The 141,591-nt window shown below is 52.2% G+C and overlaps 2 protein-coding genes and 1 long non-coding RNA gene across 4 annotated transcripts in view; all 3 read right to left on the bottom strand.

Moving 5' to 3' along the window:
• Positions 1-35,725: 35,725 nt before the first annotated feature.
• On the bottom strand, positions 35,726-79,350 carry LOC112628803 (cholesterol 24-hydroxylase). 2 transcript variants are annotated; one of them, XM_025392050.1, is made up of 15 exons: positions 79,067-79,350; positions 72,483-72,563; positions 71,466-71,547; positions 63,672-63,745; positions 63,105-63,191; positions 56,427-56,565; positions 55,534-55,644; positions 46,715-46,865; positions 46,477-46,539; positions 44,528-44,600; positions 41,701-41,785; positions 40,958-41,068; positions 37,517-37,605; positions 36,739-36,805; positions 35,726-36,470 (listed from the first exon to the last, which is right to left on the bottom strand). In XM_025392050.1, the coding sequence occupies exons 1-15, from the start codon at positions 79,183-79,185 to the stop codon at positions 36,300-36,302; spliced, it is 1,503 nt and encodes a 500-aa protein (XP_025247835.1). In that variant the 5' UTR covers positions 79,186-79,350; the 3' UTR covers positions 35,726-36,299. The 2 variants fall into 2 exon arrangements, with proteins under 2 accessions (XP_025247835.1, XP_025247836.1); XM_025392051.1 differs by lacking the exon at positions 79,067-79,350 and adding an exon at positions 78,822-79,037 and having other exon boundaries at positions 36,167-36,470.
• Positions 79,351-86,861: 7,511 nt separating this feature from the next.
• Positions 86,862-117,954, bottom strand: HHIPL1 (HHIP like 1). The gene is made up of 9 exons (XM_025393004.1): positions 117,093-117,954; positions 109,730-110,376; positions 105,495-105,638; positions 103,021-103,349; positions 102,395-102,521; positions 99,715-99,860; positions 94,492-94,573; positions 90,888-90,970; positions 86,862-88,437 (listed from the first exon to the last, which is right to left on the bottom strand). The coding sequence occupies exons 1-9, from the start codon at positions 117,339-117,341 to the stop codon at positions 87,902-87,904; spliced, it is 2,343 nt and encodes a 780-aa protein (XP_025248789.1). The 5' UTR covers positions 117,342-117,954; the 3' UTR covers positions 86,862-87,901.
• A 19,061-nt stretch (positions 117,955-137,015) lies between these two features.
• The window catches only part of LOC112629268, a 21,731-nt gene continuing 17,155 nt past the window's right edge, over positions 137,016-141,591 (bottom strand). Inside the window, exon 2 of the long non-coding RNA XR_003120561.1 lies at positions 137,016-137,968. This is a non-coding gene — a long non-coding RNA (uncharacterized LOC112629268). The remainder of the gene's footprint in view (positions 137,969-141,591) is intronic.

The raw sequence follows: 141,591 nt of genomic DNA, 5'->3' as shown, positions 1-141,591 counted from the left end.
CCAAACAGTGTTTACTTCAAGGGTTAATGGCTGGAGGAGGGTACAAGGGGCTTCTGGTGGTGTAAGTTCTGTTTCTTGATCAGGGGCTGGTTATACAGGTAGATTTACCATGGATATTCCTCAAGCTGTATACTTACAATGGATGCCCTTTTCTGTAAGCATGTTGCATTTCTTTTTTTTTTTTTTTTTTTTTGAACTTTATGAAAAAATACTAGATTAAAAGCAATCCAGTGGCACAGGCACTATTACTGTCCCTGTGATACACAGGAAGACACTGAAGGTCAAGGTCACTCCCTGGCATGGGGCTCATTGTGCAAATTAATTTATGTAAAGCCCCTTTCCTGTCTGTGCCCACGTCTGTTCAGCCACTGAGCCCATCAGCTCCACCTCCACATATTTCCCTACTTGTCATTGGTTTCCAATCAGGTTACCCTTCCGGCGGAGCCAAGTGCTAAATTTTGTCACCTTCAAATTTCATGTCATTTTGCCCCCAGTTCTCGATTTTTTTTTTTTTTTCCTGAGATGGAGTCTCGGTCTGTCACCCAGCCTGGAGTGCAGTGTCCCAGCTACTGGGGCAGTGATCTCAGCTCACTGCAACCTTCGCCTCCCAGGTTCAAGAGATTCTCATGCCTCAGCCTCCTGATTAGCTGGGATTACAGGCGCCTACCACCACATCTGGCTAACTTTTATATTTTTATTAGAGACAGGGTTTAGCCATATTGGCCAGGCTGGTCTTGAACTCCTGACCTCAAATGATCTGCCCACCTCAGCCTCCCAAAGTGCTGGGATTACGGGCATGAGCCACTGCACCCGGACTCATTTTGCCCTCGGCCCTAAGAGCCCAGGGGAGATCATTTTGTTGTTTTTTTTTTTTTTTTTTTTTTTTTTGAGACGGAGTCTTTGCTGTGTCGCCCAGGCTGGAGTGCAGTGGCACGAACTCGGCTCACTACAAGCTCCGCCTCCTGGGTTTAGGCCATTCTCCTGCCTCAGCCTCCCGAGTAGCTGGGACTACAGACGCCCGCCACCTCGCCCGGCTACTTTTTTGTACTTTTAGTAGAGACGGGGTTTCACCGTGTTAGCCAGGATGGTCTCGATCTCCTGACCTTGTGATCCGCCCGTCTCGGCCTCCCAAAGTGCTGGGATTACAGGCGTGAGCCACCGCGCCCGGCTGGGAGATCATTTTGAATGCCCATTCTGCAGTCTCCCACACCATCTGCTCACCCCAGGCTTGGTGTCACCCACAAATTCGGTAAGCATGCCTCCCACACGTCTGCCCCAGTCCTGGGCGACTTTGCTCTCCCTGGGAGGGGCAGCCAGGCCTCTCCCAGGGAGATACCCAGTAAGACACCCAGTGAGCAACCCTGGACTGTATCTGACACCCAGCACACTGCTCTGCCAGCCTTCCTTCTTCCGCAGTCTCCACAAACGTCTTATCTGTCAAACAGCCACTCCACAAATATTAATAGGATCCCTACAATGGGAAGACCCTGTGCTAGCAACCAGAGGAGGATAAAGCTGAACTAAAAACTTGGAGCTGACAAGGGCGGGGAGGTGATGATTACTCTGTCTCCAGAGTCAGCCTGAGTTCCAATCCTGACTGTGCCACTCTCAAGCCGTGTGACTCTGCCCAAGTCACTCAGTTTCTCTGAGCCTCAGTTTTCTCCTCGGTCAGGTGGGGACAAAAATCGTGCCTTCCAGGGTACAGTAAGGACTGAGTGAAGTAACATTTGCAAAGCTGTTCGAACAGAGTCTGGCACAGAGAAAACGCTTTACGAGCCTTGGTTGGTATGGTTGGTCTGAGAGGGCTTCTGGCATTTGTCTGTGGTTCTGTGTTTTTCCCTCTCCCTGCTTGCCTGTGGCTCAGGCCTTGGCTGTTTCTGTGGTCCATGGGTAGCAGACAGCAAAATGCACACCAGAGTCACTTGAATGAGACAGAGCTGTGTTCAAATCCCAGCTTTGCATGCACTGGTTGAACGCAGGTATTGGGCAAGATACTGTTTGCTCCATTATAAGATGGGACCAGAGGCGCCACACACTGAGGGACCGTCTGGTTCAAGTTGGGGCTTACTTAATGAGACTGAGATTAATATCGGTGTTTGGGCATTGAGTAGGCTCCCAGTCTGTCTGCAAGGCCCTTCCAGGGAGAAAGGGAAAATCAGCACTTTGCATGCTGTAAGGAGGCTTGCTGTATGGAGGAGGGATAGGCTGATCCCCCATTAGGAATGTGACATAAGAATTAAATTCATGAAAGTCTAAAAGTCATTTCCTTTGAACAGTGAGTTCTTTTTTTTTTGAGATAGAGTCTCGCTGTCGCCCAGGCTGGAGTGCAGTGGTGCGATCTCGGCTCACTGCAAGCTCTGCCTCCCAGGTTCACACCATTCTCCTGCCTCAGCCTCCCCAGTAGCTGGCGCCTGCCACCACACCCGGCTAATTTTTTGTATTTTCAGTAGAGATGGGGTTTGACCATGTTAGCCAGGATGGTCTCGATCTCCTGACTTTGTGATCTGCCCGCCTCAGCTTCCCAAAGTGCTGGGATTACAGGCATGAGCCACCCTGCCCGGCCTAAACAGTGGGTTCTGAACACCCTGCACGATGATCCCAACATCAGAGAATGGTTCCATGCCGAAAGCCAGTACATTTCACTCCATGTTCTGCAGTTGTTAAAATGGTAATTACGGAGATCATGCAGCAATGTGGGAAATGCTTGTGACATAAGGGTGGGGGGAGGAAACCGGAGACGCCATTTTACCAATGGCTTGATAGGGCGACTTTGCACAGAAAGAAAGAGAAGGGAGAGAAAGGAAACCCACGTGGCTGACAGGGCTGAGTTTTCGGGCGAAGGGACGACAGCTGATTTCATTTTCTTTTTCTCCATTTAACCAATTTTCTGTAGAGGTTTTGTTTCTGTTGCACATTTGTAAGGTTGCGGGGTGTTTCCAAATGGAATGATTTAAGCCTAGTCTCACAGCTCTTCCTTTTTTTTTTTTTTTTTTTTTGAGAGGGAGTCTTGCTCTTATTGCCCAAGCTGGGGTGCAACCTCCACCTCCCTGGTTCAAGCGATTCTCCTGCCTCAGCCTCCTGAGTATCTGGAATTACAGGCACCTGCCACCATACCTGGCTAATTTCTGTATTTATAATAGAGATGGGGTTTCACCACGTTGGTCAGGCTTGTCTCGAACTCCTGACCTCAGGTGATCCACCCACCTCGGCCTCCCAAAGGGTTGGGATTACAGGCATGAGCCACTGCGCCCGGCCTAGTCTCATAGCTCTTGATGCATGAATGCTAAGAGCGTTTTCCAGATGCTTCCCCAGACCCTGCTGCTGAGGGTGGTTAAGGCTCAGCTCAGCCTGCGCAGCACAGGCTGGAGACAGGAACTGAGCTTGGCTGGACACAGTGCAAACCCAGCAATGCCACCTCAGAGCTGCCAGGACAAGCCCTTTCCTCTCTGGCCAAGGCCTGGACCGTCAGACGGTGCACCCGATTCCTCCCCAGGCTGTCAGGGGGATGAAAGGACAGGAAGCGTCTGAAGTGCCCACACATGTGACTGTTGATAGCAGGAAAGGTGCTGACAGTCACCAAAGGAGAAACTAAGAGAAGGGTACCTCCTGGCTCGGGGCTGCCCTCCAGGCTGGCCGAGGGGCGGCTGAGTGGCCAGAGAACCATCAGCGAAGGTGAGTGCAGCTGGACAAGAAGAAAGGCCCCACCAGGGAGAAGCAGCCTTAAGCCAAGCAGGCCATGCAAAATCCACCTTGAGCCCCTGCCTGACTGCAGCATGCCCACTGTGTGCCCAGCCTGGCCTTGGGGAAGGGAGTGGAGGGGCTGAGGGCTGACTGCTGTGCTGGCCCCAGACATCTGTGGTAGGGAATGCAGACACCTGCAGAGCCCCCTCCTTCTCCTTCTTGCTCCCACCGTGACTCCCAGCCCAGTGTTTGCCCCATGACTCTCAGGCCACTCCACCTCAGCACCCTCTGATTTGGAGAAACCTGTAAATCACTCATCTGGGTAGGAGCTTTTCAACTGCTGGGGCCTCTGTAAGGTCAGGCGGCTTTGCACATCTATGGGCTTGAAGCAAGTCACGTGCAGACCCACTCTGACCCTGACAGCCCATTTAGACCTGCCAGCATGGCCTCAGCAAAGACACAGCTAAGTAAACTCCAATTGCTCTGCAAATCCAGAGTCCGATGTTTTATCAGAACCAGGGTGGTGCCCACAAGTCCATTGTGATGGAGAGGGCAGGAGGGCAGGAATACGTGCTTTACAGAAAGTCCCTGTGAGCAAACCTTCTGTTGCAGGGCTGAGCGACTCAGCGCTCCTGCTCGGCGCTCCTCAGCCTCTCCCCAGAAGCCTCCGTGTGGAATGCATAATTTATGAGGACCCGCTGTGCATATTCATGAGCTCATTGCCTTCCAAGGCCAGTTTCTACGCCTAATGAATCACTGCATGAGGGCGTGACTGGGGCGAGGACTGGCTCGGGGCAGGCCTGGGGCTCTCAAAATGACTACTAATCTCTAAAACTTGCTTTGAAGAGAATGATTCCCAACTGTGCCTGCCTTTGGTCAAATGTGGGGAGATCCAAAGACTGAAACCTCTGCCCTGAGCCCCCAGGCTGCACAAATCAGGGTGCATCCGCACTGTTTCCCGGCATACTGAGGCAGGTCTCCTCCCCAACAAAGCAATGGCCATACATGGTGGGTGGAACTCTGTGTGCTCCGTGTTGGCAGAACTCCGGGAAAATCCCTCCGCACGCAGCCTCTGATGACATCATCTCAAGAGTCAAAGAGCCCCCTGGCAGGTTGTCCTCCTGGGCCTCAGTCTTTCCTGTCTGTGAACTGGGGGGGGAATTCCTTTTATGATCTGGCTTCCATTGACTCTCTAACACACTGTTCATGTGTAAGCACCTCTGAGACAGCGTGTTCTCCCAGCGTATCTTGGCTGCCATCAGGATTTCAATGTCAGTGTTCTTTTCTTTCTTTATGGTCCAGAAAATAATGTATGTCTTATAGTCAGTGGGCCCCTGGGTTCGGATGAAATACGGCAATAAGCTACCATTTACCAAACACTTGCCATATGCCAGGCACCATGCTCAGCGTTTAGGAATCGTGGTGCATAGATTATGTGTGCTCGTCCCCGAACACAGGGGCTGGCTGATAGTAGGTGCTCAATAAATGCGAGTTTCCTCCCCTCCTTGTTTCTGGGAAGGAAGAGCTGCCCCATGCACTGTAATTCGTTTGGCAGAGAAGTGTCTTCTCGAAACCTGTTTTTAAAGTTCACATTGTATTCAGGGAGCTTCATGGCATTGGGAGCATTAAATAATTGCTGGTTTAATTTGGATTTGAGGTGGAGGGGAGCTTAAAAGTTTTCCCAAACTAGTCACAACCCAATTAAAATGTTACTCATGAAACCCAAGACAGTGATTCATTTAATGCTCCATCTGGCATTTCTTGCTTTCAAGCAACACACATATGACTCAACTTTGCTTTTGCTTATTAAATGCTAACCAGCACGCTTCCTCATCCCAATAAAAAGTTAAATTGAAGGCTCGCTGTGTGTGCACATGAGTGTACATGTGTGGGTGTCTGTGCCATGGGGTATGTTTATTCACCAGGCTCCTAGATGTGCGCAAGCAGTATGAGCGACTGTATGCAAGGCCAGTTTTGTTGCCATACAAACTGTGCTGTCACTTGGGGCTCTGCTGCCACAGTCTTCAAATTTTTAACAATTATTTTGTTTGTTTGTTTGTTTTTGAGACGGAGTTTCTCTCTTTCACCCAGGCTGGAGTGCAGTGGCACAATCTCGGCTCACTGCAACCTCCGCCTCCCGGGTTCAAGCGATTCTCCTGTCTCAGCCTCCCGAGTAGCTGGGGCTGCAGGCATGCACCACCACGCCTGGCTAATTTTGTATTTTTAGTAGAGATGGGGTTTCTCCATGTTGGTCAGGCTGGTCTCTAACTCCCGACCTTAGGTGATCCGCCTGCCTCGGCCTCCCACCAAGTGCTGGGATTACAGGCGTGAGCCACCGTGCCCAGCCTTAATGATTCTTAAACAGCAGCTCCATATGTTCATCTTGCACTTGGCCCTGCAAATTGTGCCGCCGGTTCTGGGGTGTGTGTGTAGAACTGCGTGTCACTGTGGGCACAGGAGCACACACGTCCCTGTGAATGTGAGTCCATGCAGATGAGTGTGTACGCGCCCAGTGAGAGTGCAGGCTGTGTGAGGATGTGTGAGGCTGGGAACACAGGAAAGTGGACGTGAGAGGGGGGTTGAGAGTCTTTGTGACTGTGTCTGAGGGTACCTGACACACTGAACTTCAAACACTGGGGGCACGGGAATCACACTAGAGCCCCAAGATTCGGATTCCACAGGTCTGGGGGCTCAGGAAGGTCTAATTTTTTTAACAAACACCTCCCCAACTTCAGGGCACTGCAGTGCCCACCAAGGTTTGCGAACCACTGGCCAAAGGTTTTAGGTGCTGGAAACCACCCACCATTCTTTACGTATAGGCTTAGAATGTCATATGGCTCCAAACCATCTATCCACTCCCTCTGTTATCTGAAGTAAAGGTTTCCCCACAGCCCACCAGGAACACCAAGGAACTGATGAGCCGTCCACTGTGGGAACCCCAGACAGAGGCCTCCCTCGGCCTTTGCCTGGGCCTTGAACCAGGCAGTGACTCACAGGAGCAGGCCAGAGTGACCTTGCTGGTCAGCAGGGCAGGGCCAGGTCTGCCACCCAGTGACCAGTATGAGTCCTGCTGCCTGACCCTGCCCCCACCACCAAACCCCCTTAAATCGGAAGGGACTTGTATTGGTCAGTGCCCCCCACACTGATGCCATCAGATGTGCCACCTGCAGTCACCTCCTGGGGTCCTTCCCTGGGGCCCAGCACTTGCTGACCTTGGATAGCTGGCTCCTCGGCACCCTGGTGACCCTGCACAGCACAACTCCCGTTCCGGGCTGCATTTCCCTGAAAGCCATCCTGGGGTGAGATGTTGTCCTCCTGTGGAGCCATCCTGGCCCAGTGAGGGGCTGTGGGCTGCACATGTGGCCGTGGGAGCTACACTCTACCACTTGTCGGCGGGGGACCCTGGGCAGGTTCCTTGAGCTTGTCTGAGCCTCGGGTTCCACGCCTGTGAAGCAGCCCTGCGTTACCCTGGGCCTCGGGCCTGCTCCAGGGTGGGTCCGGGGCCAGGCTCCTCCCACTGCCTCCACAGGCCACACTTCCTCTTGCAGCTCCTGCTTGGTCCTCGCACACCTACCATGCACACAACACAGTTTCCCCACCCTGCCCCTTTGGGGGGTTGGCAATGGAGCCAGCAGTCAGCATCCATGTGAATTAGCATCAGGGTCCTGCAAGCTTGGGGATCCAAAGAGGTGCCTCGTTTCCCAGGAGGGCAAGGGGACACGGAACGGGAAAGAGGCTGGTCCAGTGCCACACAGCCAGTCCACGGCCAGGACAGGAACCAACATCTTCAGCTGCTCCTTTGCCCCCAGCGCTCCCCTCCACATCTGGCACCACTAAGTGCCCACAGTGCACTTGGTAGCCTCTCTTCTGGAGCCCCTGCAACCACCAGATGAGGATGTCAGAGCAAGAAGAGGAGGGCTGAGACAGGTCAAGTGACTTGCCCAAGGACACACAGCGTGTGGGACCTGAGATATAAGCTTCGAAGTGATGCTGACACAGAGATCCCTGACTCTCGGGCAGCGTCAGCACAGCCCCTCTTGGGCCTCCAGGCCCTGAAGGCTGCTGGAGGCTGCCTGTCCTCCCAGTCCATCCCCCTCAGCTCCTGTCACCGGCTGGGTGGCTGGGAGCTGCATGCCAGCCTTTCCATTATTCATGTCACCCTTTGGCTGCCAGCAGGGATTGGGCCCAGAGGCCCCAGCTTTGCCAGGAAAGATAAGGCACCAACGCCTGACTTTTCTTCTGAGCTCCATCCCATTTCCCAAAAGAACACAAAGGCCTGTTATTCCCCGCTCCGTGCAGGATGCTGGGCCTCCTTCTCATGAAAAGAAGATAAACCATTAGTGGGATTACAGCTGGTTAGGTTTACAGCTTTTCCTCATGGCCACCTGTCCCCTCCTATAATGCTGCATGGACGCGAGAGGCAGGTGCCTGCTGTCTCCGGGTCATGGGGTGGGGGAGGCAGCAGCTCCTCTGAGCCCCTCTCTCGGGCTCGGGCCAAGCTTCACAGGCATGACCTGGAAAAGTTTCTACGGCACTGCGTGGGCTCCATAGTCCTCATCCCATGTTACAGGTGAGAAAACTGACGCTCGGAGAGGCTGAGAGACGTGCTCAGATAATGCAGCTGGTGAAGGGCTTTGCCAGTGCTCTCTGCCCCGTGCCGGGGTGCCAAGCTGACTCATTTGTCCTCAAAACTCGGAAGAAGTGAGTTCATGCATGCAAACCCTGCCCGCCCACGCCTCTATCTCCAGCTGTACAGTTGAGTCAAACAGAAGTTGAAAGCAGAGAACCAAAATTCAAGACCACCAAAGTGGGTCCTGGGAGGTCCGTCTATAACCTACTCCTCCCACTCGGGGAGCCAGGCAGGCCAGTCTGGGAGTCACGGCCCCACCCAGAGGTCTGATGGAGCCCCCTGCATCCCAGAGGACTCCCACAGCTTCAAATGCCATGCATGCCACTGTGGGGGGGAGGCAGGGGGCAGGGGAGGTGACATGCCAGGCTGGGAGATGGGCCCCCTCCTTGCCCTGGCAGACCCTGCCAAGCTGGTGATGTCACCGCCTGAGACAGGATTAAGGTGATGTCACAAGAAGCAGCTTAGTGCTGGGACAGATAAACGTCTTCAGAAGGCTGGCACTCCAGGGATGCCAGGGGTCCAACAAAGGCCAGCAACGTCTGTGTCCTCGCACCCCAGTGTTGAGCCACTTTAGAGATCAGCAACTGCAGCTCCCCCCATTTCACAGATCAGGAAACTGAGTCCCAGAGAGGGAAGGATTTATCCAGGAGCTGCCAGTGATGCAGCAGCAGAGCCAGCGAGGGTCTTAGACACAGACCTGGGGTAGGGGGCCCTTGCTGGAAAGCCCTCTGGCTTTGCCACCTGGCAGCCCAGCAGTGGAGCCTGTGCCTCCATGGAGTAGCTGTGTGATAATCCACTCTGAGCCTCCGTCTCCTGGCCCATACACTAGGGATGATAATAATACCTTGCTGATGCGGTTGTGGGGAAGACAAAACAGGATGGTGTTTGTAAGGAGCCTTGCAGACAGCAATTTTCCCTAAGCACTTTCTAAATGAAGAATGACAACAAGCAGCAACAGAGCAATAGCAAGACCCCCACTGAGCACCTACTATGTGCCAGGGCTGGAGCAGCGATGACTCACACCAGCCCTGCCCTCAGACGCTCACCGTCTATCGGGCAGACACAGATACGGACCTCACGAGCGATGGAGGCTACTTAGGGGCTGTGGCCACACAGAGGAGGCCCCTCCCTGCCAGGGAGGGAGTAGAGGGAGTGACGGAGGGCTTTGCTGGGGACCACAAGGTGTTCCAGGAAGGGGGTCTGGTTCTGACAGGCACCAGGTGAGAAACACCGAGGAGTGTGTAGAGAATATGTCTGCTTGGGCTGTGGAGGTGAGGGCGGGTCCTGGGCAGGGAGGCTGGAAAGGACCCCAGGATCCATTTGACCCCCCAGGGAGGGCCAGCATTACCAGGCCAGGGGGCTCAGACTTCATTGCCATGAGGAATTCCCCCTGAAGTGTCCTGTTAACTGAAGTGCCAACCCCAGCCACTGGGTGGAGATGAAATGCCCCTTGGAAAGCAGGTGCGGTGGCAGTGGCAGTGGTGGTGGCAGTGCAGGGGGGTGCAGGCCGGGGGGGCGGTGGAGGGGGGTGGTGGCGGTGGGGTGGGCAGTGGGCGGGGGGCTGCGGCCGCTTCTCTGGGCGATGAGGCATCAACCCCAGGTGTCTTTGCAAGACCCCTCCACATGTGTCTGCCCGCTGTGCCAGCTTCGTTGCTTCCCTCTTACGGCCATCCTGAGGGAAACTGAGGCTGGGCCAGGTGAAGTCACTTGTCCATAGATGCCAAAGCAGGGAGTCAAAGCCAGGGCTGCCTCAAGTCAAAAGTCCCGTTCTTTCATTGCATGCCCTGCCTTCCAGCTTCCTGGGATCGTTCTTCCCTGATTCATACAGTGCAGGGTTTGTTTCCTTATTCAGATTTTATCATTTAAAAAAAGAAAAACCTGCTGTTTAAAACTGTGTATTTTTTAATGCGCATTTTCTAAAGGAAACCAGGCCCCCGTGCTTCCTCCCGACTGACTGACGCTGTTTTCTCAGAGCCATAAATCACTTCCTTAAAGGGGGCTGGGAAGCCACACAGGAAGACCATTGGCCCCCGAAAGCTGTGGTTCACCAGCTACCACGGGTCAGGGTCTGGAGGTCCCGCGGCGGCAGCTGAGTCCCAAGCCCCAAGGCAGGCACTGCTTCCCTGGGACAGCACCATCTCCCCAGCGGGCACCTCAGCAGGTAGCTGGTTCCTTGGGCCCAGCCTTCCCACACCCAGGGGACCAGGACACTTTCTGCTGGCCTGGAGGTGCTGAGGTGCAGGGGCAGTTCAGGGGAGATTCCTTAGCTGCCAGGAAGGAGCAATATTTGGGACATGCTTCCACTTCCGCTAAACAGTTGTTGTTTATCTGAAATTCAAATGTAGCTGGACGTCCTGCATTCCGCCCGGCAACCCTGGCGTTGGTGATGAGTGTGTCTGAGAGTGTGTTTATGTGTGTGGGACTGTGGGTGTGTGTCATCATTTCCAGACCTTGCCGGGGGGAAGTCTAGGGACAAGGACTTGGAATTTCGAGTGTCTTCCTGGGTACATAAGAAGGGAAATGCCTCTCTGGGGGCTGTGCTGCTGGTGCTGTCTGGAGGCAAAGAACTGGGAGATCTCAGCACGCTTGAATCAAGAAAGCCAGCTGAGAGCATTGTAAACGTCAGCGCCCTCGGTGGGTGATTAACGGTGTCCCTGGAGTGATGGCATCCGGGGTGCTGTGATGGATGCCTCCAGCACGGGCTGGTCAAAGGGCTTGGGTTTGCTTCCTCTTATCTTCTGATGCTCAGACTCGCTGGGAATGAACGTTCCCACCTGCTGCCACGTGTCCGTAAAACAGATGTGAGGTCCTGTCACTCCTCTGCCCAAAACCCTTCTCACTCAGGATCAATACCAAGATCCTTTTCAGACTGCAGAAAGACCCCTGTGGGTCTTCCCAACCCCTCCTGTCTAAGCTCATCTTCCACCCCAGTTCTGGGGCTCACTCTGCCCAAACTGACCTTACTGCTCTTCCTTGAAAAGACCAGGCACTCCCACCTCAGGGCCTTTGCACCAGCTGCCTCTTCTGCCAGGAACACCCTTTTCTCAGAAGCTCTGTGGCCCAGTCTTTCACATCCCTGAGGTCCTTCTCAAGTGTCCAGGCCTCTCTCCATAGCCCTGTTCTGATTCCCCTTTCCTGATTCATGATACCCCGTCCTCAGCACCCTCTTCCTCGTTGCACACCGTATGGGCTTTGTATTTATCTTGTCCATTTTCTGTAAGACACCTCCCCTGCTCCAAGATTCTGCTGCCATCTTTGTCTGCAGCTGATCAGTAAATGTTTGTTGAATGGCTGATTGACCATTCAACAGTTGCTGCTGCCTCTGCTTCTGTGCTGGGTCACCCAGGACCCTCTATGCAGTAGCCCCTTTTTACCTCCCACTTGTGCCTCAAGACCTGACTCAGGGCTACTCCTCCAGGAAGCCTGCCCTGCCCACCCCTGTGGTTCTCAGGTCACAGCACATGTCACACTGGGCTCTCATTGTCTGTCTGCTTGTCTGTCTCCCCATCTGCTGTGAGCTCCTGGAGGCAGGTGTCCTCACAGACTTTCCTCTGTACCCCAGGACCCAGCAGTGGCCTGGCTAGCAGTAGGTGCTCGGGATGTGATTGGTGGCTAAGGGAATGATTGCTTGGATAGTTTATTTTAATTTTCTTTTTTTAAGAAAAGAGCCTAGTGCTACGCTGGAGGATCCTTAAAAACATTTGCTCCAGCCGGTTCATTTCACAGATGGGGAAACTGAGGCCTGGAGGTGGAAGGCAAGGCAGCTAACACCTGGGAAGCATCATCTCTGAGCCAGGCTCTGTCTTCTGAGCTGGGTGACTTCTCCCCCAGGCCACCCCAGCCCTCCATGGATGCTTCCTTCAAGGGCAGAGGTCAAAGCCCTGAACTGAGGGGCAATCGAGTTAGACTCAGGGATGGTGGAGGTGAGTATGAACAAAATCAAGCTGGATTCCATCTGGAACCCATCCTGCCTTCCTCCCTCCTTCATAGCTTTCTCCTGAGTGCCTCTCTCAGTAAGCCACATCCATGGAATAGAAGCTCTACTTTTTAGGGGGCTCGACCTAAAATGAAAGCCCACCCTGATCCCCCCCAGTGTGCCCTTGAATACGAGTGATATTTCATCGTGTGTAGCAAGCACCCTATAAGGTGTCATCAGTTTCGTTTTGCACACAAGGATACAAAGGCCCAGAGAGGTTATCTGACTTGCAAAGATCACACAGCACTTGGTGGCAAGCTTGAATGCCAAAGCAATCTGTCTGATTCCTCAGTCATGCTCCCCTCCCTGACTTTCTACTGTGGCCCCAACTGGGTGAGGACCTAGCAGCAGGGCCCAAAAAGAGCTGGAGACCCCCACCTGCCCCCACATGCTGCCAGCACTTGTCCCTGGAGCCTGGAGTCCTCATCGCATCTGACCTGCTTTTCCCAGATTGCAGACTCAACTGAACATCCGGGGGCCACCATGGAAGCCTCTCTGCTCTTCTCCCACCAAATTCCAGCATAGAACATGAATTGTTCCCTCTGGGGCAACCTAGTGAGCCTGCTGTTAGAGGCGGATTTGTTTTCCACCCGTGACAGGCTGGTGGTATTGCCTCACCTCCCGCCTGGCTCCAGGCTCAGGTGACAGCTACACAATCGGCCTGACCATCGGCACCTCCACCAGAGGCTCCCTGATAAGGGGCAGAAACAGCCAACCTCACAGGAGGACAGTCCTGGCTGACTTCCAGAGCTTCGCATTGACAGACACAAGCTTGGCAAAGCCGGCCACAGCAAGTCCAAGGAGCACGATGTCACCCCATCAGGGAGCAGCCAAGGGGCAGAGGCCCAATAACTCCCCACGAGAAAAACTAGAAGCCCAAGTGATGGACTGAGCCTGTCTGCATTGAACGTGTGCCAACTGCATTTCGCTGGGGTTGTGTAGACATGTCGGGGTCACTCGGCCTGCTGCAGTACAGCAGAGCATCAGAGCTCGAGCAGAAAATGCCCAGGGCTGGGCTGGTATTCGGCACCCTCGCTAATGACATTTGTCCCTTTCTTCATGGGTTTGGGGCTCACAGAAACCTCCAGGCTTCCGGCTTTCTCTATGTCCCTCCCTCATACCAGCTTTCAGAGGAGGGACCCTAACCCCAGCCTGCAGCTTCAAGCAGCAAATATCCCAGGACCCTGAGCCCTCATCAGGGCTTATCTCACTGAGCCCTCATCACAGTCTGAGAGGCAGGCGCTGTCATTGCCCCCATTTTACAGAAATGAAAGCCAAGACTTAAGGTGGCAAAGCCAAGAGGTGATGCCCAATAGGCACATGAAAAAATGCTCAGCACCATTCGCCACTAGGGAAATGCAAATCCAAACCTCAGTGAGATACCACTTCGCACCACTAGGGTGGCTGGGAGCGAGAAGACAGTAACAGGTGCCGGTGAAGATGTGAGGAGTCAGAGCCAGCAGGCCCCGCAGGTGGGAAGGGAAAATGGTGCAGCCACTGCTGGAAACAGCCTGGCGGTTCCTCAAAATGTTCAACATAGAGTTACCGTATGATCCGGCAACGCCGCTTCCCGCTGTGCACTCAGGGGAAATGAAAACAGATGTTCACACAGAAACCGGTACACGAGTGTTCATAGCAGTGTTACTCATCATAGCCAGAAAGTGGAAAGAACCCAAATGCCCATCCACTGGTGAATAGATGGGTGAAACACGGCATATCCATATGATGGGGTATTAATCCGCAATAAGAAGGAGTGAAGATGGATACAGACTCCAACATGAATGAACCCGAAAATGTTTCCTAAGTGAGAGAATCCAGGCACAAAAGGCCACGTGTTACAGGAGTCCACTCATATGAAAAATGCAGAAGAAGCGAATCTATAGAAACAAAGTAGATGAGGGCTTGCCAGGGGCTGTGGGGAGGAAGCTGGACGGGTCGCTGCTAATGGATATTGGGTTTTTCCGTGGGTGATGAAAGTGTTCTAAATTTGATTGTGGTGATGGTTGTACAATTCTGAATATACTAACAACCACTAGGTGTACACTTTTAAATGTGTGATTTATTTTTTTCTTTTCTTTCTTTCTTTTTTTTTTTTTTTTTTTTTTGAGACAGGATCTCACTGTTGCCCAGGCTGGAGTGCAGTGCTGCGATCATGGCTAACTACAGACTTGAACTTGTTGCCCAGGCTGGTCTTGAACTCCTGGACTCAAGGGATCCTCCTGCCTTGGCCTCCCAAAGTGCTGGGATTGTAGGTGTGAGTCATTGCACTGGGCCTAAATGTGTGAATTATAAAATATATCTCAACAAAGGTGTTACTGAGACAAAAAAAAAAAAAAAGATAACAAAGTCAGGACTGGAACCCACAGCTGCAGCCTTTCTACAGAGCTGCAGCCTTGAGTATCACTGGCCCTTCCCTTTTCTTCCCAGAAACCTGGGAGGACCATGAGCACCACTCACCCCACAGATTCTGGCAGCCTCGGGCAAGCTCCGGCTCCCAGGACCCCACATGCTCTGAGTGGGCAGGCCTGGGTCTGCGGGCAGGGGCTGTCCCGGAGCAGCGATGCCATCCCTGTGACAGGCTCTTAGCTAGGGTCACCCGACAGACCCCGCAGGGCCCCGGGAATCCCAGCTGCAGCCACACCTCCTGCCCAGGCATCCTGGGTAAATTCTGCCTTGGCAGTGAGTGGGACTCCTCCTAGGCACCCAGGCACGCATGATCTCATGGACATCACAGCTGTCGGCCCTAAGGGAACCTCCTTAGGGCGCCTCATCCCTGGTTTTGGGGTCATTGCCAAGTCTTTACCGTCTCTCAGCAAGCTCAGTGTTTTAAGATGGAAAGAAAAGGAAGGAAGTCCAGGAGGCGGTGGCTTTCCAAGTGTCTAAGGTGAGATGAGGCCCCTTCCCGTGCATTGCTGACCCTGCAGCGGGACCCCTGGGGCAGCATCAAGTCCCCATGTGGCCAGGGGTGGGCTTGGTGGCTTCCGCTCAGGCCTCCCAGTGACTGGCAGGTGTCCTTACCCCGAGCCCCTGCAGAGAGTAGATGAGAAGCGGGCCCGAGCCTGACCTTGAAGCTCACCCTGCTAGCCCTGTGAGTTCCTAAGGCGCAGCCCAGCCCTGGTGCGGTGCAGACCTGCGTTTGGTGAATGAGACATGAACAGACACAGACAAGGTGTCCCTTGAGTCTCTGACAGCCCCTCATCCATGGGACATCCACCCTTCTCCACTGTCTATCAAACAGGCCACACCCCAACCGGGCAGCCGAGGTGGCCCCAAACCCACTTTAGGATAGAGTTTCTCCTTCCTCCTCAGACCCCTGCCCTCCATCAGGCCAGACAGTTGGCATTCCCCAAATGTGCCCCATACATCTGGAGCCCATCTGTGCCACCCCGGGTCTGCCTTTCTCCTGGCCCGGAGGTTGGTCCCTTGGTCCAGGCCTGGAAGAAAGCTCAGTGCCCTCCTCGCCATTTCTATACATTTCCAGGGGGTTCGGAGCTGACGATTTCTTTTCCGGTGGTGGCGGTTGTTTTTCTACCTCCTTAATCACGCTTATGCTGGGTGTCTGGCCTTGTGAGATGGGGCACAGTGCCCGGCAGAGCTGAGGCAAGCACAGGTTAGCACACAGGAGTGCAGGGGAGCCGCCCAGGGCAGGGCGCGGCAAACGCTCAACAAACCAGAGCACCCGGCCACTTGGGCTTCTCTCTCCAGGAAGAACTGGGAGCCCTGGGTGGGAGGAGCCCTGCTCGAGGGGTGGGGACACAGGACAAGGCTCTATGCCAGCCTCAGCCAGCCTTCTTGGGCATGAAGTTGACGGAAGCATCCACCAGCAGCAGAATGGGGATGGTGTGAGACCCTGAGCTTCGTGGAGGGGGCCCCGGGTGTGGGATGCGACTGAGCCAGCTCTGGTCATGGGGTAGAGCCGGGGCACCAGGCTTTGGCTGTTGTCCCCGGGCAAGCAGGAAACCACTCCAGAGAGACGCTGGGGCTTAGGAGGCACCTCCTGAGTCCTCGGCTTCTGCTACAAGGAAGACGCCTGTTTCCCTTCATGCTGCACACCTGCCCCCACCACATCCCATGGAAACCTCTCCAGAGGCAAAGGGCTTGCCTGAAGCTGGTGCTTCCACCACATAGCTGGGCTCAGGGCCAAGCCTCCATCCAGGCTCCACACGTAGGCTCTCCCTGAGACCGCTCCCTCCCCCAGAAAAGTTCAGAGGGAATTGCTGGACTCGGGTCCCGATAAAGGCCCTTCCCCCAAGCCACCCCCACACCCAGCTCCCTTCTTTGGGAAGGAGTGCCACTTTTCTGATCCTCCTGAGGTGGGTGACCCCAGGTTAGGGACAGCCTAGCTGTGTCTTAGCCCCATCTGTCTCAGTTACTCACTGTGTGACCTTGGGCAAGCCACTCAATTTCTCTAAATCTCCATTTGCTCATCTGTAAAATGGAATAATGTTGACTATATAGGGTAAAAGGGGCATCATGTGGAACTGAGTGTGTGAAAGGACCTAGGGGAAAGAGAACCGCCATTTTTTAGTGCCTACTGTATACATTCTTGTTTAGTCCACCGGTAACCTCAGTCTATTAACCCTAAGGACAAGGACATCAGACCCAGGGCTGAATTCCCTGCTCTAGCCTCTCACCACAGTGCCTGGCGGTACACCGTGCACACAGCACAGGCTCAGTCAGCGTCCACAGAGTCAGAAGTTAACTCAGACCACCATGCACGTGGCACGGGCTCAGTAAGCATCCACAGAGGCAGAGGTTAACTCAGACCACCATGCACGTGGCACGGGCTCAGTAAGCGTCCACAGAGTCAGAGGTTAACTCAGACCACCATGCACGTGGCACGGGCTCAGTAAGCATCCACAGAGGCAGAGGTTAACTCAGACTATGAGCGAGAAGCAGCAGGAAGGATGTTTTCTGCTCCAGCACCAGCGCTTGACATGTTTTTCCACCCAAAATAAATGAGGCAGGATTCCTAAAAGATGTGTTTAAACTTGGTAGAGAGTTCTCTAAACAGTTTGGCCTCGAGGTTGGACCGCAGCGCTGAATACTGCAGGAATGTCTGACCCCCCAAACGGAGCTCAGCAGTTTCAGGCCCAATTCTGGTTTTATTTCTAGCAATCCAAGTTGATGTCACTGACTCTTATGACAGGGTTCATAGGCAACCTCTAGTCTTTGCAAACATTATTTTTAAACCAGATCTTATCTTATACAAAGCAATGTGTGATGTGTGTGGCCACAGCCCTCTCTTACACTGTAAAGTTTTATTTAAATGTGTTTCATAGTGTGTGTGTGTGTGTGTGCGCTATATATGTATGTACACGTCCACCACTAAAAGTCAATTGGGGCCGGATGGTGGCTCATGCCTGTAATCTCAGCACTCTGGGAGGCCAAGGCAGGTGGATAATTTGAGGTCAGAAGTTTGAGACCAGCCTGGGCAACATGGTGAAACTTGGTCTCTACTAAAAATACAAAAATTAGCCAGCTGTGGTGGTGCATGCCTGTAGTCCCAGCTACTTGGGAGGCTGAGGCAGGAGAATCACTTGAACCCGGGAGGCAGAGGTTGCAGTGAGCCAAGATGTGCCACTGTACTCCAGCCTGGGCGACAGAGCGAGAGTCTGTCTCAAAAAAAAGTCAACTGGGAAAGCCAGTTACTAAACTGATGACACAGCTTCTCTTTGATGGTGTCATGGAATCAAAGAGAGAGTGCATATCTGTATTAGAGTGAAGAAACACGCTCTTCTCATAATTTCCCCCAGTATTATTCAAAAATCATTGCCTTCTAAACTCCTATCTCAGTTTTTGGATCTGTGGATTACACTGAATAAACGGATTCCACAGCCTGCTCATTCCAACGCCCTCTTTTCTACCTCAACAAATAAAAAGTCAAAAGAGATTTCTGGCTAATGTTGTTCTCGGTTATGCTTTTCCTCACTGGAGGTGATGACCGAATCATTCAGAAATTTATTTTTGTGCTTTAAAATGCAAATGCAAGTCTGTGGGAGGGAGCAATGTTTTGAAAACTCTTGCCCCTTGCACTGTGATTTGCATATTAGAAATCACATGATTTACATTTTGGATGCCTGTTGACCACAGCTCACACAATATGCTCTGTTTCATAATGAAAATGGATTACTTAAAAAACAAACAAAGAAACAGTCAATTGGTGGGGAAAAACTCAATGGAAAGGGTGCAGACATTGCTACTGTTCCTAATGGAGGGACACACCCTGTCCTCTGGCCATTTGGTGTGGCCATGTGACTTGCTGGAGCCAGTGAAACTTTGGTTGTGGCAAGGTGGGTTACTTCCTGGTGGGTGCATTTAACCGGTGCTGTGTCACCATCTTTCTCTTGGCTGGCTGCAGTGACTGGGAAAACATGGGTCTTTAAAGAAGCATCACGCTGGGCCACCGTGCAGGGACCTGCCCTGGGAGCGGGGAGGACGTCACCAGACCTGCAGTGGCCTTTGTATAAGGTAGAAGTGTACCTTTGTGGCATCAAACCATTGAGATTTGTTTGTTCTGGAGCATCCCGATCCCATTCTGACTTAAAGAGTAGGAAACAAAATAAAAACCAAAGAAGCTGTTTTGATGAAGGCAAAATTTTGAAATCAGAGTGCAAAAATTGGAAATTTGAAATGGGTGTCTACAGACGGCCTCTTACCTACCTCAGCAACCGGTTTCTATATTTTATTTTGACTGTGTGAATTTCAAGAAAAAAATAGTGAAATGGTTGCAAATGCTAAACGCAAAAGCTGTTAGCATTTGCAACCATTAGCTGTTTTTCATTTTAAAAATTTTGTTTTAAAAGCATGATAAATAAAAAATAAAAGCTATCTTGCTATCTCAAGAATGCTCCCTTAGAATTGACCCAATACTTTAAAAGAACAGAAGTGGATAGCTTTCCTTTCCAAGCTGCATTTCTAACCTGCATCTCTTGTCATAGACGAAAAAGCCTGCGAGGGGACTTTCGACACTGGCATGGGGCCCCTAGTCACATGAATGTATTCATTTGCTGCTTGGAGGTTCATGTGCCAAGTGAGTGCAGGGCTGGAAAGGTACCTGGGCCCTGCCTGACTTGGGACTTGGGACGCGTGTGCAGAGCCATGTACTGGCCTGAATGGGTAACAGATAAGTGGGTGGATGCTAACAAATCAGCATCTCTCAGGCCACACACAGAAGGGGGCCTGTCCTGGGTCACACAGTACCGAAGGCTCCAGCCGCACCTGGACACGCCTGTAACATCCCACAGCTCGTAACTTCTGTGAGAAGGGTAGAGGTCTGGGGTGGTGCCACTCAAAGCTACTACCCAAGAAGGGTATCAGGGCATGGGTGCTCCAGGGGTTCAGGGTCCCCAGGGGCTGCAGAACTCAGGGAAGGGTCCCTGGAGGAGGCAGGCCTCCACTGAGCCTGGACGATGGGACAAGTGGGAGACACCTCGTTGAAAGTGCTGGAGGGGCTCGACCTGTGCCTGGGAATCCGGCCTGAGCCTAAGCTCACCACGCCCTCGCTGGGTGACTGAGCTGGTCTCTCATTCTCTCGGGCCTCAGTTTCCCCTGCTCCATAACATGGAGATCCCATGGGTTAGGAGTGTGGTGTGAACCTCAATGTAGGGGCGCCGTGAGGGGCACTGAAGGGGACTCCCCAGCTGCGGATTCCTCCTGTGTGTCCCCGCCCCGCGCTCAGCCTCTGGTGAGAGGTTGCTGGATGCTGCTGAGGCTGAGTCCTTCAGTATCACAGGTGCCTGGCACACCTGCAGTGCTGTTCAAAGGTTCATGCCTGGAGATCACCCATACGACACCCCTGAGGTTACAGTGTCACCTCTACTTTACAGATGAGACCGCCGAGGCTTGGAGAGGAGAGGGGCCTGCCTGTGTCCAGGGCCAGGGCACGTGGGGCTGGGATCTTACCCAGCCCTCCGTGCCAGGGGGATCTCACCCAGCCCTCCGTGCCAGGGGGCTCTCACCCAGTCCTCCACGCGCGCCACAGGTTTTACAGTTGAGCCCTGAAACACTGCCAGGTCACCCCACAGAGCCCTGAAGGTGACAGTCTGTCCTTTGGACCCTCCTAACGGGGGCGGCAGTATCAGGCTCAGTCTCCCCTGTACCCTCCCAGCACCCCAGCCCCAGCAGTTGCCAAATCTACCTGTGCCCTTCTCCGGGTCCCTCCCGTCCTCACCCTCTCTCCCCAGGACCATCTCCCCAGCCTCCTCCATGGCCTCTGGGCCTCCAGATCCTCCTTCCAGTTCCTCCACCCACCGCACTGAAGCAAGCCATGTATCCTCCATCCCCGGCTCCAGAGCCTTCACTGGCTCCCTATCCCCAAAGGATGAACCGGCCAGTAACCATAAAGGAAGTGAAAACCCAGGCCACTTGCTGTCTCCAGCCTTAGCAACTACTGACATCACATAAAACTGCCTCTTGCTCCTCAGGGACTCATGCCCTGCCACCACCCTATGTGCAGGCACCCAGAAGGCACAGGGCATGGAGTCCGGCTTGGACCCTCAGAGCAACTCAGGCAGGCCCAGCCCTTCACAGGGGCTGAGGCGGGGGGTACTTGATGTCAGAACTCGGGGCATGTGTCCAGAGCCGTGTGCTGGCCTGTGGATGGCTGATACATAACCTTTCTGAGGTCACACATGAAGGAGGCCTGCCCTGGGTCACTCAGCACCAAAGGCTCCCACTATACCTGGACAGGCCTGTACAGCTCGGGACTCCTACGAGCAGGGCAGGGAACCACTTTGGCACCGTTCACCAGGTCATCTCAGAGGTATTCCCATATCCCAGGGCCACTCCAGGCATCTCATACCCTTTCCAGCACTTGCCTGCCCTGAAATCCAGGGAAGGGACACTGTGCCAGGACCCCCTCCTCAGAGAGCAGTGCAACCTCCTTAGGGACAGGGATGGCATAAACTGGAGGACAGGGCCTTCTAGGAGAAACTGAGGTGAGAGCTGGGGATGGCCAGGACAGGAAGAGAAGGTGGACACTGCCCTGGTTCCTGGTGAGGGGCCCACCATGAGGTCTGAGGGAGCAAAAAGCTGGGGTGCTGTCTGGGTTCTAGGATGCCAGGGGGAATTGCGTGAGCAGTTGGGTGGCACCACCTATGTTTGCAGGCCCTATCCTTGGAAAACCATCCTTGACTTCTAGCAGAGAGAGGTACTTGGAGAGCCAAGTTCTTGGGGGCCTTTCGGGGAGGCCAGGGAGATGTCAGCTCACCCAGCTGAATGTCTTGGTGAGAATCAGAAGCTGCAGGGCATTGAGGGAGGTGATAAAGACAGGGGAACAACTTCCCAGCACACGTACATACAAAAGGCACCAGCAAGGGCAGCCATGTCTCACCACACGAACAGGGTGACTGTGGCTCAGAGCTGGGCAGTGGGACTGGCGGAGGGTTACTTAGGAGGACAGACAGGGTCACTCTGCTGGCTGAGCACTCCTGCAGGTTACAGGTCTGTCCTTACCATACTCTCTGCAGCACGGCAAATGCCCATCTGTCACAGAGGCTCAAAGAAGTTAAGTGACTCACCTAAGGCCACAGAGCTAGGAAGTGGTAGAGCTGGGATTTGAACCCTGGTCTCTGTGGACCTGCATTCATTGCTCTGCTGAAAACAGAACAGCCTGTTCTTCGGTGCTTAGGATTGTAAAGCTGCTTTGCTGGAAACTTTCCCAAGCATGGGGGCAGCTAACAGCACAGAGACCTGGATTCTCTTCCTGCAGATTCTGGCCAGGACGGGAGACGGTAAATCACAAGGTCAAAGGCAGGAAAAGACAATCAACAGACCCAGGATGTGTAGAGCCGGCATCTTCTGAGGCCCCATCTATGCCAGGCAGGTGCCGTGCACTTACAGGTCCTATTTTCAGACCCAGCGAGGGAGATGACGAACCCCCCATTTTAAAGATGAAGAAACTGAGGCTTAGTCAGGTGATGTGACCCCGCCCCTAAGAGACAGAGCCAAGCCTAGAATGCAGGCAACTGTAAAGGAAGCGCCTTTGCTGGCCAGGGTGTGTGGGCCGGTAGTTGATGCAGGCAAGTTCCTGCTATAAATATGGTGCTGACTCCCGGGTAACCTTAGCTCCAGCTCACCCACCCAGGCACAGGGCCATAAATCCAGGGGCCAGCCACCTCCTGCTGCGCTCCTACTCTGCAGAAATTTCTGGACACCCTAACAAGGCACTACATTTTTCTCTACAGGTTGCAAGTTATTGGAGGCACTGTTGAGCTAGCTAACCCTGAAATGAGAGCTGCTTCTCCAGCAGCCAGAAAGTCCCACAAAATAGCCAGCCTCGCCCTCCTTGGGTGTGCAGGTGGGACTCCCAGGAAGAGGGGCCTAACCCGGGTTCTGTGCTAACAGACTCCGGGGAACTGGGTTTGAATCCCTGCTCTGCCATTGACCAGCTGGGTGACTTCACGTGTGCCTCTCTGAGCTTCAGTATTCTTAGTTACATGATGGAGCTGATAGTCCCCACCTCCGGGTAATAAACAGAACAGCGTGTCCAGGACACAGCGGGTCCTCTGCTTCCCTCATCTCCCTCTCTAGGTTGTTTATTTATTGGTGAAATAATAACGGCTATAACCACTAACAATAAGCCTGGCGTTATTTTAGGTGTGTTACATGCTGTTAGCCATTTAATCCTTATTGCACGTTGAGGAGTTAATGTCCCATTACTGTCCCCACTTAATGGATGAGGAAACTGAGGCACAGTGCCCTTGAGTAGTCTGCCTTGGGTCACACCGGTCACGAGTGGAGAGCTGAGAATGTTCCCACTGCCGACACAGGCTTGGGGAATCGGTTACTGAAAACAGGTGAAAATATTTCACTGCAGTGTCCTTGGAGCAACCATTGGTTGCTGCTGGGCAGGAATCCTAGAAAGGCCTGAACTTCACACTGTGTGCTCCAAAAGGCCCCCTTCCTTGGCCCCCTTCTACCCATAAGTAAATATACCCTCCTGCCCCAAGATGCCGCCTTTACTCCTGCCAGCCAGGTTGAATCCCAAACCCACATATTAGAGACAAAAGACCTCGCATGGCATTCTATAGATGGGAGAACCAAGCCCGGAGCCTGCCCAGGGCCACCTGCCCACCAGGGCGACAGAGCCAGCCTGGAATCCAGGCGCCACCTCCCAGCCCAACCGGGCTGACCCTCTCCTAAACGGGGAAGGGACAGCGAGACCCACATCACCTCCCAGCCTCCAGGCTGCGCACACACATGCACACTCAGCGCCCATTCCTTTGCCCCGATGGGCTAAATATTGTCCTAGCCTTCCTGAAATACCCATCTCCATGCGGGTGGCTTTACAAGCTGCTAAAACCAGGGCCATGTCCCTGGTGGAGGGGGAGAGCTATTCCGGGTTAGCGTCAGGTGTAGGGCAGGGCCGGCCAGAAAGAGCTGTCTGCTGGCTCCCGGAGCTCCCGCGGCCCCGGCGGGCAATTCCTGGCAGCCAGGACAACTGGCACCCAGTGGAAGAAGGTGAGGTCAGGCCCCTTCTGTCAATGTACCCCTCCTCAACACACAGACACACATACACACACACACACTCTCTCTCTCACACACACACTCTCACACACACACTCTCACACTCTCTGTTCCAAATCCTACCCAGCCAGGCCAAGGCGCTGGGACTGTTCATCAGTAACAGGGTATCTGCGGAGTGCTGTCACCCACAATCCGCCCACATCCCCCAGGAGAACTTGATGTGTCTCGAGAGCCTCTGAGGTGGGGTTTTATGGAGAATGAATCCACGTGCCAGCGACAATTGGTGGCTTACGAAGGAGGCCCTGCTGGAGGAGGCCAGACCTGGCTGCCTGGGCTGCCCGGGATGCCCATCTGCTGCCCGGGGTGCCCACCTGCTGCCAGCACGCAGCGCTCTGAGCGCTCAGTGCACCCCAGGCACCAGCAGGCGCTTTCACACAATATCATAAATTTAATTTTCACAGCCAACGGGAGGTTAGGACCACAATCTCCATTTTTACCTGGGGACATGGAGGCTCAGATAAGTTAAGCCATCTGCCCAAGATCACCCAGCCTGGAGGTGAAATAACTGGAACTTGAACCTGGACAGCCTGACTCCAGAGTCCCCCATGTAACCCCTGGATTCGGCTGTCCCCAGCCCCCATTCCGCCAAGGCTGGCTCTGAAACTGGCAGGAGCCAGGGGCAGCCAGCCAGGCACACGGGTGGCAGTCCCCACCACAGCCTCTTGCCTCAGGCAGAGCAGAGGGCAGCGGGCAGACCGCAGAATCTGATCGCCTTTCCACCTGCCTGTGTCCCTGGCCATTTTCAACCTAGAGGATATGAGGGCACACAGATAGCCTGCCTGGTGCTGCTGGACCAGGGACTCAGAATGCCCAGAGGTCTCAGACTTAGGGAATCAGACGGAAGCTGTGTGCGCTCCCTGCCGATAAATGTTCACATACACTCGTCTGCATGTGCTTCCAGTGGCCCACGGCACCCTGAGCCTACCCATGGGTCCCGCCACAGCTCCTGCCCCTCTGTCCTGGGTCAGCTCTGGCCCCGGCTGCCAGCCCCGGGAGAGCTTGAATCAGGCACAGCTTCCTGCACTGGCTACGCTGTGCAGTCAGGGGTGCGGCGGAACTTAGCTTTAAAGTCAAGCTCCCCTCTTCCGGCGGCACAGGCCCCCCAGGCGTTGGGCAAGGAGGAAGGGGGTCCAGCTCACAGCTGCCGGCAGCCTGTGGGGGCCCCAGTGCCCTCGGCGACTGGCGGCCTTGGCTCTGCAACCGGAGCCATAGCGGGTAAATATAGCACTGCCACTCACCGGCTGAGGGGCCCTCGCCGTCCGACATGGTGTGGGAGATGGGCAGCCGGCTGGCCACCAGCCTGCAGGGTCACTCAGAGCCTCAGCGGCTGTCACCCACCCAGCAGGGCTTGGGGATCCTCCGTGTCCAGCCCCAGGCAGCGTCCCGCCCCGGCTGGCCTGGCCACCCCCCCCCCCATGCTGGGCTGGGCAGATAAGAATGTGCTCGGTGCCAGCAGCCTGTGCGATTGGTGGATAAATCTGGGCACTGCTCTCCCCCGCCCAGGGCCTCTTGGGGCAGCCCCAGGATGTTACTTGAGAAGCCACTGCACCCCTAGGTGCTTGGTCAGTCCCCAAGACCCCAGCTCCTGGGTACTTGGGAATGCCTGTACACTCTTTCCTTGGAAATGGTTCCACCCAGCCAGCAAGGGACATTTATGGACATTTAGGGAAGGAGAATAACAAGTGATACCACCACTGAGGACATGGCCGGGACCAGGAGCTACGTGAAGTGTGGCCACCCGTCATCTCACTCTGCTCTCCAGAGCTGCTGCGACCATCGTGTCCATGTCACAGAGGGGTTAAGCGACCCACCCAAGGCCACCGGGTCAGTACGGGGCGTGAGCAGGATCTGGAGCCAGGCTGTCTGTCTCCACGCTGCAGGAAGGCCATCCCTTGCCTTTGATTGTTTGGCCAACAGCAGCCAGTACTTCAGGCATCTACTGTGTGCTGAGTGAGCCACATGTTGAGGGTCGACAGGGGATAGAGGCGGGATCCCCAGGGGTAGCCATCTGGTCCTGGCACAGTGTGGGTGCTCAGAAAATACTGGTTGAAAGAATGCACTCCAGCAAGCTCTTAGTATGCTCTCGTTGTGTACCTGGCTCACAGCCAATCCATCCCCGCCCCTGGTCCCCACAAAGTACAGGGCAGAACCTGCCAAGGGCTGGAGACCCCAGAGGCATCACCCCAGGGCTGGGTCTGCTGTGCCCCCTCAGGCTCTAGGTCTACCCAGTTCTGTATGCAGAGACCAGAGGGAGTGAAATGGCTTAAAGAGAAGGGAGAGAAACTCAATCCGAGAGCTCCAGGAGGGCTTCCTGGAAGGGCTGGCATTTGAGTTATCTTTAAGTGAAAATAAAGTCTGTTCTTTTTCTTTCTTTTATTTATTTTTTGCCACGGGGTCACTCTGGGGTGCAGTGGTACAATCACAGCTCATGGCAGCCTTAACCTCCTGGGCTCAGGTGATTCTCCCGCTTCAGTCTCCCTAGCTGAGCCCACAGGTCTGTGCCACCACACTTAGCTAACTATTTTTTGTAGAGAGGGGGTCTCACCATGTCGCTCTGAGTGGTCTTGAATTCCCTAGCTCAAGCAGTTCTCGTGCTTCGGCCTCCCAAAGTGCTGCATTATAGGTGTGAGCCACTGTGCTCAGTCCAGAAAGTTCTTTTGTTTTTTTGTTTTTGTTTTTGTTTTAAGATGGAGTCTTGCTGTTGCCCAGGCTGGAGTACAGTGGCGCCATCTCGGCTCACTGCAACCTCCGCCTCCTGGGTTCAAGCAGTTCTCCTGCCTCAGCCTCCTGAGTAGCTGGGATTACAGGCACCTGCCACCATGCCCGGCTAATTTTTGTATTTTTAGTAGAGACGAGGTTTCACCATGTTGGCCGAGCTGATATCGAACTCCTGATCTCAAGTGATCCCAAAATGCCTCGGCCTCCCAAAGTGCTGGGATTACAGGCATGAGCCACCGCGCCCAGCCCAGAAAGCTTTTCGAAGGGAATAGAGGGTGTTCTAGGAAGACAAGCCAGCAGGTGCGGAGGTGAGAAAGCCCAGCTGAAGAGTGGCAGGGGTCTCTGGCAGGGCTGGAGGTTGCAGCAAGCCTGAGAAGAAGGATGTTGCTTATGGCAGGGGAGTCCTCAGGACTAGGGAAATCAAAGGAGGCTTCCTGGAGGAGGGGGCAGATGCTGGCGCTGAGGATACATAAGCCTCAGGAAAATGAGAAGCGGGTGGAGCAGCGTGCTGAGGCATCCTGGCAGCTCTTCCATCTGCACTGAGGCCTTTCCTGGCTCAGGGACCTGGGGAGTGAAGGCAGGAGGACGAGGCCTCCATGTTTCCAAAGGAAGCCCTATCTGTGGGTGGGCTAGAGGATATGAGGGCACACAGATAGCCTGCCTGGTGCTGCTGGACCAGGGACTCAGAATGCCCAGAGGTCTCAGACTTAGGGAATCAGACGGAAGCTGTGTGCTAGTAGAAGTCACAGCCTCTACTCTTCACCCCTGCACTGGCCATCAGAGAGAACGAACTGAATCCCTATGGTATAGGCATCTGCCTGTGCTGTTCCCTTGGCCTAGGAATTCTCTGTCCTCTTCTTTCCGTGGGAAGCCGTGGCTGCCCCTAAAGGCAGCTCAGGGTCCCTGCTCCTTTTCCACTTGCCCCACACTCCACTCTGCCAACTCCAACCTCGCTGTGGTCGGTGCCTAGTCCTGGCTGTGTCCGCCTCTTGGTTGGCTTTTGCTGCCCTGTCAGATAATGAGCTCACTGTCACTGAGGGTATTCAAGCAGGGCTGGGCAGCTTCTGGATGGGGACACAGCGGAGGGAGCTCAAGCATCATGTAGGGTTAGATGAAATGGCTGTGGGCTCCCTCCCAGGTGACCAACTTGTCCCATTTCCCTGGGACTTCCCCTGTTTTAGCACTGAATGCCCTCCATGGATCCTGGAAACTACCCCCCCGGCCAGCTTCAGACAAACCAGGACTGGTGGCCATCCTGAGTCCCTCCTAACTGAAGTTTTTGTTCCTCCTAACTGAAACTTTTTTAAGAGAAAAAAGAGAAAGACAAAGCCAGACCTCCCCTGGAACTGTCTCCTCCACCCCGAAAATTCCCCTCCTCCCTCTGCAACCCCTAGGTGTTAGATTCCAGGACAACTCTGGGGGCAGGGCGGGGGTGGAACCCCGGCACTCTGTGCCTTGGGCTGGGTTGTGGGCTGGGGTGAGGGGGCAGCAGGGAGAAAATCGGATGCAGGTCAGCAAAGAGAGAAGCCCAGTGACTCCCCTGCAAAGTGGGAGGAGCCCCACCTGCCCGGCTGTGGGCTGGACTGAGATAGCTCTGCAGCACTTGGCAGACTTCAGGTATGCACAGGTGGTTTCTGTATCCCCGGGGAGGCAGTGTGACCAGGGAAGGAATGGCATGAGTCCCTCGCTGGGCACCTCTGCTTTGCCTTGGCACGGCAGCTGGTGTCAGGCACTGGAGGGAGTGGGAGGCATGGAATGGGGGCTGATCTGTCTCCTAGGTAGGTCCCACCCCACCGTATGGGCTTCACACATTGTGGCCCCTCTTGGTGCCTGCTGTCCGGCACACCCAGGCCCATGGGTCAATGCCAGGCAGGGCCTGTGGCCCCATCTTGGGTCTCAACTCCTGTCACCCTTGCTCTGGGCTCCCTGGGATGGGCTAGGCTGATGGAGGGGCACGCCGTGGGACAGAGGGAACCAGTGCTGACCCCCCAGGAGTCCCCATGAGACTGCCAGAGTCCAGCCCGGGGTTCTACAGGTGTGGGATGCACCCTGGTGCTGGACAAACAGTGGGGCTGCAGAACAGGGCCCTGCCACAGCACCCACCTCCCCAGCAGAGGCCTCACCTGGGCCCAAGTGGGCTGTGGGACCAGGGCTGGGAGGAGCCTGGTGTCAGATGAACCCAGGTCAAATCCCAGCTCCAGCAGCCTTCCTGGGTGATGGGGACAGCCTGGCCCCAGCCTCGGTTTCTTGCCCAGAAGGGGTGATGCCCATTGGGGCTGTGGTGAAGATTAAACCAGGGCAAGATGCCACGGAGGGGCATTCCACCTCCCCACCCTGCAGCCATCTGTCTGCCTGCCCCTGCGTCTCCCCCAAGCAGATCGCCCAGTGTCCACTGGCTGGAGCTGGTTCCCTGCGGCAGGCCACTTCCCCTTCCTGTGTCTGGCCCCAAGTCCCTTCCTGTTTTCTTTATCATGGGAACATGTGTTGGGAATAAACAGCTTGAGTTCCCTGCTCCCGAGGCCACTGCACACGTGCAAGAATGTGTGTAAGTGGATGTGTGTGGTGATGCCTGTGTGTTCACTGGTACACGTGCACAGGTGCAGTGGGCACGTGTGGAAGTGTGTGCATGCAAAAATGTGTGTGTAAGTGAACACGTGTGATGCATGTGTGTGTGCCTAGGTTGGATGGCAGTGGGCACGTGTGTGGGAGAGTGTGTGTGTGTGTGTGAGAATGTGTGGGTTTGTGTGTGTGAGAATGTGTGGGGGTGTGTGTGTGTGGGAGAGTGTGTGTGTGTGTGTGTGAGAATGTGTGGGTGTGTGTGTGTGTGGGAGTGTGTGTGTGTGAGAATGTGTGGGTGTGTGTGTGTGTGGGAGTGTGTGTGTGAGAGAATGTGTGGGGGTGTGTGTGGGGGGGGGAGAGTGTGTGTGTGTGTGTGTGTGAGAATGTGTGGGTGTGTGTGCTCATACAAGCTTGTGACGTCCACATGCGGGAGTGTGTCTGCGTGTCGGGTGTGTGTGTACATGATGCGTCTCCTGCAGCTCACCCTGAAGCTGCAACCGTTTGTGTGCCCGCTGGCCCCCAAGGGCTCACCTATGTCTGATTTAGCTGGTCTCAATAGCTACTCCATGGTCACCACGACGGGGCAGCCGCTGCCGGGGCCTGAACAAACCTTGGGGGCAGCCTCTCAGGGCCCACAGGCTTGTGGGTGGAGGAGCGCTGGTGAAGGAACTGAGGTCAGGAAGGGCAGGTGGTCAGGGAGGACCTCTGAGAGTCATTCGTGCAGAGACCTGGGAGGTGAGGGACGGGGGTGGGGACGGATAGGACAAGATGGGCCTGGTGGGAAAGAGGTGGGGCACCCAGGAATGGTTCGAGATGGCTGGACAGTGGTGTGAAATCTGGTCGGGCAGGAGTTGGGGCCATTGGAAAGGCATGGGGCAAAGGGAGGGGAACACATATACTGATGCCTGTGGGGCCCAGCCCAGAGCCAGTGCCCTTCCTGGGTTCCCTGCAACATCACAGCATCATGCCGCTTAACCAGGGGAGGCCCTGCAGTGACTGCTCACCCACCGTGTGCACAGGCCCCTCCCCTGCTGCCACCGCCTGGAGGAAGGCCGACCCCTGGGTTCCCACACTGTTTGGCCAGCCAGCACCAGCACTGGCGGGAAAGTGTCCCTGGAAGGACAGAGGAGGGTCAGTAATCAAAGGTGGAGAGGCAGCCAAGCATGGTGCAGGTCAGGGAAGAGGCCCTGCTTCCCACCCATGCCTCCCCCCCACCGCTGGCACCTGCTGCCCCGCACTCACCTGGCCCTGGCTGGGCCTCAGGAGTGCAGCCTCTCCCTGCTGGAGACCCCTCAGCCTTGGGTTCCCCCTGTACAGAGTCAGGACAGTTGGGGAGCAGGGAGCCTCATGTGGGGCCTTGGTGGCCACAACTTGAAGGACAATGGATGTCCACATTGGATGGCCCCAAGCTCCTGGCTGTGTGGCCTTTGGCAGGTTAGCCCATCTCACTGGATGTGGGGTGAGGACAGAACGCAGGCCACATGGCAGGGTCCTAGCCCATGGCGACCTGTCCGATGTTTATCCACTGCCTTGGGTTCAAAGAGACACCTCCATATAGTCCAGGTCAGGCCTGACACACCAGCTCCACACAGAATCTGAGACAGACACGGATATGGAGACTCATCTGCACAGCCTCACACATGGGGGGCCGGACAGACACCCGGAGACTAAGGAACAGGAACACGGAGAGGTACGGAGAGACACAGAGACACACATGTGCACGTGGGGTCACATGCACACACACACACATGCACCTGCTCCAGCACAGCTCTGCGAGCTGGTTCCAAACACCCAGGGCCCCTTGTCCAGCCCAGGCACCCCTGACAGACCGCTGCCTGGGTGGCCTTGGGCAACACTCCCGGCGTCCAGGCTCCCAGCCAGGAAAGAAACCCGCAAGGCCTGTGCAGCTGCACCTGCTGTCCCTGGGCTGAGGGTGTGGGCAGCTCCTGGCTTCCTCGGGTTACCCCCTTACCTCTGGGGTGGCAGCCAAAAAGCCACTGTCATTTGGGAGGGGGCAGGGGGGCAGGGAGGCGATGGGGAGGCCTCCCAGGCTCAGGCTCCTGGGCTCAACAGCAGGGGCAAGGGCCCCAGGGACAGCCCATTCCACCCTCTACCCTCTGGCCCTGAGATGGGGCAGGCCGCACCTCTTGGAGCCTTGTCTATAGCACAGGGTACCTGGAGGTACAGTAAAGCTGGCTCAGGGCTGGCCGCACAGTGTGCCCAACAGGTGAGGTGCAATGCCAGTAAAGCATGACTTGAATCATAGGGGCTCCTCACCCAGTGTCTGCCACTGGCCGACGGGCTCTTGCCCAGGGCGCTCCTGTGCCAGCTGCTGCTCATGCCGGTCCCTGCCTGGCCTTGCCCTGGGCCCACGGAGCCCCATCCAGGGCAGGCTCCAAACGCGATGCAGCTGGCAGGTGTCCTGCACAGAGACCTGCAGTCTTGCCCTTGGCACCCAGAATTAGCAGGCTGCCTCCCGCGGGGTGGGGGGGACCCCTCTGCCTGGCCTCCCGGGGTCTCGTCCAGGCAGTGGCTGCCCAAGAAGTGAGCACCAGGAGGGTGACTATGGTTTCCTCTGGTGAGAAGGATTTACGGGGGAGAGGCTGTGTTCCAGAAGAAATGAGTGTTTTTAAAGCTCCAGGCCAAGGCAGGGACTTGACTCTGTCCCTCCCCACCCCTGGCCCTGGATTCAGAGAAATGACCCTTCCTCCCACTGAGTCCCCTTCTGTCTGCCAGAAATACCCCGGTGGCTGCGGGGAGGGTGCGCCTGCAGGGTGGGGGATATTTTTGGACATCCAGAGATGCCTGAGGCTGTCTGGAGCCCGGGGTGAGGTCTGGGCAGATGTGAATTGAGTCCCGCCAACTGACTCTGGACCAGCATAAAGCGCGCGGTGCCCTCTCGGCCAGGACTGCCAGGAGGGGCCGGCTCAGGATTCCGCCAAGTCCCATCCAGAACCTTCCCAGGTGGGTAGCTAATTGCGGGGACACAGGGCATGGTCCTCTGTCTATCCACATTGGCTGTCACTGAAGCCCAGCAGAGCCACGGCCTCCAGCCCCAGCACCCAGAGCATAGAGGAAGAAAACCTCCCACCTGGCCATGGCTGGGCCAAGGCGCTCACCCCACGCCCGGCAGCCCAAGGGTCCTGAAGCCACCCCCAACCCAGCCTAGGCTCTTGGGTACCCCAGAGGGCTGGGCCAGCTCAGGGTCTCCAGCCGCAGGTCGCTAGGGCAGAGGGCAGGGAAGTGTCCAAAGGTTTTAGAGTTCAGCAGCTCAGCCCGGGGGAAGCTGGTGCCTGGGGAAGGCAGGCCCTCAGGAATGCGCAGGCTGGAAGCCTCCTGCGGGGATGCGAGTGTAGATTAAGCACGTCCAGGTTTACAGTGCAGGAGGACAGACTTAGAAAAGGCCATTGGCCGAGGTCACACGGGAGGGAGTGGCAGAGCAGGGCGGGGCCCGGAGCCTCCGGAGCCGCCTAGCGAGGGCATCCACCGGCCTCCCCGGCGGCCGCAGTAGCCTGCGCGCACTTCCCGCCAGAGCTGCGCGCTCCCGCCCGGCGCGTCCCCGGCCGGCCTGCCAGCTCCCCAGGCCCAGGCCCGGCTCCCCCAGCAGCTGCCACACCTCACTGCGCCTCGGGAGCCCCATCTGTGAAATGGGGGTGGCTATCCCACCTCCACGTCGTGGCCAGAGCCTGCCACTGCCGACCCCCGGCCTCCCGCCTGACCCCGCCTCCGGGAGCGGGGCTGGCGTCCCCTCGGCCCACCCACTCCGCGCCTCAGGACCCTCCGCGGCTGGGGCCGGCGCCGCCCGCTCGGCCTGGGCGGGAGGGCGAGCCCGCGCTCTGCACCAGCGCGCCACCGTGCGGCTCTTCCGGGGACTGCGCCGCCTTGCCTGCAGGAAAGCCTCTCTTCCCTGCAGGTGACAGTGACCAGAGTCACAGTGCCAGAGCGCGACCCACGTATGGACACTAATTCCCCACCAACCCTAGGAAGTGGTCCTATTATTTGTCCTCCCTTACAGATGGGGAAACTGAGGCCCAGGCAGGTGGGAGTAGGATTTGACCCCAGGTCGCCTAGCTGCATAGCCTTGGGTTTAATCCTATCCATCTTGCCTGGGTCCGGGAGGTCAGCTTCACCTGGACTGGCGGCACCCGCCCATGCACATTGGGATCTCCTGGGAGACTTGAAAACAGTTGGACCGGGCATGGTGGCTCACGCCTGTAATCCCAACACTTTGGAGAGGCGTGTGGATCATCTGAGGTCAGGAGTTCGAGACCAGCCTGGCCAACATGGTGAAACCCCGTCTCTACTAAAAAAAAAATACAAAAATTAGCCGGGTGTCGTGGCACATGCTTGTAATCCCAGCTACTCAGGAGGCTGAGGCAGGGGAATCTCTTAAACCCGGGAGGTGGAGGTTGTAGTGAGCGGAGATTGTGCCACTGCACTCCAGCCTGGGCAATAAGAGTAAAAAAAAAAAAAAAAGAAAAAAGAAAAAAGAAAAGAAAAAAAGAAAAAGAAAAGTTTCTGAGCACCACCCCAGAGGCTGATTCACCTGGCCCAGGTGGCTCCCCCATGCAGCCTGGACTGAGAGCCACCTGCCCCTCACAGAAAGCCCAGTCTATGGAAGACGAAGTGACTCAGAAAGAAGGGCAGGATGGCCCCACCGGCAGTGACAGTGGGGCTGGGGGGTTCTGGCTCTGCACTTCCCAGCCATCTGGGATTCCTGGGGGGTGCAGAAGACAAGCCCAGGCCTGCAGGGGTAGGGCATGCTGAACCTGTGGAAGGCCACTGGATGCGAAGGGCCACAGGTTTAAGTGCTGACTCCACTATGGCCCAGCTGTGGCTGTGGCCTTGACTTCCCCTTCTGTGAAATGGGGCATAGTTGGCTCCTGTTTCCTGGCAGGATTTGAATAAATCATGGTGTGAAGGCTCAGGCTCAGCAATGGACGGATATTTGCCAGGTCAGGGGCTGGTCAAGCCGGGAACTTGAAGTCTCCAGAGGGAGCCGATCCCTTCGGGCCCCTCCAGACAATGCTGGGTTGCGTCGCTGCAGTACTGTGGCCGGTGGCCTGTGGTCCTTTTAGATGGACTGTGAAGGAGGTGCTGTCCTATGGGGACCGGGTCCAGCCACAGCAGGAGGCAGAGGGCATGAACTGTGGGAAGCAGGGGCAGGCATGTGGGTACTGGTGAACCTCAGAGAAGGGCTGCAGGGGGCAGGGGAGGGGGGCACAGCAGAGCAGGTCGGGGAACAGTGCCTGGCTGGGGGCTTGGGAACAGGATGCTGGGAGATAGCAGCATTTGGGGTGGCTGTGGGAAGGGGCTGCTTCTGGCCAGGGGTGAGTTTGATCTGGAGGCTGAGCCCGGGCATACCATTCTCAGAGTGGGTGGTGAGTTTGGGGTCCCCCCAGACAGGGAGCTGGAAATGGAGGGGGTGGAGGGTGCAGCTTGATGAGGGGCTGGCCAGGTACCTACATGGTCAGGCGAGGTGCTAGGGGAGCAGGAGGACCCTCTCTTTGCAAGAACGCTGCAGTTCTGGAGGCGTCCCGGGGGCCCAACCCTCTGCCCAGAGGCTGGGGTGTGCATCCCCCACCTGGGCTGGGGAGAGGGGTAGGCTGGGAACCCAAACACTTGTTTCCTCCATTCTCAGAGCCACCCCAGGCCCCACCTGTAATGAACATGTCACTTACGCCCCTGAGTCTCAGTGTCCTCATCTGCTTGATGGGACCATCCCTTGGAGCCATCATTCAAGACTGCGGCAAGGACCGAAGGAGACCGACAATGCACATCAGGGGCCAGCACACATCTGTGCCTTCCCTGTGTGGGGAGGGGTCTTTCCAGGGGGCACATGGCCCAGGCAGGGGAGAGGGCAGCTTTTTCTTTTCTTTTTTTTAAGACGGAGTCTGACTGTCGCCAGGCTGGAGTAGAGTGGCACGATCTCGGCTCACTGCAACCTCTGCCTCCCGGGTTCAAGCAATTCTCCTGCCTCAGACTCCAAGTAACTGGGACTACAGGCACCCACCATCATGCCCGGTTAATTTTTGTATTTTTAAGTAGGGACAGGGTTTCGCCATGTTGGTGATCCACCTGCCTCGGCCTCCCAAAGTGATGGGATTACAGGCGTGAGCCACCACGCCTGGCCACAAGGGCAGCTTTTTCTCTCTGCACAAAGACAAGCTCCCAATGACTGAAGGAGAAACTCGGGGCAGGACGTCTTCCTTGGATGGGCTCAGAGGACACGGTCCTGGGGAGGAAGGGATGGCTTTTCCCCATCACCACCACGAGGGCTGCAGTCTTACCTGCCCTGCCCCGCTGCCAGGTCAGGAGGGCAGCACGGGGCGCAGCTCCACCAAGCTGCTCCCAAGAGAGGCTCAGGGGCCTCCCTGACCTCTCAAATCCAGCTGTCAGAGCCAGTCACCCACCCAGTCCCAACCTCACACAGCACCCAGGGACATGGCCACGAATACAGCACAGGAACAGGCGGGTAACCTGGGGCAGTCTCTCCCAAGCAGCATTGTCGGGGCATCTCTGGGGCACCTGCGGGCTTGCAGCTTCCAGAGCTCTGCCAGCCTCCACATCTCCCCCTTTTCACAGATGAGCAAGCCGAGGCGAGAGCACATGGCCTGGTTCCAGGTCATTCATGCAGTCAACACACATTTATTGAGCATCGACTCTGTGCCGGGCCCCGGGTGGGCACAGGGGGCTCAGAGACGAATCACACACAGACCCTACCCTTGAGGCGCTGACAGCCTGGGAGGGCAATTGGTCACATCAACGGACACTCACAATACAGTGTGGTCAGTGTGGTGTTAGAGGTAGCACAGGTGACTGAGGGAGCACAGAGGAGGGGCCCCTGACCCGGCTGGGGGTGGCAAGGAGGGCTTCTTGGAGGAGGTGACACCTGAAGAGGGCTTTAGGGAGTGAGCAAGAGTTAGGGTGTCTCATCTGAGGAAGTGGCCTGTGCAAGGGCTCAGTGGTAGGGACAATGGTGGTGGCTGAGAGTTGGGCAAGGGCCAGTCCAGGAAGGGCCGTGGAGTCCGCAGGTGACAGGGAGCGCTGAGGGGTGTGAAGCAGGCAGTTGGCAGAGAGCCTGCTGGAAGCCAGCGTGAAGGGTGGCCCAGGGGATGGGACAGGGTAGAAGGGTGGGTGGCCGTGGGCAACAGGTGGGCGGGCACGGCCCTTGCCCGAGGAGTCTCATCCTGCCTGGGGGCCCCCTCAGCAGGGGGGCGGTGGGGGTGTGGGCTGCCAGCCGCGGGGCCGCAGGGTGCACAGCACTGGGTCCAGTGGCTTGAGCGTGGCCTGCTCCTGCAGCCCGAAGCGCTGCCCGGGCACCAGCCGGAACTCCAGCCTCTGCAGCAGCTTTGCCATGACCACCTTTACCTCCATCTGGGCCCAGCAGACAAAATGAGGAAGGAATGAAGAAGCAAAGACAGAATGAGTGAGTGAAAGAGCAGCAAATGTCACAGCCAGCTCTCCTCCTGGAGGGCCTCCTGTGTTTCGCACTCTCCTCTGTGCAAAACACAGCCAGTCGTCTGGGTCTGGCTCCGCTGGGTCCCGAGCCCACAGCCCAGCAGCCCCAGAGCAGGGGTTCTGAGATGCTTCCTGGCTCAGGATGAGCCACCACCCCTGCAGCCACTGCCTCTGCCTCTCCTACCTGAGCAAACTGCTGCCCGATGCAGGAGCGGTGGCCCAGGGAGAAGGGGAAGTAGGTGAACCGTGGCCTGCAGGGAAAGAGAGGAATCACAAGGCCAGCAGCCCCAGACATCCCCACAGGAACAACACAAGGAAGACAGCAGTTAACCCATGTCTGGATGAACACAGACTTAGAGCCAGGGGCTGGGCACTTTGCATGCAAAGCATGAACCGCTGACTCTGCCGAGGGCTGGATCTGCATTCTCTCTTTTTCTCTTCCTTTTACCCTCCTGGAAGGAGCTTATGTTGTCCCATTTCACACGTGGAGAAACTGAGGCTCAGAGGGGCAAAGCAACTCACTCCAGGTCATAAATTTACATCCAGCTCTGGGCAGAGCCTGGATCTGAACTCGGGCAAGCTGTGGAGTCCAGCTCTTCCCACCATGGCTTTGGTACGTTAACGTGTTGACCCCCACAGCAACTTCCAGATGCAGCCACGGATGGTCCCATTTCTCAGACAGGAACCTCAAGGTTTGGGGAGGTGAAATCACCCAGCTTCCCAGTATTTGGTGCTGCTTGTGAGCATGGACTTTAGAACAAGACTGAGCTGGGGCCAGACCCCTGCTCTGCCACTTGGGCAAGTTACTTAACCTCTCTGAGTTGTGATTTCCTCTACAGCCACCTCACAGGGATCTGGAAGGCTATGTGGGCTAAGCGGGCGCCTCTGGCTCAGACCAGAGGCCGCTGTGTCTGTCCTTCTCCCACCAGCCCCACTCATGGGCAGCTCGAGGAGGGACTTACTTGGGTGCTCCGGGGCCGAAGCGATCGGGGTTGAAAGTCAGCGGGTCCTCAAAGTATGTGTCCATCCGCCCCATGACATAGGTGCTGAACTGCGGGCAAAGGGTCCGCTCGTCTCTGGTTCCCAGGTTGTTCCCCTGGCACCTCTTGAGCCACTGAGGCCACCCAACAGGGCTACTCGGAGCAGAGTGGGTCCCACTCTCCTCCCCCCATGGCTTCACCCCCATCTAGGTAGGTGTCGATTGTACTGGCCCCCTAGAAAATCCCTTAAGAGCAAGGACAGCTGACTGTGCCAGCTGGGCATACTGTGTCATCCTGTGCTGGGCACAGCCCTGTGGGGGAGCCATCATTATCCCCATTTTACAGATGAGGAAACTGAGACCCAGAGAGAGGCTCAGTGACTCACCTGAAGTCACCAGGCAAATAAATGGCCAAATCGAGATTCAAACTCAGATCTGACTCTGTGAGGCCAACTTCCTCTAGATCCTGAGAACTGTTATATTCAGTTTTTCTTCAACTCAAGGCCTGCTTCGGCAGGGGTGGGAGTGGAGGAGCTGCAGACCCCACCAGCCGTCCACTTGCATGTGTGGTTCCTCCTGAGTGGGGCTGATGCTCACTCTGTGTCCTTGGCCTCCAAACACTGGGACAAAATCTCCTCCTGAGCCTGCTCCACCCCTGGCTCTCTGTGCTGGGGTCAGCGCAGCAGAGGGTACAGGGAGCGCTGGAGCTGAGCTCCAGCAAGTGAGTGGGAGCATCAGGCACGGGGGCTGGGTTTAGGGCACCTGCGATGTGCCAGGGATTGTTGCCAGGCACATGATGTACGTCATCCTACTGACGCTTCTTGACAGGCTGTGGCTTGGGTGCCATCACCACTCCCCCCAGCCTAACAAAGAGGAAGCCGAAGGCCTGATGGAGATGACCCAGCCAGCCAGCAGCAGAGCTGGGGATGGAGCCCAGTCTGCCCACTCAAAGCCCACAGGGTGGCACCCCCAAGCTGAGAGTGAGCCACAGGGCCTCCCCTCCCAGCTTAAGGGGATCTAAGGAGATGGCCATTATGGCATAGTGGTATTGATACAGGGGTATTCAAAAGAAAGCTCGGCAAAACAGATGACAGAGTGGCCACAGATGAGGCTTGGATGGATGCTGGGGGAAGTGGGGCAGAGCCCTGGGAGGAGAGGGGCTGCAAGCAGGGGCTGGGGCTCCTCCTTCCTCATAGGTAAAAATAAAAAGGATCCTGTCATGGGCTGAATTTTGTCCCCAACAAATTCACATGTTGGAGTCCTAACCCCCAGTACCTCAGTATGCGGCTGTGTTTGGAGACAAGGTCTTTAACGTGGTGATTAACTTAAAATGAGGTACTTAGGATGGGCCCTAATCCAACCTGACTGGTGTCCTTATAAGAAGAGATTAGGACACAGACACACAGAAGGAAGAACACGTGGAGACGCAGGGAGAAGGTGGCTGTCTGCACACCAAGGAGTGTGCCCTCAGAAGAAACCAGCTTCCCAACACCTTGATCTCCAACACCTTGATCTCAGACTTCTAGCCTCCAGGACTGGGAGAAAATAAATTTCTGTTGTTTAAGCCAAAGTCTGTGGCACTTTGTTACAATAGCCCTGGCAAATCAATACAGATGGGTCCCTGCCTTGAAACCACACACAAAATCAATTCTAGGTAGTTACAAGCTCAGCTTTGAAAAGAAAAATGTAAAATTGTTTGAGGACAATGTAAGTGAATGCCCTGAACTCAGAATAGAGAAGGATTTCTTAAACAAGGCAAAGCAAAAGAAGTAATTGTTAAAAATATTAAGAGATGTAGATCATCAAAAACACATTAATGAAGACAAGCCACAAAGATGACAAACATACCAGACAAAAGATGAACACATGAGTTTTTAAAGTAAAGCTCCAGGGCCAGGCACGCTGGCTCACACCTGTAATCCCAGTACTTTGGGAGGCCGAGGCAGGTGGATCACTTGAGGTCAGGAGTTTGATAACAGCCTGGCCAACCTGGTGAAACCCCATCTCTACTAAAAATACAAAAATTAGCCAGGCGTGGTGGTGTGCACCTGTAATCCCAGCTACTTGGGAGGCTGAGGCATGAGAATTGCTTGAACCCAGGAGGCAGAGGTTGCAATAAGTGGAGATGGCGCCACTGCACTCCAGCCTGGGGGACAGAGCGAGACTCCATCTAAAAATTAATAATAAAAATAATAATTAATAAATGTATGCTGTAAAAAATAATAAAATAAAATAAAGCTCTACATAGCAATATGAAAAAACACACTACCCCAAAAGGGAAACTGAGCCCACATCTCAGAGACAGAGAAAACAGGGTCAGATGCTCACTGTTAACTAGTTAGTAATCAGGAAAGCACAAATCAAGACCACAGTGAAATACTTTTTTTTAAACACATATTTGGATGGCAGCAGATACAAAATTGAACCATGCTAAGTGTTGGAGACAATAAAGAACAGCAGGTGCTTTCCCTCACCACTAGTGGGCGTCTAAGTTGGTGCAGCCACTTTGGAAGACAATGTGGCATTAGTCTGTAAAGCTGAACAGTTGCAGGTCCTACAACCCAGCACTGCCACTTCTGGGTACATGCCTGAGGAGCTTGCTCACACACTGCTCCTGGCACACAGACAGAAATGGCATCATTGCTGTGGTGCTCATAATAGGGACAAACTGGGCACCTCTCAAATGCCTGTCACCTGAGAATTGATCAGCAATGGTGGTTGTCCCACGGCCCCATAGAGAAGCCTACACAAATCTTACCAATCTTTATACTGAGTCAAAAAGCAAGTCCTACAACATATTACTGCATGAGTGCACACAGGCGCATACACACACACACACGAGGGAATGGCAAACATACAATTCAGATTAGTGATTCCTTCTCAGAAGAGCAGGGAGTGACTACATCCTAGTTTCCTGGTTTGGTGGGGGGGGCGGTTTAGGGGCTATTATACATGAATAAATGCCTGGATGAATAGATAAATGAACAAGTAAGCAAACAAAGAGACACAAGGTAAAGGAGGTCCGGGGAGAAAGCCGAGAGAGAGAGAGTTATAAAGTGCGAGGAGGGAAAGAACCAGGACAAGTTTGGGTCAACTGTGAAACTGGGCACTTTCCATATCTGCTCTTCGCCAGCTGTATGACCCCAGGAAAGTGACCAAACCTCTCTGAACCTCAGTGTCCTCAGCTGTAAAAGGGGCACCTCCCTTCCAGAATGACCTGCTGTAATCTTCTGCTGAACAGTGTGAGGAGGGGAAAAAGCCCTCACAGGGCTATGGTGAGACTCCGTGAGAAAGAACAGGGCAGCCAGCAAGGCCCAGCGCAGTGATGGGAACGGGGCCACGGGCTCCCCTGGTGAGTCCCAAATTCACCACCACTGGGGCAAGCAGGCCAGCCCACCCCAGGGCCCCCAGGGCCTCCACCAACCAAGAGCGGGGTGTTGCCGGGGACTCTGACCCCATCGATCAAGGTCTCCTCTTCCAGCAGGCGAAAGGTGCCCCATGCTGGTGGGTACAGCCTCAGCGACTCTTTGAGGACCTAGAGAAGCCACAAGGGGAGATAACAAGAGAAGTCGGGAGAGGCCACAGATCATGCTGGCCAGTGGCATGCCTGGGACCCCTCTCTTTCCCACCCATAGGCTGAATGTATACCCTCACCCTGGCCTGGGTCCCAGGCCCCGGGACATCAGTCTCACCATCACGTGGCAGATGGAGAAACTGAGGTCCAGAAGGAGAAGGGAGCTGTGCAAGGCCACAATGGCAGAGCTGGGACCAGGAATCAGGGCTCCCACCATTCCAGAGAGCCACAGCAGAACCCGAAAGGCCTCCTGCTGTGCTGCAGCAGCTCGGGGAGGTGCTGCTGAGCCTGACTCCACCAGGAAAAGCTTAAGGATCTGGAACTCCAGCCTAGCCGGGAAGCACAAATACGGCATGATTTACTAAAGGGCCAGTTTCCAAGCTAAGCTGAATACTGGGATGGCCTGGGGAGCTCCTTGACTCTGACATCATTAGTCTTGGGCAGCCTGGGCCTCGGGATACTTTAAATCTTCTAGGGGAGTCTCCTATGCAGCAAAGTTTGAAAACCACTGTCCTAAAAGGTCCTGGGAGGCAGCAGGCCTGATGACATGAATCACCCACACTGCCCAGAAGCTTCCCTCCTACTCCCCACACCTGGGACAGGTACTGCAGTCTCCCCAGGTCCTCGAAATCCAGGTACCTCTTAGAACCGATGACCTCATCCACCTCGGCCTGCAGCCTGTGGGATAAGACAAAGACAAGTTCATCTCCAAAGGGAGCCTTTCCCCAACTTAGCTTTAAGAAGGGGACATTGGAAGGAATGGTGAAGACAGACGCATGGGGCTCCCCATCCGCAAACACTGTTACTTTTATTTTTATTTTTTGAGACAAAGTCTTGCTCTGTCGCCCAGGCTAGAGTGCAATGGTGCAATCTTGGCTCACTGCAACCTTCGCCCCCTGCCCCCAGGATTCAAGCAATTCTCCTGCCTCAGCCTCCTGAGTAGCTGGGATTACAGGCGCTCACCACCATGCTCAGCTAATTTTTGTATTTTTAGTAGAGTCAGGGTTTCACCATGTTGGCCAGGCTGGTCTTGAACTCCTGACTCCAGGTGATCTGCCTGCCTCAGCCTCCCAAAGTGTTAGGATTACAGGCATGAGTCACCACACCCAGCCCAAAGACTGTTAAAGAGATCCAATGACAGCCAGATCCAAAACAGTGCCCAAACCATTAGGAACCATGTTCCAGGGGCCCTAAAACATCCACCCTTTGTGTCTGATGTTTGGGATTGGCTGTAGGAAACCAGACTGGCCAACATGGTGAAACGCTGTCTCTACTAAAAATACAAAAACTAGCCAGGAGTGGTGGCGGGTGCCTGTAATCCCAGCTACTTGGGAGGCTGAGGCATGAGAATCACTTGAATCTGGGAGGTGGAGGTTGCAATGAGCAGAGATAGAGCTGCTGCACTCCAGCCTGGCAACAGAGCAAGACTCCATTTCAAACACAAAAGTATTGTCGAGGATGTGGACAAACCAGAAAAAACCCTTGCGCACTGCTGGTGGGAATGTAAAATGTTTCAGCGGCTATGGAAAACGATATGGTGATTCCTCAAAAAATTAAAAATAGAATCACCATATGATCCAGCAACCCCATTTCTGGGTGTAAACTCAAAACAACTGAAAAACGGGACTTAAAAAGATATTTGTATACCCATCCTCATAGCAGCATTATTCAAAATAGACAAAAGGAAGAAACAACCCAGGTATCCATGGACAGATGAATGAATATGCAAAATGGGAGAGATCTTACAATGGAACATTAGTAAGTCCTAAAAAGGAAGGGAGTTCTGACACATACTGCAACATGGATGAACTTGGAGGACACTATCTGAGTAAAATAAGCCAGTCACATAAAAGACAAATACTGTATGAGTCCACTTATATAAGTCACCTAGAATAGACAAACGCATAGAGACAGAAGTGGAATTGTGGTTACCGGTGGTGGAGGAGGGGAGAACGGACAGATTTTCAGTTTGGGAAGATGAAAAAGTTCTGGAGACGGAGACCAGGAGCAGTGGCTCACGCCTGTAATCCTAGCATTTTGGGAGGTCAAGACGGGTGGATCACTTCAGGCCAGGAGTTTGAGACCAGCCTGGCCAACATTGCAAAACACTGTCTCTACTAAAAATACAAAAAAAAAAAAAAAAAAAAAATTAGCCAGGTGTGGTGGTGCACACCTGTAATCCCAGCTACTCTGGAGGCTGAGGCAGGAGAATTGTTTGAACCGGGGAGGTGGAAGTTGCAAGGAGCTGTGATCACACTCCAGCCTGGGCGACAGAGCAAGACTCTGTCTCAAAAAAAAAAAAAGAAAAAGAATAAATAAATAAAAATAAAAAATAAACAAAAATAAACAAAAAACAGTGGAGGGGGATGGCATTCACAATGTGAATGCCCTTAATGCCACTAAACTGTGTGCTTAAAAACAATGAAAATGTAGAATTTTATGTTATATATATTTTACCACAATTTTAAAAAGAGTGGATTTGGGAGGAGGTTACAATCAGGTGGGCAATGCTGTGACAAGGCGCATGGGGAATAAAAGCCAGCTGTACAGCAGGTGACAAAACACAGCAAAGCTGCCCATGAGTAGGTGAGAAGGTGCTGAACAGGCACTCAGCAGTTAACAGTGAATTGGCTCTGGGGGGTGGTGCCATGGGTGGGTTTACTATTATTATAACTTTTCTGCTTTTCCCAAAATTTTTATATGAAATGCTTATTACTATTATACTTATTTTTAAACCCAAGAACGATTGTATGTTCACTTCCGCCCTTCTATGCTGCTGATGACTAATAATGGTAATTGAAGGCCTGACCCCACCTCCCCAGAGCTCCCACCGAGCCCGTTGGTGCATTCTGAGAGCTCTGACACTTGCTTCAGCCACTCCATGTAACTGTCCTGGAGGGAGCCTGTTTGTATTTCAGGAAACCAATGGCCTGACTCAAATGCCACCTCCCCAGGGACGCCCTCCTTTGTCTTGCCGTCAGAAGACAAGCATGCCCTTGGCACATTAGCAGGGATTCTGCTCCATCATCACTGCCAGGCTCTGGCCCACTGGGTACACTGTGGGGAGGGAAAAGGCCACGGTCCCGCCCTCCTGGAGCTTCCGGTCTCATAGCTGAATAGACATGATGAAATAGTCCCGGGGAAACACATTCATGAGTTGGGAGGAGGCTCCGAGGGAAAACATGGGTGGCTCCTTTAGGGATCCGAGAAGCCCTTTCTAGAAGAGGAGTGGGAGGAGGAGGCGTGTTCTCCAGGGGAAAAGCAGGGAGAGCGTTTCCAAGAGAGGGAACAGCACGTGCCAAGGCCCGGGGGAAGCAGGGCATGTTGAGGGGACTCAACCACGGGAGGTAGGGACAGGTGGCCCTCAGGAACAAGACATCAGACAGACCCCTTTGCCAGTCCCAAGATCACCCCCCGTACCTTGCCACGATCTCCGGCTGGCGAGACAGCTCCATCACTGTGAACGCCAAGTGGTTGGCAGAGGTCTCGTGACCTGTGGGAAGGGTGGACAGTGGCTGCTCCACGTGGGGCCACAGGATGAAGGAGACAGTTTGTCTGCCTCTATGCCAGCCAGTGCTGGCAAGTAAATGGCATTTGCCCCCATGCATCTGGGTCTAAAAGCCCCTTCCTTGAACCATCATCTGGGTCTCACTTGGCCCGGGGAGGTGCTCACCTCCATTTTGGAGAAGAAAAAGTGGAGGTGGAGACGAATGGGTCTCTGGTCACACAGCAGGGAGAGTGGGGAGGGACACAATTCAAAGTCGGTGAGCCCAAGGCCTCTCCTTCCCATGCTGCAGCGCGCACACAAAAGCCCCTCATGACCCTGAGGTTCTATGAGGGGTGGCGGACGTTTCGGGAGGCAGATTTTGACTTTTAGCAGGCTCTGGCCAAGGTGATAAAGTCAACCCCTCCAAGTTAGCCTGAGAGGCAACAGACATGAGTTTACTCTGAAGGAGTAGGTGGCTTACCAGGTGGCAACCACTGGCCAGCCAAGGTGCTTGAGGGGCTCCGCTTGAATGCAGAAGGGCCTGTATCTTACAGCAAGTCAGAGCTGGGAAGAAGGGCCCAGCTCCTAGGGTGTGGAGATGGGCCAGTCACACAGCCAGCGGAGCCCTCAGCTGGGAAGCGGGGTGGGAGAACAGAGCAGCCCTGGCCCCAGCTCTGCATCGCTGGCTGTGACTATAGGAGGCCACTTCCCTCCTCAGCCTCAGTTTCCTCACAGGCAAAGGGAAAGACAGACACAACCCACCCTGCCCTCGGCCAGTCCCCCATAGCATCTGGACGCAGGGCTCAGGGATAGACTGGAGGGATGAGACGGGATTAATACACCCTCTTTGGAAGGTTGGATAGAAGCCTGGAGAGTTCCTCAAGGCCCCCATTTTACAGATGAGGAGACTGAGGCTAGGTCTGTCCAGAAGCCTCATCCAGGACCTGGGTTTCCAGTTGCAGGAAGAGGACCAGCCATTGGTTCCACAAGTCCCTTCTATCCACTGCAGGGAATGGCGCCCTGCAGCCTTGCTTTAACACTGGCCATTTCTAATCTCCTGGGGCATCTGCAAGTGCTTCTCCCACCTAAAGGGCCTTCCTCCATGCCGTTCACCTGTAGACCTCTTCGTCCATCAGTACTTGTCTCTGTCTGTCCACCTCTGCCATTAGACTAGGAACTGTCCCTCATCTTGTTCACCTCCATCTTCCCAGTGCCTAGTGTCAACCATTTGTTTGTGTATTTCAGTCAATGTTCGTGGGAAGCTACCGCACTGGGCCCTGGCAGAACAGAGGTGAGCTAAACAACCTGACCCTTTGCTCATCAAGTCTGGTGGGGAACAGACCTCACTCAATTACCACAAATAAATGAACAGCTTAACACTATGAGGTGGGTGGTGGGGAGGAGCTCCAGGCCTGCAGCCAGCTTCTAGCTGAGGGCCTGAGGCAGCCTGCGCTTCCCTGAGGAGGAGGCATGTGAGGGCTCGCTGACAGGTGAAGAGGAGTTTTCTAGGTGAAGAACCATGTTCAGGAAATATCTGATGAGCAAACGAATGAAGCTGCTTAGCATCTCTTTTTGTGCCAGTCTAATGCAGGCCTCCCCACAAATTCTGAGTGAGGGGAAGCCTGCATTCACACAGCCAAGCTCTCTGCAGCTGAAAGGCCAGCTTCACACATCCCCACAATTGCCAGCTGCACTACCAGGTCAGATGCCCCCAAGACAGCAAGAAGAAGGGGTTTCTGCTCCCTTTAGCCCAGCCCCCTAGTCCTATGGTGAGCTCTGCTCAGATAGCCCCCAAAATCCCAGAGAGTTGGATTTGAGGGATCCATGGTCTGCAGTATTTCTGCAGAGCTCCGGGCCCTTGGTCACTACTAAAGCTACAAACCAGCAATGAAGAAGGTGACGAAGTTGTCCAGCAGACCCTCATCGTCCTGGGCCCCCTCTTCAGCTGAAAGACAAGGAGAGTCTCAGTTCCCAGCAAATATTTGCTCCCTTTCCCCACAGCTCATAAAGAACTAACTGTGTTTCTCCTCTTAAGCCAAACAGAGCCAGAGGCGATGAATCACCTGGGGGATGTCCCGGCCCACCCCACCCTCCCCAGTCTGCAGAGGGGGCCCTCGCACCTTTGAGAATCTGCGTGAGGATGTCAGCAGGAACCTCCTCACCCCTCTTCAGGGCCTCCCGGCGGCGCTGGACCCAGTCCCTGCCCACCTGGCGCAGGAAGCGAATGCTCTCCCGGACCTCCCGGAGCTGCTTCCTCTTCCCTGGCAGGAACTAAACAAGAGTTTCAGCTCCAGATGGCCAAGTGAACATGCATGTTCCCTCTCCCCTCTCCCCCACCACCCTGAAATGACTTCAGCAGCACTGGCAAGCCGGGACGTCAGTAGAATGTGAGAAATTCTAGAAAAGATGAAGCAGCCAGGGAGACTGGATCAAGATGGCAAACTGGGCCCAGGCCTCAGGCTCCCTTTCCTGCACCAAATCCTTAGCAGTGGTGGGTGGGATGGCTTAAAACATCCACGTAGCCCTGCAAGGTAAAAATGGACCCCTGATGGGTGGAGGCAGTTAGGCTTGCATCGAAGGAAGAAGTCCCAAGCAGAAGGAAGTAGAGTGCGATCAACCGCCAAAAAGACGGGGCGGTACTGGGGTCTGCAAGCTCAGAGGCCGAAGTCCCAGGGAACAGGAGGGGGCCCTGAGATGAACTCAGCTATCACTTTTCCCCTTTTTTACTTCTTCATTCCTAGGATAAGGAGGTGATATGTGGAGCTGCAGCAGCAATCTTTTAAAAAAATCTATATATTTTAATTGATATATAATAATTATACACATGTATGGGGTGCATGTGATATTTTGATACACGAATACAATGTGCAATGGTCAAATTGGCATATTTAGGATATTCATCACTTCAAACATTTATCATTTGTGTTGGAAACATTTCAAATCTTCTCCCTATTTTTCAAATACACAATACCTTGCTGTTAGTTATAGTCACCCACTCTGCTACTGACATTAAAACTTATTCCTTCTATATAACCGTATGTTTGTACCATTAACCAACTTCTCTTCATCCCCTCACTCACCCTTCCCAGCCTCTAATAACTATCATTCTACTCTTTACCTCCATGAAATCAACTTTTTTAGCTCCCACAAATGTGGGAGGACAGGCACTATTTGTCTTTCTGGTCTTGCCTTGTTTCACTTAACATAATGATCTCCAGTTCCATCCAGGCTGCTCCAAATGTCAGGATTTCATTCTTTCTTATGGGCAAAGAAAATTCCATGTGTATATACACCAAATTTTCTTTTCTTTTCCTTTTTTTTTTTTTTTTTTTTTTGAGACGGGGTTTTACTCTTGTTGCCCAGGCTGTAGTGCAATGGTGCGATCTCAGCTCACTGCAACCTCCGCTTCCCCGGTTCAAGGGATTCTCCTGCTTCAGCCTCCTGAGTAGCATGGTGCCCACCACCATGCCTGGCTAATTTTTTGTATTTTTAGTAGAGATGGGGTTTCACCATGTTGGCCAGGCTAGTCTTGAACTCCTGACCTCAGGTGATCCACCTGCCTTGGCCTTCCAAAATGCTGGGAATACAGGCATGAACCGCCGCGCCCAGCTACACCAAATTTTCTTTATCCATTTGTCTGTTCATGAACACTTAGGTTGATTCTATATCTCGGCTATTGTGCAGGTGTCCCTTTGATATACTGATTTCTTTTCCTTTGGATAAATACCCAGTAGTGGGATTGCTGGATCATATGGTAGTTCCCTTTTTAGTTTGAGAAACCTCCATACTGTTTTCCATAATGGCTATACAAATTTACATTCCTGCCAACAATGCATAAGAGTTCCATTTCTCTCTGTCCTCACCAGCATCTGTTATGTTTTGTCTTTTTGATAATAGCCATTCTAACTGGGGTAAGATGATATCTCACAGATTTGCATTTATCTGATGATTAGTGACATTGAACATTTTTTCATATACCTCTTGGCCATTTGTCTTTTGAGAAATGTCTATTCAGATTCTTTGCCAACTTTTTAATGGAATTATTTGCTTGTTGTTGTTGTTGTTGTTGTTGTTGTTCGTATTCCTTGTCAGATGGGTGGTTTGCAAATACTTTGTCCCATTTAACAAGTTGTCTCTTCCTTCTGTTGTTTCATTTGCTGTGCAGAACGTTTTTAGTTTAATATAGTCACATCTTTTTTTTTTTTTTTTTTTTGAGATGGAGTCTCACTCTGTCAGCCCTGTTGGAGTGCAGTGGTGTGATCTCGGCTCACTGCAACCTCCGCCTCCCGGGTTCAAATGGGTTCAAGTGATTCTCCTGCCTGTGCCTCCTGAGTAGCTGAGTAGCTGGGACTACAGGTGCCAACGACCATGCCTGGCTAATTTTTGTATTTTTGTATTTTTAGTAGAGACAGGGTTTCACCATGTTGGCCAGGCTGGTCTCAAACTCCTGTCCTCAAGTGATCCCGCCTGTCTTGGCCTCCCAAAGTACTGGGATTCCAGGCACGAGCCACCATGCCTGGCCACATTTGTCTATTGTTGTTGTTGTTGCCTGTATTTTTGAAGTCTTAGCTATAAAATGTTTGCCTACACCAATGTCCCGGAGCACTTCCCCTATGTTTTCTCCTAGTGTTTTGAATTTCAGGTCTTATGTTTAAGTCTATTATTATTATTATTATTATTTGAGACGTAGTCTCATAGTCTCGTAATCTCGCTCTGTTGCCCAGGCTGGAGTGCAGTGGCACAATCTCGGATCACTGCAACCTCCACCTCCCAGGTTCAAGCAATTCTCCCTGCCTCAGCCTCCCGAGCAGCTGGGACTACGGTGTGTGCCACCACACCCAGCTATTTTTTGTATTTTTAGTAGAGACAGAGTTTCACCATATTAGCCAGGATGGTCTCCATCTCCTGACCTCGTGATCCGCCCATCTCGGCCTCCCAAAGTGCTGGTATTACAGGCATGAGCCATTGCGCCCGGCCAAGTCTATTCATTTTAAGGTGATTTTTGTATATGGTGAGAGATAGGGGTCTGGTTTATTATTCTTCTGCATTCAGATATCCAGTTTTCCCAGCACTGCCCTTTCCCCAGTGTATGTTCTTGGCACCTTTGTTGAAAGTCTGTTTCATGTACATACATGAATATATTTCTGGGTTCTCTATTCTGTTATGTTGGTATGTGTCTGTTGTTATTTTTTAAAGCAATACCTTGCTGTTTTGGTTATTGTAGCTTTACAGGATATTTTGAAATCAGGTAGTGTGGTGCCTCCAGCTTTGTTCTTTTCGTTCACAGTTGCTTTAGCTATTTGGGCTTTTTTGTGGTTTCATGAAAATTTTAGGATTGTTTTTTCTATTTCTCTGAAGAATGTCATTGGTATTTTGATAGAGATTGCATTGAATCCATAGATTGCTTTGGGTAGTATGGTCATTTTAAAAACAATATTAATTCTTTCAATCCATGAGCATGGGATGTTTTTTGTTTGTGTCTTCTTCAATTTCTTTCATCAGTGTTTTGTAGTTTTCCTTGTATAGGTCTTTTACCTCCTTGGTTAAATTTATTCCTAGATATTTTATTTTCTACATAGCAACTGTAAATGGGATTGCTTTATTGGTTTCTTCTTAGTTCATTATTGGTGTATAGAATTACTACTGATTTTTGTATGCTGATTTTTTACCCTACAACTTTACTGAATTCATTCATCAGTTCTAAGAGTTTTTTGGTGGAGTCTTTAGGAATTTCTAAATATAAGATCATGTCTTCTGCAAAGAGGGACACTTTGACTTCTTCTTTTCCAATTTGGATGTCTTTTATTTCTTTCTCTTGCCTGACTGCTCTGGCTAGCACTTCTATTAATAGTACTATGTTGAATAAGAGTGATGAAGTAGGCATCCTTATCTTGTTCCAGTTCTTAAAGGAAAGACTTTTAGTTTTTCCCCACTAAGTATGATGTTAGCTGTGGGTGTATCATATACAGCCTTCATTATGTTGAGCCATGTTCCTTCTATTCATAATTTGTTGAGAGTTTTTAACAATGAAGGGGTGTTAAATTTTATCAAGTGCTTTTTCTGCAACTACTGAGATGATCATATGTTTTTTTCCTTCATCCTGCTAATATGATGTATAACATTTATTGACTTGCATATGTTGAACCATCCTTGCATCCCTGGGATAAATCCCACTTAATCATGGTGAATTACTTTTTTGATGTGTTGTTGTGTTAGGTTTGTTTGCTAGTATTTTGTTGAAGATTTTTGCATCTGTGTTCATCAGGGACGTTGGCATGTAGTTTTCTTTTTTTTTTTTATTGTTTCCTTGTCTGTTTGTGGTATCAGGGTAGTGCTGGCCTCATAGAATAAGTTAAGAAGAATTTCCTCTTCTTCAATTTTTTTGAATAGTTTGAGAAAAATTGGTGTTCTTCTTTATAGGTTTGGTAGAATTCGGCAGTAAAGACATCTGGTCATGGGCTTTTCTTTGTTGGAAGACTTTTTAAAATTATTATTATACTTTAAGTTCTAGGGTACATGTGCACAATGTGCAGGTTTGTTACATATGTATACATGTGCCATGTTGGTGTGCTGCACCCATTAACTCGTCATTTACATTAGGTATATCTCCTAATGCTATCCTTCCCCCCTCCCCACACCCGACAACAGGCACCGGTGTGTGATGTTCCCCTTCCTGTGTCCAAGTGTTCTCATTGTTCAGTTCTCACCTATGAGTGAGAACATGTGGTGTTTGGTTTTTTTTCCTTGCAATAGTTTACTGAGAATGATGGTTTCCAGCTTCATCCATGTCCCTACAAAGGACATGAACTCATCCTTTTTTATGGCTGCATAGTATTCCATGGTGTATATGTGCCACATTTTCTTAATCCTGTCTATCATTGATGGACATTTGGGTTGGTTCCAAGTCTTTGCTATTGTGAATAGTGCCGCAAAAAAAAACATACGTGTGCATGTGTCTTTATAGCAGCATGATTTATAATCCTTTGGGTATATACCTAGTAATGGGATGGCTGGGTCAAATGGTATTTCTAGTTCTAGATCCTTGAGGAATCACCACACTGTCTTCCACAATGGTTGAACTAGTTTACAGTCCCGCCAAAAGTGTTCCTATTTCTCCGCATCCTCTCCAGCACCTGTTGCTTCCTGACTTTTTAATGATCACCATTCTAACTGGTGTGAGACAGTATCTCATCATGGTTTTGATTTGCATTTCTCTGATGGCCACTGATGATGAGCATTTTTTCATGTGTCTGTTGGCTGCATAAATGTGGAAGACTTTTTATCGGTATTTCAAACTCATTACTCACCATTGGTCTGTTCAGGTTTTCTATTTCTTCCTTGTTCAATCATCTTGGCAGGGTGTATGTGTCCAGGAATTCCATTTCTTCTAAGTTTTCCAATTGTTTAGTGTAGAGTTGTTCATAAAAATCTGTAATGGTCATTTGTATTTCTGTGGTATCAGTTGTAATGTCTCCTTTTTAGTTTCTGCTTTTATTTATATGGGTCTTTTTTTTCTTGGATAGTCTATTTATTGGTTTATTGATTTTGTTTATCTTTTCCAAAAATCAACCTTGCACTTCATTGATCCTTTGTATTTTTTTTAGTCTTTACTTCCTTTAATTCTGCTATGATATTTATTATTTATTTCCTTCTACTAATTTTGGGTTTGATTTGTTCTTACTTTTCTAATTCCTTGAGATACATCATTTGGCTGTTTATTTGAAATCTTCCTTTTTTTTTTTTTTTTGATATGTTTACTGTTATAAATATCCCTATTAGCACTGCTTTTGCTGTATATCACATAGGTTTTGGTATGTTGTGTTCCCCTTTTCATTTGTTTCAAGAATTTTTTTTGTTTCCTGCTTAATTTCTTCATTGACCCAATGGTCATCCAGGGGTATACTGTTTAATTCCCATGTATGTGTACCATTTTCAAAGTTTCTCTTGTTATTGATTTCTAGTTTTATTCCATTGTGCTGAGAAGATACTTGATATGATTTGAATTTCTTAAAATTTGTTGAAATTTCTTTTGTGGCCTAACATATGATCTATCCTGGATAATCTTTCATGTGCTGATGAGAAGAATGTATATTCTGCAGCTATTAGATGAAAAGTTATGCAAATGTCTATTAGGTCTATATGGTCTAAAGTGTAGTTAAATCCAATGTTTCTGTGATGATTTTCTGTCTAGATGATCTGTACAATGCTGAGAGTGGAGTGTTGAAGTCCCCAGCTATTATTGTATTAGAGTCTATCTTTCCCTTTAGATCTTTGCTTTCTATCTCTGGGTGCTCTGGTATTGGGTGCCAATATATTTAGAAGTATTTTATCTTCTTGCAGAATTGATCCCTTTATCATTATATAATGACCTGGTCTCTTTTTACAGTCTTTGACTTAAAGTCTGTTTTATTTGATATAATTATAGCTACTCCTGACAGCTTTGGCTTGTGTTTGTGTGGATATCTTTTTCCATTCCTTTACTTTCAGACTGCATGTGTCTTTACAGGTGAAGTGAGTTTCTTGTAGGCAGCATACAGTTGGGTAATTTTTTTTATCCATTCAGCCAATCTATGTCTTTTAAGTGGGGGAATTTAATCTGGTTACATTCAAGATTATTATTGATATGTAAGGACTTATTCTAGTCATTTGGTTAATTGTTTTCTGGTTGTTCTGTATATATTTTATGCCTGTTCCTCTCTTACTGTTTATCATTGCAATTTGGTAAACATTCTGTAATAGTAATATTTAACTCCTTTCTCTTTCTCATTTGCTGATCTGCTCGATCAGTGGGTTTTATACTTTCATGTGCTTTCACGATGATAGAGATTATCCTTTCACTTCCAGATGCAGAACTCCCTTAAACATTTCTTGTAGGGCCAGTCTAGTAGTGATGACTTACCTCGGTTTTTGCTTGTCTGGGAAAGACTTTATTTCTCTTTCAGTTTTGAAGTATAGCATTACTGGGTACTATAATCTTGACTGACAGTTTTAAATTTCCAGCACTTTGAATATATTATCCCATTCTCTCCTGGCCTGTGAGATTTTCACTGAGCAATCCACTGTTAGTCTGATTCCTTTATATGTGAATTCATGCTTATCTCTTGCTGTTTTTAAAATTCTCTCTGTGTCTTTGACTCTTGACAGTTTGACTATAATGTGCCTTGGAGAAGGCAGACCTTTTTGGGTTGAATCTACTTGGAGATTTTTGAGCTTCCATCATTATACAAAGCACGACTATACCTGGATCTCTATATCTCCTGTACCTGGATGTCTATATCTTTTGCAAGACTTGAGAAGTTTTCAGCTATTATTTCATTAAATAGGTTTCATATGCCTATGCCCATCTCGTCTCCTGAAATTCCCGGAACTGGAATATTTGGTCACTTACTGCTGTCCCATATGTCACAAAGACTTTCTTCAATCTTTTCTTTTCTTTTCTTTTTTTGGTCTGATTGGGTTATTTCAAAAAATACCTCTCTTCAAGTTCAGAAATTCTTTCTTCTGCTTAATCTAGTCTATTGTTGAAGCTTTCAATTATATTTTTATTCCATTCACTGAATTCCTCAGTTTTAAGATTTCTGTTTGTTTCTCTTTTATGATATCTATCTCTCTGTTGAATTTCTCATTCAGGTCATGAATTGTTTTCCTGATTTCTTTGCATTTTTATCTGTGTTCTCTTGTGTCTCACTGAGTTTAATGTCATTATTTTGAATTCTTTTTCAGACATATAATAAATGTTATTTTCTTTGGAATCTGTTGCTGGAGAATTATTGTGTTTCTTTGAAAGTGTAGCGTTTCCCTGTTTTTTCCATGTTTCTTTTGCCCCTATGTGCATCTGGTGTAACAGTTTCTTCTTCCAATTTTATGGATTGGCTTTCATAGGGAAATACTTTTCTATAGATGCGTCCATAGTGTTGGGTGGGTAGGGTGCTTTGGATTTGATTATGGATTGGCACAGTAGCATAGTTTCTGTTTAATTTCTTCAGCTGTAATCAGTGTCAGTGGTATCTCTGAGTTTCTCAGTGACTTAGACTGTCATTGTTAGTGGAGGCCATGCTGAGGCTTTGCTGAGGATGGAGATGCCAGGCAGGCCAGTCCTTGAGCACCACTGGTGGCAACAGTGGTTACGATGGGCCTGTGCTCAGGCCCTTGGATGGCATATGTGGGCACCAGCAGTAGCAGGAGGGATGGGCCTATCCTCAGGTGTCCTCCAATATTGCACACAGGCACTACCTACATTAGGCAGAGCAGGCCAATCCCCAGGCCTCCAGATGGCATGCTTGAGTGCAGGCAACAGTGGGTGGTGGGCTGGGCAGGCTTGTCCTCAGGCCCCTGGATGATGCTTGTGGGGGCCAGTGTCAGCAAGTGGGGCAGGCCTCTCCTCAGGCCCTCTCAATGGCAGGCGCTGGTGGCAGCAGTCATGGTAGACCATTCCTCAGGCCCCTAGACAATGCACAGGGGTGCTAGCAGTGGGTGGGGCTTGTCTGGTCCCTGGACAGTGCGTGCAGGTGATGGTGGCTGCAGTGGATGGGGCAGATTGGTTCCCAGGCCCCATGTGGGCATAGGCAGTGGCAGGCAGGGTGCTGCACCTTTCGCAGCAGCCATCTTATGACAATGAGGTGATGTGCTGAGACAGTGAAACAGAAAGACAGAAGGATCCGGAAAATCTGACACCATGGAGCCATCATAGTCATCCTAGATTGCCTGCTTTGGGGATCATTTCACATGAGAGAAAGATTAACTCCTAATTCACTTTAAGCCAATTTGATTTTAAGCCTTTACTTTAGGCAACGCATGCAAATCCTGATTCAGAAGTCACTTCAGACATACCAGAACTCAAAACACATTCTGAAAAAAAAAAATCACTGAAGGAGGTTCTTCAGCAAGTGAAGACAACAGCTCTGGCGGCTGGTCACCAGAGGGAGTGCTGAGGCAGTACCTTTGCCAGAGTGTTGCGGGATGCGGTGATTCCCTCCAACATCAGTTTCACTGCCTGGGACAGAGGCTTCTGGGCACCCAGCAGCATACTGGTCTCCATCCCAAAAGCTGCCTGGGGGAGAGAGAAGGGCAAGGTCATCCCTGGGGCACAGAAGGGCAGCAGATCCAGGGCAAAGCCTGGCATCATTCTGCTAGACACCTGGACTCTGAGTTAAGGGTTTATATGCATCATATCATCAGCTGCTTACGAGAACCCATGATAATTTGATCCCCATGGAATGCTGTGAGGATGAAGTAGCTCATAGTAGCTATTCAATAAACTTAGCTTTCTTCCTTGACAAGATGCATTTCCCCTGAAATGCAACCTTCCTTAAGTGTTCATTCTATACTAGCTTCACAGTGAAGTGAATGAATAGCAAAAATGATAAAGGAATAGCAATGTGATAAGAGGAATCCAGTCACTGTCCCCACACTGCAGTTCCCTGACCTGCCCCACCCCCACATAAAGTGGGGTTTGGGGTTACTGGGGCCACTGCTGAGTCTACTGGGGTGAAGAGCCAAGTCATACCCTATAGGGAGTGCCGAGTGAAGGCAGCCTTTGGGCTGAGAGTCAGGCAGACCTGAGATCAAATCTTGCTTCTGCCATTGACCAGCTCCAGGCCAGGCCCTGCACCTGTCCCTTGCTCAAGAATGAGTTAGTAGCCCCAAACTCACACTAGGTTGCTTTGAATATTCAAGGAGACAGAATGTATGCAGAATATATGAAGCACACAGGAGTTGGTATGTTAGAGGACAGGAGGGAGGGGAAGAGAAAAGGAAAGGGAAGAGGGAGAGAAGAGACCCCTCTACCCCATGTGGCCCTCCTGGCCCCCATGCCCGACTGTCACCCATCACCTTGGCCAGGATGTCCATGGCGGTGTAGGTCAGCATGTCCTGCATGGACACTGGGGTCTGCCCATCTGCCTTGGCTTCTAGAATCTCCACCAGCTGCTCAGCCTTCTCGTTGAATGTTTCCATTAAGCTAACCAAGGAGCTGGAGAAACAGCACAGGCATCAACGGCCACTGGCCAGCCCAATATAGTGGACTGCCACGTGCCCTCCCTCTCCTCAGAGAGGATACTGTGCAGAGTGAAGGTGGGTGGTCCCTCCCGTCTTTCTGGCCTCCCCTTGAGACCCAGATTGCAGGTTGGAGTTGTAGTAACTGAACTAAACCCTGGGGTTTCACCATTCTCCTCCACTCAGGATGAATGCTGTTCTGTTGCTCTTGTCCTAACAGTTCCACAGGTCCTCTGTTGGTCACTGTGGCCCCTCAGCCCTGATCTCAAAGGGGCATGACAGTGTAGAAACTCTGGGCCTCCTAGAGTCCATGAGAGGGCAGCCCCGGTTCCCCTCCTGCCCCTCTACTCCCATTGCCTGCTCTCCTTACCTGCCCTGCCCTGGGCACCAGCTGCAGCATTTTGTTTTCCCACTTCACTGCCTGTCCTTGAGCAATCATGGTGTCCATCTCTATGTGGAAATGAGTCCTCAGATACCATTTGCACCCCAGAGCTCCCAACCCACATGGCTCCCTCCCAGGCACAGAGCTTAGAAAGACATACAGAAGAATGCACTCCAAACTCACAAAAATGGCAACCCCAAGGGAGTTGGAAGGAGGGGCTGCCACTTTGTACATTACATGTCTCTGAAATTTTGCTAAGAGAAAATGCTGCTTTTATCATTCAAAGAAATGTTCTATTTATTTGTTTGTTTGTTTGTTTGTTTGTTTTTCCTAGACGGAGTCTTGCCCTATTATGCAGGTTGGAGTGCAGTAGTGCAATCTTGGCTCACTGCAACCTCTGCCTCCTGGGTTCAAGCAATTCTCCTGTTTCAGGCTCCTGAGTAGCTGGGATTACAGGTACGCGCCAGCATGGCTGGCTAATTTTTGTATCTTTAGTAGAGACGGGGTTTCACCATGTTGGCCAGGCTAGTCTCAAACTCCTGACCTCATGATCTGCCCACCTTGGCCTCCCAAAGTGCTGGGATTACAGGCATGAGCCACCATGCCCGGCTCTAGAAATGTTAATCTTTTAATATTAATCTGAGTACAGAGTACATGTGTATTCTTTGTCCTATTCTTATTCTTGAAACATATCTGAAAATTTGAAATTATTTCCAAATAGAAAGTTTTTAAAAAGAGAAAATGGGGCCAGGGCCAGGGGCTCATGCCTAAAATCCCAACACTTTGGAAGGCGAAAGCAGGAGGATTGCTTGTGGCCAGGAGTTCCAGACCAGCCTGGACAACACAGCAAGACTCTGTCTCTACCAAAAAAAAAAAAAAAATAGCTGGGCGTGGTGGCACACTCCTGTAGCCCCAGCTGCTTGAAAGGCCGAGGGAGGAGGATCACTTGAGCCCAGGAGGCCTAGGTTAGAGTAAGCTATGGTCACACCACTGCACTCCAGTCTGGGTGAAAGAGCGAGACCCTGTCTCTAAAAAAGAGAGAGAGAGAGAGAGAGAGAATGGAAGAAGAAAAACTAAAGTAGTAACCAGCTCTTCATTGCCCATCTAGCCCATGCACACGCCTGGCAGCAGGCGAGCCTGGGGTTCTCCACTCTCATCTGGTCCCTTTGCAACATAAAACACTTTGAAGCATGCTGTTGCTCTTAGGAGGGGGATGAAAATCTTCATCTGAGCTTAAGAGCTGGAGTCCACTTCTTGCTGACCTCTAACGTTGCCTTCCTGTTCCAAGGGCCTTTTAGCTCCTCCAAATACAATGCTCCTGCCCACCCTGGGGCTGGTGCACACACATCCCCTCTCCTGGAGCACTCACCCTCCATCCCCTACAACCATCACTACCTGAATGCCTCCCTTTTCCAGATGGACACTCAAAGGCCACTTCCTCAGGCAATAACTCTTGAGCCCCAGGTAAGTGCCATATATGCTCCCACAACACCCTTGACTTACATGGTTGGTAAGTAAAATTTGCAAGATTATTTGTTTTTTTTAAAAAATCACATTTAAGTTGATTATCCAGATAGTATGTGGCCAGTTATTGCAGAAACACTGAATCTCTTACAGCTATTGTAGAAACAAAACTGGGCTACAGTGTTAGGTGAACAATAAAATCCTGACTCCCTTGGTGGACTCAGACCAAGGTCTTCCCGTAAAACCAAAATCTAGAAAAGTAGAAACTAGCAATTTACTCTCACAATTTTATTAAAAGTACGAAAGGATATTCTGTGTGGGTAATGGTTGGAGATGAAACTCATCAGTGGTTCCTATTTTTTCTTCATTAGTGAATTAGGATTCATCAAGGCTCAAGAATACTTTCATAAACACTTATAGGCATTTTCTAAAGTTTCTTTCATAAAGCCTTGTAAATTTGGCATTTACAATAAAACAGTCATCTCTAAGACGACACCTTATTGTGAGATTAAAAAATAAAAATATCTGGTGATGCTGTGTAATAATGTGAATGAATTTAATACCACTGAACTGCACACCTAAAAATGGTTAAGATGGTAAACTTTATGCTATGTGTATAAAAAGTTAAAAAAATGAAAATGTCTGTGAAAGCACTTCATAAACTATAAAGCACTGTTCACGAGGTTCTATCTGCTGAGATGCTTCATCAAGACAATGATATGGTTATGTCATGATCATGTGGGCCATCATCTGGTTAGAATTGATGTCTCCCATAACCTCAAAGCTTCCTGAAGTTTGCTTGGCTGGCGTTTGTAACCCTGGCTCTCAGCACAATAAGTATTTTTTAAATAAATGTCTCTTTCTAGTCTATTCCTTCCCATTTTCACTTCTGACAACTTTCCAGTAAGACTGAGACTATTCCAATTCATTGATTCACTTACGCATTCATTCACTCTATGGGCATTCCTGGAGGGCTTGTGGGGTGCCTGGTGCTGGGTGCAGGAGTCAGGGACAGGGTGCGTCTTCTGCCTTCAGGGATCCGTGGTCTAGTGAGGGAGGTGGACATGAATGGAAGCACTGCATTGGGTGTGACAGGTGCCTTGATGGAGGCATGAACTCAGCCTCAGTAGGTGACATCTTAGCTGGGTATCAAAGGAGGAACAGGAATTCCCCAGAGGTTCACATTGAGGCAATGGGAACAGCAGAGATGCCAGAAAGAGCATAGTGGTATCCAGAAAGGCTGGGGAGAGGGGATGCAAAGGTTGGAGGGGTTTAGGGGCAGACTGAGGGTGAATGGGGTCTGATCTTCATCTCTTAGCTGGTAGGAAGCCATCGATGGCTTCAGAACAGGGGAGTGGCATGGTCATATCTGTTTTAACAAGATCTCTCCAGGGTGGTGAGTGGATATATTGGAGGTGGGAAACAGGAGTAGCCAACAAGGAGGCTGTAGCAAGAGTTCCAGCAAGAATGTTTATGCAGTCCTCCACAGATTACATAGTCAAGAGTAGCTTCACAGTGGAGAAACCTGGAAGGCACCACCTCAACCACTGAGCAAACTTAACATGGCCAGCAATGGGACAGATCAGTAGTATGTGCCTCCTGATACAATGCCCCAAGGAGGACACAGCATCACTCTGTAGCATTACCACTAAAGAGGGATAGCCTGAGTCTAACAGTGCAGAGAGACAGCTGACAAATTCAAACTGAAGGACCATCTACAAAACTGTCCTGTCATCTTAAAAAATGTTAAGGTAAAGAAAGCCAAAGAAAGGCTGAGAACTGTTCTAGAATAAAGGGGGCTAAAGTGACAGGGGAATTAAATGAAACACATGAACATGGATTAGGTTTTAGACAAATAAAACAGCTACAACTGCACAAATGACAAATTTTGAATATGAACTGTGAATTAGATAACAGTATTAGATTAATATCATTAATTTTCTCATTTTGATAAACTATAGTTTGTAGTCATTGTTCTTAGGAAATACACATGGAAGTATTTAAAGGTGGAGAGTGCAATGTCTCTAACTTACTCTTAAATGGTTTTATAAAATATGTAGTATATAAAAAATATATGTATACACACACAACGATAAATACATTTACATATACACTCATAAAGAGAAGAAATTATAAAGCAAATGGTGATTTAAATAATAAACAATAAGTGAATCTGGGTAAAAGATATACAAGAGTCCCTTACACTATTCTGGCGATTTTTCTATAAATTCAAAATTATATCAAAGTAAAAGATTACCTTCTTTACAATGTTAAAATAGAGTTACCAATGTGACTCAGAAATTCCACTAGGTAACTATCCAAGAGAAATGAAAACATACGTCCATACAAACACTTGTACAAAAATGCTCATAGCAGCATTTTTCATAACAGCCAAAAAGTAGAAACAACCCAAAAGTCCATTAACTGATGAATGGATAAACAATATGTGGTATATTCATACAATGAAATATTATTTGGCAATAAAAAGGAATGAGGCATTAATATAGATGACACCACGGATGAGCCTTAGAAACATGATGCTAATGAAAGAAGCCAGGCATAAAGGACCTTGTATTGCATGATTCTATTTATATGAAATGTCTACAACGCAAAAATCCATAGACACAGAAAGTAATTAGTGGTTGCCAGCAGCAGATAGGGGAATTGGAAAGAAATGGGGAGTGACTGCTTTTTTTTTTTTTTTTTTTGAGATGGAGTTTCGCTCTGTCACCTAGGCTAGAGTGCAGTGGCACGATCTCAGCTCACTGCAACCTCCACCTCCCGGGTTCAAGTGATTCTCCTACCTTAGCCTCCCAAGTAGCTGGGATTACAGGCATGTGCCACCACACCCAGCTAATTTTTGTATCTTTAGTAAAGATGTGGTTTCTCCATGTTGGCCAGGCTGGTCATGAACTCCTGACCTCAGGTGATCCGCCCACCTTGGCCTCCCAAAGTGCTGGGATTACAGAGCCACCACGCCCAGCTGAATGACTGCTTTTGAGGGTGATGAAAATGTTCTAAAATATACTGTGTTGATGGTTATACAATTCTATGAATAAACTAACACCATTGAATTTTACACTTTAAATGGGTGAGCTGTATGGTATGTGAACTATACCTCCATAAAAGTTATTTAAAAAGTAAAATACAGTCGTGTGTTACTTAACGACAAGGATACATTCTGAGAAATGTGTCGTTAGGGAATGTCTTCATTGTGTGAACAGCACAGAGTATACTTACACAATGCTAGACAGTATAGCCTACCCCACACCTAGGCCAAATGGTCTAGACTATTGCTCCTAGGCTGTACACCTGTGCAACAGGTTACTGAAACACAATGGTATTTGTATATCTGAACATAGAAGAGGTACAGTAAAAACACAAGTCTAAAAGATTTTTTTAAATGGTCCACCTGTATAAGGCACTTACCATGAATGGAGCTTGCAGGACTGAAGTTGCTCTGGGTGAGTCAGTGAGTGAGTGGTGAGTGTGAAGGCCTAGGACATTACTGCACACTACTGTAGACTTATAAAAGCTAGACACAGGCTACACTGAGTTTAAAAATTTTTTTCTTTCTTCAATAATAAATTAGCCTTAGCTTACTAGAACTTTTTACTTTATAAACTTCTCAATTTTTTAATATTTTTGACTCCTGTAATAACACTTAGCTTAAAACACAAACACTGTTCAATTGTACAAAAATATTATCTTCTTTGTATCCTTATTCTATATGCTTTATTATTATTTTTTTTTTATTTTTAAAACTTTTTTGTGAAAAACTAAGACACAAACACACACATTAGCCTAGGCCTACGCAGGGTCAGGATCATCAATATCACTGCCTTCCACCTCCGCATCTTGCCTCACTGGAAAGTCTTCAGGGGCAATAACAGGCATGGAGCTGTCATCTCCTATGATAACAATGCCTTCTTGTGGATGCCTCCTGAAGGACCTGCCTGAGGCTGTTGTACAGTAAACTTTTAAAAAAATATATAAGTAGAAGGAACCTACTCTAAAAGAATGGTTAAAATTGTAGTAAATACATAAATCAGTAACATAGTCTATTATTATCATTATCTATATTATGTACTGTCCATAATTGCATCTGCTAGACTTTGGTATGACTGGCAGTGCAGTAGGTTTGTTTACACCAGCACCACCACAAACATGCGAGTAACGCGTTGCACTTCGACATTACCATGGCTACAACATCACTAGGCAATAGCAATTTTCAGCTCTATTATAATTTTATGGGACCACTGTCACATATGCATTCCGTCATTGACTGAAACATTATCATACAAAGCACAACTATATCACCAAAACACAAAAACTAAAATGAATAAAAGAAGAAGCCCTGACAAGGAGTGATGAGGTCTGATGGGGGGAGCTCTTGGAGAACAGGAACCCCCATGCTTCTGGCCATCATGGGCACTCAGCCCTTGATATTCCCAAACTGCATGGGAGCCTCATTCATCCCCACTGGGCCAGCCTGTCTCTCTCTCTCCCTTTTGACTGTTAACACTCTGTCTTTCCCCTTTTCCTTCTCTCCCTTCAGCTGAGTGAGGCCCCCTTGGGTGGACACCTCCCTCCCCAAGGCCCACCTACGCTTCAACAGTCCCCACTGCCTCTAGACAGGCAGGAGCCACGGAGCCTCCGGCCACACTCACCTCCGGCTGAAGGCCAGGTCTATGACTCTCCGCTGCTTGTGCCAACGCTCATAGTTGCATTCGGACACCAAGCCTTGGCCGAAGAGTCTGCAGGAGACACACACTTGATGCAGGAAAGAGGGTGGGGGGTTGGGGGTGGGGAGTGACTGCGTGATGGGCTTGGGGTCACATTTTGGGATGAGGAAATGGTTTTGGAGCCAGGTGGTGGCAATGGTTGCGCCACATTGTGAATGTACTGAATTCCACTAGACTGTACCCTCTAAGGCGGGGAAAATGGTGAATGTTATGTCAGTTTTACTGGAATTTTAAAAGTAACTTAAAAAGGAACAGGATGATTGTGAGGCCAACCTCAGTGGCCTCTACATTCCCTGCCATCTGGAGGTTGGGGGAGAAGGAGGAAAGTGCTCGTGACAAGAGTGGGGCCACTGTTTACAGGGCACTCATTACATGCCTGGCAGCCAGGGCCTCAGGCTCAATTCTACACCCCACATTCTGGACCACACTGGCCCTCGCTCACAGCAGGGCTCTCCTGACCTCCCACCCGGGCCTTCCACCACGCCTCCTTACCTCTCACCAAACACAGTCTGGAGCGCACGGTACATCTTGGAGTCCTTGTTGTACTTGGTTGACATCAGGAACTTCTAAATATCCCCAAAAAACCAACATAGTCTCATGCACCCGTGAGTAGCTGCAAAATGCTCTTCTGAGACATGCCCAGAATAACCACCACTGACTGAGTCCCAGCCGCAGTGTGCCCACTTCCCATGCATGATCCCACACAATCCTCCCTATCTTCAGGTAACATCAGCTGTGTGGGGATGGTGAAAATGCAGCACAGAGGGGCGAAGTGATTTTCCTATGGACGTACAGTCAGGGAGTGTGAGGAGGGCTTGCTCACTCCAATGTCACACTTGGAACCCCATACCATGTCACCTTCCAGAGCAGCAAAACAGGAAAATGCAAATGCTGCTCTGAAACCAGAGTGAGAAGGGAGAAGCCCTTCTGGGAGAGGAAGGGCTTCTGGGACATAGGAGGGACACTCGGCACAAATTTCATATTGCTAGCATGCACTCCACCCGGGCAGTCAATGAAGACTCCCTGGAGGAAAACTCAACTTACCTCACCGAGAGCTGGATGGTAACAATAGTAACATTAGCCAACAGCTCTTGAGGCAGGATTGCCCAGTGGTTAACAGTATGGGCTGTGTAGTCAGCCAGCTTCAATTTGGATCTGGGCTCAGCATCCCTGCTGCATCACGTGCTAACTCTGGGACCCTGGATGAGTTACTCACCTCCTCTGCCCCTCAGTTTCCTCATCTTAGATGGATATAAGAAGAGTTCCTCCTGGCAAGTTTGTTGTGAAGAGTGTCAGTTCTACATGAGAAGTGCTAAGAATGGTGCCCGGCACACAGCAGGTGCTCAATAAATGCCAGGTGCACAGCTGCACCCTGCAATTCACTCAATGCCCAGTCAACCCAAGTTGCTGAGATTACAGGCGTGAGCCACCAAGCCTGGCTGCAGGTGTTGTTTTTATGCTCATCTTACACACACATGGAGAAACTGAGGTTTAAAACTGACCCAAGGTTACACACATAGTAAATGGTAGACACAGGATTTGAATCCAGGCAATTTGCTGTGGAGAGAGGGGAGAAATGGCTATGATCCAGACCAAGAGAGCACAGGTCCCCTGGAACATTCAGGCAGAGGTGCATGAGTGGGAAGGGGCTGCAGGGGTTGCAGGGCCCAGAGCCCAGAGGCTTGCTCTCTGAGCTACTACTTTATCCTGTGGGTGCTGGGAAGCAGTAAGAGGATGACTCAACTATCAGTTAACCCGGGTGCTGCTAGCTTCTCTGAGATTAGCTCCTGGGAGTCTAACATCGATTTTTCAGCTGAAAGGAAGCCCCAGAAGTGGCTGACTTTGTGTCATGAACCACATTCCAGGGACCTCAAATGTACCCCAAACACTGTCATTTGTAACCCAAGTTCTGTCCCACCAAGAGGAAGACTGTGACAGTAAATGCCCACTTTACAGGCCCCTCTCAAATACCCTAGAGTCAGCTGAGGTCTAAGTGAGTCATTCTTAGATTGAACTGAAGATCCCTACCATTAAGGCAGAGTAGCCTTAGTCAGGGTCTGACCAGGTGACCCCTCACAACCAGGCACTCCCATGGCCTGCTGTTCCAGAGGCTGGGGATCCTGTGATGGTCTGGTGACATAAATTGCGGGATGTGAGGGATGCACAGGGAACCCCCAGTGCCTTGCTGCTTCCTCTGGTCACACACACGCTGATGGCACACTTCCACCAGGAAGGAGTAACTGCTAAGGACTTGCCCTTGTGCCATAAACAATCAGAAAACCTGGGAAATGTATGAAATGTCTGCTTTCAGACACTGGACAACAGGCAGTGCAGGATTGTGAACCTCAAGAGAAGGAGGGGGAAAATGTGAGACCTATGACCTACGATTACCCAGCTTTCTACCCAGAGGCAATTCCAGGACAGCAGCACAAAGAGAAAAGACCTAAATGCAGTCCAGCAGATGTGCCAAGTTGAATAGACAGAGATCAGAGGCTAGGCAGACCAAAGGAGGCCAAAATTAGTAGGACAAAGTACCAGGGAGAAGCTATGCATAGAAAGAGCTCCTATGCAGCAATCTGCATGGGGTCCCTTGGGTCTTCGGAGGTATGCAATCTATGCAAATGTAGGGTGGAACTTCAGAAGACCGGCCAAAACAACTGCTGGGGAAAGAAGAATTACTGGGTGACTACAGACTGAAGAATTCTCAGAGCTTACACGGGGCCAATAATTATTCAAGTTTCCACTACCCAGAATAGACAAACCTCAGACACAAGACCTTCAGTAGAGGCCCCAGAATGGTCACTCCTTAGCAGTGGGGCTAAACTAGCTCTCAAGTAAAAGTCTACTCTAGACCCACCCTTATAAAAGCCTTAAAGCAAGCCTGGAAAGGATCAAACTGATCTGCAAGTAACTTTATCATCTCTCAGAATGAAGTCAAACAATCTTTAAAGGAATATAACAAAATCTAGCGCCCAAAAGTGTAAAATTCACAATGTCCAGTATCCAATAAAAAATCATTAGACATGCCACAAAGCAGGATATTATGACCTAAGAAATTCAAAGGATCCCAAATAGAATTAACACAAAGAAAAGTACAGCAAATAAAGTACACCAAGGCAGATCATAATCAATTACTGATATCAGTGATAAAGAGAAAAATCTTAACAGTAGACAGAGATGAAGTGGTATAATATTATTTGAAGATATATTTATATAAGTTAAAGATGAAATTATAAACCCTATGAAAACCACTAAGGAAGAGAGAAAAGGAACCAATAAGATAACAGTGGTTAGCTGGGCATGGTGGTAGTCCCAGCTACTCAGGAGGCTGAGGTGGGAGGATTGCTTGAGCCCAGGAGTTTGAGGCTGTGATGAGCTATGAAACCTGGGGGACAGAGTGAGATCCTGTCTCAATCAATCAATCAATCAACAAGACAATAGTAGAGATGAAACAGAATACTAAAACATACTTAATCCAAAAGAAGGCAGGAAAGGAGGAATAGGGAACAAACAACACGTGGGACAAACAGTAACATGGTAGATTTAAACACAGTCATATCAATAATTACAGTAAATGTAAACGACCTAAGCACTCTAATTAAAGGCAGAGATTGTCAGACTGTATAAAACAGCAAGAATCAACTATGTGCTATCTATAAGAAACCCACTTTAAATATAAAAATGCAGATAGGTTAAAAGTAATATAATAGAAAAAGATATACCATGCAACACTAAGCATAAGAAAGCTGGAATGGAGGCTGGGCACAGTGGCTCATGCCTGCAATCCCAGCACGTTGGAAGGCTGAGGTGGGCAGATCACTTGAGGTCAGGAATTCAAGACCAGACTGGCCAACATGGTGAAACTCCATCTCTACTAAAAATACAAAAATTAGCTGGGTATGGTGGCGGGCACCTGTAGTCCTAGCTAGTTGGGAGGCTGAGGCAGGAGAATTGCTTGAACCTGGGAGGCGGACATTGCAGTGAGCCAAGATCACGCCATTGCACTCCAGCCTGGGCAACAGGAGCAAAACTCCTTCTCAAAAGAATAATAATAATAATAAAGCTGGAATGGCTTAAAGTATACAAAATATACTTGGAGTAAAAATGTTATTAAGAATAAAGATGAACATTTCTAAGGATAAAAGAGTCAATTCATCATAAACGTGATCAAATGTCAAATCCATCCTAAACGTGTACACACCTGATAACATAACTTCAAAATACAGGAAGCAAAATTAATAGAACTGAAAGTAGAAATAAATAAATCTATGATTATGAAGGGTTCAACATTCCTTGCCCTGCCACTAGAACAAGTAGACAGAAAATTAGAAAGGATTTAAAAGATTTGAAGAACACTATTGACCAAACTGACCTAATCGACATTTCTAAAACCCTTTATTCAACACTAACACAATACACACTCTTTTTAAGGGTTCGTTAACATTCACTTTGATGAACCATATGCTGGGCCATAAAACAAATTTCAATTAATTTAAAAGGACTGAAATCATGATGATGAGTATTCTCTCTGACTTTACAGAATTAAATTAGAAATCAATAACAGAAAGATATCTAGAATATTTCCTAATATTTAAAAATTAAATAACATATATCCAAATAATCCATGGTTCAAAGAATAAATCACAAGGGAAATTAGAAAATATTTTGAACCAAATGAAAATAAAACATCAAAATTTGTGGTAAATTTGTGCTAAAGCAGTGCTTAGAAGGAAATGTATAGCTCTGAATGCTTACATTAGAATAGAAAAAATGTTTACACAGAACAGAAATCAATTGCTTAAACTCCATCCTAAAAATCAGAACAAGAACAAATTAAACCCAAAGTGAATACAGAAAGGAAATAAGAAAAAGGAGAAATTGGCTGGGGGTGGTGGCTCACGCCTGTAATCCCAACACTTTAGGAGGCTGAGGCAGGTGAATCACTTGAGGCCAGGAGTTCGAGACCAGCCTGGCCAACATGGTGAAACCCCATCTCTACTAAAAAAATAAAAATTAGCTGGGTGCAGTGGTGGGCACCTGTAATCCCAGCTAGTTGGGAGGCTGAGGTAGGTGAATCACTTGAACCTGGGAGGCAGAGGTTGTAGTAAGCTGACATTACGCCACTGCACTCCAGCCTGGGCGACAGCAAGACTCCATCTCAACAACAACAACAAAAAAAAAAAAAAAAGAGGAGGAGAAATCAATGAAATAGAAGACAGACAAACAATGAAGAAAACCAATAAAACCAAAAGCTACTTCTTTGGAAAAATGAATAAAATTGATAAACCTTTTGGTGAACTGATTAAAAAAAAAAAGAAAACCCAAATCACTACCTCAGGCATGAGAGAGGGAACATATCACAGATCCTACAGACAAAAAAAAAAAGAAGAAAATCTTATAAAGAACTTTATGCCAATAATTTAAGCAATTATGTGAAGTGAACAAATCTCCTGAAATACATGAATTATCAAACTCAAGAAAACACAAAATCTGAATGCCATATGTCAACTAGAGAAGGAAATCCTGAAACATGCTACAAGATTAATTAACTTTGAAAACATTATGCTAAATGAAATAAGTCAGATGCAAAAGGACAAATGCCATATGATTACACCTGTATGAAGCACATAGAGTAGTCCAATTCACAGAGACAGAAGGCAGAATAGTGGTTTCCAGGGTCTGGGGGGAGGGAAATGGGGAGTTATTGTTTAATGGATACAGAGTTTCAGTTAGGGAAGATGAAAAAGTTCTGGAGATGGCTAGGCACGGTGGCTCATGCTTGTAATCCCAGCACTTTGGGAGGCTGAGGTGGGTGGGTCACCTGAGGTCGGGAGTTCAAGACCAGCCTGACCAATATGGAGAAACCCTGTGTCTACTAAAAATACAAAATTAGCCAGGGTGGTGGCTCATGCCTGTATTCCCAGCTACTTGGGAGGCTGAGGCAGAAGAATCACTTGAACCCAGGAGGTGGAGGTGGAGGTGAGCCGAGATCGCACCATTGCACTCCAGCCTGGGCAACAAGAGTGAAACTCCGTCCCAAAAAAAAAAAAAAAGAAAAAGAAAAAGTTCTGGAGATGGATGGCAGTGATGGATGTACAACAATGTGAATGTCTTTAATGTTGCTGAACTCTACACCTAAAAATGGTAAATTTTGTTATGTACATTTTATCACAATTTAAACTTTAAAACATACAATGTAAAAAAATTAAATTTGTAACTTAAAAAAAATTAAAATTTCCCTCAAAGAAAACTCCAGGCCCACACGACTTCACTGGTGAATTCTATCAAATATTAAAAGAAGAAATAACATCACTCCCATACAAACTTTTACAAAAAATAGAGGAGGAAGTTATCACTTCCCAACTTATCCTATGAGGTCAGTATTAACCTGATATCAAAACTAGTCAAAGACATTACAAGAATCAAATAAACATAGAAACAAAAACTCTTAACAAAATATTAGTAAATTGAATCTAACAGTAATTAAAAGATAATTTATCATGACCAGGAATGCAAGGTTGGTTTAACATTTGAATATCAATCAGTATAATTCACTATATCAATATATATCTTTAAACTTCTTTTCTCATTAAGCATCACAAAAGTCTTCGTGCATGCTTTTTGGTAGCATGCTTTAGCAAGTCTTAAACTGTGTCTATGTTTGAAATTAAATTTTTTATGAAAAATCATTTTTAACATTCTACTAGAGATTCCTGGTTATTCATTCAACCTGTCTCCTGGTCTTGAACCTAAGTTGTATTTTATCCCTCTCAGAGTCACTGCAGCCACCCTCCGTTGCAGAGAATTGCCCCACACGTCTGCTGCGCACCCACAGTAAGAAAAAAATGCATCATTGTTTATTGAGCAATTGCTGTGTGCCAGGCAGGGGCTAGATGGCTCATTTATATTATTTTAGTTCTATTCTTACAACCATCCTGTAACAGAGGCACCACCCCTATTTCACAGATGAGGAAACGGAGGCCCAGAATGATGAAGCAACATGTCCAAGGTCCCACAGCCAGTTGGTGGCAGAGCCCAGAGTTGAGCCCACTTCTGCTAACTCCATAGCAGAAGCCCATTCTTAGAACCTTCATGGCAGACATGATAGATAATATCACCTGCCTTGGTTTCCTCATTTTTTTTTTTTTTTCTCTTTTTTGGAGATGGAGTCTCACTCTGCCACTCAGGCAGGAGTGCTATGGGAATGCCTCTCGGGTTCAAGTGATTCTCCTGCCTCAGCCTCCCAAGTAACTAGGAATGTTAAGCTGTTTTTTTTTTTTTTTTTTTTTTTTGAGTATTATATCAATTTTTTTTTGAGATAGAGTTTCACTCTTGTTGCCCAGGCTGGAGTGCAGTGGTGCAGTCTTGGCTCACTGCAACATCCACCTCCCGGGTTCAAGCGAGTCTCCTGCCTCAGCCTCCCAAGTAGCTGGGATTACAGGCATGCATCACGACACCCGGCTACTTTTTGTATTTTTAGTAGAGATGGGGTTTCATCATGTTGGCCAGGCTGGTCTCGAACTCCTGACCTCAGGTGATCCACCTGCCTCGGCCTCCCAAAGTGATGGGATTACAGGCGTGAGCCACTGTGCTTGGCCCTTTTTTTTTTTGAGATGGAGTTTCACTTTTGTCACCCAGGCTGGAGTGCCATGGTGCGATCTCTGCTCACTGCAACCTCCACCTCCTGGGTTCAACTAATTCTCCTGCCTCAGCCTCCCGAGTAGCTGGGATTACAGGCACCTGCCACCATGCCCAGCTAATTTTTGTATTTTTAGTAGAGACGGGGTTTCACCATGTTGGCCAAAGGACTAATAAGAGTCCCTACTCCTATGAGGATTAAATGAGTCACTAATTGTGAAGTGCATAAAAAAGTACATAGTAAGCACTATTTAAGGATGTTTTGACATTTTATTTGTTAAATAAATTGATCAATTTTTAACTCATCATAGCCCTGGAGTTAGGGTTATAATTCCCATCTCACAGATGAAGGAACTGAGGCAAAGAGAGGTAAACTAAACATCTGTGCACCAGTTGGGCAAAACTTCCAACCCAAATGGGGACAGCAAGGTCCCCATCTACTCCCCACATCAAACAGCAATGCTTGCAAGAGTCCCCAAGCAGTGGGTGCTTAGAGGGAAAGATGCCATTCGCTTCTGGATCTTTGGGAAACCAGCCAAAATGTGCCTGGCTCTGGAACATTCCTCCAAAGTCTCTGGGACCTGGCTTCACTCCCCCAACCCAAGAAAAGGCAGGGAACTCCCTCATGGAAACCATTCTGCCTCCTACCTTAACCGACTCGGGACTCGTGATGATGACTGAGGTTTTGTGGAAGACGTTGACCCGCACAACAGGTCCATACTTCTTAGCCCTGGAAACCAAAGTGACCCGAAGGAAACTGTCAACCAACTGAGGTATGACTATCACCAACCCCGCCCAGCAGAGAAACAGATGTGTCCCGTCCCAGAAGGTGCTCAATGAGGGCTACCAAAAGAGTGCTGTGCTGGGGCCCAGGAGCCCTGGGGGCAAGGCTCTGCCCTGTTGCTCACTTGCCAAGTCACGTCCCCCACCAGGCCTCAGTTTCCACAGCCATGGAATAGGGTTGGAAACATCCCTTCTTTGATCGTCCCAAAAGGTTGTCCTGGGAATCGAATTATTTGCATCTTTGAAAGTGCTTTGGGCCGGGCGCAGTGGCTCAAGCCTGTAATCCCAGCACTTTGGGAGGCCGAGACGGGCGGATCACGAGGTCAGGAGATCGAGACCATCCTGGCTAACACGGTGAAACTCCGTCTCTACTAAAAAATACAAAAAACTAGCCGGGCGAGGTGGCGGGCGCCTGTAGTCCCAGCTACTCGGGAGGCTGAGGCAGGAGAATGGCGGGAACCCGGGAGGCGGAGCTTGCAGTGAGCTGAGATCCGGCCACAGCACTCCAGCCTGGGCGACAGAGCGAGACTCAGTCTCAAAAAAAAAAAAAAAAAAAAGAAAGAAAGTGCTTTGAACAATGTAAAAAAGTGTCACACCAAACAATGACTTTTACCTAGTCACACCCCCCAACCAGTTTACAGATGAGGAAACTGAGGCTCAGAGAGCTTCTGACGGCTGGTCTAAGGTCCTGCAGTGGGTGAATGGCAGAGCATGGCTTCCAAGCCAGTCTCACCTGCCTCCACTCAGGGGAGGAACTGCTGAGGCTGGGAGTAACCTGGTCTAGGGAAAGGTGAGGCTGGGAGTCTGTGTGCTGGATTGGGTTGGGGGAGCTGCCCCAAGGGAACCTGGAGTAAGGGCAACAAGTGACAAATGAGAACCCACCAATCCAAAAACACATCTTGGAGCACACGGCCACCAACCTCATCCTTTTTCCAAAAGCAGGGGAGGTGTCCTAGAAGGAAACTAGAAGAAATGGGAAACATTAGGCTTACCAGCATTCAACAGGAAAGAACGGTCCCTTCCCCACAAGATCTTATTACGAGGCCCACTTCACAGACAGGAGGACCGAGGCATGGGGAGGTTACAGCACTGGCTCAGGGACACCAGGCCGTAAGAATAAAGACAGGATGCAAACCCAGGTCTGACCAGCTCCAAAGACCCTCCTGGAGAAGAAACAGGTTTCTTTTCCTGTCTCCCTGGCACAGAAGTTGGGGGCTGGCAGATAGAAAGGACTCAATAATATTGTGTGGAATCACCCTCAGATATTCCCCAATACTAACCACGCTGGGCACCATGCTAGGCTTCACCCCTCCAACCTCCCCATATGGCTGATCAATCTGTTATTAACCATATTGTATAGGACATAGGACAGCCAAGATGGAAGGGTGAAGTCATTTACCCACAATTGCACAGCTGGTACCAGGGCTCCCCAAAGCCCTTCTCAGCAAGGGATGGTTTGGTCATATAAATCTGCTGTGTTCACCAACTTGTAAACAAGCCAATGCAGTGTCATCCTGAAGCTCATTCCAGGGAGCCCATGACTCCTGGAATGACTTTATTCCTACCGAGCTCACTGCAGCATCCCCAATGGGTGACAACAAAATCACATTCTCCCAGGGAGAGACGGAGAGTAAATAAACAAATAAAGACAATGTCCAAGGGTGATAGGAGAAAAAGAGAACAGAGTATGGGGAAGAGGAAGTGCTGGGGAATGAGTGTGCGGGTGTCCGTGTAAAACCCATTTATGCCTGGTGTTCCATTATTGGAATGCTAAGCTTGTGGAAGTTATGTATGTCCTACTGCTCAAGGTCATCGCCAAGGTCTGATTTTTCAAATTCAAAAAAACTGTAACCTCAGGCATAAATGGGTTAACACAGGCAGGGCAAGGAATATCCCTCTAAGAGGGTGGTTTGTGAGATGAGACCTGCAAGAAGCGGGAGAAGAGCCTTCCAGGCAATGTGAACAGCAGGTGCCAAGGTCCTGAGGTTAGAGTGTGCTTGGACAGTGTGGCTCAGGCAGAGTACTTGAGGGAAACAGAGTACAAGGTGGGGTCACCAAGACTGGGGGTAGGTCACGTAGAGCCTTGTGGGCTGTGGTCCAGATTTTTGCCTTGACTTTGGTGAGCTGGGGTCCACTGGAGAGTTTTGAGCAGAGCAGAGATGGGCTCTGACTTGGGTTTGAATGGATTGTTTTGCAGGACTGCAGAGAGCAACCAGGGTAGGGGAGGAAGCAGGGACACTAGTGACAGGGAGGGACTAGGAGAGGTGACGAGGGCTCAAAACAGAGCAGGGCAGCAGAGGCAACAACAAGAAGGGATCAGATTCTGAATGCACTGTGAGGCTGAGCACTGAAACGTGCCGTTTGGCTATGGGGGTATGAGGATGACTCTGGGCTTCTGGCCTGGGCTGCTGGAAGAATGGATGGAGCCGACATCTACCAAGATGAGGAGGAGCTGGTTGGGGTGGCAGAGCCACTGTGCCCACCCCCTGCAATTTGCCAGGGCTGTCTCTGGCTCTGCCCATAGGAGATGAACCCACTTCGAGAAGCCCTCCACCAATGACCTCAGCCCCTCCACTTCCGGGGTAGCTTGGTAGCTTTGGGCATGTGCTGTACACAAGTCCCCAGGGTTCCCAGGGAATTGCACCTCAGTTTTCCCAAGAGGTAACTTGTTTTATTGGTTTGTTTATCTTCTTTATCCACTCCCCTCCTACTGCTCAACCTGGGATCATCCCCCACCTCCTAAACTACTTACACTTCATTTCTTATCTCAGGATCATCTCAATCTCAGACAAGCAGATGAAATTAGGAGCTTGGCTTGGGACCAGTAAAGTTTGTGGTGGACTCTTGAGCAGGAAGTTAGACACTCAGATCTGGAACCCGGGGAAGGGCTGTAGGCCAGAGACATAAATTTGAGAGCCCACAGCAGAAAAGTGGCATTTCCAGCCCAGTGACTGGATGAGGCCACAAGGGAATGGATGCAGACAGAGAAGAGGACCAAGAACTGAGCCATCACTGAGAGGCTGGGAGCATAGGGACAGCCAGCCAAGTGCCCTGAGCGGGAGCGCTAGGGAGGAGGGAGGAGAGCCAGGAGAGTGGGTGAGAAGCCAGGGGAGGATGCGGGACAAGGCGGAGGGGAAATTGGCTCTGCCCAGGCTGCTGGGGGCCAGGTCAGACGAGGATCCAGGGCTGATGGCTGGGTTCGACAACATGGAGATCACCGGGAACCTGGCCCCCAGCAAGTTTGGTGGAGAGGTATGGGGCAGAAAGAACCAGAGGGGAGAAAGGAGAGGCCCAAAGACAGGCAGTCAGCCAGGTGGGTTACCATAGGGGGCGGCAGCTGCAGGGGAATGTGAGGGTGAAGGAAAGGGTTTTGTTCCAAGCTTTGAATTTTTGCATATTATATAAAAATGGGGATGATGTAGAAGAGGAGGAAGAGCGCTGATGGTGGGGGGCGGGGCAGAGGGGGGTGCTCCTGGGACAGGGTTGCTGAGCAGAGGGGGCAGGTTGGCCTGGGCTACCCTCCCGGAACAGCTGGAAGGTACGCGTGGGCCTGGGGCGGGAGGTGGGCAGCTGCTCAGTGGAGCCCAGGAAGGAAACTCACCGGCTGCTCCCTTTGCTCAGGGAAGTAGGAGGCAAGAATAAAAGCTGAGAGTGCGGATGGAGGGGGAGGTGATGGGGACTGAAGCAGGAAGGGAGAGTAGGCGAATAAACGCCCTGGGGAAGGAAGTGCAGGGTGGCTGCCTGCCTGCAGTGGAGGCTCACGCCAGGTGAGTGGCCTTGAACTTACCGGAAGATGGGCTGTGAACATCACACATGCCTGGATGTATTTCCAGAGTAATCTAGTGTCCTCGCTCTCACTTCCCAAAGCTCACATTCTGGGGGAATGTTCTCAGTTTTTAGTCACTTAAGTGAGGACAGAGTCTGAGCCCAGAGCTTCCACCCTAACCCCTGGGGTTCCGTGCCACATGGGAAGGAAGGTGAGTGCCATCTCAGGAAGACAGAGGGCACAGAGAGGGGTGGGGTCCCCATGGCCCAGCAAGAAAGGGAACAAAAACCCATTCCTTCTAACACCTGCAGGGGGCGCTGGGGACGCAACAACAGCGCAGGAAGACCCAGGTGTTAGAAACAAGCAGGTAAGGCTGACACCATGGCCAGACATGGGGACTTGTTGCTCAGCATCTTGGCAGGCAGAAGCCCACTTGGCATGTCCCTGGTGATAGACTGGACATGGCAGAGCAGCCCTGGGAGAGAGGAGAGGCAACCCCCCACCGCCTGCCCCCCAACACCTCTCCAGCACATCCAGTTTCCAGCAACACCACGATTGGCTGAGTGGGGACCCAAGCTCTCCTGTGGGCAGAGAAAGCCTTGGCCAGTGAAAAGAGCAGAGGCCAGCTGGAGAGCCCACGGTGAGGTCACCCAGAGGGATGACGGGAATGCTGCAGTAGTGGAGGAGTGTGAGGGTGAGGGGCCATGATTGTGGCTCATGCCAGAGGGGCAGGGTGGTGAGTGCTCAGTTGGGCACCCAAAGCCCATCAGATGCAGCACCTGCCAGAGCCAGCTGTGGGGCTCCCCCATGGCTGGCCACCCTGCTCCTTGTTGAACAGCCTCACCCCAGCAACTGGGCAAGTAGGAGTAGAACCAGCACTGTCCAGGAGTCAATTTATCCCCAAATAAATAAAAATTGGGAGAGAGAGACCTTTCATTGTCAAGTTTACATCCACTCCCACATTACCAGGAGAGTAGGGACTGATGAGGAAAGTTAGAACAGTGACAGAGAAATAAAGAAGCTACAAGTGTTTGTGTGGGATCTGAGTGTGGGGGGTCTGAGTTTTCAGCTGTTACACGGATCCATGCAGTAGGATGTGGTAAGAAAAGCACAGAGGAGGAGCACTCAGGGAGGGCCTCCTGCAGAATGAGGAGGATGAAGAGTTGCCTCTTGCAGTGAGAGGGATCTTTGCCTGCCAGCTGGCAAAGTCATAGGGTTCCCAGGCACAAATGCCACTACTGGGGACTCAACACACAGATCTCTAGTCAACCACAGCGTCGCCAACCATAGTTTAAAGATCCAGCCTTTTAATGCCAAGGCATCGGGTTTCTGCTAGAAGAGGTTCCAGAACTTTCATTTAGTGCAGTTTTATATTTGACCACTAACCAATTTTTAATCCAAAATCTTTTTATATATGCATTGTTCAGTTCACCTCTTTACAATACAGAGCCCAATCATGATTATATTCATCTTCCTCCCACTCCTCCCTCCGCACCCCACACACTCAGGTCACATGTAGGCTTTGTGGTATAAGATTTGGGAAGAATTTAGCCATAAAAAGGAAAGCAGTAAGGACACATGCTACCACATGAATGAACTTCTGAAACATTATACTAAGTGAAAGATGCCAGACACAAAAGGCCACATATTGTGTGATTCCATTTATATGAAATGTCCTGAATAGGCAAATCCATAGAGATAGAAAGCAGATTAATGATCGTAGGGCTGTGAGGGGTGGGGGAAAATGAGGAGTGATGCCTAATGGGTACAGGGTTTCTTTCTGGGGTGACAAAACAGTTCTGAAATTGATGGCGATGGCTGCACAGTGCTGTGAATATACTAAAAAACACTGAATCATACATTTAAGAATAAATTTTATGGAATGCAAGTTACATTTCAATTTTTAAAAGATGATTTAAGTTCTGCTTTCTCAAGACACAGAGACCAGAACAGGTCATCTGAGTTTATGAGAAGACCAAGTAACGATGAAACTTATCAGAACAAGCACCAAACTCATTCAATTCTAAGTGCTGATGACTGATCTGAAAACTTGAGAGGGTGATAGTGTACATCACAGAACTTATGGGAAATTTCCACCATTCAACCTTGAATCGCTATTGATCAAGTGTCTACTATGCATGTACCGTGTGCTGCTACATGTCGGGGACGCAGTAGTGACTGAGACAGACAGGGGCCCATGGAAAAGACAGACACTTAACAAGAGCTTGCACAAATAATTACCCAATTAACATTATGCTGTAAAGGAAAATTACAGTGACTTCAGGGTTTATAAAATGAACATAATATTTTGGGGGGAGCAGGAGGAACCTCCCTGCGGAGTTAGCATTGAAGCCAAACCTGGAAGGCTGGGGGGAAGAACCATCCAGGTAAAGTAGAAGGCAGAGGAGCTAAGCAAGAAGAGAGAAAGCACCAGAAGGGCAAAGAGCCAGCAGGGAGAACAGTTGTCTCCCTATGTCACCAGCCACAGAGATCTTTCCTGAACCCATCAAGCAGAGATTCAGGCTTCTAATGCCAATACATCTGGCTTGTGCTGGAGAAGGGTGCCTTCCAGAACGTTCATGTCCTGAGATTTTAAAAAGTGTGTCTAATACCATTGTTTACTCATTCATTCAACAAATATTTATTGAGCTTCTGTAACATGCCAGGCACTGGGGATACACAAGCGAACACCGAGTGTCCCTGTCCTCCCGGGGCTCACATTCTAGAGTGGGAGACAGACAGTCAACAAGTGAACAGACAGTCAACAGGTGGAAAGAAGGTAACTTCAGAGGTGATGGCCCCTGAGAAGTCTGGGGCTGGGTGGTCTTTACACAAGGTGCTCGGCGAGGCCTGTTTGAGAGGAGCAGAGGAAGAAGCCCGCCAGGCCCAGGCTTGAGAAAAGGACCCTGGGGGAGGGAAGCTGCGGCGGGGAAAGGGGGGGTTGGGAGGAGAAAGGCTGGGGGCAGTAGTGAGAAAGCAAGAGGGAAGAGCAAGGAGGAGAGTGGGTTCGGAGAGCTCGGCAGGGGCCTCGCGGGCCACGCAGCCGACTTAATTTAGAACTGCACTTAGTTGTCAAGTGATGGGAAGCCCTTGGAGCAGGGAAATGACACATTTAATTTAAGCTTCACAAAGCTAAGCTTGGGGGGGGGTGGCAAGTTGCGGGGGGTGTAAGTTGCGTGGGGGTGGGGACCAAGAATGGAATTGTAAGTACTAAGGAGAAGACAAATGGGGTGTCCCAGAACAGAAATACAAACAAAAGGAAACATGACTGAAGTACAGCGTGCTCCAATCCAGGCTGACCCTGTCCAAGTCTCAAAGTTAACAGCGCCCACTTTGGAGGCAGGCTGACCTGGGCTTAAATCTAGGCTTACCAACCGTGTGACCTTGGGCAGGTGACTTCGCCTCTGCGCGCCTCAGTCTCCTCGTCTGAACGATGGGGTAACAATAGCGCCTACCTGAGAGGGCTGTCGCTGACATCACGTTTGTGGGGCCCAGCTGTGCGCGGTGGGCGCCCAGCAGCTGCTGCGGCTGTGAGTAATTTGTTACTAAGAATAGTTAGCGCCCCTCTCCGGGCCGCCGTCTCACAGCGGCCGCGCGCACAAGGCGAGGCCGGACCCCCGGCCTGGACGCCGGCTTAGACGCGGTCCCCCGGTTCCCAGTTCCAGCGCCCCAGCCAGGCCCCGCCCCCAGCCCCGCTCACCTGGGCCGCGGCGGCCCGGGGATGTGCTCGTAGCGGCTGCGAGCGCGGTGCACGAAGGTGCAGCAGAGGCCGAAGGCGAGCAGGACGGCGCTGCCGAGCAGCAGCAGCCCGGGGCTCATGGCTCCGGGGCAAGCCAGGCCAGGGTCGGGCCGGGCGCCGAGGGGGCCGGGAGGCCGCGAGCCGACTCAGCTGTCAGCGCCGCGCGCCGCCTCGGCCCCAGGCCCGGCGCGACCCAGCACCCTCCCCGCCCGCTCGGCTCCGCCCCCGCCGACTCCGACCCCTCCCAGGGCGCACCGTCCCCGCCAACCACGTCTCCGCCTCCGGCTCCGGAGCTCGGGGCCCTCCCCCGCCCCGCCCCGCCCCCCAAAGCTCCGCCCCAACCTCCACACGGCCCCAGCCCGGGCCCCGCCCCGAGCATGTAGTCTTCACCAATCACAACTCCGCTTCTGGCTCAGCCCCCCAGGCTCCGCCCCCACCTCCTCAGACTCAGGTCCGCCCCAGCAGCAGCTCCGCCCAGAACGCGTTGTCCCTGGCAACGCCGATCCCCCCTCGCTCTGGCCCGGCGGCGGCGCGAAGTCCTGCTGGCTGGCTCCGCCCACTTCGGCGCCTCCAAATAACGGCATCTTTCCGCGCGCGGTCTTAGGCCCCTTCCTTTCTCCCCAAAACCTGCCCGGAAGCCCCATCCCAGCCTGCAGAAGTCCGCATGACGCCGACTGTTCCCAAACTTCTCCTTGGAACCCCAGACCCCCAAAGTTGTTCTCCAGTTGTCCCGGGGCGCCTCTTCCGCCCGGATAGTCCGCATCTAGCGCCCGTGGTCCGCCAGCGGGGCCCACGGCTGGTGGCAGGATCCCGCGGGACCGAAGGACGCCTGTGCGCACGGCGTGGCCAGAGGCTGCTCTCCCAGTGACTCATGCGCCTACGGACCTTCCCAGACCAGGCGAAGCCCCACCTGAGGGGCTGGCTCAGGTCCGAAGGAGTTGGAGGGATGAAAATCTGGGTCCGCCCTCCAGGGAAAGCGGGAAGTGTGCCGGGGAGGCGAGGGTAGCGGAGGAGAAGGTATTTTCGAAATAATGATCAGGGCTTCCCCCTCTGTCGTAACGCACGTCTCCTTACCCATCCCGTATGATGATGAGGCCAACTCTGGGCGTTTTAGTTCCCAATTCCTATTCCGAGGGGCCACCCAGCGTGAAAGCCGTGACTGGGGACGGCCAGGTGTGCCCCACTCCTAGCCCAGGTAAAGGTCCCCGGGCTGGAGGGAGGTGCCCAGGGAGTGTAGCTGGTGCTGGGTTTCTGAGAAGAGGCAATGCCCCTGCCCCACGCTTGAGCCAGTCCTGGAGAGGTTGGGGGTTGGAAAACTAAGGGGACGTTTGTACCGCTTTCCCAGGGACAGTCCCCGCCAGGGACATGGGACATGGCTGTTAGGGGTGTGTGGGCTGAGGGACGACGGAGAGGGCCAAGCCTTAAGAGCCGTGCCCAGCACGGAGGAGGCGGGATTTCTGCTTCCCGGGGCCACTGCAGCCTGGACAGGTGGGCAGCAGGGCGTCCATCCCCCCGACGCCTAGCCCCTCCTCCCAGTTGGACTCGGGGAAGTTGGCTTGCCACGGCGCCCCCGTGTGGCGGCGGTGACAAGCAGCCGCAGGCGCACCGGGTAACTCAGGCTGGCCCTGCTGGGGTGAGGTGTGGAATGGGGCCACCAAGTCCCCTGTCGGCTGTGAAAGCTCCAGGGCTTGGGGGCAGTTTGGAGGGAGGATGAGGCTGCAAGAAGGAGGGTGTGGATTCCTGCGCGCTGGAAGGTGGGTTGGGGTGGTTAGCTAGAAAAGAAATGTGACCGCACCACATTTAGTATCCGGTTTGTGGAACGGCTCCCTGAGATTACACAATGCATCGCACTGTCTGGAGAGGAATTTCTCTTGCCTTGTCTCTCTGGACCCCTGGAACAATGATTCTGTTAGCAGCAGCGAATCCATATGGGTCTGCAGCAGCCTAAGTTCTTGCCTCCTCAGAAGAAAGAATTCTACTGAGGGGCATAAGGTAGAGTGAGAGGCAAGTTTTAGAGCAGGAGTGAAAATTTATTTAAAAGTTTTAGAGCAGGAATGAAAGGAAGTAAAGTATACTTAGAAGAGGGCCAAGCAGGTGACTTGAGAGAGTCAAGTGCGTGGCTTGACCTTTGACTCGGGGTTTTGTAGATTGGCATGCTTCCGGGGGGTTGCATCTCTCTTCTCCCCTGATTCCTCCCTTGGGGCGGGCTGTCTGCGTGCGCGGTGGCCTGTCAGCACCTGGGAGGGGCCGAATGTACAGTTGTGTTTACTGAAGTTATGCACACGCTCATTTGAGGTGTTTTTCCCTTACCGGTGTTCCTAGAGGAAGGTCATCTACCAGTTTATCGCTGCCCTTTTGCCTTAGTGTGCATGCTTGAGCCCACTCGCCCAGCTCCTGAGATATCGGGAGGCCGATCACCAGCTTCAGGTGTTTCTATCTGTTGGGAGATTGCCTCTTCCTGGCACTGGCTGCGACCAATTATTTTAGAGAAGCAGTTTATCAACTGCCTGACCATCACCTGATGATCACTTGACATTCCTGGTTGGAGGAGGGCCCTCTCCTGCCTTGCTCATGTCTGCCTGACTACCTACTGTCACAGTTCCTTCATGGAAGAGCCTGGTCCTGAACAGCTCCAGGCCAGCCTGGAAGCCCACAGAAAGCAGGTGTAGAGCAGCGTCAGGGAGCAGTGGTCAGGGTGAACCTCTCCAAATACCGCTAAGGAGAGGAGTGGGCATACATGTTCTCTGACACATCAGGCAGCACCACTGAGCTCTGGCTCAACATGACCATGGCTTACCCCAGGAGTAGCACTTCCAGAGCAGTCTGTGTCCCCACCTGTGAGCCATCAGTCTCCCCTCTCCATAGGCACCAAGCACACAGCTGTCCCATCACCACCTCATTTGATGCTCCCAGCTATCCTGTGATCAGGTAAGGGAACACAGGCTGCACACCAAGGCTTCAGGTCCCATGGCTGAAGGCCCTTTTCCTGGGTGGGCAGCCCTGTCAGCCACCAGCAGGAGCCGCTGCCTGAAAGACGTGGCCAACCACCTGCTCCTTCACTGGAGGGTCTGGAGTAAGCTATTCAGTGTGGCAGCCATTGGCCACATGTGGCTATCCGGTACTTGAAATGTGGCTAGTCCAATTGAGATGTGCTATGTGTAAGATTCACACCAGATCTCATAGATTAATACAAAAAAAGAATGGAAAAAAAGGTCACCAGGCACAGTGGCTCACAACTGTAATCCCAGCACTTTGAGAGGTGGAGGCAATAGCTCTCTTGAGAACAGTAGTTCAAGACCAGCCTGGGCAACATAGGGAGACCCCCTTCTCTAAAAAAATGAAAAAAAAAAAAAACTGGCTCAACATGGTGGCATATGCCTGTGGTCTCAGCTACTCAGGAGGCTGAGGTGGAGGGATCACTTGAGCCTGGGAGTTTGAGGCTTCAGTGAGCAGTGATGGGACCACTGCACTCCAGCCTGGGTGACAGAGCCAGACCCTGTCCCAAAAAAAAAAAGTCATTGATCTATGGGTCACCTATTAAAATGATAATATTTTGAATATGTTGAGTTAAATAAAATACATTATTAAAATTAATTTTACCTGTTTTACTTTTTTAACATGGCTACTAGCAGATTTTAAATTACCTGTTTGGCTCACATTATGTTTCTATTGAATAGCACCAGTATGGACAATGACTATGGCCCCTAGAACAGGAGCATTAGCATTACCCAGGAGCTTCTAGAACGGCAAATTGTCAACCAAGACTGAGTCAAAAACTCTGAGAGACAGGACCCAGCAACCTGTGTTTTAAGCAGCCCTGTAGAACTTGATTCTTCTCAAGCTTGAAAACCACCAGTGTAGATGACACCATACGGGGAGTGGTTTCCCAGCAGGAATTGTTGGGAGAGATGCAGGCATAAGACGTGGCTCTGAATTGACTGCCTTTACATGGGTGGCCTGGCAGGGTGGAGGTGCAGTATCGCAGGGAAGGAGAAGGATCTGGCTCTGGGAGAATGGGCCTTGGTGCAAACCTGCCTCTAAAGTCCTGGGGACCACTTACATAATGCCCTAAGAATCTGTCCCTTCATCTGGAAAACAGGGGCAGTGATATTGAGGGTGTCTCATGGAGCTGTTGTCAAGATTAAATGAGCTGACACACCTGACATAGCTGGCGTGTAATAAGTGCTCAGTAAAAGCTAGTTCTCAGTGGGGGAGGAGGGGAGAGGGGACAGATGCCGCACAAGAAGACTTGGGTTCTACATGTTAGGCTGAAAGAGCTCTTTCTCCTGCTATTGTGTTTCTTCCCAGGTCATTCTGATGCTGGTCCTTCACGTGGCATGCCCCTCCTCACTCTGTTGTAGACAGTTGGCTACTGCCAGCATGGATGCCACCAGCCTCGGATTGAGCTTTCTGTCCAGGAAGCAACCTGGAGTGTACGTGCCACGCACATCTGCAATGCTACCTCATTTTTCATCCAATAATCCTTCTGGTGACCTCTGTTTTGCAATGAGACTCAGGCACAGAGCCAGGACTGGAACCCGGTTTCCAGCTTCCTTGAACCTCCCAAACATGTCTAAGGTATAAACATGGGGACCCTTGGCTCAGTCTAGGGCCTGGGGTGTTGTAACCTCTGGCTGATGCCTTGAACACAGTCCTGGACACTGGGCCACCCCTGCAGCATTGACCCTGAAGCTCCAGAATTAAGCTGTGTGGCACTGGGCAGGGCAGCCCCTCTCTGGGAATCTGACCCTGGCTATTGACTAGAGGTTGGATTAGAGGGGGTAAGGGTGAAGGCTGTGCCCAGACCAGCCCCATCCCCAGAGGCCCTAGAGGACTTTAAGGCAAGATCGGAGTCCCTGGGGACAGAGTCACTTCTGAATGTTCCCTCAGTGGCCAGCTGTAGGTGGTGGAGTGAAAGAAGCACTGGACAGGGAGCCAGCTCTGCCCTTCTCTGAACTTGTGTCCCAGTGGGGTGGGGGTGACTTTCAATGCCCAGCAGGAAGGCCCACAGCAGGGTCCCAGAGCTGGACTGCCTGGGCTCAAATTCAAATTTTGGCTGTGTGATATTTGGTAAGTGACAAATGCCCTGGGACTCGGCTTCCATGTGAGTAAACGTGCATTAATATGAGGATTACACGAGTGAATGGTATGTTAAACTTTCAGAGCAGTGCGTGGCATGCAGTAAGCGCTCAGCAGAGGTCAGCTGTTGTAGAAAGTAAAAGTTCCTCTTCCAAGTTTCCCTTCTTGTTAAAGAATAAATCATAAGCATTAGAAATAATAGTTTCTAAGAACAGAAAACCAAACACCACATGTCCTCACTCATAGGTGGAAATTGAACAATGAGAACACTTGGACACAGGAAGGGGAACATCACACACCCAGGCCTGTTTTGGGGTGGGGGGACGGGAGAGGGATAGCATTAGGAGATATATCTAATGTAAATGACGAGTTAATGGGTGCAGCACACCAATATGGCATATGTATACATATGTAACAAACCTGCACGTTGTGCACATGTACTCTAGAACTTAAAGTATAATAAAAAAGAAAAAATAATAATAGTTTATTTTAAAGACGAACTTCCTTCAAGCCTCCTTGCTTTATGCTAATAACTCTTTGTTAAGCCCTATCCTATATAACTGTTAGACATGCTCACAGGCACATAGTACATTCTACATCCTTGTATTTTAACCAAAATATCTGTGATAGACATGCTTGCAGGCATGTCCCAGTTCGCACCCTAGGCCCCTTCCTTATTTGGGAATATTATTACTTTTCTAAGTCCTTTCTTAAGCAACTTCCTCTTTTCCTTTATCCTTCCATTACTTTTACCTATTTAGAAAAGTTTTAAACAGCCAATCGGGTTTTAGTTTAGATTGTGCGGTCTGGCTCAAGCCAATGGACACAGGACACAGTAGCAGGGACAAACTGCGTAAGGGCTAAACATTGCTTCCCTCCTTTGTTCAGATGTGCTTTTGCCATTGTTCCATCTGTGATGAGCACTCTTTCTGCAGAAAGTAAAATTGCCTTGTTGAGAGAATTAAATTTATGTTCTAGTGCTATTTCTTTCCAGCACTGGGGAACAAGTATTTACGTATAACAGCTGTCCACTCTTATTACTACTTAGGGCAGGAGTCCCCAAACCCTGGGCCAAGGACCAGTACTGATGGGCAGCCTATTAGGAACCAGGCCACACAGCAGGAGGTGAGCGGCAGTGGGGGAGGGTAGTGTGGGGAGCGAGCATTCCCACCTGAGCTCTGCCTCCTGTCAGATCAGCAGCAGCATTAGATCCGCATAGGAACATGAACCCTACTGTGAACTGTGCATGCGAGGGATCTAGGCTGTGGACTCCTTATGAGAATCTAATGCCTGATGATCTGAGGTGGGACATTTGGTCCCAAAACCATCCCCCCAACCCCCATCCATGGCAAAATTGTCTTACATGAAACCTGTCCCTGATGCCAAAAAGGTTGGGGACCACTGACCTGGGGACCATGGAGTCAGTCCCCAGGAGTCAGGCGACAGCCTAGCCCAGGCCTAGTTTGGGGCCTGAGAGGTGATGAGTTGGAGGTTGGGGAGGGAGCACACCTGGACTGGAGGACTCACGGCCAAAGCCCAAACTGCCCAGAGAAGTATTGGAGGGCCTGAGGCCATACCCAGAGCTCCCTTTGCCAACCCTCCTAATCCATCTCTGAGCAAAACAGCTTCTGGAGCCAGGCGAGCAGGGCCCTGGTTTGGCCACATTCTTGAGGGCCTCAAGGCTTGCTGCACCTTCCCTGGCCTCCAGTCTCAGCGTGGCTTCATCTGGCAACAGGCCTGGGACACTCAGCCTCCCTGAGCTCGCTTCCCCATCTGCACAGTGAGGAATTCAGCCGGGATGGCCACTAATGGCCTGCTATTTCCTGACACCCCTGCATCAGAGTTCAGAACTCCCTTGCATCCTGGGAAGACGCCCACTCAACCACCCCTAGGCTGCTGGAGGCCTGAGAGGAGCAGGAGGCCAGCAGCAGGGCCACATGCCAGGCAAGAGGAGCCCCCAGGTATCCCCAACAGCTGCTTCCCAGCCAGGCTGGCACCCCCACACCAGGCAGGAGCCCCAGCACACCCCTCTCTGCAGGCATAGTGGAGATGGGGCAGTGGTCAGGGTGCGGGGGCTCTAGACTAAGCTGCTGTATTCAAACTTGGCTTCTCCCTTCCCTGGCTTGGTGCCCTAACTAAGATATCTAACTGCTGTGCGCCTCAGTTTCCCCTTCTGTAAAGCACTGAGTATGAGGAGTACAAGAGAGTGACCCTAAAGCTTTCTGCTGCAGCCCAGGATCCTATACTAGCAGCTAGGAGACCCTATACTAGCAGCTAGGAGACCCTGCCAGACTCGTGCCTGACCCATGTGCCTGCCCGGCCACCCCTGGTGCCAGTTCCCAGAACTTGGCACAGCATCACTACCTCCCCAAAGCCTTCCCCGCCGGCTGGGTTTGGGTGCCCCACCCAGACCTCTTCCAACCCCCGACATGGGCCACGTCCTGTCCTCACTGCCTGCTGACTCATCAGCTTACCCACCCCCACCCATGCTCCTGTCCGAGGCTGAGCATAGTCACACTTAGTGCCCCTCTGCGGCCTGGCACAGAGCCAGGGCCGAGCATCCCTGGAGCAAAGGAGCTTCCACCTGTGATGCAGGTGGGAGGCGGCAGGCCTCACCCTTTCTCCCGGTTCCCACCCTGGCTCCCACGCAGGCGCAGGTCAGAGAGGAGGCAGGAGAGGGGTGTGGAAACAGCCACATGGTTGGCATAGCCCTGGGTGAAAAAGTGTCAGTAGTCTCACGGAACCCCCAGCCTGGTCAGCCCCGAGGTAGCGCTGGAGGAATCAGGTCTCCTGGGTTTACACTGAGCAGGGACGGGGATGGAAAGGACAGAGGTAGCCCCAGAGCCCAAACACAGCTTTGAAAGTAGTGGAGGCCCACCCACTCACTGGAGGGTCAGGGTGAAAGCTCTGCCTAGCTAGTGTGGGTGGCTCCTGCCCCGAGAGCAAGAGAGAATCAGGCCTCGGGGTTGGAGGAGGCTGGCGCCATCCCAGGAGCACCCGCAAGGGCTGGGTATGCTGCTGAGTGGCTTCTCCAGCACACGGCCTTGGAGGTCATCCAGTCCTCCCAGCCACCCTCCCTGAGCGGGTGCTGGCTCCTCCACGCAGCCTGTCCCTCCAGTGGGGCCGCAGGCCTCCAGAAGGCTTTCCCTTCCCCACTGGGTGCCTTCCGGTTCTCTCCAGCGCCTCTGACTGCGGGGGTTAAGGGGCGGGGGCAGGCACCAGGCCGTGCTCTCTGGGCCACATTCCTCAGGCCACCCTCCGGATGTTCTGGCACCTTCCATACCAGCTGTGGGCAGGACAAGCCTGGTTTCCCCCACAGTCTGAGGGGACAAGCCCTCAGTCTGCCAGCTGTGCCTCTGTTAGCAAAGCCAGGGGCCATGTCCATCCTCGAAGCCTGGCTGCCCTTCCTCCTCAGGGTCCCCTAGCAGGCTGTGTTCCTGCTGGTGTCTGGAATGCTTGGAGGTAAGAAAGGAACTCCTCCGGCCCAGGATGGACCATGCACACCCAGAGCCCACACCCCCGCCAACACACACTCCTGCCTTGGGTCTGCGGAGGACACACATGCACTGCAGCGCCTCACACAGGTGCCCAGGACAGCACACACCCGCACCCCCTTCACCCTAGAAAGCGTGTGCACCCGCCGCGGGCACACAGGGCGGAGCGGCCGCTGCCAGGCTTCCCCGCTGGCGGGATGGCCTGGGGGCAGCGGCGTGTTGCCTACAGGTCGGGGTTCTGGTGGCTGCACACGACGCCCGCATCCTCGTCGTGCTCGCAGTTATGGGTGCCCACGCCGTTGTGCTGGCACTCCAGCAGGTTGCGCTCCCAGCCCGCGCAACGCACATTGTCCAGCAGAATGGGCAGCGAGCCGCCCTGGCCGAACTCGGCGCTCTTGACAGCGCGCACGGCGTAGGCAAACCCCAGCTGGCGACACACGACGGCGGCGCCGTTGATGTTCCAGGAGTCGTCGCACACGGTGCCCCAGCGTCCGCCCACGAACACCTCCACGCGCCCGCTGCCGGAGCTCAGGCCCGCGGGCCGTACCAGGCGCACGTCACCATCCCGGAACGCCCGGTTCGCCGAGTTCAGCCGCCCCCGCCGGCGCCCGCCGCCCCTCCGGCTCCCTGGCTGCTGGGTGGGCCGCACTGGCCGCGGGGTGGGAGGGGGCGGAGCGACCGTGGGGCGCCTGCGGCGGGGCGCCCGCGTGGGCGCCCGCGCTGTAGGCCGCGCGGTGCTCCGTGCCTTCGGGATGAACTCTGCGCAGAGGAAGAGTATGCCATCAGCGGGATCCAGGAGCCCCTGTCCAGCCCTGCTGCCCACCCTTTGCTGCCCTACAACCTGTGCGGAGAGGGCGGACTCAGGGAAGGATGTCCTGGGTCTGCCCTGCACTCACACCCAGAAGATGGGATGCCACCTGTGCTCCCAGTGGTGCTTCCCAGGTCACCTGGACCCAGCAAGATGGCAACCTGGACTCAAGCGCCAGGGGATTTTTCAGTCATGCAGCAAACACTTGTAACTGCTTTGTGCCAGTCTGCTGTTGCTGTGTGTCCCTACCCCAAGCCTGGCCTTCCTAGGAGTCCCCAGGTTGGGCGGGGGAGCCAGCCCCTGGCACTTCAGAACTCAGGAAGGCAATGGAAAGGAAGGAGTGTCTGGGAAGTCTTCTAAGAGCAAGTCACCGTTTCTTCTTCCAGGCCTTGGTTGTGAGGGTGAAGAAGCTGAGGCCCACAGACGGGTAAAAATTGCTGCAGGTCTATGGTGGCCAGTGGCCAGAAGGCTGGGAATGGGACGCACACAGGGATCCCTGGGGTCAGGGTAAATCTCTCCTCCTCACTCTCAAGGTTGGCACCTGTCACAGCGGGTACGATGGGGGTGCTCTGGTTGTCTGGCTGGGGAACAAGGCAGAGCCCCTATACCCCACCACAGAGCCTGCGTGCAGTCAGTGCTAGGGAGCTGAAGCAGGTGATTCCCTTTGTCCCTGCAGAATGTGGGGACACGCTTGGCCCAGGTCAGCCACAGGAATAGACCTCAATCTCCACTTTGCTGTGCCCAGCCCTACTCCACATCGGTGCAGTGCCAGGCACTGGGCCCTGCCATGTGTGACAGCCCAAGACTGTTCAGTTACCATGGGGAGGGTCCTGGGACCACCGGGCCAGACCTCTTTAATCCGGCCCCACCTCAGCCAGTCCCACTTTGAAAACCACTGAGAGGGAGCTGAGAAAGGGCTTCTCAGCACAAGGCCAAGCACAGGCCAGGGCCTGGAGCAGCATGACATGGGCAAGGTGCTCCCTGTCCCTGCACCCTGGCCCCTGGCCCGAACCTCCTGCTCCTCAGGCTGCCTCACCTCTCCCACTGTGGCTCTCGCTGTTGCCTCTGCCTGCACTGCCACCCCTGTCAGTGCATCCCTGAGTGAACCTCCCTCTTGGTGCCAACCCCCCTCGGTGCACTCCCCCAGGTGCCCCCCCCCCCCGTGCAACCCCCTCCTGGGTGCATCCCCCACCCTGCACCCCCCTCGGTGCCATCCCCCTAGGTGCCACCCCCCTCAGTGCATCCCCCCATTGGCGCACCCTTCCTATTCTTTTCAGACTCCAGGAACCCCTACCCCCCACCCCAGTCTCCACTGTTCTGGGTGGGTCCTCACAGTACCTGGCACACACTTCAATCACAAGGCCTGGGACAGTAAATGACATCTCTGTCTGCCCCAGCCAGAACACGGCCTGGTCTGACTTCTCACTGTGGCTCCGGCATCCAGCGTGGAGCCAGTAACTAACAAAAGTGCCAGAAACTGCTGAATGAATAAATGGAAAACTCACCAAGCCCTGAAACCAACTGCGACCAGAACTCACTTCCAAAATCACTGAGCTCAGACCCTTCCCCTTCTACCCCGGGTACCTCTTCTGCCCAGGTGCCTAGCCTCCCTTTCTCCTTGCCCTCCCCACCCCCACACACACCCAGTCTGCCAGTGGGTGGCCTGCTGAGCCCACTTGGCCCGCTGAAATATTTTTCTTGGCCCATAGAGTGATTTTTAAAATTCTGAACTAGTTGCTAACACTTTGAATTGGGAGGTTGTACCCAACAGGCTTAGAAGGCGAGGACTGCAGTGTCTCACCATGTGCTGTATCCCCAGGGCAGGGCACGTCTCCGTGGTGAATGAGTGGATGGGGGGATTTTCTGCTTCTCTGAAGAACTGGAAGACCTGGCAACACGGGGTCTTTGTTCCCACGTAACTTGGCCCAGGGGAACAGTCCCAACTTGGGGCATCCCCTTCCCCCTAGCCCCAGGCCCCATGGGCAGTCATTTGTGGTGGCCCTGCTCTGCCATCTCTCCTCATCAGGCTTGTCAATAATCTATGAAGGCCCAGCCCACATGCCAACCCCTCCCACAAATAACTCTTCCAGTCTCCCTCGCTTACACACAGATACATCCTCTTTCTCTGTCCCTCCCAAGAACTCAGAGCATACCTTGCCTGGCACTAGCTATTTCTCTCTTGGTTTAAGGAATTGTGACCAATCAAGCAAGACCCAGTTCAGTAAAAGTCCCATCCACCTTACCACCATGTCTAATGTGTGCCAGGCACAGTGCTAGGCACAGGGGCTGAAGAGGGACATCTAGGTCCAGCTGGTAAGACCCGCGTCTGGCTGGAAAGGCAGCCGTTGTGGGCTGCAGGATCTCTCCCCCCACCCTCAGTGTCCCTCTGGCAGGCACTTACTTTCTTTGGGCACAAAGGGGATGAGGCGGCTTCTGATCTTCACCTGAGCAGGCTGGATCTGACACTTGCCAGGTGGTGCCCGCCTGCCAATGACACACAGGAGGTTATCAGTCTCACCCTGGGAACCCATCCTGAGGATGCCCGTGCCATTGCCTTTCCCCTGCAGTGAGGCAGGCGTGAACAGCAACGATAGTAACAGGCGGCCATTTACCATGCACCTACTGTGTGGCCTGTGGCATCCCTGCCCACTCCATGCCCCCAGGATTCTAGGAGCTCCAGGGCATAAATCCCCTATAACAGCCCACTGGCTGTATGCTCAGCCTCTGCCAGAATAGCACCGGGGCTGGAGGCTTACCGTTTCCCAAGACACTTCTAATCCAGAGCATGGACTCTGTCCTCAGGGTGTGAACAAATGCCAGTCTCTGTCCTCCCCCAGCCTGCCATCAGATTCCTGAAATGCAGCCTGATTCCTGCCCGCCACCCTCTCCCACCAGCTCCACAGCCTTTGAGGCGGGTCTCTCTCAGACCCTCTGGTTCCTGGATTTCTGATGATGCAGAATCTGAGAGATTCCTCTGCTTGGAACCATCTAAAGGACGGGGCAGGGGTGAGGAAAGCAAGCCTTGGGCCTGGAGGCAGAGCTGAGGGATTTGGGGCCTTGGCAAGTGGGGTTTGAGAGAGCAGGGAGACAAAAGAGTCAGAGGAGAGTGCCAGGGCTAGGAATTGGGTCTCCTTTGACATTTTTGAGGGCACAGTAGGAAATGGAATTCCGTTTTAATTAGTTTTTGGCCGTCGATCTGTGATTCTTTGGGAATGACCCCATTCCAGGACAGACCCACGTGGGCCCATGACTTCAATAGGATTCCAGTGGAAAGGCCAAGGGGTGAATTAGCCACGTGACACGGAGTGGCCTCCAGACAGGCTTGGCCGAAGAGGGACACAAAAGAGGGACAAGGGTCTTTGTCCCCAGAGGCTGCAGAAACACAACCAGGCACACACGCTTCTCAAAGCTGCAGGAAAAGCGAGGTTTTTTCTTGCTCTGACCTCCAGAGAACATCCACACACTTTAGACAGACCCAGTGGGGCTTTTGTTCCTTAAGGAAATTGCATTAAAAGTCTTTGTTATGCAAAAGGGTAGGATGTCCACCCCAAAACGCCACAGTGGTTATGTGTGGGTAATAATAGATGACCTGACCCTACCTCCTCCACTCCCCATTTATTTCATTTTCCAAATGTTCTATAATGGGACCTCTGTGTAATACGTGTGGGTGCAAAGAAACAGTTATTCCGAGCCAGGAGAATGAAGGGAGGAGAAGGGTCAGGGCAGGAGGGAGGAATCTCGCCCACTTCTGGCTCCTAACACAAGACTGCGAGCAAGAGAACTCCCTAAGTCTTGCTGGGTCCCTCTCTATGACATGGGGACAACAAGCCCATAGGGAAACGGTGTTGGGAAAACCAAAGATGATGGATCTAAGGCAACATCTGGCATGAATTAGGCACTCGTTTGGTATATGTAACATTTCCTCAGAGAAGCATTCTTTTCTGAAAATTGGCAATAACCTAACATTCCGAGGAATAAGTTATAGTGACTCAGCAGAAAATCACACAGCCATTAGAAATGGTTTTTTTTTGAGGGTGATGTTTGCAACATTTAGACAAAATGGGCATACATGAAGGAAAAAGAACCAAGTCTGCGTGTGATCCAAATACCACCATATAAATCCTGGCACTGCATAGATAACGATGGTCAGGACCTCATGGAAATGAGAAGGAAGGGATGGAAGGAGGAAGTGATTATGTTTTATTTGATAAAAAGTCATGTCAATAATTTACGTGTGCTTTTAAAACAAACAAGCAAAAAAAAAAAAGTCTGTAAACAAGGAAAGTGAGAAGCTGCCACAAACAGGGCAAGCTAAGGAGATGCAACCACTAAAGGTAACATGGGATCCTGGGACAGGAAAAGGGCATTGGAGAACAACTAGAAACATCCTTTGAAAGAGTGTGGAGTCCAGGTGTGGGAGCTCACACCGGTAATCCCAGCACTTTGGGAGGCTGAGGTGGGCCGATCACTTGAGGTCAGGAGTTCAAGGCCAGCCTGGCCAACATGGCGAAACCCCAGCTCTACTAAAAATACAAAAATTAGCCAGACGTGGTGGCGGGCATCTGTAGTCCCAGCTACTCGGGAGGCTGAGGCAGGAGAATCACTTGAACCCGGGAGGCGGAGGTTGCAATATGCTGGGATTACAGGTGTGAGACACTGAGCCCAGTGCAAAATATTTTAAGCACAATAAGTATTTTAGAATTTTTCTTTTTGTAAAAGTAATTAATTTTTTTAGAGACAAGGTCTCCATCTGTTGCCCAGGCTGGACTTGAGCTCCTCCCATCTGCCTCCCAAGAACATGAAACACGCCAGCTTGTTTCAGGATTTCCCAAACGTGGCGTGTCTCAAAGTTCAGGATAAGTAAACACAATGGGGACTCCTAAGGTCTGCCAAATATGTGGATTCTTGGAGTGCAACCTCAGGCCTTGTGTTAGAGATAAGCACAAGCCATGTCCGCACCGGGTGTTGAAGGGACGTTCGGACTCCTATGGAAACCAGCAGAGATGTGAAAATCTAAGGGCTGAGAAGCAGCTTAGAAAGCTGATCACTCATTTATTCATCAAGCATTCCTGGGTCCCTGCTCCATGCCATTTTCAGTGTCTGGGTGGCCTCTGCAGAGTGAAGAGATACAGGCTTGGCCCTGAGACTCCCAGAGCAGCTGGGAGACAGTCAGTGGTGTAGCCCAGAGACTATAAGTCTGAGTGAGGAGAGCTGAGGAAGGGCTGGACAGGGGCCTGGAGGGCAAAGTGGGTTGGGGAAGGTACTTGAAGAGGGTGAGGTTAAGGCACACAGCCGAGGGGTTAAGGCAGGGCTCTGGAGCCAGCGGCCTGGGCCCAACCATGGCTCTGGGCCCGGAGCCCGTGACTTTGTATCTTTGTGCTCATTTCCACCACTGTAAAATGAGCGGCTGAGAGTTTCATAAGCTGCACACGGAAGGAGTTGGGACATGGCCTGGCATGGCACTTCTGGCCTTACAGCTAGAAGGGAAGCCGGGGAGATGGAGCCGGCGAAGGGAACCCCAGTGTATTTTCCCCAGTGGAAGACAGACAACAGGAGGATAGACAGGCATGGGGCGGGGACACACAGGGATCAGGGTGTCATCTGGGAGGCATCACAGAGGCAAATTGGGGGCTGGGTTGTGGGAATGCAGGGGCAGCCCAGGAAGTGAGGGATGAGGGGCCTGCTAGACAGGAGGAAGACGCAGGGAGGGCGGGCCAGGCAAGAAAGCCGAGTGAAGCCTCCGCCCTCGACCCCAGTCGCCTCTCCAGCTCCCTCCTATCCTAACAGACCTGTGCTTTGAGGCGTGCAGACCCGGGTCTGAATCCTGGGTCTGCCCCTTGCTGGAGGAACTGAGGCGAATCACGTCCCTCTCTGGGCCTCAGGGTTCTTGTCTGAAAATGGGGATTAATACTGCCCACCTGAGGGCAAGGTGGAGGGGACAAGCTAATGGAGCTAGGAGGCCTGACAGACAGCAGGAGCTCCCTGTCCTGGAGGCTGGGACTCACCTGGACGGGTCAATTATTTTGTAGACAACCCCACGTGGAGCTGTGGCACTCGGCTCCCCTGTCGACATGAAGTACAGCTCCCCTTTGAACAGAACGAAGTGACCAGTGAGACCCCCACCTGGAATACTGTCCCAGCCAGCCCCGCCTCACTACCCCGCTCCCCGCAGGCTTGGAAATCGAACCCAACCCCAGCTAGCCATCATGTGAGGCATCCCAGCTCAGTCTAGCTGTCCAGTCCCCAGAAAGGGAAACTGAGGCTAGGTGAGGCGTTGGGTTGTGCCCAAGGGCCCCTGGAGCCTGGTCTCCCGGGTGTCAGGCGCTCTGCCTGGACCCAGCCAGGCTCAGACCTCCACTCTTGCCTTTTCCCGGTGACCCAGCACCACCCCTGTCACCTACCTGGGTTTCATGCCCAGACCCACACATCTCTGGGCACACACGAGGGGGCTACAGCCCAGCTCCCCAACTGACTGCTTCTGGGGGACCCGAAGGCACGTGTGGCTCTCTGAGCCTCAGCTTCCTCATCTCTAAAATGGGCAGGCCTCACTGGGCTGTTATAAGGATTGAAGAGCGCAGAGCGTGGGCCTAATCAGCATTAGCTAGCTATGATTGCGGTCGTCATCTGGGATTTGGGCCCTGCCAGGTCCTCGAGGCCAGGGTGTCTCTCTACTGACAGCGAGGACCTCCCAGGCAGGAGCAGAGTACATGGCTGGGAGCGTAGGTCCTAGCCCCTCTGCTTGGCCCCCTGTGATCTCCAGCAGCTGTGTGATGGCCCCATTCTGAGCCTCAACTTCTCCCCGTCTCAGAGCTGCGCTGAAAATGTAACCGTTAGAGTTCTGAGTCCCTGGTGCTGAGGACTGTCTCAGGGAATGTAGGTTCTCCCTCCTCCTCCCACTCCAATCCTCCCTCCCAACCCCTGCTGCCAGGGGTATCTATGTCCTGAAAACAGGCTGCATTATTCCTACATCACAGCTGAGAAAAAAAAAAAAGGAGGGGCTCAGAGAAGTCAAGTGACTTGTCCTAAGTCACACAGCTAGTGAATGGTTAAGCCAGGACCAGAACTCAGGAAAGTCTGCTGCTCCAGCCCCACACCAATATCGGATGCGTGGTGGCTGGGAGCCCAGACACGAGCCACACATGACTCATCCTGAGGGTTCAGCCATGCTAATACCTCTGTCCTTGTAAAAGGATAGCAGAGAGCTCAGCTGGGCTGGGAGTAGGGAGGGAGGTTTCCCCGCAGAGAGGCTGAGACAGACAGCTTGGTAACAGGTTGGAGAAAAGCATATCCCTGGGGACAGGTGCAGTCAGGGAGGGCTGCATGGGGGTGGGGTCTGAGAAGCAAGGCACAGGAAACTCGGGAAATGCAAAGGGAAGGCACTTGAGGGTTAACTTGTGACACCTGGGTAGACCCAGCTATGATGGGGCTGGGGGATGAGGCAAGCAGTACACTGAGTGGTCAAAGGCCCCGACCCCCAAACCCAGGGGCACCAGCCCCACTGGGGAGGTCGGGAGAGGGGCTGTAGGCCCACATGGTGATGATGCAGCCTGCAGCAGTGGGAGTCCCTGGGTGAGACGTCCCTGTTGGGAAGTCCATGGCCACAGCCCTAAATTGTTCAGACAGCCTTGGGCCGTCCACTTACCTCTGGGCCTCTTTCTGGAGTGAGCCACCAGGAGCAGCCCTGGTCTCCTCTGTTCCAACCCCCTGAGGAACTCCCTGGTTCATCTTGCCAACCAACCTTAAGGCCCCCCTCTGGGAGGTGTCCAGGGGCCAGGTGGGGCATGGTGCCCCTCCTCCATAACCAGGCGTTCATAGTCAGCCACAGTTTCCCCATTGGTAAAATGACAAGGCTGGACCACGCAGACTGCAAGGCCCTTTCCAGCCATGATCTGCTGGGAGCTGTAGCCCCCAACCCTCTGCACACACAGGGAGCCCCCGCGGGTGCTGCCAAGCCCGCCCAGGGCTGCTGTTGAGACTCAGAAAACAATGCTTCAAAATGAAGGCCTCAGAACTGCCTCCAAAGCAAAAGTTTTTCTCTGACCTTCTCCTGTCCTCCTGTCTCTCAGTCCTATTCTCCCCTGAGGTGCCATAGAAACTAGAGTCTCTCTTTCCCACGGCAGATAATAGAAGCCAGCACACATTTCCCCCAAAGCCAGTCATAGAACCTAAAAATATTATTGTAACTCTCCCCTAACCTTTCTGTATAAAACTGGCCATAAAGAAATTATCTGAGACCAGGCATGGTGGCTCACGCCTGTAATCCCAGCACTTTGGAAGGCCAAGGCGTGCAGATCACTTGAGGTCAGCAGTTCAAGAACAGCCTGGCCAACATGGCCCGAAACCCCATCTCTACTAAAAATACGAAAATTAGCCAGGCATGGTGGTGCACACCTCTAGTCCTAGCTACTCAGGAGGCTGAGGTATGAGAATCGCTTGAACCTGGGAGGCAGAGGCTGCAGCGAACCAAGATCACACCACTGCACTCCAGCCTAGGCGATAGATCGAGACCCTGTCTCAAAAACAAACAAACAAACAAAACCCCCACAACAACAACAACAACAACAATAGCAACAACAAAGAAATTATCTGGGTCAGATATGGTGGCTCATGCCTGTAATCCCAGCACTTTGAGGCCGAGGCAGGGGATCACTTGAGCCCAGGAGTTCCACATCTGCCTAGGCAACACAGCAAGACCCCATCTCTACAGACTATTTAAAAAATAGCCAGGCATAGTTACATGAGCCTGTAGTGCCAGCTACTTGGGAGGCTGAGGCAGAAGGATTGCCCAGGAGTCTGAGGCTGCAGTGAGCCATGATGGTGCCACCGCATTCCTGCCTGGATGACAGAGCAAGACTCTGCCTCTAAAATAAAGGAGGAGGAGATGATCTGACCTGTTTGACCCATTTGCAGGTCATCAGACTCCCACTCCAGAGAGAGCCCCATAGCCAGAAGGAAGGAATGCAAGCGCAGAGAGGCCAAGAAGAATCCAGACACACAGGCTGTGCTGGCTCTCCCACTCAATCAGCATGAGCTCAGGCCCTTTTTGTCCGATCACATTTCTACACAGCTGCCCATACTTTGTTGCACCTGAGCAAAAAAATGGACAATTTCTTGGCTGGGTGTGGTGGCTCACAGCACTTTGAGGTCACCTGAGGTCAGAAATTCGAGACCAGGCTAGCCAACATGGTGAAACTCCGTCTCTACTAAAAAAATACAAAAATTAGCCAGGTGTGGTGGCGCACGCCAGTAATCCCAGCTACTCGGGAGGCGGAGGTATGAGAATCGCTTGAACCTGGGAGGTGGAGGCTGCAGGTTGCAGTGAGCCCAGATTGCACCACTTCACTCCAGCCTGGGCAACAAGAGCGAAGCTCTGTCTTGGGGGTGGGGCGGCGGGGGGGGAAGTTCCATGAACTTTCAGAGGGCAAAGGCGACGTTTTCCCTTGGTGGGATACTGAGCCACCTTCCTGGTCTCTGGGGTGTGAACTGTCCCTGGGGCACACTGGGCCAGCAGAGGTACTCATTTTGTAATCTGCAAGTGTTAGAACAATTAGAGAAGCAGCAGCAGGAGCCGGGAGCAGGGGAAAGTTGGTTTGCGTTGGACCCCAGGGCTCCGGGCTCCGTGCCGTCCAGAGGCTGCTGCCAGAACTGTCCCTGGGCCGCCAGTCTCACCGGTGCCTCCTTCTGGTTTTCCACACTCGGGTGTCAGTCAGAGGGCTGAGGAATGGCCTTTTGGAAACTGTACCTTCCTTCCAGGCCCTGCCTTAGTGGGGGAGGGGCACTCCTGCTTCTAAAACACATTAACCCCCTACTGACCAAAAGAAAGGGCTTTCAAGGGCCCAGAGGGCTTAGGAATGGCTGTGGGGGCTGGGGGCTGCCTTTTTGGAAGTTCAGATTCTGACAGTTCAACAAAGGTTTCCCAGACTCAGCCCTCGGGGCTCTGGGCACTGAGCCGGGCAGGGGACACCCCTCCAAAGGCCCCTGGGCGGGCGTTGCCTAGCAACCCCAATAAGCATCCATTAGGGCTCACTGGGGGCCCCTGGGCTTTTGTCCAGGAACAATCCTCGGGCGAAGCACAAAGGCAGGAGGCTGGAGCAGGATCCCGTCTCCACTGGCCCCTCTTCCTCTCCCCTCCCACTCTGTCCCTCGTGTTGAAAACACAAGTGCCTAGATTCAGGATCCACTAACCGACAAGAAGGCTGTGTCCACCTGCTTTGAAATAATTATGTGGCTTCATTTAATGGCCTAAATCCATTTGCCATCAGGAACTCCAGGCCAGGGGAGGTCTCTGGGGTTCTCTGGAGGTCTCTGGAGGTCTCTGGAGGTCTCTGAGGCTCTCTTCCACCACCTGCCTGCATTTCCACCATTCCAGATCCTTCCTGGCCGGCTAACCGGCATGGATGCTTACCCACGTTATTAGTCTAGAACTCACGGCAACCTTACCCAGGGTGAGGTGGGGTAAGAGGAAGAAAGGGGCCACTACTTCCATTTTCCATAGGAACAAAGGGGAGCTCAGAGAGGTGAAGACGCCCGAGGAGGTGTCAGAGGCATATGAACCAGAGCAACTCCATGTTAAATAAGAGCTGGGTAAAATAAGGCTGAAACCTAGTGGGGTTGCATTCCCAGACAGTTAAGGCATTCTGTCACAGGATGAGACAGGAGGTCGGCACAAAACACAGACCTTGCTGATAAAACAGTTTGCAGGAAAGAAGCCGGCTAAAACCCACCATGACCAAGACGGCCACGAGAGTGACCTCTGGTCATCCTCACTGCTACACACCCATGGGCACCATGACAGTTTACAAATGCCATGGCAACGTCAGGAAGTGACCCTATATGGTCTACAAAGGGGAGGCATGAATCATCCACCCCTTGTTTAGCACATCATCAAGAAATAACCATAAAAGTTGGCAACCAGCAGCCCTTGGGGCTGCTCTGTCTATGGAGTAGCCATTCTTCTATTCCTTTACTTTCACTTTACTCTATGGACTTACCCCCAATTCCTTCTTACGTGAGATCCAAGAACCCTCTCTTGGGCTCTAGATCGGGACCCCTCTTCTATAACAGAGGCACCTGCAAAGTCTGGAGCCCAGGGAACATCTTCCTCCCAGGTGGGAACTAGTTCAGGCCTGTGTGGTCCTTCCCCTACATCAGAGACCAGAAGGACCACAGGATGGAGGACCAGTCCCAGGCATGAGCAACCAGCAAGGAGAGGTCTCAGGAGTGCTCACCGGCCTCATCCTCCCCGAAGGAGATGATGTACGGGTAGTAGTTGTTGATGAGGCCTGGGAACTCACAGGTCTGGCCATGGCCCATGCAGATCTCACTGTAGTGCCACTGGCCTGTCCCTGGGTTCTCGTGGAGGGACATCAGACGCCTGCAATGGAAGATGAACTGTGAGGCCATGCCTGGCATGGCACCCAGGGGAACCTACCCACCCATCCATCCATCCATCCCACCCTCCCACCCTCCCTCCCTCTCTCCCTCCTTCCCTCCATCCTTCCACCATCCATCTACTCATCCATTCACCCACTGATCCATGCAAGGACCATACAAAATTCACAGAGCCCAGTGCAGAATGAGCATGCAGGGCCACTTGTTCAAAACATATTAAGAATTCAAGATGGTGACCTCAGAGCATGAGATCAAGCGTGAACCTTTCTGAGCATGGGGCCCTGTGTGACTGCACATGTGGTACGTCCATGAAGCTGTCATTGTGTGCAATCTTCACCAAGCACCTACCAGAAACCCACAGGAATGAACAGGACCAGCTTGGTTACTGCCCCCTGAATGCAGTCCAGCCCACTGGATCCTGCAGAGGGAACAGCGCTTTCAAGAGTTCACCGGTTTCAGAACCTGCCAAGGGCTGGAGCTTCAATGTCTTTGGAATATGCTAACCTTGCTCCTTACTCCCATCGCTGATTGTCAATCACCTATTGATACTTCCAGGTCCTGCTTAGAGATGTCCCCTCCTCTGTGAAGCCCTCCCTGAAGGCCCCCATGCAGAGCTCCCCACACTGTGCACAGGCTCTCTGAGGTTGCAGTGCAGTGGACTGAAAGGGTCTGTCTCCCTGGCTTGGGTACTAGGGGTCCTCTTCATCTCTGTCATCCTGGTTCTTGCCTAACCCAGCAGAGGGGCTGGGGAAATACTGGCAAAATTAGTTCAATTTCTGTGGTCAGGAGACTTAGGCCCTCCTGGGAAGGATAGAAGGGAGAAAGGACAATCAGGGGTAAAAACAGAGGCTTCATCTACACCCATTTTCCAGATGAGAAAGCTGGGTCCCAGGTGAAGGGGTGGATCTGGGAGAGGAATCCAACTTCCAGGGGCCCAGGTCAGGTATCTATCTCAGCTCCAGGCTGCAGACTGGACAAAAAGTCAGAATTCTCCCACCAGCTTCAGCGGTCTTCATGTCTTTATGCCCTCTCCTTAGGAACCCTATTCAGTTGCTGTCAGAGGAGGTTGCATGGAAATAATTAAGAAATACCAGGCTGGGCACCGTGCCCTGAGTCTGTAATCGCAGCACTTTGGGAGGCTGAGGCAGGAGGATCGCTTGAGTCCAGGAGTTCAAGATTAGCTTGGGCAATAGAGCAAAACCTCATCTCTACAAAAAATGCAAAAATTAGCCAGGCGTGGTGGCACATGCCTATAATCCCAACTACTCAGGAGGCTGAGGTGTGAGGATTGCTTGAGCCTGGGAAGTGGAGGCTGCAGTGGGCTGAGACTGTGCCACTTCATTCCAGCCTGGGCGACAAAATGAGACCCTGTCTCAAAAAAAAAAAAAAAAAATTCACTAAATATTAAACATCTTTCTTTCTTTCTTTCTTTCTCTTTCCTTTCTTTCTTTCTTTCTTTTCTTTTTCCTTCCTTCCTTCCTTCTTCTTTCTTTCTTTCTTTCTTTCTTTCTTTCTTTCTTTCTTTCTTTCTTTCTTTCTTTCTTCACTAGATTCTAAGTGCTATTTATGTATTAACTGGTTCACTCCTTAAAACCACCTAGGGGGCAAGCACTATGATCATCTCCATTTTGCAGATGAGGTAGCTGAAGATAAGGAAAGGTGAAGTAACTGGCTTAAGGTCACCCAGCCAGTAAGTGAGCCAAGGTTCAGACCAGGCTGTCTCAGCCTGCCGTTGGGCCTCTTTAGTCCTCAGCTTTCTTCTCTGTACAATGGGACAACAAGGTGGTCATGAGGCTCCACAAGCACCCTTGGGGACAGAGCCTGACTCACAGGAAGGTGTGATGTAGGTTTCCCTCCCCCATCAAACCTATTTGGGATGTGGTTCATCCTCCTCCCACACCAGGGTCTCAGTGGGTGGCACTGCCGCCCTAGAGCACGGGGACAAGGCAGCAAGGCTCCAAGGCCACAAAAGCCCCACCTCCTCCTCTCCCCATTAGGAGGCCGGTGCGCAGCCATCCTCCTCTCGGGTCTTAGTTTCTCAACCTTTGCGAGATCCCTGCAGTCCTGGCTGGGGTGGGATGGGGTAGGGCTCCAGGCCCCCATCAGCTGTTGCAGTGACAAGCTGTGGCTTCCCCAGGAGCAAGGTGGCCCTGAGTGTCCAGGAAATTATTCATATTCTGCCCTCCTGCCCATTAGAACTGCTGTCAGGCCCAGAGCCCATAGTTCTCACGAGGGAGAGGAGGACCACCGGACCCGCACTTAAGCAAGCCTCCAGTCTTTCATGCCATGAGTTGTGTGTCTATCACAGAGTTACTGAGGCCTGCAACAAAGGCTCACGATACATCTCAGGAGAAAAGGGGGTGGATGTGGGTGTCCGGCCCACACCTGGGGGCCCCTGTCAGAGCAGCGAGGCGCATGTGCAGCAACAGGCGCACACATACACTCCTCTTTACCAAGGAGCCAGTCCCAAGGAGCCAGTGGCAGCAGCCAGCGGCGTGAGGGCACTAGGTCACTTACCCGGTCATGAAATCCCCAAAAATGTAGAGGCCGTTCAGATTGGGGTACTCGCAGCCCCGGTACACGTAGCCCCCTGTGACCGACTTGCCAATCGTGTGAGGGTAGGCGAAAATCGGCAGCACATCATCTGCGGGGTGGGAGGGCGAAAAGCTGCGGTGAGCCCGCGGGGGACAGGTTCATCTGTCAGGAGAATTCCGGAGGGATTCCGCGGGGGCGGGGCGACCACGGAGGGAGGGGCGTGCCCACAGCAGGACTGGCGTGGTGGAAAGCGTGTCTGCAGGGGTGCCAGATAGGGATGGGGCGAAGAGAAACTCAAGAGCGCTGCTGGGAGGCCTCCAAGGCACAGGGAGGCTCCTGGTGGAGGCGAGGGCAGTCACCGAGGGAGGCTTTGGCTCACAGCCCGTGGAGTTGGGGTGGGGGCAAATCCAGGGTCAGGGGGTGCCTGGGGTGTGGGTGGTCCCCGAGTGAGGCCCTGCCGCACAGCCCATAGAGTGGAGCCGGGGACAGATCCAGGGTCAGGGATCTCCCGGGCGCGGTCTCCGAGGGAGGCCCTGCGGCACAGCACGTGGAGTGGGGTGGGGTGGGGGCGGATCCGGGGCCAGGGTCCCTGGGGCGCGGGCACTCACTGAGGGAGGAGTTGGCGCACAGGCTGCGGTCGTAGCACTCGAACCCCTCGCGCGCGCGCCAGCCGTAATTGCCGCCGCGCTCCACCAGGTCCACCTCCTCGAACTTGTTCTGGCCCACGTCGCCGCAGAAGAGGCGCCCCCGGCCCGCGCCCGACGCGGGGTCGCCGCGGTCGAAGGAGCAGCGCCACATGTTGCGCACGCCCAGGGCATAGACCTCGGGCTGCGCGGCGGGGTCGCCCACGAACGGGTTGTCGGGCGGGATGCCATAGGGCAGGCCGCGCTCCTTACGGTCCACGTCGATGCGCAGCACCTTGCCCAGCAGGGCCGACCTGCGGGCGGAGTGGGAGAGGGCGTGGTTCGGGGTCGCCCTGCGCCAGGGCGCACGGGCTCCGCGGGGCAGGTGCCGGGGCGCCGGCTGACCGCTGAGCCAGGTACAGGGTGAGCCTAGGCTGTGGGATCAGAGACCCTGGGATGCAGTTCCTCCTTAGCTACTTACAGCCGGGTAACCTCATTCATTCAGTCAACATGCATCTTCCACCTTCCTGCGCGCCAGGTCTGTCCCATGCGTTGGACACAATACATCATCTATTTCGTCTTGTCCTCACAGCAGTCGTTTAGGTAGGCGGCTCCTAGTATGATCCCCACTTTACAGATGTGGCAGCGGAGCTCAGAAAGGTCAAATAACGTTGCTCAGTTGCCGCACCACTGGGATCCAGCCCAGACGGCCTGAGCCCAGAAACTCAAGCTCTTTACCACACACTCTGTGGAATGTGGGTGTCCTCAACTGTAATAGTAGAGTGGTCCCGCTCAGTCCACTCAGTCCTCCTGGACTGCGGTATAGGGTGAAAATTCCACTAGAAAAATGACTTGTATTTACAGTTTTCTTCTGGTACCTGGCACTGTGACCAGCACATAGTAGATGACCATCAAGTGTTTGCAGAGTCAGTGAATGAAAGATTGCAATCAAAGCCAAGTGCACCAGAGTGCGGGTTGGTAGGGGAGGGGGAGAGAGCAGAGGGGTGCAGCCCTAAGCTCCAAGCAGCTTAGGGGGATAGCTCATGACAAAAGTGGCGCGTGATGGGAAAAATCTGTAATGTGCTTAAAGACAGTGCAGAGAACATACCCTTTTCATCTGTGGTTTTTGATGCACCGACTTAATGCATCAGTTTCCCTTGCTGTTAGCACTTTGGTGTCCTCCCTCTGGTTTGCTTTTCAAAGCGGGGTTTGTGAAGCTGTATTCCATCATCCTCACATAGCATTAGCACCCACACCTTTCCCTTATCAGTAGGGACAGCAAACAAGTGTCCTCTTTCGTGGTGGTGAAATGCTCCCACCCAATATATGCCTTGTGATCAAGCCCCTGTTGCTGGCCTTCCACTTTCCCCCGTAAATTCCTCTCATACACTCCAGCCTGCTGAACACCATCCAGATCACACCCGGGAGCCCACGCACCACACACCAGGATTCGATATCTAAGTGGGCACAACTCGTAGCAGCAAAATAATGTTTTTAAGTTCTGTCCAATTATCCACTAATCCTTAATTTCTATTTTCTCAACTTCATCTCTAAACACATCCCAAACATGAGAAAGCTCGGATGATGCTTACACTGTCACATAGGAAAGGACAACTCACAAATTGTGAGCACTTTAATTACTGTAATCAACATCATACTTGTACTTGCTATTTTTACTTTCTGGGCGGAGGGAGGTTTTGGCTAAGGGAATGGGGGAGGCTGACTTGAGACTCCTGGACATCCTGGTTACACTCACAAGACTCTGTGTGTGTATGTTGTGAATGTATGTATGTAGATGTGTGTATGTGTATGCATGTATTATGTGTGTATATGTGTGTGTTGTGTATATGTAGTGTGTGCATGTGTGTGTGTATGTGTGTATATGTGTGTGTATGCATATTTGTGTATGTGTGTGTGTGAGTAAGTAATGGAATGAGATCTTGAGCTCATTTGCTCAAGCCAGGAAATGGGTAAAAGAGCAAGACTACACGTTAACATCTGGGTCTTCCTGAAGAACCTTGGGACAGGAGCTCCACGTGCTGGTGCCACCCTGCGCCAGCCAGCTCACACTTTCCATTCGGCCTGGGGAGCACCCTTCCCTTCTTCCAGCAGGGCTCCAGCAGGGCCAGGCTGACCTTAGAGAAAATCCCATGTGCCCTGAGGCTCGCTAATGTCACCTCTCAGGCGCCTGTGCCCAGAGGGTCCTGTGCCTGGCCCTGGGCAGCCACGATTGGCTTTACTCCTTGTGACAAGCTGCCCGCAGAGTGGGCTTTTATCCCCTCTGCTGACGGCAAGTGACTTGCCTAGGCTGCCCAGCTAGATGCAGGCTGAGCTGGGACCCAGAACATTTTCTCCTGCCCTACACTGCCTGGCTGAGGAAGGAACTCGCCCTCTGGAAGAGTATGAGAAGCCCAGGGTTATGTAGACCAACCCACTAGCCAACCAAAAGCTGAACATACTTGTTTTGGGCATTTCCGAAGGTCCCAAAGGGGTCTCCGGCCATCCCGCCATCTCCGGTGAAGATGTAGAGGTACCCGTCATCCCCGAACAGCAGCTGACCCCCGTTGTGGTTTGAAGCTGGTTCTTTGACCTCCAGGAGTATCCTAAAGGAAGATAAGGGCCCCTAAAACTCAGCCTTCCACGAATGAGCCAAAAACACAAAACAAGATCACGGTCAAAGGAAGATAAGGGCCCCTAAAACTCAGCCTTCCACGCATGAGCCAAAAACACAAAACAAGATCACGGTCTCTCTTCACAATGGAAAATACTTTTCTTTTCTTTCTTTCTTTTTTTTTCTTCTTTTTGAGGCAGAGTCTTGCTCTGTTGCCCAGGCTGGAGCGCAGCTCGGCTCACTGCAACCTCCACCTCCCAGGTTCAAGCGATTCTCCAGGCTCAGCCTCCTGAGTAGCTGGGATCACAGGGGCCCGCCATCACGCCTGGCTAATTTTTGTGTTTTTAGTAGAGATGGGGCTTCACCATGTAGGCCAGGTTGGTCTCAACCTCCTGACCTCAAGTGATCTGCCCACCTCGGCCTCCCAAAGTGCTGGGATTACAGACGTGAGCCACCATGCCCAGCCTGGAAAAGACTTTTCATATCCTTTATATTAAGTGATTTTCCACGAGGAGCTAGTAGGCAGAACGAGCAAAATTAATGCACTCTATAGTGCCAAGGAGGACCTAGAGGCTCAGAGAGGTTGAGCAACCTGTCTAAAGTCACACAGCCCATAGGTAGCAGAGCTGGGATTAGAACTTAAGTCTTCTAGTTCCGGTCTAGTGTTTTTTTTGGTTGTTGTTGTTTGTTTGTTTGTTTGTTTCTGCTCTCCACTGCTAGCACCTGCCCTGTTACGATTATGGGAAATTGTCGACCTAGTCACTGACACAGCTGGTTTCTTCCTCATCATAGCTTCCCCCACACTAGTTTACTTATTACTTATGTTGAGCACATCTTATGTATTCCCTCATTTGCAGCTTCTAACAGTGGGCAGGATGGTGTGCAGTGCACTCAGCGCCACACTCACTGTACTCAGGAACCTCCCTTACTGCCATTACAGGAAACCTACTACCATACTTCCCAGCCAGCTGGCTTCCAGTTCGTGTTGGTGGTGGAAGGGAAAGGCCAAGTTTCTTTGGCTTCTAACCCTGCCTCCAGAAGTGGTGGCTGTAGAGACAGCAGCGTTGGCTGGTGAACGTGGAGCCCTGGGTTTCCACCCAGCCATCTTGGTACTAAGAGCAGCAAACTCCACAGCACAAAGGACTTTTTCCCTTCGTTCCTCCAACCCAAGAGTGGTAGCAGCTTCTTACAGTTACCAGTCTTTAAGTAACTTAACCTTCCTCCTCTCCTTCTCCAGCCCTCCCAATGCCTTAGTCATCCTTGTGTTCAGTTTCCCCTGACTGAAATACTCAGGGTGGTTTAGGTTTTCCAGGATTGGTCACTACTTTCTCAATCCCTTCTTTTTCTTTCTTTCTTTTTTGAGACTCTATCACCCAGGCCGGAGTGCAGTGATGTGGTCATAGCTCACTGCAGCCTCGAACTCCTGAGATCAAGAGATCTTCCTGCCCCAGCCTCCTGAGTAGCTGAGACTACAGGTGCATGCCACCATGCCCGGCTAATTTTTTAATTTTTTGTAGAGATGAGGGCTCTCACTGTGTTGCTCAGGCTGATCTTGAACTCCTGTCCTCAAGCGATCCTCCCTGCTTGGTCTCCCAAAGTACTGGGATTAGAGGTTTGAGTCACTGCACCCAGCCTATTAATCCCTTATCAATACAAATAAGAAAAAATTAGATACAGAAAGGTCAAGTAATTTGAACCCAGGACTTTGATTTTTCAGAGCCGAGACTGGAGGCCTTTTCTTTGTGAGGCCTGTGCATATGATCTGGTGAGCAATACAGAGCTCCAAAGCCCAGGTTCTCCACAGAGAGAACAGCTCAGGCTTTCAGTCATCCACCCGGTATTGGGATCCCAGGTCTGGGAAGAGACTGACAGTGGACAGCGGACTCAGGCTAGGATAACCACTCATTCCTGGCTGCCCTGAGCCTGCTGTGCCTACCTCTCCCCACAAGTGAGTCAAGTTCTAGGCTTGACTTTGTGAGGTCACCAGAGGACCTCTGCTGAGCCCCCACTCTGAAATATGTTCATCTATATATTTTGTGTTCCACCTCAAGTCTTTATCAGGAATCCATTTTTAAAAGTCTCACCACTGAAGACACATCCATTCTGTCCCTCCATCTCCTCTCTGTCAGGTCCGTGTGATAAACTTGGTCTCTCTTGGAGAACTGGCTGTACAGGCTCCTGTAAGATCCTGAGAATTATGTTTCCTCCTTTCGCTCTGGCTGCCAGGAAGCTCATAGTCAAAACTAATGCTGTGAATCATGAAGATTCACATTAGCCTTCATAGCTAACATATTTGATTTCTCCTCCTTTTTATACATTCAGTGTCAAGATTTTACAGTTTTATCAAACACACAATGTGCTGTTCTTTGCTAATTTGCCCTCAGACCCAGTCCAGGCCCTCCCCCTACCTCCTCTCTCTCTACTGCAGGGGGTCAGCTCCTGTGAACGACATTTCCCAGGCTTCATAGCTAGCTGGCCTCCAGCGAGGTCAGCCAGTGGATAGCATTGGCAGGAGCCTGGAGAGGGAGGAGCACTTCTCTGCTTTAAGCAGCTTCTTGGCAGCCGCTGCTCCTCCCTGGCTCCACCTCCTCCTGCCCAGGCCAATTATGGTTCCAGCTTCCACCGGGCATCCCCAGCTCCAGGGTCCCAATAACCCCATCTTCTCACTTTGTCCTCCCCGTCCAAGGGGTGGAAGCAACTTCCTCCAATTGCTGACCTCAGAGTCGCTGCCTTCCCCAGGTTGCCCCCCCGCTTTTTTTTTGAGACAGAGTCTTGCTCTGTCATCCAGGCTGCAGTGCAGTGGCAGGATCTTGGTTCACTGCAAACTCTGCCTCCCAGGTTCAAGCAATTCTCCTGCCTCAGCCTCCCAGGTAGCTGGGATTACAGATAGACACTACCACACCCAGCTAGTTTTTGTGTTTTCAGTAGAGACGGGGTTTCGCCATGTTGGCCAGGCTGGTCTTGAACTCTTGACCTCAAGTGATCTGCCTACCACAGCCTCTCAAAGTGCTGAAATTACAGGCGCGAGCCACCGCGTCTGAGCCCTTTCATCATTTCTAAAACCCGAGTAACTGACTCCCAGGATCAAATTCTACCTACTGAGTTACCTGATACAGGGTTTATTTCCTACTGAACTCAGACTGATATGTGTCCCCCACGTGCAAGGTCAGGTCAGACCCATTTTGAAAACAGTTGGGGCATAAATCCTCCACAGGGCACAGGCTCTGCAGGCGTTGTTGAGGGGAGCAGAAGCCCAGAGGAGGAACAGAAGAATTTAGGGGCAGGAAGGAGAGCAAGTTCTCTGGGGCAGCGGATTCGGGTGGGAAAAAGGAGCCAGTAGGGCTCAAGAATGGAACCTTCGGCCGAGGCGGGCAGATTGCCTGAGCTCAGGAGTTCAAGACCAGCCTGGGCAACACAGTGAAACTCCGTCTCCACTGAAATAGAAAAATTAGCCAGGCATGGTGGCACATGCCTGTAGTCCCAGTTACTGGGGAGGTTGAGGCAGGAGAATTGCTTGAACCCGGGAGGTGGAGGTTGCAGTGAGCAGAGATTGCACCACTGCACTCCAGCCTGGGCAACAGAGCGAGCCTCTGTCTCAAAAAAAAAAAAAAAAAAAAAAAAAAAAGAATGGCACCTTCAGGCCAGAGCGAGGCAGGCTGAGGCAGACGGCAGAGGGTGGGCTTTGGAGACAACAGATCAGGCTCCCAGCTCTGACGCTCCCTCCCCGTGTGACCCAACACTTCACCTCTCTAAGCCTCCACTTTCTCATCTGTAAAATGGGAAAAATAATACTAGCCTCAGTGGGTTTTAGGAGACTCAAATGAAATGAAGTGCCTGAAACAAAAGAGCTGGTGGAGAAATGTCGGGCCTCGCAGGCCAGATGGCGGGGTTTGGATATGATCCCCGTGTGAGGTCTGTTCTGCAAAACTGTCCTTCCCCAGGCCCCAAAGCATGAAATTCAGCACCCCTACCAGGTGTGTTAAATATTCACAGTATTTGAGAACAGGATACCAACTGGTGCAGTCACACCAGTGCATATGGTTACCTGCCCCCACCCAGGCCCGGGTTCCCCAAGGAAGCCACCTCTCAGAGCTGTGGTCCACGGCGTTCTCGTCATCCTCAGAGACCCTGAACTCGCTGATGCGGATCCACTCACTGGTGCGGATACCCACTGAGTAGTAGACGTAGAGCCTGCGGTTGTGCCGGAAGCTGGGGTGAAAGGCAATGCCCAGGAAGCCACGCTCGTCACCCTGCCAGGGCGAGGTGAGCACCGCCCAGCTGATGTTCAGGAAAGGCTTCTCCAGCCTCGAGCGGTCGGGCAGGTAGGCCCACACCAGCCCCACCTGCTCGGCCACGAAGAAGCGGTGGGTGCCATCCCTGGCATGGACCATGGCCACGGGGTTGCGCAGCCCGTTGGCCACCTCCTCCAGGCACAGCTGCAGGCAGCCCTTGGCATCAGCCACCACATGGCCCAGGTTTGAGTTGAGGTTCTTGTTGACCAGCAGGTAAGGGAAGCAGTAGTCCGTGTCATCCAGGGACAGGTAGCGGCAGAACCTGGCACGGTTGCCCTCCAGCGCCCGGAGCTCCTGGTCAGTTGAGAGATGATGGAACAGCCCCCGGCACTTATGCCACATGTCCAGGCAGTAGTCCTGGCAGAGCCCGGGCACCGTGCGCAGGGGTGTGAACGGGTCCTCGGCGTCATAGAGGTGGGCTGCATACGGAGAGCATTCCTGTAGAGACAGCGATGGCTCAGAGATGCTTCGTGGAGGTGCTTACCACCTGTGTAACCTTGGGCGGGTCCCCCATCTCGCAGAGCTTCAGTCTGCTGATCCATAAAATGGAGACAATGCCATCTGTCTGTTACCATGATAAGCCTCAGTGACAGTAGCAAACCTTAGGTCTTAATGTTTGTGTTGTTCTGTTAGAACACAGAACAACACTATTCCTACTCCTATTAATAGCAGCACCAACAGCAGCAGCTACTCTGGAGCACCCGCCGTATGCCAGGAAGAGTCTGAGGCACTGCCACCCGTCCTCTCCATGTTAACAGTGCACCTCCGCCCCTACACCAGCACAGCCCACTGCTGCACTTAACTTGGGTTCCTGCCCAAGGCTCACCCCCGATCCTCCCTGACCACCCTGTCCGCACCCTCTAGTACCTTCTGGCCTCTATCTGTTGAAAACCAGTAAAATACCAAGTGCTCTCTGACTTGGCTCTGCCCATGGACAGCTCCACCATCAGCTCCCACCTCTCTCCACCTCTCCAGCCTCCTGTCTACCTTCCATCTCCTGATATTCTGATATGGCTTGGATCTGTGTCCCCGCCCAAATCTCATGTAGAATTGTAACCCCCAGTGTTGGAGGAGGAACCTGGTGGGAGGTGACTGGATCACAGGGGTGGAGTTCTCACACATGGTTTAGTTTAGCACCATCCCCCCCTTGGCACTGTAGAGTGAGTGAGTTCTTATGAGATTTGGTTTTTTAAAATGCGCCCCCGCCCTGCCACCATCTCTCTCTTGCTCCCGCTGTCGTCATGGGACATGCCCGCTTCCCCTTTGCTTTCTATCATGATTGTAAGTTTCCTGAGAACTCCCCAAAACAGAGGCCACTATACTTCCTATACATCCTGCAGAACTGTGAGCCAATTAAAACTCTTTTCTTTATAAATTACCCAGTTTTGTTTTGTTTTGTTGTTTGTTCATTTGTTTTTTTAAGACAGGGTCTCTCTCTCTCTCTCTGTCACCAAGGCTGGAATACAGTGGCACCATCTCAGCTTACTGCAACCTCTGCCTCCTGGGCTCAAGAGATGCTCCTGCCTCAGCCTCCTGAGTAGCTGGGACTACAGGCGAGAGCCACCACACCTAGCTAATTTTTAAATTTTTTGTAGGGATGAGGTTTTGCCATGTTGCCCAGGCTGCTCTCGAACTCTTGAGCTAAAGCCATCTTCCCGCTTCAGCCTCCCATAGTGCTGAGATTACAGGTGTGAGCAACTGCACCCAGCCACGTATTTCTTTATAGCAGTGAGATAAGAGACTAATACTCACTCCCTGTCATTTCATACCTCTGAGCCTCAGCACAGGCTGTCCCTTTTGCAGGTATGCCCTTCCCCTACTCTTCTCTGGCAGGCAGAATTCTCTTTATTCTTAAATCATGACCATGACCATGGGAGAAGGAGTGCTAACCAATCACAGCAGTTCCTGGGGTTTGGGGCAGATTGTGGGCCAGGCACCAGGTCAGTGAGCCCGTGCATCTGCATTTCCTCCTCAAGGCAACCACAGGAGGGAGGCCTGTTCTTCTTACCACTGCACAGAGGTGGAAGCAGACAGCAGAAGGGAGCCACTAGCCCAAGGTATCATGTCACATGCTGATGGGCTGGGGTTGGAGCCATGTCTGCTCAGCTCGACCTGCCAGCTCCCTGCTACCCATCCCCAAACGCCAGTTAAGTGTCCCCACACCACTGCACCCTCTCTGCACCCTATCCCTACCCAAAGCAGAGGCCACAGCTCCAGGCTGTCTGCAGGCCTTCCTGTTAGAGCCGCCGGCTTGTGGTGTGGTCATTCTTTCTATCTGTGGCTGACACCCTCCCCCACCTGTGAGTCCGCCAGGCCAAGGCCGGGTTTGAGTCAGCTCTGGGCCCCCCAGAGGCTTCGGGGGATGCTCCTTCTGCAGTGGGGAGGTGCTGACAGTCACGTACTCCCTCTCCTCACAGGGAGGACCAGGCTGGCTTCCAGCAGGAGGCCTCTGGGATGTCTGGGGGAGGACTGGGCATGGGGGATGGCAGGCTGCCTCCCAGTGTGTTCTCAAGTTCCAGGCCAGGGCCCATTCACTCCTGTGACATGATTGTGGCTTTTGTTCATGCCACAGCCTGTCCTTCTGGCCCCTCTACTGCTGTGAGGCGAGGTCTCACCTGACAGGCCAAAGGCCACTTGGCAGAATGTCTTGAGGTCCTGGTCAGTTACTGTCCCAGGTACAGACCAGGGTGCCATGTCTTACATGCTCCCCTCTGCCAACGAGCCGGCCAGATGGCCAGGCCTTGGGCCGCTGTGTCTGCTGTCCCTCCCATGGTTCCTCGGGAACCGCCTGTGGGTCAGCTGGCAGCTGCACACGGACCAGGGAGGGGCTGTGTGCACACGTGCCTTCTTTCATCTTTGCAAGGTAGGGTCATTGTCACTATTTTATTTTGTTTTATTTGTTTATTTATTTTTTGAGACAGGGCCTCTCTCTGTCTCCTGGGCTGGAGTGCAGTGGCACAATCCTAGTTCACTGTAGCCCTGACCTCCTTCGCTCAAACGATCATCCCCACCTTGGCCTCCAGAGTCTCTGGAACCACAGACGGGCTCCACCACACTCGGCTAACTTTCATTTTTATTTTTGCAGAGACAGGATCTCCCTATGTTTCCCAGGCTTGTCTTGAACTCCTGCACTCAAGTGATCCTCCTGCCTCAGCCCGCCAAAGTTCTGGGATTACAGGCATGAGCCACCGCACATGGCTTGACTCCTATTTTATAGATGAGGAACTGAGGCTTAAAGAAGGCCACGTGCCAAGAAGTAGCCAAACCTGGGCTCACACCCAAGCCTCATGATGCCTGGACTGGTGTTCCTTCCAGATTAGTCAGCAACATTTCATTCACCAAGAATTTACTGAGCAGAGATTGTGGCAGGCACATCTTGGTTCCAGAGACACAGTGAGGGGCAGAATAGACATCTGGAAGGCAACAAGAGCCCTCCATTCACCAAAGCTCAGTCCAGAACTACAGAGGGAGCAAAAGTTCCCCCAGGGAGCCAGGCCAAAGACTTCGGCATCCACACGTCCCAATCACACAGCAGACACTTCCTCGTGGCCTATGTACTCTTACTTACATACAATGTAATATGGTGTCCAGACCAGGGTAGTCCAGAACCAGGAAGCGACAAGAGTGATTGCTACTGGCAAGAGGATGATCCACAGCTTGGCCTCAGTGTGTTTGGGGGCAGGTGGCAGGAAGCCCACAGCAAACCAGCCCAGTATCGCAGGCTACAGCTGCCTGGGCCATTCAGTGCAGGGCAGAGAGCCCCCATCTTGCCCAGAGTTTGCCATCCCATGTCACTGACACTCGTGACTTATGGTTCTGGGTCCTGAAGGTTTCTTGTGTCCACCATTCATTTTTTGAAAGACCAAGCCTTTGCGCACAGTGTCCTGTCCATCAGATATTCGCTCCTCACCTACTTCCTCCTCTGCAAACTGCTATTCATGACTCAAGGCCGACTCAAAGGTCTCCTCTTGTCCTCCATGCTCCTAGGGCCCTGAATGGCCCATCCCTGGCCCTTACGGATGCTCCCAATGCACTCTGTCCATATCTCAGGCATGACACTCACTCCATGGAATCTTGTAGCTTACAGGGTGAGTTCTCTACAGCAGTCACTGCTCCACCGCCAGGGGCGCTCCAGTCAGTCGGCTTGGCTAGGATTTCATTACCTCTTTGCTTGTCTGTCCACTCTATGGACTGTGGGACACAGTGGGGCTTCAAGGAGGGAGGCAGTGTGGCGAAGCGGTTAGGAGAAGGGTTTTGGAGCCAGAGCATACACTCCCCATGGGGAATGCTCCTTAACCTCTCTGTGCCTATGTCCTCATCTATAGAACGATGCTCCTTAACCTCTCTGTGCCTATGTCCTCATCTATAGAACGGGAAAGGAGTTCCAACCTCTTAGAATTGTTGGGAGGAATAAATGGAGAAGACGCGTGTGTTTGTTCAGTAAATATGAGTTATCAGCATGCAACCAACATTCAGGAAGCCTTCTCTGAGGTATGTGGCCTCGTTCCTACACTCCTTGAGGAATCTCTGGCACCTTCCTGTGTGTGTCAGTCTCCTGAAGTGACGAAGGGGACTTTTGAGACTGGGCCTGTGACTTGCCAACTGCTTTTGGGCCCAGCATCCAGCACAGGGCTGACTCCTAACAGGCTCAGGAAGAGCCTGCTGAATACACGAGCCCGTAGGGCACATTTCACGGAGATCTCCATCAGAAACCATGCTTTGACGATTTCAGCGGCTTAGAGTGGCAACCCCAGTCACAGGGGTGGTTACTGATGTGGAAGCTCACACCAGATGCACTGGGGGTGCCACGCGCCATGGCTGTCCTCTCTCCTCCAGAGGACACAGGCACTTACTGGACAGGCAAAGCCCCAGGAAAGAGTCTCCCATCTCCCCAAAGCAGGTGTGAAGGCCTGAGTGCCTCCACACTGACAGCCATCTATAAATAAGGCACCTCCATCACCTCCCCGTGTGGAAATTAGGAGGTGCCAAATGCAGACTCCGCCTTGGCTAGCAGAGAGCACGGTCCTCCCACCAGGGTGCTCCAGGAGGCCCCGTCAGTGAAACTGTAACCCAGCCTCAGCCGCTGTCTCTAAGCTCACTCCAGACATGAGGTCACTCTCAGAGACGCCTGGGCTGAAGTGTTAGCAGTCACTTCACTGCTGGTTGCTTAAGGCCAGGCTGTCCTGGGAAGGTTCCCAAGAAAAGAGAGGTGCCCTGCCAGGGAACAGCATCAGGACCGACCCTTCCCTTCCTCCATCCACCTGCCCCCCTCACTGCCCTGCTGAGTCAGGCACATAGTGAGTGCCTCATAGACAAATGTGGCATGGATGCAGGAACTCTGCTATGTGACAGGGGTGGGGAGACCAAAGGACCCGGTCCTGAGGAGCCCCCAGGCTGCTGAGGGAGGCAGATGCTTGGCCAGACCATTCCCGTGCCCTTGAGGCGCACAGCATGGGAGTCCAGCAGAGCCCACCTAAAGGTGGCCAGCCCACCCTTTGTTTCATTCTGAAGCTCCCAAGGGCCCCCTCCTCATCCTCCCAGAGCCTACTGCTTCCCACCTAGATATGTGTTCACATTAGTGAGTGTGGTCCATGTCCCCACCTCAACCACCACTGAGCTGTGTGACCACTGGGCAAGTCCCTGCCTCCCTCTGAGTCTTCCTTGAATCGGGCTCCGAGCCTCACCTGGACCCTTCCCAGGGCTGGGTAGCCAGTGAGGGCCAAGGAAACCCTTGAGAAATCCAACTGCAAACATTTACCAAGCCCCTAGTATGTGGCATTCAATCTGCATGGCAACCCAGGGGGTGGTTAAGGTTTTATTTTATATATTATATTATATTATATTATATTATACTATATTTTTGAGATGGAGTCTTGCTCTGTTGCCCAGGCTGGGGTGCAATGGCTCGATCTTGGCTCACTGCAACCTCTGCCTCCCAGAGTCAAGTGATTCTCCCGCCTCAGCCTCCCGAATAGCTGGGATTACAGGCGTTCCCCAACATGCCCAGTTAATTTATATATTTTTGTAGAGATGGAGTTTCTCCATGTTGGCCAGGCTGGTCTCGAACTCCTGACCTCAAGTGATCTGCCCACCTCGGCCTCCCAAAGGGCTGGGATTACAGGCATCAGCCACCGCACCCAGCTTCATTTTAAAGACACTGTGAGGTGCAGCAGTGACCTGCCCAGGTCACGAAGCTGGGGAAGTGACAGAGCCAGGATCAAACTCCAACTCCAAGTCAGCCCTCTTGTCCTTCCCCACACCAACTGCCCCTGCTGGCCGAAGGCTGGGACACAGCCCTGCCCACTGGGGCCTCTCCACCCCAGGCCTCTCACTGGCCAGATGCTGGGGCAGGAATGCCTTGTCCTGCCCCATTTCTGCATTCAGCCAGGCAGCATTTGCCCACCTGGGTGTGGTCAGGCACTGGGGCCTCAGACTGCCACAAGAGGAAAACAAACAGCAGTGGCACCGCCAGGTGTGCACAGAAGCGGGGGCTCCACCCTCAGAGGGAAGATGGGGGGCCCAGGAACTTCAACACATAGCTGTTGCTCATTCCTGAGTGAGCTTCTGCCAGGCCAGGGCGCCATCCCCAGGAGAGGACACAGCACCCACAGAGGTGATGGCGGAAGTGGCAAGGGCATCAGGATGGGGGTGGGACTCTCGTGGGGGGCAGTGGCCCCAACCCCCGCAACAACCCCTGGCCACACGTTGACCACGCCCACGGCAGGGCCCCCTGCTTTCACTGCCCCGAGGACAACACAGACACAGAGGAGCACTGACCGGGACAGATGCCTCTCCACCTTGGTACCCCGACAAGGGTGCAGCTGCTTGGGGTAGGACGCTGGGGGCTCGACTCAAGGGGACCGGGGCAGAGGAGCCCCCAGCCTCTGAGGAAATGATGACATCATCTGTCCGTCCCTCCTGCTTCAGGAGGGGAAACTGAGGCACCGAGAAGGCCCAAGTCACAAAACGAATGAATGGCAAAGCCAAGAGTCGCCCTGGGATGCGCGGTCTCCCCGCCCCGTGCCAAATGACTCCCTTTTGGGGCCTAGAGTTCGCCGCCCACTCTTGGCCTTCGCCCCCGCGGGGTTCCGATCTCTGCTCCAGGACCCGGCCGCCCGCGCCCCGCCCCTCCCAGTGGCCGCGCGCCCGCTCACCTGGCACAGCAGGTCCCTCGCGTAGCCGGCGCACGCGGCCCACTCGGCGGCGTCCACGCGGCTCGCCAGGTCCCAGAAGCGGCGGGTCAGTTCGGCGTCGCGCCCTTCATCGCAGCAGCCGAAGTCCGAATACTGAGCGCAGAGGCGCAGCAGCTGCGGCGGCCGGAAGGGCGGCCTGAAGTCCAGGCACTGCGGATGCGCTGCGGCCCCGAGCACCCAAAGCGCCAGCAGCGCCCCGGCCCGAGCCATCGCTTCGCCGCGCGGGGGAAGAGGCGGAGGGACGGCAGCCCAAGTCCCCTCCCGGGGCGCTCACAGCGGCGGGGAAGGGGCGGGCGCTCCCCTCCCCTACACGCAGGGCCTCGAGTTTGGGGACCTCCCCTTCTAGGAGGCCACCTCTGGTCGGGGACATGCGGCGGGACTGAAGGAAGAGGGACGCGGCGCAGAATGCGGTACGACCTCTTTTAACCGCTTTCCCAATTCAGTGGGAGTGGCCGGGTCTGTAGAAAGCCCCGGTGTGTTTTCCCGGTTCCGCCTGGGGCCCTGCTTCCTCCCCACAGGGCGCTATTTAGCCAGGGAGGCGCAGGGCCAGAGGGCTGGACTTCTGGGCTCCGGTTCCACCACCCACTGGGCTAGGGGAAGGGATGCCCGCAGCCGGTCCCCGAAAGCTCTCACGTAAGTTTAAAAATGGGGGCGCGAGGGAAAGGACAGGGGGTGTTGCCCCAGGACTCTCAGGGAGAAGCGAAACCTGGCCTAGGGGTGGGGAGGGGGGACGGAGCAGCTACTGTAGTCCACCCTTTGCCCTTACTGTGTGCTTCTTCCCAGTCTCTGCTCCTGGGGCAACAGATTCTCCTGCAGCCCAGGACCCACTGGGGCTTCCCACTTCCACTCTCACATAGGGAGCACTGATGAGTCTACCCCCTGGGGTGGGCATCTAGCCCTTTGTTCTGCTGCCCCTGCTGAAGATTCAGACCCAACCCCGCCCCACCCCACAACACACACATACAGACGCGCACACACAGCCTCACCTACCCCAGAATCTCACAGCACCAAAACCACCCAGGCATTTTCTCAAGTGGACCTCAGCATTCGCTCCTCCCTGGAGTGTCCTTCCCCATCTTCTCTGTCCAGTGAGCTCCTACTCCATCTTCATGGCCCCAACGCACACATCCGTCCTCTGCAGGTCTCTTTGGACTGTCCTGGGGGACCGTGTTTCTGTCTTTGGCTCGTGCTCCTGGCAGAACTCGGGGTGGATTAGATGCAGCAGGGCTGGAGCACTCAGAGGTCTGTGGCTCTGGCCTGAACAGGTACAATGTAAGAGTCAGTGTCTCTGCTCGAGACCAAACATCTCTGAGTATTTGAAACACAGGAAATGTAATGCAGGGACTTGAAGTCAAAGAGGCTAAGAAGCCATACAGGGCTCAGTGAAGTAACCTTGAGATCAGCAACAGTAGGAACAGTCCCCAGGTCCTTGATGCAGGGAGAGCAAATGTTACCGGAGCCAAGGAGCTATGGTCACCTTGTAAAAGCTGGACCCTCACAAGGCCTGTCTGGCCAGAGCTGGAGATAGCCACCGTCAGAGATTCTGCGCAGAGAGAGCGGGAGAAGTACCTCGGCTTTGCCCTGCCACCTCCCCTCCAACTCTCACCTGTGACTTTCATTGGCTGAACCTAGCAGAGGGCTGCTAGGGTGGGAAATGCGGACTGCAGGGGCTCCCTGCATAGAGAGCAGGGCACAGGCAGAGCCAGGATGGAGTCGGAGGGCACACAGGCCGAGGGAGGGCATCTACGATGGCCCCTACTTCCCAGCTGGGACTCAGAACTGGGTGATAGTCACACATCAACACAGGGCTCCAAACGGGTGTACAGAGGTGGCAGTGACACAGAGCCTGGGCCATAGCCATTAGGTTTGGACTCCTACAGCCACAGAAAATGTCAAACACAGCCCAGCCCCAGCCAGAGTAACATAAATTCTCACCCTAAGACCTATTTATCTCAGTTCCTGTTATCTAATATACCCTGACTGGCTTTCCAGAAAAACAAGGCATGAAAAAAGATAAGAAAAGTCAGTCAGGGGCCAGGCACAGTGGCTCACGCCTGTAATCCCAGAACTTTGGGAGGCTGAGGGAGGGGGATCACCTAAGGTCAGGAGTTCGAGACCAGCCTGGCCAACATGGTGAAACCCCGTCTCTACTAAAAATACAAAAGTTAGCCTGGCGTGGTCGTACACGCCTGTAATCCCAGCTACTGGGAGGCTGAGGCATGAGAATTGCTTGAACCCAGGAGGCGGAGTTTGCAGTGAGTGGAGATTGTGCCATTGCACTCCGGCCTGGTCGACAGAGCAAGACTCTGTCTCAAAAAAGAAAAAAAAACAAAAGTCAGAAGGAGCATCAGAGCCAGCCTCGGACATGACACAGATGCTGAAATTACCAGACGTGGAATTTAAAATAACTATGACTAATATGTTATGGGCTCTGGTGGGAAAAGTTGACAACATCAAGACCAAACATCTCTGAGTATTGACAAGGACATTGCAAGGGCAAATGGGCAATAGAAGCAGAGAGGGATCCACCTTAAGAAAGAAAATTAAGGCCGGGCGCAGTGCGTTATGCCTGTAATCCCAGCACTTTGGGAGGCCAAGATGGGTGGATCACAAGGTCAGGAGATCGAGACCATCCTGGCTAACATGGACAAACCCCGTCTCTACTAAAAATACAAAAATTAGGCAGGTGTGGTGGTGGGTGCCTGTAATCCCAGCTACTTGGGAGGCTGAGGCAGGAGAATCACTTGAACCCAGGAGCAGAGGTTGCAATGAGCTGAGATCACACTAGCCTGGGCCACAGAGCGAGACTCGGTCTCAAATAAAAAAAAAAAGGCTAAGATTTTTCTGAAATTCATGACAGATACAAAACAACAGATCCAGGAATCTAAGAGGCATAAAGCAGGATAAATACCAAAAAATCGATAGCGAGGCATATCCTATGCGAACTACAGACAACCAAAGATGAAGAAAAACCTTGAGAGAAGCCAGAGGGGAAAAAATACCTTACCTATGGAAGAACAAGGAGAAAAATTACAGCAAACATTATTAGAGACCAGGCAAGCAGGCCGGGCGCGGTGGCTCACGCCTGTAATCCCAGAACTTTGGGAGGCTGAGGCAGGTGGATCACCTGAGGTCAAGAGGTCAAGACCAGCATGGCCAACATTGTGAAACCCCCGCTCTACAAAAATACAAAAAATTAGCCAGGCATGGTGGTGGGCACCTCTAACCCCAGCTACTTGGAAGGCTAAAGCAGGAAAATTGCTTGAACCTGGGAGGCGGACGTTGCAGTGAGCCGGGATCTCACCATTGCTCTCCAGCCTGGGCGACAGAACAAAAGAAAAAGAAAGAAAGAGAGAAAGCGAGAGAGAGAGAGAGAGAGAAAGAAACCAGGCAACCAAGAGAGAGTAGAGTGAAATATTTAAAGTGGTAAAAGAAAAAAATAAAGGGCCGGGCGCGGTGGCTCAAGCCTGTAATCCCAGCACTTTGGGAGGCCGAGACGGGCGGATCACGAGGTCAGGAGATCGAGACCATCCTGGCTAACACGGTGAAACCCCGTCTCTACTAAAAAAAAAATACAAAAAACTAGCCGGGCGTGGTGGCGGACGCCTGTAGTCCCAGCTACTCGGGAGGCTGAGGCAGGAGAATGGCGTGAACCCGGGAGGCGGAGCTTGCAGTGAGCTGAGATCCGGCCACTGCACTTCAGCCTGGGTGACAGAGCGAGACTCCATCTCAAAAAAAAAAAAAAAAAAAGAAAAAGAAAAAAATAAAAATAAAAAACCCCATCAACCTAGAAGTCTAGATCCAGTGAAATTATCCTTTAGGAGTGAAAAAGAAATGAAGGCTTTCCCAGAAAAACAAAAATGGGAGAAATTCATCACCAGCAGATCTGCCCTACAAAAACAAAAAAGCATTAAAAGAAGTTCTTCAGGCCAGGCACAGTGACTCACACCTGTAATCCCCACACTTTGGGAGGCCAAGGTGGGTGGATCACCTGAGGTCAGGAATTGGAGACCAGCCTGACCAACATGGCGAAACCCTGTCTCCACTAAAAATATAAAACGTAGCTGGGTGTGGTGGCGGGCACCTGTAATCCCAGCTACTCGGGAGGCTGAGGCAGAAGAATTGCTTGAACCCGGGAGGCGGAGGTTGCAGTGAGCCGAGATCACACCACTGAACTACAGCCTGGGTGACAGAGAGATACTCTATTTATTTATTTATTTATTTTGAGACGGAGTCTCACTCTGTCGCCCAGGCTGGAGTGCCGTGGCGCGATCTTGGCTCACTGCAAGCTCCGCCTCCTGGGTTCAAGCCATTCTCCTGCCTCAGCCTCCCAAGTAGCTGGGACTATAGGCGCCCACCACCACACCTGGATAATTTTTTATATTTTTAGTAGAGACGGGGTTTCACCGTGTTAGCCAGGATGGTCTCGATCTCCTGACCTCGTGATCCGCCCGCCTCAGCCTCCCAAAGTGCTGGGATTACAGGTGTGAACCACGGCCAAGATACTATAGTTCAAAAAAAAAAAAAAAAAAAGTAAAGAAGTTCTTCAGGGAGAAAGATGATATAGGTCAGAAATTCAACATACTGGATGGCTATGGCAAATGGAGGAGTGACGTGGATGACAGCAACGTCATAAGAGATGGGAGGAAGGAACTGGAAATTCTGTTCTAAGTTATCACACTTCACATGAAGTGGTATAGTGTTATTTGAAGGTGGACTTTTCTTAGGGGGGAAAATGTATTTCCTCTGTAGTATCTGCTCAAATTTTTCTGCAAATCTAAAATTGTTCAAAAAGTCTATTAATAAAAAAACCCAGCTGGGCGCAGTGGCTCACCCCTGATATTACAGCACTTTGGGAGGCCAAGGCAGGCAGATTGCTGGAGCCTAGGAGCTTGAGATCAGCTTGGACAGCATGGCAAAGCCCTGTCTCTACAAAAAATACAAAAATTAGCTTGGCGTGGTGGTGTGCACCTGTATTCCCAGCTACTTGGGAGGCTGAGGTAGGAGGATTGATTGAATCTGGGAGGTTGAGGCTGTGGTGAGACAGGATTGCACCACTGCACTCTAGCCTGGGTGACAGAGCAAGACCCTATCTTGAAAATAAATAAATAAAAATTTTAAAGTTTTAAAAACCACATAAACAAAATATGTATTGCACACTCTAGCCCAACCATTAAAATAATTGTAAAAGAAATATAATTGGTATGCCTTAAAAGAAGATAAAATTAAATCATACTAATAAATGCTCAATTTTTAAAACCAGAGAAGGCAGGTAAAAAAAGGGAGGTAGGACCAAAGAACAAGTATAATCAATAGAAAAGAGTTATACATATTGTAGATAGTAATCCATCTCTATCAACAATCACTTTAAATCTGAATGATTGGAATAAGTCAATTAAAAGACATAGATTGTCAGAGTGAATTAAAAGATAAGGCCTAGGCCGGGCACGGTGGCTCACACCTGTAATCCTAGCTTGGGAGGCGGATGCAGGAGGATCACGAGGTCAGGAGTTCAAGACCAGCCTGGCCAATATGGTGAAACCCCATCTCTACTAAAAATACAAAAATTAGCCGGGCGTGGTATCGCATGCCTGTAGTCCCAGCTACTCAGGAGACTGAGGCAGAAGAATCATTTGAACCCAGGAGGCGGAGGTTACAGTGAGCCGAGGTCACACCACTGCACTCCAGCCTGGGCAACGCAGCAAGACTCCATCTCAAAAAAAAACAAAAAAAAACAAAAAAAAACAAGGCCTACCTGACATGGTGGCTGTTGGCTCATGCCTTTAATCTTAGCACTTTGGGAGGCTGAGGCGGGCAGATCACTTGAGCCCAGGAGTTCAAGACCAATATGGGCAATGTGGCAAAACCCTGTTGCTACAAAAAATCCAAAAACATTAGCTGGGTGTGATGGCATGTGCCTATAGTCCCAGCTACTCCCAAGGCTGAGGTGGGAGGATTACTTGAGCCCAGGAGGTCGAGGTTGCTGTGAGCCGTGATTGCACCACTGCACTTCAGCCTGGGTGACAGCGTGAGACCCTGTCTCAAAATAATAATAATAATAAAATAAAAATAAACAACCAAGGGGCCCAACTATATTCTGTCTACAAGAAATCCACTTTAAATATAAAGACTGATAGTTGAAAAATAAAGAGATGGAGAAAGATACACCATGCTACCATGAATTAAAATAAAGCTGCAGTCACCACATTCATTTCAGATAAAGCAAACCGTAGTGATAGAGAAGCCAGAAGCTGGTTGCCCAGTCTCCACCAGTTAGGCAGCTCCCTGAAGGCAGGGGCCCTGCTGTTGAGCCCCCAGGGTATGATATCTGGCACATGCTAGGCATCTTATTTGTAAGAACAAATCAGCACGTGAATGGACAAAAGGATGAAGGAGTGAATGAGTGAAAGGATGAGGGAATGAATGAATGATCAAATGCTCTGACTTGGCTATTTCTATAACCTGAGCCCCTGCCACAGCTGGACAATTCCACCAAATGCCATCTGGAGCCAGAGCTGTTTGTGTGGCGGTGGGGTGTTCACCACCAGAACAACAGAGACAAAGCTAGTCCTTTGGGCCAAAGGTGCCTCACGCTCCATCTAATGGAAACGTAGCTTCGGAAGCCAGACCTGGGGCTGAGAAGTTTCCCAATTTTCTTCAGCAAATGATTCAGGGCCCACAAAGGCTGCCTGGCACAAGGGAGCCGCCTGGCCCTGCTTCAAATTTCCCATTAAGGACTCTTCCTCAACCCAACCTCCGTTTCCCTATCTCTTGAGTGGGAGTGGGGAAGAGGTGAGACCAGGCCTCTGCTGGCCCCTCTGGGGCATGAGGGTGTGGGGTCCAGGAGCATTGCCCACATTTCCAGGAGCCCAGCAGGCACCATCTGCTGCCACTACCAGGGCACACAGGCCAGTGGACACCCAGCGCCTCTCTGACCAGACTGAGTTGGTGTGGGCACCTACGCATCGGTTCCCACAGACCAGGCTCTGCTAATTCCATGGTTTTGAGTCCCTTCTTCAGAAAGACTGGGAAGGCCTCGGGGCAGCCCGACAGGCCTCCTGTCCCCACTGTCTTGAGGAGAACAGCCAAGGTGTTGGTGAATCTGTTCTCCGCAGGGCCCAGGCCTCCTCTGCCACTCTTAGCTGCAGCAGGAGAATGTGCCAGGACCCATCTTGTGAGTGCTGGGGAGTGACAGGGTCATTGCTCTGCCACCCTGGCAGCTGGGATACCTGTGTGATATAGATCACGGCCAGGCAAGGGGCCAGCACAGACCTCAGGCCAGAGCTGGCCTTCATAAACATCCTTATGGAAAATTACCAAGAACAGAAGAAGGAACACCCAAAAACACACCACCAGACTTCACCCGTGCTAATATTCGACCACGCTCCCTTTAGGTGTCTGAAATCCTTTTGAAAACACTGTGTGCTGCAGTGTGAGAGGCCATGTGGGTTGGTCATGAAGAGCAGTGGGTTCGATTATGGCTCTGTAACTTACTAACTGTGTGGCCTTGGACAGGGCACTTGACCTCTCTGGGCCTTAGTTTACTCATCTGTTAAATGGGGCTAATCAATGAGGCCACTGGAAGAGTGCCTGGCATGTAGTATGTGCTCAACAAAGAGGAGCTAATACAGGCCCAGTGGGCTTCCCACACCACGGCCTCACGTGAGCCTCAGAACCTTTTCCTCTGCTCCGGGAATGTTCCCTGAAGGTGGCTGTATGCAGATCCCACAGAGAACACAGCACAGCATCTGGCATGTTCTTAAACTTTGTATAAATGGTCTCTTGCCACACTTTTCTTTTCGTTTTTTTTTTTCCTTTCTGAGACGGAGTCTTGCTCTGGTGCCCAGGCTGGAGTGCAGGGGCACACTCTCGGCTCACTGCAACCTCTGCCTCTTGGGTTCAAGCAATTCTCCTGCCTCAGCTTCCCAAGTAGCTGGGATTGGAGGCACCCGCCATCACACCCGGCTGATTTTTTTGTTTTTTGTTTTAGTAGAGACCGGGTTTCACCATGTTGGCCAGGCTGGTTTCAAACTCCTGACCTCAAGTGATCTGCCTGCCTCGGCCTCCCAAAGTGCTGGGATTACAGGCATGAGCCACCACACCAGTCTTTTGCCACACTTTTCTTTTCTCTTTCTTTCTTTTTTTTTTTTTTTTTGAGACGGAGTCTTGCTCTGTCACCCAGGCTGGAGTGCAGTGGCCGGATCTCAGCTCACTGCAAGCTCCTCCTCTCGGGTTCACGCCATTCTCCTGCCTCAGCCTCCCGAGTAGCTGGGACTACAGGCACCCACCACTTCGCCCGGCTAGTTTTTTGTATTTTTTAGTAGAGACGGGGTTTCACCGTATTAGCCAAGATGGTCTCAATCTCCTGACCTCATGATCCGCCCGTCTCGGCCTCCCAAAGTGCTGGGATTACAGGCTTGAGCCACCGCGCCCGGCCTCTTTTTTTTTTTAAGAAGGATCTTTCTCTGTCACCCGGGCTGGAGTGCAGTGGTGCAATCACAGCTCACTACAGGCTCAGGCAATCCTGCCTCAGCCTCCCAAGTAGCTGGGACTACAGGCATGCATCACCACGCCCGGCTCATTTTTTATTTTTTTATAGAGATGGATGTTGTGTTGTTCAGGCTGCTCTCAAACTCCTGGGCTCAAGCAATTCTCCCCCCGGGCCTCCCGAAGTGCTGAGCTGATGTGCACGCACTGCCACGCCTGGCCTCTTCCTGTACTTCTCTTTTTGTAACTTCCTTCTTTCCCCTCCATCTGGTGTTGGAGATGCGTCTACACTAAAGGGCAATTCACTCCATTTAACTGCTGTCTAGAACTCCACTCTGTAAGCAGTGCCACCGTCTGCAGATCTTGCAAGTCACCAAAAAGCAGCTCAGACTGTCCCTGAAGTCCTGCCTGCCTGACAATCTGCTGGGCTCTCTTCAAAACATCTATTTTAAAATTTAAACTTGGAAAAGGAAAAAAAAAAAACAGAAGACAGAAATGGGCATTTATTAAAGAGCCACAACTGTGCTAGGAGCTTTGCCTGTGCCACGTCATGCGGGCCTCGTGTCAGCACCAGGTCCCAGTGGGACCCCGTGGACCAGGAGGTCATCTTTCCCCAAATGCTGCCCCACTCCGACCCATGTGCCAACGGAACTCCACCCCCAGGTCTCTCCAGGTATTTCTGAGTCTCAGGGGCCATGCATAGACTCGGGGGCAAGTATTCTGAAGCCCCTATGACATCCCTTCCCACTCACACCCACCACCTGGGCCAGTCACTCCCCACCACGTGCACATGAAGAAGCTGATGCACAGAGAGGTGACAACAGCTAGTCATGATCAGGTCACAGAGTGGAGGGGTCAGGATTTGAACCCAGTGCCCGGTGGCTCCAGAGGCAGAGACTCTTCCTGAAGCCACAGGTGGAGTTGGTGGCAGTGGAAGGCTAGAACCCAGGGCTCCTGACACCCAGGAGAGTGCTCTGGCTGAGACCCTCTGAGAGCAATGCATGGTAGGATTGCTGCTCCATGTTTCAGCCTTGCTGAAGGCACGAGATAACTTTGCACGAAAATGCATGTATATATGTGTGATTAATTTGAAAGAGAAGCACCAAGCCATAGCCCAGCTCTCCCCTGCCTCCGGAGGCTGGTCATGCTGATCAAGCCTAGCAGGTAGCTCTCTCTGTCCCGCCATGTCCCTCCTGAGCTGCAGGCCTTGTGTCTCTGGGCCTGTGTGCAGCCTCTGGCAATGTAGAAAATGAATGAATGAATGAATGAATGAGGTGGGCTCACCACTGCAGGAATGACTGGGGAGGGTGAAAGGGGAGCCTAACTTGCTAACCACATAACTAATGATGCCCTCAGAGGAGGAGACCCCAGAGTCCACGTCTAACCCCTGACGGCCCAAGCAGGGAAACTGAGGCCCAGGGAGGAAGAGGCCCAGCCTTACTTTCCTCTGGATGCTCTGAGGTCACTTTCCTTTCCTGGAAGGTGGCAGGAGCCACCCCCACCCCTCATCTGATTCCCCTGCTTCTCAGTCCAAAGCCACTAGATTCTTCACAGCAGGGGCAGGGACAGGGCACTCGCTACACTGTGAGATTATTTCCCGGTAAGCACCCCACCTGCCCGAACTCTTCACCTGCTTTGCCCCTAAGTCCCACTCAGGATGGCAGGCGGAGGGTCCTGGCTCTCCATGTTCCCTGGACGTCCCAACTGTCCAGCAGCCAGTATTTCCCTGGGGCTATCCTATTGGGGCCTCTGGGACGCTTCTTCCCTGGGACCCCCACCCCGCAGACCCCAACTCTACCTCCAGCTCGTTGAGTGTCCCTCCCCTGCCCCCACCCCAAACCCACTAGATCCCTTCTGGGTCACCACTGAAGACCCCCAGTGGGGATTGCTTCAAACTTGCCCCTCGGAGGGGAGGTAGTGGGTGGGAGCAGGACACAAGAGCAACCTCGAGCTGCTGACAGGTAGCAGGGGTGAAGGAGATGGGGGCTTATTACACTGCCCTCCAGTCTGTGTGTGTTTGAAGTTTTCTGTTAGAGGAAGTTTGCAAATCAATTCATCAACAAAAAGAAACGAATGAAAAACGACAGCACCCCCGCTGTGGACTGCCAGCCTGGCTCTCGGCCTGCCTTCCTCCTCGAGTTGCCATCGCTGCCTGACCACATCCCCCCACCCCCCAGCTAATGGTCCTGGGGCCAAATTCACCATCTTTCTAACTTACTGCATGACCTTAGAGAAAGCCCTTGCTGAGCCCCCGTTTCCTTATCTGCACCACAACCATGTGGCCTAGCTGTTCTGGCAGATTCCGATTTCAAATGTTCTAACATTTCCCGTGCTCTGTCCTGTGAAATACGGTTTCTCAGTGCTCTTCCCAGGAGCTGGGGCTGCGTAGGGTGTCGTAGTCAGAGAAGTATGGGAAATGCCACATTCTGAGTCCCTCTTAGAGACTGAAGAGACAACTCTGCGTGCTCTGAGAAGTCCCGCAGCCAAACCCCGGTTCGTTTATTTGCGCCAGTGAGACTTATTTTCCCCAGCACATCTGTGAACACTTCTAGCCCTACATCTAAATGAAAGCCGTCACTGGGGGGGCTTTCGTCACCTGGGTGGAGAAGAGTTAAATGGAAAATGTAATGGAAAGGACCCCCCAGTGTGGGGGCTGACAGATGCCACCCCAGGCCCCAGGCATCTCCAGCCCCAGCCTCAGTAGAAGTGCATACGCTTGCACAGACATATACGTGCCCTGTCTTGCTGCTCAGAAGCCCTTTGGGAGACATGTCTACACACTCTGAGCTCACGTCCCCAGGGGGACGTTGGGCTGGGAGATTTTCCAGTGCCAACTGTGGGCACTAGCGCCTCTGCGAAAACCCCTCCGCAGCCTCCCTTTCCTCACCACCGAGTCCCGTGAGGACTGAACAGCAGCTTTGCTCCTGCCCCGCCAGGCTTCCACATGTCCCTGGGCTACAGCCCTGCATGGAGACAGGCCCTGACTTCACACTCAGTGCTGTTCTCACACACCAGGGGCTTACTGATCCTGTCCTGGACGCAGGGGAGAGAGGGCAATGCCAACGGAAAGCTATTAGAATGCCTGTTTTAAACCAAAACAGGGATTTGGTTTAAAATTCCAAGGGACAATCCTAGCATCTGGACATCAGAGCTAGGAAACAGTCTGCCATGTTACAGATGGGGAAGGTGGAGGTTGCCTGCTCTACTGCTCGGGCCCCAGTAAGGATGGTGGCCCCTGTAAGGGAAGGCGAGGTCCTGAGACCTTCCTACTGATTGCCCTAGATTTAGTAAGCGGGATAGTTAAATCCAATTTGGAACATTTTCCAGTCTCATCTAAGCCTGTGGCTGCCCTGCCCAGGACCCCTCCGCAGTGCAAATCCAATTGTGATTTGCACCCTCATCCCAGCTTCAGGACCCCCTAGCTGGGCCCAGACCTGGGTCATCCCTCCCAACTCTGCAGGTCTCAAGCCACAGGGACCCACACTCCATGGGCTGTGACATGGCTCTGGGGTCCCCAGAGTGGCATGTCTCACACACAGTTCTGCTTAGTTCCTTTGGGAGGGTCTGCCAGGCATCACAGGCTCTCTCCTAGGTGTCCCCACAGTGCCTGTCAGCCTGGCTTCCCCGAGGCTGCAGCTGAGACCACAGAGTAGAAAGGCAAAGGTGTGCAGGGCTTGGCGCACCCTCCCCTGGGGGCGACCTTCTGGGCTGCAGGGTCTCGCAGGGGTTCCCTGGGGCAGCTCTGTCAGTATCCACCTTTCCCCCAGCCTAGCTTCAGCCATGTCTCAGTTGGGGCTGATTGAGGAGTAGTTTGAATGGCAGCTGCCTTCCCCAGTATGCTGGGCTTCTTTCCTTTCTGTGTGTCTCTCCTGCCCCTGGGAGGCTCCTCTGTCTCTCACACGAATCCACCCACCCAGTCCACCCACTCACCACTTGGCCAGACTCGCCCAGATGGGTCTGAGTCTCAGCTCCATGAGGCCTCAGATAGAACCCTCCCTCTACCCCATCCTCACTCCCCCATCTATACATGCAAATAGTCTGTCTCTCTCTCTGTCTGTCTCTGTCTCTCTCTCTCTCTCTCTCACACACACACACACACACACACCGATTTGTTCATAATGTGGGTTTGAAATAGCCTGAGGCTGGCGAGAGAAGGAATCACATGACTGGCTCAGACTTCTAAAGGATGTGATAAGCTGAGGTGACGGCCAGCGCACCACCATGCAGACACAAAGGGAGAGACTTCAGTCTTAATGCTTGCCTGTACAGCACAGCACAGGACGCAGGTCTTGGAGCAACACCTGTGAGCAAGTCCAAGTAGAGATGGGGGTGATGAAGTCACCCAAACGCCGCTGTGGTCCTGGCTGCATTAATAGAGATCTAACACTCAGAAAAAGGGAAGTGATAGCCCGCCCAGAGCTTGGCTACTCAGAACCACTTGGTGATAAGGTCAAATGGGAGCATATTTAGAGGTGGGGGGAGATGTGGGATGGGATGAGGACTGGAGGTTCTCAACAGAAAGGAGGAAGCAGCCCCGCCCTGCGAAGCCCAGAGAGTGGAGCTGGGGCCAACAGAAAGAGGGTTTCAGTTCAGTCTGACGAACGGGCATTGGGTTTCCCCCAGAGGTAGTGAGCTCCCTGTCCTCAGAGGTAAGTCAGTAGAGGCTGCAAAGTTACCTCTGAGAGTGCAGATTCCTGCTAGGGCCTGGATAATATTGAAGATCTACGCCAATGCAAGAGTTGGGGATTCTCAGACACACAGGCACCTCCACGCGTATGCAGAGCTACTCCTGTTCCTTCTCCCTGCCCCTACCTGGGGTCAGCAGCTGCAGATGGATGACAGAGACTCTAGTGCAAGACCCAAAACACAGATCAGGCTGTGCCTGGTAGATGGGCCAGATGCTGGTGGTGTTGCTGGTGTCACCCCCACTGGCCCTGCCCCGTGTCCACTCCCAGGCTCGGTCCCAGGCCCCCATCCCGAGGGAATACTCCTGGTCTGGCCTTGCTTTTAGAGCCCACCCCTCATCCCAGGATGTCTGGGGCATGGGCTTAGAGCCAAAGGAGGGGCTCCAGGGCACTTTAGCCAGTAGGACAGTCAAGGCCCACGGCAGGACCATAGGGAGGGCAGAGTGGAGGGTGGGATAGGGCAGAGTTGAAGGCCAAGCATGGTGGCACACACCTGTAATCCCAGCTGCTCAGGAGGCTGAGGAAGGAGAATTGCTTGAATCCAGGAGGCAAAGGTTGCAGTGAGCAGAGATTGTACCTTAACCGGGGTGATAGAGCGAGACTCCGTCTCGGGAGCCAGAAGTCACAGAGGTGCCTACAAATTCTGAGCAGAAAAGACCCTCAGATCATGGCTAGTCCAACCCCACGTGTCCCCAGTGTCCCCATATGGAAATGAGGCCCAGAGCGCAAAAGTGACTCCCATGTCAGAGTGGTGTTGGGGCCAGGACGGTAGAGGTCAGTTACAAGCTTAACTGTGTCTCCCCCAAGTTCATATGTGGAAGCCCTAACTCCAGTACCCCAGAAGGTGACTGTATTTGAAAATGGAACTCAGCCGGGTGTGGTGACTCACGCCTGTAATCCCAGCACTTTGGGAGGCCGAGGTGGGCAGGTCACCTGAGGTCAGGAGTTCAAGACCAGCCTGGCCAAAATACAAAAATTAGACAGGTATGGTGGCACATGCCTGTAATCCCAGCTACTTGGGAGGCTGAGGTAGGATAATTGCTTGAACCTAGGAGGTGGAGGTTGCAGTGAGCCGAGATTGTGCCACTGCACTGTAGCCTGGGTGACACCGCAAGACTCTGTCAAAAAAAAAAAGAAAGAAAGAAAGAGAGAGAGAAAGAAAAAGAAGAAAGAAAGAGAGAAAGAAGGAAGGAAGGAAGGAAGGAAGGAAAGAAAGAAAGAAAGAAAGAAAGAAAGAAAGAAAGAAAGAAAGAAAGAAAGAAGGAAAGAAGGAAGGAAGGAAGGAAGGAAGGAAAGGAGAGAGAAGAGAAGAAAGAAAATGGAGCCACTGCAGATGGAATTGGTGAAGGTGAGGTCATTAGAGTACATCCTAATCCAGTAGGACTGGGGGTCTTATCAGAAGAGGACATTTGGACAGAGGACATGCGTGCAGGGAGAAGGCCATGTGCAGGTGAAGGCGGGATCCAGTGATGCTTCCACAAGCCCAGGAACACCAGGATTGCCAGCAGCCCCCGGAGGCCAGGAGAGAGACAGAGGACAGAATATCGACCCTGAAGCCTCAGAAGGAAGAACCATTGCTGCTGACACCTCGATCTCGGACTTCCAACCTTCAGAACAGCGAGGGAATCGAAGTCTGCAGGCGCAGCAGCCCTAGCAAACTAACACAGAGTCTGTGTGACGGGGAGGCCGCATGTCCTGTTCCTGACACCCACATGCTACGTGCTGGCAGCAGCCTTGGGTGGTGGACCCTTCTCCTCTGTCATCTCTCGGGCTCCCTCCACACTCCACAGTGCCTATCACTATCGTCCCACTTGCTCCTCGTGGCCACTTCCTGGGTGAGTACTATTATTAACCCCCATCTTATAGATGAGAAAACTGAGGCTCAGGGATGCTGAGCTGGAATCTAAGCTGGCTGAGACCCAGTCAGATGCAGCCAATGAGAGCACCCAGTGTAAGGGTGTGAGCACCCCACCATGGAGGCCAAGGCCTTTCTGTAAAGGCTGACAGAGGAGGCGGAGTCAGATGATGAAATGCAGTGGAATGACAGGGACCACGGATGGACCAGGGGCTTCTTCCAGGTTGCCTGCCCGGTGTGCAGTGGGGCAGGTCCTGCATTGGCTGCAGCTTCTACCAAATGGCCTCAGTGCCCTGCCCAATACTGAGATCCCAGAAATTAGATTCTGAGCTCCTCTGGGGCTGAATCCATAGCCACTGACTGGCATCCAGTGGGGGCTCAGCCAATACTAGCTATCCTACAGACTCCCACAGGGCTATCTCAGGAAGTGGGTAGAAACCAGGGCAATGCATCTCCACTCATAGAGAGAGGGTCTTTCTACACTGGGAGCTGGCCACTTAAGGGATAAGCACCCCATCACTGGAGGCAGGCAAGTAAATAGTTGCTGAGCAGCCGCCTGTCAGTTCTGCTGTAACTGAGGGGAAAATGAGAACACTTCCACTATGCTCCTTTCTGTCCCTGAGCCTATGAGTCTATGACTTCTTAAATCTTTAGTGTATTTTTAACTATAGACAATACTTTTATATAGTTCAAAAATCAGAAAGGGTCAGGCGTGGTGGCTCACGCCTGTAATCCCAGCACTTTGGGAGGCCGGGGTGGGCAGATCACTTGAGGTCAAGAGTTCGAGACCAGCCTGGCCAACATGGTGAAACCTTGTCTGTACTAAAAATACCCAAAAAAATTAGCCAGATGTGGTGGCACGCACCTGTAATCCCAGCTACTTGGGAGGCTGAAGCAGGAGAATCACTTGAACCCAGGAGGTGGAGGTTGCAGTAAGCCAAGATCGTGCCACTGCACTCCAGCCTGGGCTGGAGATTTGAGATTCCATCTCAAAAAAAAAAAAAAAAATGAGAAAGTTCAAAATGAAATTCAGTGAACATGGGTCCCTCCTACCCTATGCCCACGCCCCTGCCCCTGCCTCCCAGGGAGCCTTCCAGAAAACCCTGAGTGATGCCAGTCTCTTATGTAATCTCCCAGAGAAAGCCCATGCCTGAGCCAGCATACTTAGTCTTTATTTTTAAGATAAATACATATTCATGTTATTTTTTATTTATGTTCTGCCTCTTGTTTATTTCACTGATTTTCAGTGGCATAGTCCAGCCTGTGGCTGTCCAGCAACCTGATGATATGGAACAGTCCCCTGGAGGTGTGCACAGGTATAAGATGGGGAAAGGCCCACCTCACAGGGCTGCCAGGAGATGGTGTTTCCCTGGCCTGGCACCCAGCGCAGTGCCTGGCACGTGGTCTGGGTCCCCAAGAAAGTTCCTACATCAGCTGGTGTCTGGGAAGGATGTGCCTGGGCCCATGTGGCTGCAGCAACTCCTCGGGCCGCTAGGGGGCCCCTTGGTGCCGCCGGTCTTGCTGGTGGCCACAGCACAGCGCTGCGATGACCAGGACAACAGGGGAGGCTCCTGGGAGGCAGGGAGGCACCTAGGCTTGGAATTGGCATCTCGAATTTCCAGAAGCACTACCTCGTCTTCCATTCTCCTGCCATCCTTCACAGTGGGCAGAGCAGGTACGGCTAAGCTCTATGAAGCCAGGGAGAAACTGAGGCCAAGAGGGGAGGAGACCTAACTGAGGCCACACAGCAAGCTAGAAGGGACCCAGGGGACAGTGCAACCTCCAGCATGCAGGCGGGGAGGGCTCCAGGAGTTTGGGAACAAGAAGCTGGGGTCACCTATGACCCCCACTTACCTCCCCAGAAAAGGAAAGAAAATACATGTTTACCAAACCTTGTTGGTGTTGTTTTCTTTTCTTTTCTTTTCTTCTTTTTTTTTTGAGTTGGAGTTTCACTCTTGTTGCCCAGGCTGGAGTGCAATGACACGATCTCAACTCACTGCAACCTCTGCCTCTCGATTCAAGCGATTCTCCTGCTTCAGCCTCCCGAGTAGCTGGGATTACAGACGCCTGCCACCAGGCCTGGCTAATTTTTTGTATTTTTAGTAGAGACGGGGTTTCACCCTGTTGGTCAGGCTGATCTCCAACTCCTGACCTCAGGTGATTCACCCGCCTCGGCCTCCCAAAGTGCTGGGATGACAGGTATGAGCTGCCACCCCCGGCCATTGGTGTTGTTTTCATTCAGAGAGGACAGAAAGGAAGAGACTGCCCCCACACAAAGCCACGGCACACCTGCCCCATCCAGTCCCATGGCCTCAGCACCTGGGCCCTTTGCCATGCTACCTGGGGCCCTGAGCTCCTGCCTGCCTGGGAGCACTCACAATAGGACTTTGGCAGGTCTTGCCTCTCTCCAGGCCTCGGTGCTCCCACCAGCACTGGTCGTCTGGCCCATCACAGCAGTCCCTCATGGCCTGCCACCTCCAATCCATCCCCCTCTAGGACTGCCAAACTGATCATGCATCTTCCCTGCCTAACAGCCGCCCCTCCCACTACCTAAAGAATCAGGTGCAGACTCCCAACAGTCCCCCAAAGCCTTAACTCATCTCAGCATTAAAATAAAAATAAAAATAAAAATAAAGAATCAGGTGCAGACCCTTGGCCAGGCATTCCAGCCCTTCCTCCCTGGGGGCCTCTCCTGCCCTCCCCTCCCAGCCCATCCTGACCGTGCTGACTCTGCTCTGTCCATTTGTCATCCCCAAATGTACCTTTCCCATCCTGCATTTGCGTGTGCGCCTGCCTCTGTCTGGGCTGCCATGGACAGTCCCCTTTTTTGCCTGGTGACTTCCTTTCTAGCTCTCAAGGCCTGTTCCAATGCTCTCCCCAACTCAGTGTGTTCTCTGACCAAGCCCAGCTTACCTGGACTTCAGCAACACTTTTCTGCCTCTTGCAGTTGCCCCAGCTTCCTGGGCTGACCTTCCAGAGCGTTTGTTATCCCATGCTCCACTGAAACAATGCCCACACTTGTCTCTCCAGCCTGAATGAGTATCAGGACCTCTACTCATTCATCTCTAGCACCCTGGCACCTGGCACAGAACCTGGCGTCCACTAGGAGCTTAGGAGATGGGTACTGAATGAAGAAATGTAAACAAGGATGGATGGATAGATGGACAGATGGATGGGCAGGTAGATGGGCAGATGGATGGACAGATGGATGGACAGATGGATGGATGGATGGATGGATGCACATGGATGGATGGGCAGATGGGTGGATACATGGATGGGAAGATGGAAGAGTAGATGGATGGATAGAGGGACAGATATGTGGATGGATGGATGGGTAGGTAGGTGGGTGAGTGGACAGATGGATGGATGAATGGATGGATGTGTGGGTGGATGGATGGATGGGAAGATGGAAGAGTAGATGAATAGATAGAGGGACAGATAGGTGGATGGATGGGTAGGTGTGTAGATGGATAGATGGATGGATGGATGGATAGCTGGACAGATGGATGGATGAAAGGGGTGGTGTGACATTGTGAGTGAGAGCTCTGGTTCTGGGCTCTGACAGACTCAGGTTCAAGTGTCCTGGTGAGCACTAACTCCATGTCACGCACAGTCCCTGGTGCGTTCCCTATCCTCAGCCATTCAGTGATGTATCACTCTCTTCCTTCACTGCCCCAATATTCCCCCAGGGGTAAGCCCTGCATCAGGCTCTGCAGGGTGGCTGGGATGCTTCAAGGGAGGAGGAACAGATTCAGGGAGCCAGGAGAGGGGAGCACAGAGGAGCCTGCAGGCCCGGCTTTCAGAAGGCCTGAGCTGGGCACTGTAGCCCCTGAATCCTACGTTGTGTCACCTAGGCATAGAGTATGCAGGGCAGACATCAGGGAGAGAGGAATCCTGGTTATGCCCCAGATCCCCAGGACCTAGAATACTGCCTCAGAGAGCAGAAAGAAATTACCCCAGCCCTTCTCAGGCCTGTGTCTACGGAGCCATCCCTTTCAGGCAAACTGCAGTTTGGGCACCCATCCTGTTGGGAGCTCACAGGGCCAGCTTGGGGCTGACATAGGCACTGAACTACCTGATCTCCAGGCTGTGGCCTTGGCCTCCAAGCCCAGAGTGGGGGTAGCTGGATGGGCCACGTCCTGCAGGCCAGGAATGGGTCTGGAGCAGTTTCCACGTCTTTCCCACAGTCGGGGCTGGCAGGACAGAGCAGAACAAGATCCAGCTGGAATCCTGATGGGAACAGGGAAGCCGGGAACCTGTTTTGCAAGCTCCCTGCCGTCTCAGAGCCCCGAGGATCGCACATGCATAGACACACACACACACACACACACACACACACACACACACACACACCTGTATCCCCATGGCCAGCAAGCTCTCTGGTTTCACCAGCCCATGGTAGATGCCTGCTGGGGTCATGGGAATGTCACAGCCACAGCAGCCACACATTGACTACATGAGAGGCCACCCATTCTCATAGAGTCAAAGTCAGTCTACAGTCATCTGTCAGTGACTCCCCCAGCATCAGGCTGACCGCTCCTCTGGCTGCACCCACCTGACAGGATGGCAGTACAGGCATTCATTGAGCATGGATGTGGGCCAGACACAGGACTAGCTCACTTCATCCTCACAACGACTTTGAATTTTGCACCGTCATGCAGATGGAGAAACAGAGCAACTTGTGGGGAGTCTTGCCCAAGGTCGCACAAGGAGTGGGCACAAGCACTAGGCTTTGGGCTCTGGCAGCCTGGACCCAGGGTCCATGCAGGAGCCTTTCACCAGCAAGAGCAGGAGCCTTTGAAACTCAGGGTTCTTGGCTGGCACGGGGGACTCTGTTTTATAAAAGTGGTGAGTGCCTCTGGTTGAATGTTTAATGTTCATATCAACGAATCTCCACTGTATCCATCACCAGAGCCCTCCAGGGCAGATGGGCATTGGAGAGGCCACCCGCGCCCAGCATTGGATGGAGGGTGGGGTGAGGCCCCAGGCTGCTGACCCAGGCTGCAGGATGGGCTCAGCCTCCTGTCTCCAGCATTCTCCTAGTGCTGGTTGGGACAGGACCCTGCCTCATTGTGGGCACTGGCCAGCCATCTGTCCCCAGTGACGCAGCAACCCAGACCCACCTGCCTGGAGAACAGCCCTCCACAATAATAATAATTATGACAACTATTATTAGTGTTCTATTGTGGTGACGGTAATAACCAGCTTGGCATCGTGGTCAGGAGACCAGACTCTGTGCCAGGCAGACCTGGCTGCACCTCCCAGCCACCCCTTGGCTGTGGGACCTTAGGCCAGTACCTTGACCCTCCCTACACCTTAGCTTCCTCCTCTGCAGATGGGAGGAGGCTGCTCAGGTGCATTGGCTCCTGCTTGCAGGGGGCAGGGCTGCACAGGCAGAATTCTGGACAACCTGGCCTGGAAGCCACAGGAAGGCAGGCCCCGCAGCACTGTGTGTTTACAAAGCTGACCTACCTGGCCTCCCAAGGGAACCCATGATGAAAGCTTCCGGCACCCCTTGCCAGTCATCAGCCCACGCGCTGCTTCACCTCCTGTAATGACAGTGCTGGGCCAATGGCTTGCCCACTTCGCTTGGCAGGCACCGTGCAATTTTCATTAGGTCACGTACTCATTATTTCTCCAGATGACTCTCAGCCAGGGAGATGTGAATTTGATGGGCTGCCCACTTTACAGACGGGGCAACTGAGGCGTGCAGCAGGCAAGGGCTTGCTTCCGGCCTTGGAGAGGGCAAAAGGTCAGTGGTTCAAGTAGGGATTCTGAATTTGGCCTCTGTGGTTCCCTGAAGTAGGTTCCTGGGTGGAGTGGAGAATCACAGTTGCCGGGAGTGGTGCAGGGAGGAGGCAGAAGCCTGCAGAGGCTGCCCGGCCCCAAGAACAAACTCACACTCACTCACAGGCCAACTGCTTGGGCCGCTGCCTGCTCTGCCTCAGATCCTCCAGGATGGAGACATGGGGGACAGGGAGCTGGATCCCACTCCTGCTGCTGTCAACGTCGGAGAAGGGGTGGGGTGTGCCTGGGTTGGGAGCTGGGGCTGTAAATGCTTGACCAAGTGGGAGTTGGTAAGAAGACAACACAGTCTTGCCCCTTCCTGAGCCCTGGCCCAGGTGCTGTGTCACAGACTTTGTAGCTCCTTCTGTCCCCACCATAACCCCGTGGGGTCAGTGCTGCTGCTGGCCCATCCACAGATGAAGACACACCCAAGATGCGACTGCTCAGGCCACAGAGCTGATTGGCAGCAGGTCTGCCCCTGAACCCAGGCCCGAGTGCCCCCAAACCCTGCTTTATCTCACCCCGTGCTCCAGGGAGCCACAGCCAGGGAAGAGGAGAAGTGGCTGAGTGCCGTGGCCAAAGCGAGGGTGGAGAGTCAGCTCTGGTTCCCATCCTGGTCTGCCAAGCTCTTGGCAAGCCTCAGGCCCTTCTGAGTTTCCATTCTCTCACCTGAAGGGGTGAGTAGCTCCCCTCTCTGGCCTGGCTGCCTTGTGGGCTCAAAGGCAATGTGAGAGGTGCCCATTTCATGCTTGGCATATAGTAGGTACTCAAGTAAAGTAAGTTTCCATCTTCCTTTTCCCTCAATTATAAAGCAAAGTGTTCCCTCTCCTAGACAAAATATTACATTTTAGGATGAGTGATGATGGAATTGTAGGCAGTTTGTCGGGCCAGCACTGGCGGGGCTGCTAGGAAAAGATGTCTGAGCTCCTCAAATCACAGGTACAGCAGCCTCGGGAGGGGAGTCCGGTGCTGCCTGCTGCAGGCAGGAGCCTCTGCATCCTCTTCCTTCAAGAGTCTTTCAGGGCCAGGTGTGGTGGTTCACATTTGTAATCCCAGCACTTTGGGAGGCCGAGGCTGGAGGATTGCTTGAGACCAGGATTTAGAGACCAGCCTGGGCAACATAGCAATATCCTGTCTCTTCAGAAAACAAAAAAATCAGCCAGGTGTGGTGGTGCACTCTTGTAGTCCCAACTACTTGGGAGGCTGAAGTGGGAGGATCACAGCCCAGGAGGCTGAGGCTACAGTGAGCTGTGATCGTACCACTGCACTCCAGCCTGGGGCGAGACTCTGCCTAAAAAAAAAAAAAGTGTCTATTGTCATCTCAACTGCACCACTTCCCAAAACTCACCAAAATTCTCCCGGGCTGAGTTCTTTTCATAATCTCATGCTAATGGAGAGTGATTTCTGTGGACTCATACCTCAAGAAATTGTGGCTCTCTCAGAGCCAGCCTTAAAGGATAATAGGCATTCAAAACTGCTAAGGCAGTTCCCGGGCACCGTTACACCCCTATTAAATCACATACACCATTAAAAGGATAAAAGCCAGTGCTGGCATGCACGTGTGTGCATGGCTGTCTTCCTAGGATGCTCTTCCCCAGCTCTGCCGCCTGCAGGAATGGGAGCCTCCTTTCAGGCTCAGCACACGCATCTCTGCAGTGACGCCTTCCCAGCTCCCCATTCAGAATTGCCGCCCTTCCTGGCAGTTCCATAGCACATGGGTCTTGTTTACAGCACTTTGCACTGCCTCCGTCTTAACTCCCAGGTAGGCTATGAAATTGATGACAGGGATGGAAGCGCTCATTCATTCAGTTCACAGCATGCTGAGTGCTTTATGCTCTTGGCCTGTGATTCTCACTAGCGCTCTTTAATGTGGCGACCATCCCATTTTACAAATGAGGAAAGTGAGGCTCAGAGAGGTTCAACCATGTGCCCAAGCCTAGCTGATCCCAGGCCTGGGCTCTTTCAACAGCACGGTGCTGCCTCTGCAGGGGCTGCACCCTGGGCTGGGTTGTGGGGAACTCAGGACCCCTCGGTGGAAAGGGTGGCCGAGCAGGTAGGCAGACAGGGCCAGCACAGTATGTTGCTGGGGACACTGGGAACCCTGGGGTTTGGTGGGAGCCAGACAGCTTGGGGGGATCATGGGAAAGAATTTCATAAAGCTGTGTCCTGTCATAAGTCAGTCAGGTGAGGAAGAAGGATAGGGCATTGGTGGCAAAGACAGCACCATGTCACACAGCCATGTGACAGATGACAGTTGTCAGGGAGCAAGTTCTTCATGCTGTCATTTGAGCAGGATGGAAATTGTGGGCTGGAGAGCAGGGCAATGAGGAGAGGCCATGACTCCCTGGACAGAGCACCCCAGGGGTGACAGTCTGTAAACCAGTGCAGCCTAGAGTTAGAGGGTCTCTAAGGGTGGGCCACAGATCTCTGCCTTCATCCCTGCCTGTTTCAATCGAGTCTGGATGGAGCCATTAGAGCTTATCAGGTGTGCCAAAGGCAATGTCCCCTGAGAACGTTACATTTCCAGAAACCTCAGAAGGTGGAACCAGAGACTGAAACCAACAGAAGGGAATTGAACAGGGAGAACAAGAATAGCCTGCTTTCAGGTGCGAAAGGTCAATTGCGCAAACTGACAAGTTGATGGCAAGGTCCTATTTTCCCCCTGCCTCCTGAATTGTGTTTAAAAAGTGAATCTTTGGCCAGGTGCGGTGGCTTATGCCTGTAATCCTAGCACTTTGGGAGGCCAAGGTGGGCAGATCACAAGGTCAGGAGATAGAGACTATCCTGGCTAACACGGTGAAACTCAGTCTCTACTAAAAATACAAAAAATTAGCCAGGTGTGGTGGCAGGCACCTGTAGTACCAGCTACTTGGGAGGCTGAGGCAGGAGAATCGCTTGAACCCGGGAGGCAGAGGTTGCAGTGAGCCAAGATCGCATCACTGCACTCCAGCCTGGGCGACAGAGCAGACTGTGTCTCAAAAAAAGGGAATCCTCTGAGGTTGAGATGGAGAGATCTGTTTGCTGGGGCTGCCCACAGGAAGTTCTCTAAAAACATCTGTGGTCAGTGGGTCCTGGATGGGTGTCCTGACCTGGGTGACTCCTTGGGAGGAATCAGCCAGTTCCCCTGCACCAGGATGGGGCTAACTCAGCAGAGCCTGTGAGGCTCCAGTGCCCACTCACAACAGCTGGGGTTGGTGTAACCCACATAAAATCCCCCAGTCCCACCCAGGAACAGGCATCCCAGTTGCCTCAAGATCAGAGAGGGCCTTCGCCAGCTGAACAGCAGAGGTGGGGTGGTGAGGACAGAGGGCGGCCTTCTGTGCCTGCGATGAACTATCACTTGAGCCCAGGAGTTCAAGACCAGCCTGGGCAACATGGTGAGGCTCCATCTCTACAAAAAAATACAAAAATTAGCTAGGCATGGTGGTACCTGCCTGTAGTCCTAGCTACTTGAGAGGCTGAGGTGGGAGGTGGTTTGATCCAGGGAGGTTGAGGTTACAGTGTACTGAGATTGCACCACTACACTCCAGTCTGAGCAACAGAACAAGACCCTGTCTCAGAAAAAGAAAAGTGGGCGTAACATAAAGAGTAGGGCAAGTCGTGGTCAGGTGGTGACCTAGGGTGGGTACTCACAGCAAGCACTCCC

The sequence above is a fragment of the Theropithecus gelada genome, chromosome 7b (assembly GCF_003255815.1).
Source record: "Theropithecus gelada isolate Dixy chromosome 7b, Tgel_1.0, whole genome shotgun sequence".
NCBI lineage: Eukaryota > Metazoa > Chordata > Mammalia > Primates > Cercopithecidae > Theropithecus > Theropithecus gelada.
This window is presented reverse-complemented; position numbering and strand designations above follow the sequence as displayed.

Bases quoted from the DNA above. Each gene is read 5' to 3' on its own strand.
- LOC112628803 (XM_025392050.1), bottom strand. From the start codon at position 79,185: ATGAGCCCCGGGCTGCTGCTGCTCGGCAGCGCCGTCCTGCTCGCCTTC. The intron at 55,645-56,426 runs GTGATGGGTGAC...TCTCTCCCCCAG, and splicing joins CCATGGACATCCTGGCCAAG to GCAGCTTTTGGGATGGAGAC. The intron at 41,069-41,700 runs GTGTGGGGAGTA...TGGCTTCTCTAG, and splicing joins GACTGCAGTACCTGTCCCAG to GTCCTCAAAGAGTCGCTGAG.
- HHIPL1 (XM_025393004.1), bottom strand. From the start codon at position 117,341: ATGGCTCGGGCCGGGGCGCTGCTGGCGCTTTGGGTGCTCGGGGCCGCA. The intron at 103,350-105,494 runs GTATGTTCAGCT...CTCCGCCCGCAG, and splicing joins TTCGGAAATGCCCAAAACAA to GTCGGCCCTGCTGGGCAAGG. The intron at 88,438-90,887 runs GTAAGTGCCTGC...TCCTCTGCGCAG, and splicing joins CCCCTTTGTGCCCAAAGAAA to AGTTCATCCCGAAGGCACGG.